The sequence below is a fragment of the Eubalaena glacialis genome, chromosome 7 (assembly GCF_028564815.1).
Source record: "Eubalaena glacialis isolate mEubGla1 chromosome 7, mEubGla1.1.hap2.+ XY, whole genome shotgun sequence".
Lineage (NCBI taxonomy): Eukaryota > Metazoa > Chordata > Mammalia > Artiodactyla > Balaenidae > Eubalaena > Eubalaena glacialis.
Window position 1 is genome coordinate 66,571,576 of NC_083722.1, and position 114,216 is coordinate 66,685,791.

The following is a 114,216-nucleotide window of genomic DNA, read 5'->3' on the forward strand; positions in this document are numbered from 1 at the left end:
CAGAACCGAGTAGGATGAAAGGAAAGATCCCTAAAATTCCCCAAAGCAAAAGGATTCCCCTTGAAGAAAAAGAGGGAGGTGTCACTACAAGAAAATATATTTTAGTGTATTTTAAAATATTATTTTGATGACATGGGATTTGCTGCTCAGAGAATAGTATAATCACACCAAATGCAGTTAGTAGGACCTAAAACATTTAAGTGAACAGAATGGGGGGGGTCATTCTTAGGAGGGTTAGTGAAAAACAATTACTTTCAGTTGGTCTGTACAGTTAAAAAAGCACACAAGAAAGATAATGAAATGCGTACTGCACTCAACTCCCTCCAGCTGAACCAGGAAAAGCTGAAATGCCTGCTGGTCAGTCACTCCTCACCCCGCCCACTGCAGATGCAAGAGCCTCAGCCGAGCCCCGCCCCGTGTGAACACAGGGCCCACTGCCAAATCTATAATAGGGACGGTCACAGGTTTTTACTGTGACTGCAACAATTCAATAGGTTGACAACCTTTAGAGTCATACAGGCCCAGATTTTCGGGGACTAAGATGAACAGTTCTACTCAAGATTGACCGAATTTATAGCTTCCAGGACTGGAAATTCTTTTAAAATGATTATGATGAAAAATTTCAAACATACAGATAGGTGCAGAAAATCGGAGCAGGGACTTCCATATATCCACCCTTCAGATTTAACAGTTGTTAACAGTTTCCCACGTTTGCTTCATTTTTCTTCTGAAGTATTTTTAAAGAAAATTACAGACATTATGGCATTTCATCCCTAAATACTTCTTTAAACTACAGAAACAGTTTTCTACATAACATAATCCAATTTTTTAAGAAGACTATATTTTAGAGCAGTTTTAGATTCACAGCAAAATTGAGTGGAATGTACAAAGATTTCCTATACACTGCCTACCCTGCACATGCATGGCCTCCCCATTATCAACATCCACCACTAGGGTAATACATTTGTTAGTTGATGCACCTACATTGACACATCATCAGCATCCAAAGTCCATCGTTTATATTAGAGTTTGCTCTTGGTGTTGTACATTCTACGGGTTTTGACAAATGTATAATGACACGTATCCATCATTATAGTATCATGCAGAATAGTTTCACTCCCCTAAAAATCTTGGCAACCACTGGTCTTTTTACTGCCTCCACAGTTTTGCCTTTTCCAGAATGACACAGAGTTGCAATCATATAGCATAAAACCTTTTAGATTGACTTCTATCCTCTAGTGATATGCATTTAATCTTCTTCCATCTCCTTTCATGGCTTGATAGCTCATTTCTTTTTAGCTGTGAATAATATTCCATTGTGTGGATGTGCCACAGTTTATTTATCCATTCTCCTACTAAAAAACATCTTGGTTGAAAGTCAGCCCTCGACACAAGGGTTTGTAAAAAGAAAAGAAAAAAGAAAAAAAAAGAGAAAAGAAACAACAACAAAAACAAAACATCTTGCTTGCTTCCAGATTCAGGCAATTATGAATAAAGCTACTATAAGCATCCATGTGCAGGTTTCTGTGTGGACCTAAGTTTTTAGCAGAATTGAGTAAATGACTGCTGAGCATGACTGCTGGATTGTATGGTAAGAATATGTTTAGTTTTGGAAGAAACTGCTGAACTGTCGTCCAAAGTGCCTGTATCATTTTGTATCCCCACCAACAATAAATGAGAGTTCCTGTGGCTCTGCATCCTTGATAACATTTGGTATTGTCAGTGTTTTGGATTTGGGCCATTCTAATAGTGTGTAATGGTATCTCATTACTGTTTTAATTTACAATTACCTAATGGCATAGAATGTTGAGCATCTTTTCATATGCTTACTTGCCATCTTCTTTGGTGAAGTGTTCATTCAGGTCATTTGCTCATTTTAAAAATCATTTTTTAAATGTTTGTTTTCTTATTGTTTAGTTTAAGAATTCTTTGTTTATACTGGATAGCAGTCCCTCATCAGATATGTCTTTTTCAAATATTTTTTCTCGGCCTGTGGTTTGTTCTCATTCTCCTGACAGTGTCTTTCGCAAAGCAGAATTTTTCAATTTTAATGAAGTCCAGCTTATTAATTATTTCATAGATCATGTCTTTGGCGTTGTATCTAAAAAGTCATTGCCATATCCATGGTCATTTAGATTTTCTCCTATGTTATTTTCTAGGAGTTTTATAGTTTTGCCTTTTACATTTAGGTCTGTGATCCATTTTGAGTTAATTTTTGTGAAGGGTGTAAGATCAGTGTCTAGACTTTTTGCATGTGGATGTCCAGTTTTTCCAGCACCATTTGTTGAAAAAACTATCATTCCTCCATTGTATTATCTTTGCTCCTTTGTCAAAGATCACTTGACTATATTTATGGGGGTCTATTTCTGGGCTCTTTATTCTGTTCTATTGATCTATTTGTCTATTCTTTTGCCAATACTACACAACCTTGATTACCGTACGTTTACAGTAAGGCTTAGAGTCAGTCCTCTGATTTTGTTGTTCTTCAGTATTGTGCTGGCTATTGTGGATCTTTTGCTTCTCCATATAAACTTTAAAATTATAGTTTGTTGACATCCACAAAATAACTTGCTGAAATTTTGATTGGGATTGCTGTGAATCTATAGATCAAGTTGAGAAAAACTGAGGTCTTGGCCATATTGAGTCTTCCTATCCACAGATATGTAATCTCTCTCCATTTGTTTAGTTCTTTGATTTCTTTCATCGGAGTTCTGTAGTTTTCCTCATATAGAGATCTCGTATATATTTTTAAGTTTATATCTAAATACAGCTGACCCTTGAATAACACGGTATGAACTGCATGGATCTACTTGTATGCAGGTTTTTTTCAACAGATAAGTACTACAGTACTGCACAAGTCCATAGTTGTTTTTTTTCTGTGGATACAGAACTGTGGATTTTTTAAAAAATAACAGCTTTAACTATTTACAATAGCCAAGACATGGAAGCAACATGGATGGACCTAGAGATTATCATACTAAGTGAAGTAAGTCAGACAGAGAAAGACAAATATACGACATCACTCATATGAATCATAGGTGGAATCTAATTTTAAAAAATTATACAAATGAACCGATTTACAAAACAGAAACAGAATTACAGATATCGAAAACAAACTTATGGTTGCCAAAGGGGAAATGTGATGGGGGTATAAATCAGGAGCTTGGGATGAACATATCTACTATATATAAGACAGACAACCAACAAGGACCTACTGTAGAGCTCAGGGAACTCTACTCAATATTCTGTGATAACGTATATGAGAAAAGAATATAAAAAAGAATGAATATATGTATAACTGAATCACTTTGCTGTACACCTGAAACTAACACAACGTTGTAAATCAACTATACTCCAATAAAATTAAAATTAAAAAATAGAATAAAATTACAAAAAAATAAAAATAACAGCTTTATTGATACATAAATCCCATGCCATAAAATTCACCCTTGAAAAGTGTACAATTCAGTGTTTTTTCCTATATTCACAGAGATGTGTAACCCTCACCACTATCTAATGTAAGAACATCTTTATCACCCCCCAGAGAAACTCCATACCCATTAGCAGTCACTTGCCATTCCCCCTCCACCGTAGCCCCTGGAAACCACTAATCTACTTTCTGTCTTAATTACTTTGTCTGGATTTGCCTATTCTGAGCATTTCATATAAATGGAATCTTATAGTGTGTGGTCTTTTGTGTCTGGTTTCTTTCACTTTACATGTTTTCAAGGTTTACCTATGTTATAGCATGTATTAGTACTTCATTTCTTTTTATGTCTTAATATTCCATTGTATGGTAGACCATATTTTTTAAATTTATTTATGGCTGTGTTGGGTCTTCATTGCTGCGCGCGAGTTTTCTCTAGCTGCAGTGAGCGGGGGCTACTACTCTTCGTTGCAGTGCGCGGGCTTCTCATTGCGGTGTCTTCTCTTGTTGCGGAGCACGGGCTCTAGGTGCGTGGGCTTCAGTAGTTGCAGCACGTGGGCTCAGTAGTTGTGGCTCGCAGGCTCTAGAGTGCAGGCTCAGTAGTTGTGGTGCACGGGCTTAGTTGCTACGCAGCATGTGAGATCTTCCCGGACCAGGGATTGAACCTGTGTCCCCTGCATTGGCAGGCGGATTCTTAACCACTGAGCCACCAGGGAAGTCCCAACCATATTTTATTTATCCATTTATTAGTTGATGGACATTTGAATGATTTCCACCGTTTAGCCATTATGAATAGTGCCGCCATGAACATTCACATACAAGTTTTTGTGTAGATGTACATTTTCAATTTTCTTAGCTATATACCTAGGGTGGAATACCTTCTAAGTCATAAGGTTTTAATGTTTGACATTTGAAATGCCAAATTATTTTCTAAAGTGACTATCATCTTGTAATTCTTTATTGAAATAAGTATGTAAGGTCTATTTAGGAGAGTGATTGGTTTCACTGCTCTCTAAATATTTGCTAGCCTTGGCAAGGTGACTGAAATTCCCCTCATTCTTGGAGCTAAGACACTGAAAGCCCTGTGTTAAAAATATATTCATCTAAGAGAAATAAAATATGGAGCAATACCCAGTTAGAATGCGTTTATCAATTTGGCATAGGTAAATGGAACACCGGTCAGGCAAGTTTTGATAGGGGAACCAGGGGGAAAGGGGTGGGAGAGGGATAAATTGGGAGACTGGGACTGACATATATACACTACTATATATAAAATAGATAACTAATAAGGAGGACCTACTGTATAGCACAGGGAACTCTACTCAGTACTCTGTAATGACCTATATGGGAAAAGAATCTAAAAAAGAGTAGATATATGTGTATGTATAACTGAATCACTTTGCTGTACACCTGAAACTAACACAACATTGTAAATCAACTCTACGCCAATAAAAAAATATTTTTTTAAGTTTTGATAGGGGAGAATGGTCATGAAAGCTCCAGGTGCTTCAGCCTTGCTGAGGCTGGCTTGGAGGTAGATCAGAGTCATGAAGGAGGGGAGGGGGACCAATTTGGAGGAGCCTATTCTGAAGAAAACTGTGCAGTGGTACATAGGGCATGTATAACCATTTTGCCCAGGATTGATACTCTTTTTTGTTATTCTAGGGCTGAGGACAGAGCTAAACATTTGTCAAAATAAAATCGATCCTTATTTGATTTAACTTTTGAAAAGGAGTAAATTCAGTTGGATGGTAGTAGAAGTTTAACAACTGGCTCTCTGGAGGGGGGAAAAGCCCTATTTGTAGGATTTGCTGCTTTCTGTGATGTAATTACCCTTACCATGCCCAATTTCAAGCTACCAATGTCATGTTTTTGAACATGACATTGGGAAGGACAATGCACAATCGCTTTCTTGAGCCAGGAGGAGCCGACTCCAGCACCACTGGCTGAAGTGAGGGATGAAAACATCAGATAGAATCAGGGTGTGGCAGCTCATGGAACAGGCTAGACTAAGGAGTATGGGAGAAGGCAGAACGAAAGTAGGCCAGTCGCAGATGAGAAGAGTAACTTGGCATAGAAAAGTGGGTGTACGCAGGGCTGGTCACCCACACGTTTTGTAGGTTGAATCTTGGTGCAGCTCTGAGTTTCTCTTTTGCGATGCAGTCTTCAGAAACACAGCACCCTGCTTAAAAGGCTGCTGCCAAGGTTCTGTTGCACTGTGATAATCATGCAGTCAGCCAGGCCAAAGTCTTTTCTGTGTCGTGAGGCACCGGATGAGGCTTGCCTGGGCTGACTTCACCTTCAGGAGGCAGAAATGAAATCAAAGCGACAGGATAAATGGAAGCTTTCCCTTGTCTTTGGTGTGAGTCTATGTGGTGTAAGCATATTTTCCATCAGGAATTAGTTGCTTAGAGAAGAAAGAGCCAAGCAAATCTGGACCAGGTGTTCACTCCATTTAGTCCCAGAGCCAAGAAAAACCATCTTCTGGGCACTGGGAAGAAGAAAATGGAAAATGCCAATTAATGATCAGCTTTCAAATTGTTTCTACTCATCCAAGGGACTGGGTTTCATCTGACCCTCCAAGCTCCACTGGGCAACCGAACTTCATTTCTGCAGAGAATTTTCTAATAATCATGAGCAAAATCCTAGTGACTTTTAAAGACAAGAATTTTAAAGATAGGGACTTACCTGGTGGCACAGTGGTTAAGACTCCGCACTCCCAATGCAGGGGGCCTGGGTTCGATCCCTGGTCAGGGAACTATATCCCACATGCATGCTGCAACTGAGAGTTCACATGTCACAACGAAGATCCCGTGTGCCACAATGAAGATCCCGTGTGCCACAACTAAGATCTGGTGCAGCCAAATAAATAAATAAATTTTTTTTTTTTTTTTTAAAAGAGTTTTAAAGATAGATGACTTCCTCTAAGAAATCAAAGCTCTACCTGCAGCAGGGTCTTTAGGAAGCCAATACAGGCAGTAGAAAATGAGAAATTGAGTTACTCAAGCCATGAAGGACAAACAGAAGGCTGTGGGATGCCTCACAACCAGGCTGATGGATTTTTCACAGAATCGACGGGTGTTTTGGCAGAATTGTCCTGAGTAACTGGTTGCTTAGGTGACGTGCAGACACAACTTTCTTCTAACTCAATGGGATGCCAATTATCTTTTTCTTTACCTGCTAGATGCTAGGGGAAATAAATCTGTATATTTTAAGAAGGGGCATATATTTCCTTTGTGAATGAAATGAAACCAAGGGGATAAGTATAATAAATTATGAGTGCTCACTTATTCTGATGTGGAGAAAAGAAAGGTTGATTTTCCTTCCAGAGCAGCCCCTTGATCTAGCCAATCTGTTAAAGAATAATTGAACCAGCAACAATCACTTCCATGCAGTATCTACTAATTACGCTACTCTATAAACAGTCTCTGCATTCAGACATGCTAATTGCTAAAACGGGAACATTACATCACCAAGGGTGTCGTTAGAGTTTTAGCTACTCCCTGATTCAGAAGATCTAACCCTGAAATATGAAGGCTGTGTTTTTTTTCCCCCTTTTCTGACTGTGCTCTGACTCTCGTCTCTTATTCTGAAACCTCTGCTTCCTCCAAATTCAAGTCTTTTGTCTTCTTTTGTGTTATCAACCTCATAAGGTATCCCAAAATATACCATTTCTCTTAAATGATTCACACATTTAAAAAATTTTATTTAGTAAACTCCCAGACAGCTGAAAGAAAAAGCACCATGAACTGAGCCTGATATAATCCATTCAGGCCTCCATTTGTATCTTTCAAGTGAGAGACCTGGATTATGTGTCAATTAGGATTAGGTTCAACTGTAACAGAGACCAAGACAACAGTGGCTTAAATCAAACATGAGGTTATTCTCTTCCAGTAGTGAAGCCTGGTGCTAAGAGTATGGGGCTAGAACATTAACTCTGTGATCATCAAGGACCCAGGCTCCCTCTATATCATTGCTCTGCCATCCTCTGAACTTGACTTCCACCTCTGGTCTAGGATGGCTGCTCTAGATCAAGCTAGCATGTCCACATTTCTGCCGTCAGTGAAAGAGGGCACATTGCCTTTCTAAATGGTACCACCCAAAGTCACATTCAACATTTCCACTTTTAAGCCATTGAGTAGCTGCAAGAGAGTCTGGGAAATGAGGTGTCTATTCTGAGAAGCCATTGACCAACTAAAAGTTGGGGATTCTATTAGCAATGGAGGAAAGGGAGAACAGATATTGGGACGAGCTAGCTGGCTCTACCACACACTAGATTGATGATTTTGAAATTGTATCCTCAAAGTCCTAGGGTTTTGGTATGTTGCACAGAGGCTACTGTGGGTCTTGAATGGGGCGATGTGTGGGTAAATTTGCATAGGATCCCAGAATACTTATCAAAATCAGAGTATATATCCCCCCTTTTGAAGTGTAATTGTATTAGAACATTTCTGATGGGCGGCAGTGGTCTGGACTGAACCACTGACAGGTGACTGGTAAGAATTCTCAGGGCCCCAGGGGGAGGGGTGCTTTGAGTGGTGCCCTGGGTTGGTCAAGGGGAAATCTGATTCTGGAGCAGGCTGCTAATCCTGGACAAGGTCACGGTGAACTAGTGTTAGACCAGTTTTCAACGTTGACATCATATGGCGCTAACAGAAGCAACAGCAGCTGACAACTGGGCCTTGAAATTGGACTGATAAGATTCTGTATTTTTCTCTCTGAAAGGGTTGTGATCCAAGTGATGGCTACAGTAGAGTTTCTCAACCTTGGCACCCTTGACATTGTGGGCTAGATGATTTTCCATTGCACATGACTGTAATGTGTATTGTAGGATGCTTAGTAGCATCTCTGGCCTCTACCCATTAGGCACCAGGAGTATCTCTCCCATTGTGAAAACCAAAAATGCCTCCAGACATTGACAAATGTCCCCTGGGTGCCAAATTACTTATAGCTGTGAACCAATGGGCCAGAATCTAGGTAATGATGCACACTTTTGTACTTTGCTAATGGTTGCGCAATTTGGTACCAATCCTTTCATAAATGAGATACATAGCAAAGGCCTTAAATATGTCCATGACTTTAACTTAATCCCATTTCTTGGACTCTGGCCCAAGGAAACAATTTGCAAGAGGCTTTCTGTCTAAAGGTACTTGTTGTAGTACTATTTTCAATAGATGAAAAAATTAGAAACAACAAAAAATATTAAACAGTAGGGAAAGAATTAAATAAACCATGGTAGATCCATGTACCCATTAAAATGTGTTTTTGAGTTTATAATAACATGGGGAAATACTTAGAATGATAAGTGAGCAAATAAAAAAACTATGCCAAAAAAAAAAGACAAGTAGGAAACTCACTAAAAATGGTAGACCCTGGGGAGTGGGATCAGGAGTGATTTGTTTTTCCCTCCTTCCTTCTATCTTCCTGTAGTTTCTAAACTTTCTAAGCTCCCTATGAATGAGTTTATTCCAAAATGCAAAACAAAACTACAAAGAAAATCCTAATTAAAAAAAAATTCTGATGCCTGTCCTGGAGGATCCACAGACCTTTGTGAGCATTCCTGTAAGTGCATGCTGTTGGGAGAGAGGCCAAACAGATATTCCCTCCTGCGCCGAGGTGCCAGGCTTTGTGCCAAGTGACCCTGCCACCCTGGCCACAACCCACTGAACCAGGAATCCCTACTGAAGGCTCCAGTAGACTGGGCGGAAGGAAGCCCAACCACCTATGAGGAGGCTTGACTCCAGGCACTGGAGGTACTGTCAAAGAGGAGCCTTTGACACTGGATAGCGAAAAATAGGGCTAATCAAATCCTGTCTCTGGAAATGTACATGGAAAAACTCTCCAAGGAGGCTCCTCTGCCCCTCCTGAGAGATTAACAAGGACAACCAGACCATAAAGCAGCTGGGAATCCCGAGCAATGAGGGCTGTTATTCTGGTTCCTTGGGAAGCTGCGGAGATGGCTTTCCTTACTCCTTACTTTCGTACAAGAAGCACCTACCATACAGAGAGATGTAGGCAGAGTGGCCCCGGTGTCTGACAAAGCTCAGCTCCCTTTGGGTGTGTGTAGTGGACGTTATATGGGCAGCTGGAACCCTCCTCCCAGCCCTGCTGGTCCCAAAGGCCACTCCACAGATGAGTGTCACAGGAAACTTGTTAAATTCCAGATTCCAGGCTCCCCTCCTAGATAACTTCACTTAATAGTCTTGGAGAGTGGGGAACTCAAGAATTTGTATTTAAGAGTTCCCAGGTAATTCTGATGCACAGACCAGTTTCAGAACCAGTGTTTTACCCACTACTAAAAAAACTACACCATCCTGCTCTAACTCTGAAGTAACCCCTAACAGTAGGATGGCTCCTCAAAAAAATTAAACATAGAACTACCATAAGATCCAGCAATTTCACTCCTGGGTATGTAGCCAAAAGAACTGAAAACATGGTCTCAAACAGATATCTGTACACCCATGTCCATAGCAGCATTACTCACAATAGCCGAAAAGGTGGAAGCAACCCAAGTGGTCATCACAGATGAATGGATAAAAGAAATGTGGTATATACATAAAATAAGTCTTATTCAACCTTAAAAAGGAAGGAAATTCTGACACATGCTACATTGTGGATGAACCTTGAAGACATACTGCTAAGTGAAATAAGCCAGACGCAAAAGGACAAATATTGTACGATTCAACTTCAATGAGGTTCCTAAAGTAGGCAAATCCACAGAGACAGAAAGTAGAACAGGGGTTGCCAGGGGCTGTGGGAAGCTATTATTTCATGGGTACAGAGTTTCAGTTTTGGAAAATGAAAAAATTCTGAAGATGGATGGTGGTGACGGTTGTACAACGTGAATATACTTAATGCCAGTAAACTGTACACTTAAATATGGTTAAAATGGTAAATTTTATGGATATTTTACCACACACACACACAAAAACCCAACAAACCAGCAATGACTAAACAAAACAAAAAAAACCTATACAATTCTTTCTAGCAAGGAAATAAGCCACCTCAAAGAAATCAGAGCCAAGAAAATAATTTTTTTTTTTTTTTTTTTTTACAAAACACTGTCAGAGATAAAAATCTTTAGAAAAGAAAATTAGTTCAGAACAAGCTTCTTTCATCGTATCAGCGTCCCTTATCATAAAATAAACAGAGGGAAACAGGAAATGGGAGACTAAAATAAATCTTCTGTTTCAAGGAAAAATAAAATCATTCCTAAAAGTTTACACGCAGATCTTTCTGGAGCTTTCAAAATGTCTCTGAAATGTTGCAGTTCAAAGCTTTTCAAATACTATAGCCTCCACCCACTCCCCGGATATGCACTTACTTCCTCTCTTATAAACATAACTTCCTTTGTTGTTTGAACAGAGTCAATGACTCTGGGGTCTCCTTGTGGTTGGTGCCCACCGACAAGCCCTGTTCCTCGAATCAGCTGGGAAACCCTACAGGGTGGGCAGTGACTTGCCATAGACAAAAAGGAGGCAGGTCAGTGGGGGGACAGTGTGACAGAAGATGCTGTGAGTGGGGGGAGGCATCTATTAGGAGATCTCACAAATGTGAATGGCTGCTATCAGGGTGGTAAGCTGCTAATCAGTGTTTTCACAGATGAGACCAAAAAAAAAAAGCCAACTTTAAACAACTTTAAATACAGCTTGAGTGATGTTTAAGTTACCATTAGGCCTGTCTGCAAATGAGTGAAAATCCAAAACAACAGTGATTTAAATAGCACAGAAGTTTCTTTCCCTCCTTGTAAATGAATCCAGAAGGAGGGAGCTGGGCTGCTGTGATGGTTCTGTGAGGTTGTCAGGGACCCAGGCTCCTTCTGTCTTATCACTCTGCCACCCTCAGCTCACGGGCCAATGTGATGATTTGACTATTTAAGCTCCAGCCTTAACCAAGTCTAGATTCTGGCCCAGGAGATAGAGGAAGGCATGAAAGGGTCCCTTCCTTCTAATAAGGTAAGTTGCATGTAACCCTCCCACGTATATTCCACTGGTCAGAACATGTTCTCATGACCACACCTCGCTACAGGAGAGGATGGGAAATGGATCTTTATTCTGGGGAGCTGCTGCACAGCTAAGAAAGGGAAGGCTGATATTGGGGTCAATGGTTAGCAATCGTTGCCCCCAGGAAGTTACGTCAGAAGGTAGAACTCAGGACTTCTTTTTCACAAGTACCACAGACCTTCCACATGAGACTCTTCTAGGCCAATCGTCTCATTTAATCAATACAACTTCCCTGGGTTTGTGTTATTTCCACTTTACAAAGGTAGAATGATTCCAAGAGTTTGTGTCACTTATCCAAAGCAGCTCCATAAGCTATGCCGTTGGCCTTCCAATTCTTCAGAATCAGCCTTGAGTGGTCACAAAGCCCCTTCCTCCGTAGCACCGAGAGGGGCAGGTGGATGGGCCTGGGTATGGCTGTGTGGGTCTCTCAGGGTCTCTCAGCTCCAGGCATGGTCACCTCTACACATTTATGTCTTCCTAACTCCGAACCCTGCCACGCAGGACTCCAGGAGCCCATCACATGGCAAACTGTACACATCACCCCAGCCCTGCTCTTACCCTGGAGGCTGGAAACCCTAGGCTGGGCCGCCGGCTTGCTTACTTTTCAAGTTGATGTTAGCATTCTGGGGCAGATTCACTCATCCCCGATTTGCAGCTGTACCCACTTTTGTTGAGGACATGCGTGTGCTGGAAGGGTGGGAGGGCGCTTACTGCAGACCCCAGAGAGCCAAAGGGAAAAAGGAGCATCAATCCCGAGCTGGGCTCCCCCGGGGCTGAGACATCTGTTGTTAGGAAGGAACACCTAAAACTAAAAAGAAACCGCCTTTGGCTGGCTCTGTCTTCTCTTGATGGTTATTTGGGTTCCTTTCATACTTTCAATGAACTCTCTTGAGGGATTAGGAAATTTAATGTTTAAATCATTGAGGATGAGGAATGAGCCAAGAAGAGTAACTTTTAAGAAAGAGACTAGTTCTGTTCTGCCTACGAACTGCCCGTTCCACCCCCTGGCCGGTGTGTGCAGCCTGACTGTTCTAAAGCACACGGTGTCTGCATTGCTTGGGGAGGACCACAGAGGCTTCTTGACTCCACACTAGGTCATTCCACATGAGCTTGGGGCTGACTCCCTAAAAGCACGTCTCCCGTGAAGAGGACAGAGTCTGGGTCACCCATTCCTTCGGCAGACCTCCAACTCCACAGATCACACCCCTCCACTACTGTCCTTCTGACCACTACAGAGAATCCTTCTGAAAAGCTCTTAATTTCTGTTTTAAAATACGTTTCAATAAAAGACTTAAAAGTAAATGCTTGTTTATTATAAATTCAGAAAAGAAACTAAAAAGAAGGGAAGAAAAACTGCCTGTTATTCTATCACCCAGAGATAACCGTGACTAACCTTTTGTATATTTTTCTAAGCACATATACGTGTATGTTCTTATGCACATGCGTGTGTAAAAAGCTTTTGAAAAGCAAATATGGCCTCAGACTATTTTATAACCAGCTTTTTACCACTTAGCAATAGGCCACAGACATCTTTCTATGTCAATAAATATATACCTACAATATTTTTCTTAGTGACTGAAGATATTACATTGTACCATCATTTTTTTAAAATCCCCTACTGTTGGACAGTAAGATTAGTTCATTGCGCTATTTTTGGAAAAAATTATTACTATGATTATTATTATTACTAAAGATCTTAGGGCACGTGCTTGATTATATCCTTAGAATAAACTCCTAGAAGTAGAATGCTAGGCAAATGCTTTGCAAACTGTTAGGATTTTTTTACATGCATGGTCAAATTTATCTGTAGAAAAGCTGTAATAATTTACATTCATCTCCCATGTATGAGGAGATTCCCGATGTTCCAGTTTACACTAGACACTACGTTTTTCTTTAAAGTCCTGGAAAGTCAATGACATTCTGTAATCTTTTGGGCAAGAACCACAGTTGCATATCCATCCTATACACAAAGCTTTCCTTCCACGACAGCTCCAGCTGAGAAGTCAGGCCCCCAAAGGAGCCAAATTAGACCCAAATTCAAATATATCTGGGTCTCAAAACATCCTCTCATTTCCATCAGCCTCTGAACACACATCTGGCCAAACAACTCTCTTTGTGATTTGTGACCTGGACTGGATTCAACACTGACCTAGATAGAGAGCACTTTGGATCTCATTACCCGCCCTCCAAGCCATCTGGTGCTGGCTAAACAGGTTATCCACGCAGTAGGAACCTCCATCCCTCAACCAGCTTTCTTCTTGCCAGGTTTCTTCCAAAAAAAATATTTTCTACCTAGCTCTTTACACACAAAAAAGAGGAATATGGACTATCTTTTGCATATCTTAACCTGATAGACAAGAAGCTTATTTTTTAGAACTTAGCAATTCTACAGATTCAATCACAGCTCCCTGGATGTCCCAGGAGACAGTGAAAAGGGAGAGAAGGGGAGAAGGAATGAATTCCCATGGTCACAGGACTGGGGCCTGAGGCGTTGCCTCTGCATGTTATCTCACTTATGTTAATATTTAAAATATTTGTGGTTGGGGGGAAATGCCAATTATCTTCAAAACAGAGAATCTGTTCTTGGCTACAAGTGTTTTTTCAAATTCCTAGAATTAAAGCAGATTGTTCTTCCAGGCTCATGAGCTATTTTTACCTGCAAAAATATGGAGCACACATACCTGTTCCCACGTTCATCTATGTGCACGGACGCTGGGGTTCGTTACTGCCCCTTAGCTCTGTTGAAGGCAGAGCTAAGGGACAGTAAGCTTGGTGCTTTACCACCTTTGCAGAAGTGTACTGCTGTGGGGTGAAGGACTGTCTTCCTTCATAATTACTCATTTTCTCAAATGACATTTTGGGATTTTTAAAAGCAGTCATGGAAAACAACACAGTTACAGAGAAAACAAACTTATGGTTACCAAAGGGGAAAGGGGCAGGGAGATAAATGAGGAGTATGGGATTAACAGATAACACTACTATATATAAAACAGATAAACAACAAGAACCTACTGTAGAGCACAGGGAATTATATTCAATATCTTGTCATAACCTATAATGGAAAAGAATCTGAAAAAATATATATATATAATAATATATATAACATATATATATATCTGAATCACTGCTGTACACCTGAAAGTAACACAATATTGTAAATCAACTATATTTCAACTTTAAAACATTAAAATCAGTCATATAAAGCAAAATAGACCTATTTTTTTAACCTCTATTGTTCACTGTGTTGTGTTCTTATGGTCTCTCTTCTTTTGACCCTGGCATTTCTTTACTCATGCACAACATCCTTATCGAGGGCCTCCTGTGGGCAGAGCCCTCCGCTGGGTACCGTGGAAGGCCTCAAGACAGAATCCCTCGTCCAGCTCTGTCCCCAGCCAGCTGTCATGAAGGCATCCCTGCACTTCACACAGCCACAGTTTATGCACCTTTAAAACAAGGCACCTGGCCTTACTGCCCACAGGCACTGACTCCCCTGCACTTGTGGGCTCCTCACGGCCCGGTTGCAGGGGGTGTCCTGAGCAGGCTCTGGCTGGCATCCCAGGCCACAGGTCAGAGAGACACATGGCTTGCTCTGGAAGTGAAGCAAGTCAAAGCTGGGCGGAACCCCGCCCCGAGGCATGCCCACAATCAAGGGTAAGCCCGACGGATGCTGAGGTCCTAACAAAGGTGTCTGATCCAAACTAACGCCATTGTAGTCATATATCTGTGGCTCTATTAAAATGTTTTGTGATGAAAATTTTCAAAAATACGCAATATAGACAGAAGAATAAAATGAAAACTCAGGCACTCATCACTCAGCTCCAACAATTTTAACTCTGCCCCGACCCTCCGAATCCCAGACATCCTGTCATTTTACCCGTAAGTGCTTCAGTGCGTGTCTGTAGTTAGAAAGGATGTTTTAGGGCTTTCCTGGTGGCGCAGTGGTTGAGAATCTGCCTGCTAATGCAGGGGACGCGGGTTCGAGCCCTGGTCTGGGAAGATCCCACATGCCGCGGAGCAGCTAGGCCCGTGAGCCACAATTGCTGAGCCTGCGCGTCTGGAGCCTGTGCTCCGCAACAAGAAAGGCCGCGATAGTGAGAGGCCCGCGCATCGCGATGAAGAGTGGCCCCCGCTTGCCACAGTTAGAGGAAGCCCTCTCACAGAAACGAAGACCCAACACAGCCAAAAATAAATTAATTAAAATGAATAATGCTAAAAAAAAAAAAGGGTGTTTTAGAAATATAACCGCCATGCCGTTATCCACAAAATTAACAGTTATTCCTTAATATCAGGTTAGTTCTCTTAAAGATGTCTTTTTAGGGCTTTTTTTCAAATCAGGATCCAAACAAGCCTCACCCTTTTGTTTTGATGGTCCCTTCTGTTCTGTAACAGTTTCCACTCCTTTGTAAATTTTCATTTCCTTGCAGTTGGTTTGTTGAAGACACCAGGTCATTTATTTTGTAGGATGTCCCACGTTCTGGACTGGGCTGCTTGCTTCCTTGTAGTGTTGCTTAATCTGTTCTTCAGTCCCCTGTACTCCCTGGAAACTGGTAAGACATCTAGAGGCTTAATTTCAGGATCAATTTTTTTTTTTTTTTTTTTTTTAAGGCAAGAATGTGTCCGAGTTGATGCTGTGTATTTGACATTGCATCCCCTTAGGGAGCACATCTGGTCTGGTCATCCCACTTATAGTGACAGATCAGAGGGCTCAGGTAGCTAAGTAAGGGGGTGACCTTGACAGGAAGCAGAAGAGATGGGATTTGGACCTTCTCAGTCTGATTCCAGAATCCACAATTTTAGCCCCTCCCCCATCTTTCAGGAAAAATAAGTGCTCCACTTTCATACCTTTTTCTCTGTTTCTGGACTCCTGTACCCACCACCCATCTTTCCCCTGTACCAAGGACAAACACCACTAGTTGTAGGTCAGATCCCGTAGTTTAAATTGGGGAGGAACACAAGGTCAGTGCTTTCAAGCACAGGAGGTCCAGGTGTGGCTTGGGTGCTCCTTCTGTCCGCTGGGTCATGGTCAGAGGTGTAAGAGGTGGGGAGGGTCTGGGAAGGGGGTGGCATCTGACAAGAGTTTTCCTTGGCCACTGCATTTCTCTCCAGCCCTAAACCCTTCAGGCTCTGGCTGCAAGAGCCTGGGACCCCATGGCGCCAAATGTCAAAGGGATTGAGAATGACTATGAAAGTGTGATCACATTTCCAGTCTTTATCATGAATTTCCCATTTCCTTATTTTGCCTTCTTTTCATGCCCTCTTCTGCCATGATTTTTCTCTCGGTTCCTCTTGGTTTCCACTGGCCTCATCTGTCTTGTCCCTCCCTCATGGGACAGGGGCCTTTTAGAACAATCCCACACTGAAATTACACGCCAAAGGCAGTCAAGGTAGCAAGAGAAAGGTGGGCATCATAGGTGCTGACCTCTGAAGCCTCTGCAAGTCCTAAATCTGAGGGTCTACCTTCACCTTGCACATAGGGAGAGACTCCCACGAGAGACTCCTAGCCAGTTCCTGGGCACAGGGACCCCAGGGAGCTGAGGGGTGGAGAAGGCAGAGAAACAGGAGAAGACTGGAGAGAGAAAGACCATCTGATGGGAAACAGAGAAATCCCTCCCAGCGGGCTCTGGTGCTGTGTTTCTCTTTAGTTCACCAAGGTTGTGTTCTTTCTGTCCACGCATGAGCTGGGCTACAGGCCTCAGGCCTCCTAAAGGCCGCGGATGTATTTGTTCTTGCCTTTTGTGGTGGTGATTACCTTTGTGCACTGCTCTCCTTCATCAAGGAATATTTGTAGAGATTCTTACCACTTACAAGGTCGTGAACCCTCACAATGACTCTTAGAGCGAAGGATCATCATCACACTCACGGTCACTTGAATACAAGACTCAGAGCCTGTAAATGCTTCAGGCTCCCCCATGATGAAGCGGCTGGGCCAGGACTTGAACCCATGTCCCTGGAAAGCTGAGCATCTTCCCCTATGACCACTCCCTACCCCCAACCCGCCCACACAAGGTTTGCTTCAGAGAAATAGGAAGGGCTTGGGTGTCACTTTCTTCAGGACCCAGTGACTCTTCTTCCCAAGAACTCGGTTGAGAGCGCCGGTTCCACGTGCTTTGTTTGTGGTCAGCGTCCCGTGGGAAAGGGTCAGCTGGCTGTTCAGAGTGGGACAGAATTTTTGGTGAGGCCTCCCTTTCCCGCTCTAAGTAATGAAAGCATTGGTACTCCCAGGGGGGGTCTCCTTGGGACACATTCCTTGTTGTTATTGCTATTGATGTGGTTTGTGGTTTTGCCTTTTTTTTTTTTTTTTAAACATCTTTATTGAAGTATAATTGCTTTACAATGGTGTGTTAGCTTCTGCTTTATAACAAAGTGAATCAGTTATACATATACATATGTTCCCATATCTCTTCCCTCTTGCATCTCCCTCCCTCCCACCCTCCCTATCCCACCCCTCTAGGTGGTCACAAAGCACCGAGCTGATCTCCCTGTGCTATGCGGCTGCTTCCCACTAGCTATCTATTTTACATTTGGTAGTGTATATATGTCCATGCCACTCTCTCACCCTGTCACATCTCACCCCTCCCCCTCCCCATATCCTCAAGTCCATTCTCTAGTAGGTCTGTGTCTTTATTCCCATCTTGCCACTAGGTTCTTCATGACCTTTTTTTTTTTTTTTTTTTTTTTCCTTAGATTCCATATATATGTGTTAGCATACTGTATTTCTTTTTCTCTTTCTGACTTACTTCACTCTGTATGACAGACTCTAACTCCATCCACCTCATTACAAACACCTCCATTTCATTTCTTTTTATGGGTGAGTAATATTCCATTGTATATATGTGCCACATCTTCTTTATCCATTCACCCGATGATGGACACCTAGGTTGCTTCCATGTCTTGGCTATTGTAAACAGAGCTGCAATGAATATTTTGGTACATGACTCTTTCTGAATTATGGTTTTCTCAGGGTATATGCCCAGTAGTGGGATTGCTGGGTCGTATGGTAGTTCTATTTTTAGTTTTTTAAGGAACCTCCATACTGTTCTCCATAGTGGCTGTATCAATTTACATTCCCACCAACAGTGCAAGAGTGTTCCCTTTTCTCCACACCCTCTCCAGCATTTATTGTTTCTAGATTTTTTGATGATGGCCATTCTGACCGGTGTGAGATGATACCTCATTGTAGTTTTGATTTGCATTTCTCTAATGATTAATGATGTTGAGCATTCTTTCATGTGTCTGTTGGCAATCTGTATATCTTCTTTGGAGAAATGTCTATTTAGGTCTTCTGCCCATTTTTGGATTGGGTTGTTCGTTTTTTTGTTATTGAGCTGCATGAGCTGCTTGTAAATCTTGGAGATTAATCCTTTGTCAGTTGCTTCATTTGCAAATATTTTCTCCCATTCTGAGGGTTGTCTTTTGGTCTTGTTTATGGTTTCCTTTGCTGTGCAAAAGCTTTTAAGTTTCATTAGGTCCCATTTGTTTATTTGTGTTTTTATTTCCATTTCTCTAGGAGCTGGGTCAAAAAGGATCTTGCTGTGATTTATGTCATAGAGTGTTCTGCCTATGTTTTCCTCTAAGAGTTTGATAGTGTCTGGCCTTACACTTAGGTCTTTAATCCATTTTGAGTTTATTTTTGTGTATGGTGTCAGGGAGTGTTCTAATTTCATACTTTTACATGTACCTGTCCAATTTTCCCAGCACCACTTACTGAAGAGGCTGTCTTTTCTCCACTGTATATGCTTGCCTCCTTTATCAAAGATAAGGTGACCATATGTGCGTGGGCTTATCTCTGGGCTTTCTATCCTGTTCCATTGATCTATATTTCTGTTTTGGTGCCAGTACCAAACTGTCTTGATTACTGTAGCTTTGTAATATAGTCTGAAGTCAGGGAGCCTGATTCCTCCAGCTCCATTTTTCGTTCTCAAGATTGCTTTGGCTATTCGGGGTCTTTTGTGTTTCCATACAAATTGTGAAATTTTTTTGTTCTAGTTCTGTGAAAAATGCCAGTGGTAGTTTGATAGGGATTGCATTGAATCTGTAGATTGCTTTGGGTAGCAGAGTCATTTTCACAATGTTGATTCTTCCAATCCAAGAACATGGTATATCTCTCCATCTATTTGTATCATCTTTAATTTCTTTCATCAGTGTCTTATAATTTTCTGCATACAGGTCTTTTGTCTCCTTAGGTAGGTTTATTCCTAGATATTTTATTCTTTTTGTTGCAATGGTAAACGGGAGTGTTTTCTTAATTTCACTTTCAGATTTTTCATCATTAGTATACAGGAATGCAAGAGATTTCTGTGCATTAATTTTGTATCCTGCTACTTTACCAAATTCATTGATTAGCTCTAGTAGTTTTCTGGTAGCATCTTTAGGATTCTCTATGTATAGTATCATGTCATCTGCAAACAGTGACAGCTTTACTTCTTCTTTTCCGATTTGGATTCCTTTTATTTCTTTTTCTTCTCTGATTGCTGTGGCTAACACTTCCAAAACTATGTTGAATAATAGTGGTGAGAGTGGGCAACCTTGTCTTGTTCCTGATCTTAGTGGAAATGGTTTCAGTTTTTCACCATTGAGGACAATGTTGGCTGTGGGTTTGTCATATACGGCCTTTATTATGTTGAGGAAAGTTCCCTCTATGCCTACTTTCTGCAGGACTTTTATCATAAATGGGTGTTGAATTTTGTCAAAAGCTTTCTCTGCATCTATTGAGATGATCATATGGTTTTTCTCCTTCAATTTGTTAATATGATGTATCACGTTGATTGATTTGCGTATATTGAAGAATCCTTGCATTCCTGGAATAAACCCCACTTGATCATGGTGTATAATCCTTTTAATGTGCTGTTGGATTCTGTTTGCTAGTATTTTGTTGAGGATTTTTGCATCTATGTTCATCAGTGATATTGGCCTGTAGTTTTCTTTCTTTGTGACATCTTTGTCTGGTTTTGGTATCAGGGTGATGGTGGCCTCGTAGAATGAGTTGGGGAGTGTTCCTCCCTCTGCAATATTTTGGAAGAGTTTGAGAAGGATAGGTGTTAGCTCTTCTCTAAATGTTTGATAGAATTCGCCTGTGAAGCCATCTGGTCCTGGGCTTTTGTGTGTTGGAAGATTTTTAATCACAGTTTCAATTTCAGTGCTTGTGATTGGTCTGTTCATATTTTCTGTTTCTTCCTGGTTCAGTCTTGGCAGGTTGTGCATTTCTAAGAATCTGTCCATTTCTTCCAGGTTGTCCATTTTATTGGCATAGAGTTGCTTGTAGTAATCGCTCATGATCGTTTGTATTTCGGCAGTATCAGTGGTTACTTCTCCTTTTTCATTTCTAATTCTATTAATTTGAGTCTTCTCCCTTTTTCTCTTGATGAGTCTGGCTAATGGTTTATCAATTTTGTTTATCTTCTCAAAGAACCAGCTTTTAGTTTCATTGATTTTTGCTATTGTTTCCTTCATTTCTTTTTCATTTATTTCTGATCTGATCTTTATGATTTCTTTCCTTCTGCTAGCTTTGGGGTTTTTTTGTTCTTCTTTCTCTAATTGCTTTAGGTGCAAGGTTAGGTTGTTTATTCGAGATGTTTCCTGTTTCTTGATGTAGGCTTGTATTGCTATAAACTTCCCTCTTAGAACTGCTTTTGCTGCATCCCATAGGTTTTGGATCGTCGTGTCTCCATTGTCATTTGTTTCTAGGTATTTTTTGATTTCCCCTTTGATTTCTTCAGTGATCACTTCATTATTAAGTAGTGTATTGTGTAGCCTCCATGTGTTTGTATTTTTTACAGATCTTTTCCTGTAATTGATATCTAGTCTCATAGCGTTGTGGTCGGAAAAGATACTTGATACAATTTCAATTTTTTTAAATTTACCAAGGCTTGATTTGTGGTTTTGCCTTTTTAAATTAAAAATCATCGTTTCTCCAATCGGGAGTCATATGTGCTCATTTTGAGACTCTTAGAAAAATGGAGAAAAGCATAAAGAAAAGCAATCTTGTCCGGTCTCCTGCCACCTCAAGCCACAGCGAGGACTTGGTGGGTTTCCTTCTTGCCTCCTGTGCCCCTGCAGATCCCCGCCCCACGCTTCCCTGTGCCTGGAGCCTCACAACAGGCCCCGCGTCCTCTCATATGGCAGGGTTCAGCTACGAGGGAGGCCTGGCAGGGGGAAGGACAGTGTGGCTGGGAATTTATTCCCCTCTCTCCCTCTCTGCAAGGTCACCTCTGCCGAAGGTCACTGCTCCTTTCAAGACCCAGGAGCCAAACAAGGCACTCGCCCCCTACAGGCTCTGGTAACTGTTCCTAATCTCCTTCCTTTGGGCCCCGGGTGGTAGGGCTCTGGGTGGTAAAGCCCCAGCTACTGCAGCACTGGTTGTCCCCTGCCCCCCCCCGCCCACACTTTCATAAATAATCCCTCCCCAGGTTATCCTGTTTTCAACGTGCCATCTGTTTTTTGTTGGGAACTGGACTGCTTCACCTTCTGACTCCTTGGTATGTCAAGACCTTTCCCTTGAAGCTCCCATGGCCATGCTGTTTTCTGAGGTTTCCAAAGCAATGTATGAAGTAGAGCCTGGAATAAACTTGGGGGTCCCGGGGCAAGAAGGCATCTAATTTCCTGACTCCCAGTAGCACCCCCCTCACCTGACCTGGCTCAGAACAGCCCCAGGCCCGTGTCCACGCCTTGTGATGTGCCACACACCTCCACACACTCCCAAGCACCTCCAAATCCTACCGCCCCTACATCTCCATTAAAGTCACTCCTTTTGTCACCAGAATTACCTCCACGAGGTCCTGCTTGGAAAGGAAGTTGTAGCAGAGGAGGAAGGAATCCTGACTTTTTCACCCCAGAGGCCTCTGCACATGATGCTGCCTCAGACCCCCGCTCACCGCCTGGCTGAGTCTACCTGCCCCTCTTATCTCGGCTTTGAAGCCCTCTCTGAGCTCTGCACCCTCGCGGCTCTTCCGTGTTGTAACTCTCCTCATGAGGTCCATGAGGGCAGGCACTGTGTCCTACTCACCCTTCTACCTGGCACCCGCCCATAGCACCTGGCATATAATAAGCACTCCATCAGTAAGTTGAATATTGTACATTTGGGACATCCTCCAGTATCAAGTTTTCCCATTAGCCCCATGTTGAAGGACTATTTCCATTTGGAAGAACCCTTGAATTGAAGGAGCCAGCCATTGCTTCCTGGAATACTGTATATACATTAGAAGCCATTTACCCGTCCCCACAGGCACGGAGGTGACGGGACCCTACAAAGGTGTGTTTGTGGGAGGTGGGCGTGGGGAATAGAACAAAAGGTGCACCTTTGTCAGAAACTTTTGTGGGGCTGTTGACACGGGAGGAGGCGGAGTGTGAAAGCAGAGCTGGGGAGTCGGGAGAAAATTCTAGTCCATCATTTTCCCAAGAGCCAGGTATATAAAAAAACACCAGTGCTGCGGACGGTCCTAGGAAGATAGACTTCAGATGCAATTTCAGTCTTCTGGAGTCACTTCTGAATTTATCTACCATATTTAACTTTACCTCCTAGTGCGGGGTCAGGGGAGCTTTGAGTATTAGTGAAATATTTCAAACCTCCCTTTAAGAGGAAAATATGAGTACCTCTATTTGCACAAAGAAACAGTGGAAAGATATACAAGGAACTAGTGAAGTGATGACTTCCGGGGGTGGAGTGGAGGATCCACGCAGACTGGGTAGCAGAGAGAGGGAAACTTCTCAATTATAACTTTTGATATTGACTTTTGAATCATAGGAATTTATAACCTATTTAAAAAAGAAAATTACATTTGAAAAACCTTCCCTGAGAAGAGCAATAACTTTCCATCTTTTTTTTCACTTCAACCCACTTAGGTGAGGCAAGAGACCTCACTGCCCATCTAGTCTATCCTTTTACGCTTTCCAATGGAAGAAACAATGGGACTTGTTTATAATAACAAAGTGTCAACGTATAAGCAGTTTGCTTTTGGGGAGAGGGGGTAGCATTATGTAAATATTTGCTTTTGCAACCGGGGTATGATGATTCCTATTTGAACCACAATGTATCTTCCAATTTAGTTACTAGAAAATTATGGGCCCCAAATACTGATGTGGCAAATATCTTAGAGAAGATCAGAAAACCTAAAACCAACCACGTGGATAACACAGTAGCAGCAACTGCTAAGAGAGAAAACAAAACTTGTTTCCTCCTAAGTGTGGGCATTTGGCTGTTTACAGTTTTGCACGCACAGCAGGAGCTTTGCAAGTGGCCACATGTTGCATAGATGATAGAATTTTGGATAAATGTTGAATAAAAGTATTCTGGTCACACGCTCATTTTGGTTCATGAATTCCAAATTCAGTCACCCTTAATGATTCACTTAATAAGTTAATAGTAGAAAGCAATTAGTTCTCCCTAAATGACAGCTGGAGGATTGCGTGGCATTCACCCAGAAGAGCAGAAAGGACTCATATGTTTGGAAAGCAATTTGCATCCATCAGGAGAATTCTTGCATCTCCAGTGGCCTTTGAGACCACTTCGAAAATGGCTCTATTAGAATTACTTTACTGGTAAAAATTTATAAAGCTACCCTGCTCTGAGGTGGCCAGAGTCCTAGAGAATTTGGACCCTGTGATGGAAAAGACCACCCATCTAAATCATGCTTTTTCCCAGTGGGAAGCAGCCCTTCAAACAATGAAGGTCCCTCTTAAGTATCAGCTTTGGCCTCTGGGATAACTTTTCTAGAAAGAGCTTGCTGGGTGAGTTGCAAACACTTGGGGAAATGTTTTCACAAGGAAGTTCTAAGAACTGTTGAGGACTGAGTAGCTCTACCCTTCCATACATTTTTAACCACAGTTAAGCTTCCCTGGCAAGGAGTGATGGAGCCTTCGAGGCAGTGATTTTAGACCCTCTGACCCCCTCGACCCTCTTGTCCTAGATCTTTCCAGCATCTGCCCTGTTCTATCCTGTTTCTCACATCGAATTCTACACCGACCTTTGGACTTAGGGGCCCTCTTGGGCTTCCCTAACTTTGATCATCTCATGCTATCACTTGTGACTTGCAACCACTCTTCTTCTTCTTACACCTGATCCAGCTCCAGCTCCAGGGGACCAAAGAGGAGGTAAGATGCAGTAAAATGAAATCCCCAAGGCTCTTGAATCCAAACACCTCTACTCCTTAGCCTGCTACGGTTAACCATCATGGACGTTTAGGAGAACGTTAAGCCACGTGGCATGGATCTGTACTTCCCAGGAACTGAGAATATGGGTACATACAGGGTTGACAGTCAGCTGGTTAAATACTGAATTACTTCCCTGTCACTTGGTACAGCTATTGTCCCACTACCTTGACCACCTAGGCTCCTTCCCTGGAACTCCCTAGACCTTCCCCTAAACCTGCAGCTTTAGGGACAATGCCTGGCCAATCAGGGGCAGGAGTGGGGGTAGGGCCTTGGTTGGGTACCCTTGGCCAAAATCCATTCTGATTGGCCGATACCTGAGTCAGACTAGTTGTTATCTATCTCAAATATCAACCTTTACAAGTGAGCCATGGTCTTAGAGATTTCCAGATAAATAAATGAAAAAGAAAAAAGTCAGACAAGTGACGGCTGTGCCGATACTCCCAGCTGGCAGCCTCTTCTCTTCAAAGGCTGCCCCAGAGGTATAAGCCGATGATTTACTAAAGCAGATGATTTACTAAATACTGCCTTTTGCCAAATCCCCAGAGGCCCTTGAATGTTGGGTGCTAATAAAGCTCAAGTTATTATTAGGCATGTGGTCTATGTAGGTCACTGCCAAGTGCTGGCAAAGAAAAGCAAAGCAAACAAGCTAACCCTGGCTAGAATGTGGATGAGGAATTGCAACCCCTTCTCTAAACAGGAAACATGCCTGAAATCTTTTTTGTCTCCAGAAGGACTTGGCTTCCTCACCTGTAAAATGAGGGTCCTATTAATGACCCCCTTCACCAGTGTCTCAGGATTTTGGACAAGAAATAAGCCTCTTTAGAAACAAGTGGGGGAACCCACCAGGGAAGAGTATTGGGAGATTCAGCCTCATCCTGTACAGGCTTGGATCCTTTAGATTTTCTGTCCCTGCCACACTGCAGTGCTTGGCTTCCATTTTACCTGGCAGCCCCTGAGAGGGACCATGGCCATGAGTGGGGCAGGAAACAGCTCCAGGAATTCAAGGTCTTGACTAAAGGAAACAGCAGATCTGTGCTTCCAGTTCTGCTTGGACACAGGCTTTTTTCAGATGCTCACAGGAAGATGACTCGTGTCAAGCTTTCAACCATTTGGACAAAGTTCAGGATTGTTCTTTAGCAAGACCTCTTCCTGAGCAATAAGGAACACACGCATTTCCCAGGCATCCTGTCGGGCGGTGATGTTCCCTCTTTACCAAAGCTCTCCAAGCTGGAAGGGCATCCGCACAGGTAGGAGGGACTGAGGGGTTGGGGCCACGTGTCTGGGGGAGGGTGGTGGGGTTGGAGGTGTCTGGGGGTATTGCTGGAACGCAGGTGCAGTAGGACCCTCCCGGGGAAGAAGGAAGAGCTAGGACAGGCAAGAGAGCGGTGGATCTGCCCGTGCTGATGTGCCTCCTGACGGGAGGTTTCCAGGCTGAGTCACCCCGTCTGAACCTGGCAAAGAATGGGAAACCATTGGGAGAAAGAACAGGAAGAACCCAATTCAGGCCAAGCCAGAGGGAAGGGGCAGGGTCATGGGATTTCTGGGACAGTGGAGCCCAAACTGAGCCCTAAGTATGCTCCTTTTTTTTTTAAGAAAAATTAAAACTCAGCGAATGTACACTTCCTCCTGTTTTACAGAACATGTGAGGTGAACCCACATCTTCAGTTTTATTTACATACTAAATAAGCACATGTAGCACTTATTTGGTGCCAAGCACTCTTCCAGAGTTTAACAAGTTTTAACTCATTTAGTCCCCAGGACAATCAGAGGTCCTATGATTATTCCCATTTTCCGGCGAGGAAACTTGAGGCATGGCAGAAAGGGTTAAGTGGCTTACCCAAGGTGAGGAGGAGCCGGGACTGGACCCCAGGCAGCCTGGTTTCCATGTCTGTGCTTTCAACTCTTGAATTGATTTTTTAATAGACTTTATTTTTTTTAGAACAGTTTTAGATTTATAGAAAAATTAAGAAGATAGCACAGAGGGTTCCAATACATCCTGTATCCAGTTTCCCCTGTTATAAACATCTTACATTAAGGTGGTATATTTGTTACACTTAATGACCTAGCATTGATCATTATTATTAATGGAAGTCCACAGTTGATTTGGATTTCCTTAATTTTTACCCAATGTCTTGTTCTGTTCCAAGATCCCATCCCGGTTACTGCGTTCCTCATGTCTCCTTAGGTTTCTCTTGGCTGTGGCAGTCAGTTTCTCTGACTTTCCTTGTTTTCCATGACGTTGATGGTTTTGAGCAGTGCTGGTCAGGTGTTTTGGGATGTGTCTGATGATTTTTCTCCTAATTAGACTGGGGCCCAATCCTTGTCTTTTTTTTTTTTTAAACATCTTTATTGGAGTATAATTGCTTTACAATGTTGTGTTAGTTTCTGCTGTATAACAAAGTGAATCAGCCATATGCATACATATATCCCCATATCCCCTCCCTCTTGCATCTCCCTCCCACCCTCCCCATCCCACCCCTCTAGGTGGTCACAAAGCACCGAGCTGATCTCCCCCAACCCTTGCCTTTTGATCGTTACAGTGAGCTCTTGCAAGGCAGGTGCCAACCTAACCGGGACATCTGCCATTATTTGACAGAATTCCACACTAGGTATTTTTTTTCTTATGTATTTGGTTCTTTTCAGAAGGAAAAGGAGACTTCTCTTTTGTTGTTGTGCTAAATCATCTGGTTCCGAGTAAAGAAAGTCATCTTACCCTAGACTCTCTCGCTGGGGTAGAGCCCTTGGTTTACACTAGTTTCCATCTTCCAGGGTTGCAGGGTGCATTTCGTTCCTCCAGCTGGGCCCTGTTAATCCCTGTTAAGACTCAGACCCCGACACAGAGAATTGCAAAGGGAAAGTCGGGGACTTGGTCCTGTAGGGCTCTGTGGGGTTCTGTTTGCTTCCTTCAGCCAACATTTCCTCAAGCCTTGTCACTCCCACTGAAGCCAGAGCATGCGCGGCCAGCTGCCTCCCAGCTGCCAGGTGGTGGCTCTGTCTCTGCAGCTCTCCATCCCTGCTGTCTCCGGGGAGGCATCTCCTCAGCTAGCCCTGTGTGCGCACATCTGCAGAAGCTACCCCACTCCCCACCTTCCTCAGGTGCTGTCCTGGCAGGCGGACCCTCCTTCCTAGATGATAGACCGCACCGTCAGATGGATCCTGACGGTCCAGACTGGGAATACATGCATTTGATTTTCCCAGGGAGAACTCCGATCATAAAGACGTTTACGCATGAGGGAAGTGCTTGATATACGGTCTTGAGGTGATAAAAATACACGCCACCTTCTGAGAAAACTAAAAATAGAATTACCATATGGTCCGGCAATCCCACTCCTGAGCATATACCCAGACAAAACTATAATTCGAAAAGATACATGCAGCCCTATGTTCACAGCAGCACTATTCACAATAGCCAAGACATGGAAACCACCTAAATGTCCATCAACAGATGAATCAATAAAGATGTGGTACACATAGACAATGGAATATTACTCAGCCATAAAAAAGAACGAAATAATGCCATTTGCAGCATCATGGATGCAACTAGAGATTATCATACTAAGTGAAGTAAGTCAGAAAGATAAAGACAAATACCATATGATATCACTTAAATGTGGAATCTAAAATATGACACAAATGAACATATCTATGAAACAGAAACAGAATCACGGACATGGAGAGTAGACTGGTGGTTGACAAGGGGGTGGAGGGTGGGAGAGGGATTGGAATTTTGGGATTAGCAGATGCAAACTGGTATATAAAGAATGGATAAACAACAAGGTCTTACTGTATAGCACAGGGAACTGTATTCAATATCCTGTGATAAACCATAATGGGAAAGAATATGAAAAAGAATATGTATATATATATGTGTGTGTGTGTATAACTGACTCACTTTGTTGTACAGCAGTAATTAACCCAACATTGTAAATCACCTAGACTTTAATAAAAAAATTTTTTTAAATACACGCCACCTTTTAAAACCATGGCAACACAAGAGGCAGGACAGTTGCAAATGAAAGGGCATTTAAAATATGGCAATGGGCTGCAGGTGTGGAAAGAAAGTTGATTAGGAAAACAGCTAGAGGGAATGGAGTCTGCCTTCATTCTCATCTACACTTTGTCCCAGCTCAGAGCCTCACCAAGTTCCAAGGCCAACCCCCAGTAACTGTTGGCTATATGAACAAGGGATGCAGAGTAGGCATCTCCTGGCTGCCTCCAACAAGTCACAGCCCGGGCTTCCCATCTCTTTCCCTCCTTGCCTTCAGTCTGAACAGAGCTAACAGCTTCGTGGCTCATTTTACCTTCCCAACCCTCCTCCTGCTAGGTTGAATCATTAGCCTCGGTTCCTCACCTTCTGCAGCACTCACACCCTCTGCTGTGTAACTCTGCAGATCCTCCCACAACCTTGGGAGGGAAACACTTCCCTGCCCCATGATTTTGGACTCGGCTGGAGGATATTACCAGATGTGACGCATACAGTGCTTGTGTGGTTGGGCGTGTCCTCTTATGCCTCTCCCCGTCACCAGGAGAAGAACATGCCCCAGCTAGCTTGCTGGTCCCGGGAGGATGAGAGGCATGTGGGACAGACCTGGACCCAAACAGCAGCGTTCAACCCAACCCAGCTGATCCCAGCCAAGATCAGCCAAACCCCAGCTCAAATGTATGCGTGAGAAACAAACGCTCCGTGGAATGCCATCGAGCTTTCAAATCCTTTGGTACCAGCAATAGTACCTGCGGAGTAATACGCAGGACGAAGGTTTCTGGGAAGAGGAGACTTCATGTCCCAGGAGACCGTTCCTTTCTTACATGAGTCTTCCTGATGATGTCACCGTCACCGGGACTCACCTCTCCCAGAAAGCATTGGTCTGTTAGTAATATCAGTAATTAGCATTCACCTCGGGTTTTACGGGCAGGAGGCAGCAGCAACATACAACTATCTTATGAGGTGGAGAGGCCGGGGTTATCACATTCATTTTGCAAAGAGAAAATTAAATACTCAAACGAGTTGCGTGACTCACCAAGACTGGACCAGGAGGCAGCTGTCTGAAGGAAGAACGCGGTAAGGAGTTCCTCATACCCGGGGGAAGTCACGTGTGTGCTCGCGCAGGCGCCTTTTATTTTTGTAACATTTCCTGTTATTAAAGGGATACAGGCTAAATGTAGAAAAATAGGAAAACGCGGGAAGCATTAGTAAGTTTCCATCCTACCTAGTAGTATTTTATTTCTCTGTGTTATTTTTATTATTTTTTTTGGCTGTGCCACGCGGCTTGCGGGATCTTAGTTCCCTGACCAGTTGCTCCCTGAAGTGGAAGTTCGGGAGTCCTAACCACTGGCCCACCAGGGAAGTCCCTCTCTGCGTTATTTTTAATGCATGTATATTTATTATATATTTTTATAAGTTAGAAGCATGCTGTATATATAAGAACATTTCCTATGGCATTTAAAATTCTTTAAAGACAGTTTTTAATGCATACTGTGTTCTATGACTTATTCTAATTTGTTTAAACATTCTCTATTACTGTAAATGTAGCCTGTTTGTAATTTTTTTGCCATGAAAAACAATGTTTTGGTGAAATCTTTGTTGGTACAGGAGGTAAATTATGTATTTAGGGAATGGCTGGTATAAATGGTAGCTGGTATAAATCTTTGTCTAAATCCCTGATAATTTCCTTATAATAAACTTCCAGATGAACTTCTGGGTTAATGAGTTTTAACATTGAAATAGTTTTTGTCAAACTGCTTTCCAGAAAGGATGTCCCACTTCTATTGCTAATTATGATGTTGCAGTTGCCCGTCTCACAGCCTCCTCGCTAGCACTGAGTATTTTCTTTAAAACAAAGTATTGCTAATTTGATGGGTGAAAAATGGTAGTTTATTGTCGCATTTTTCATTCCTAGTGAGACTAAAAATTACCGCATAATTATTAACCATCAGTAACAGGATGACTGGGTAGAGGAGGCATTTGGATCAGGGCCTGGCATAATAGTTTTGAATGAATGAATTACCAAAGGAGGACCACGCCGTGCATGTGAGTAGAACTGCTAAGACTATGTGCTAAGGACGGAGGTTCTTGATTGTGTGGACAGGGATTTATTCCCAGTCCTTTCTTGATCAAAAGGACAATCAATTGAAAGTACTTCCAAAAGGACAAAATGCTGGGATAGAAGTGAGGTTTTCGAGTGTCTACTGGGGTGGCAGGACTGAGAGCGAGTTGCTAGGCTTTGGAACTGGCGGACCGGCCAATGAGAACGCTCAACAGGAAAAGGGGCTGGTAATGCAGCCCCTGGGAATTTGCAGCCCCTGGTCAGTAATTTGGGGGCTGGAGCTGCCAGTGGTGCCCTCACTCCTCCAGTCAACCCCTGACGCCCCAAGCACACACGTGTGGTCATGGGGTGTACTTGGACTCTGCAGACAATTCTGTTCTCAGGGGGAAGTTAGGACTGCGAACTGGAGCTTTCCCATCTGACTGTGTCATGATCTGACTCAGCCACTAGGCTGGCTGAACCGGATTAACCCCTGCTGTTTCTGTTCCTCCAAGCCTGGCCGACCTCCTCCCTCCTGCCCTAGGTGAGGAGCCCCACCCCAGCCCAGAGCACTCTTGTAGTAATTATTACCCTGCCCTGTAATTTTTCATTCGCAAGCCATATGCCTCTCCTTGAAACAAACTACCTGAGGGTGGACGTAGGGTTTCATTATCTTGTATCTTCAGCAGCTAAGAGTGTGAGAATGAATGAGTGAATGAGTGAATGAATGCTCCAGGAGTATCCAGAGTGCACCAAGAATAAACTAGGGCCTTGGAAACTGGTTGGGAGAAATAGCCAGAGATCAGTCTTTATTAATATGTTTCATGATGGAGTTTTGCTCGACTGAGAAGTTATAACTTGGATATTAGTCTCTGTGGTTGGTTGATTTTGGGGCAGAGACGACATCCCACATCCCCGTGCCTTGAAGTTTTCTGGTTTTGCTCTGATTTGAGCCATGTCTCAGCAAAAGCGGGAATTTTTTTTTTTTTTTTTAACTATCTGCCCAGCTTTCTTCTAAATGAGCGGTTCTCAAGCTTAATATTGAGTACTAGAATCATCTGGAGTGCTTGTTAAAATACAGAAAGCTGAGTTTCTGATTTAGCATTTCCAACAAGTTCCCACTTGATGCTGATGCAGGGGCCACACTCTAAGAACCACTGGTCGAAATGTTTTAATCTGGCCCCTGGATAAGGTGCCCGACTGACCTTCTCCCAAGTCGGCCTCTGCGCCAGGCCTCAGCTCTGTTCATCCCCACGACAGTTTGGAATGTCTTTTCTTGGCAGTCTGCATAGGCAGACGGGACCATCCTAACCTGTGTTAAGGCCACCAGGGTCTAAAAAGTGCTGCTACAGGGTCTGAAACCTCATCAGGACACCTACTAGCTTTCTGGAGAAGCACATGAAGCTTCAGGAAATGGAATTTTACACCCTGGGAAAACCCCAAGCTCCAGGAGCCAACCTTCGGACAGCAGGCAGCAGCCAGGGGCCTTACCCGCCCTCTTCCAGAGGCAAATCTCCTCAAGAGGGGGACACCTGGCCGTCACCTGTGAGGGTCTCCGTGCACTTTCCACTCCGCCCCGTCTGTGCCTGAGCCCACATCCTCTTTCTTTGTTGATCTTTACAGGAGAAGGTGAGAACCTGGGCTAAGATTTGCTTTCCAGCGGCTTCCCCATCACCATTCAAATAAAATCCAAGCTCCTGACCATGGGCTGAGCCTGCCTGGTGCTCGGACAGCATCTCCCTTCTCTCCAACGTGTTGGGTCCACTCTGACCTGCTGTCCTCCCTGGCTGGCCCTCAGACAGCAAGCCTGTTCCCATCTTGGAGCTCAGCAGTTGCCCTGCCTGCAGAGCTGGGGCCCCACAATGACAGGAGGCTGGCTGGTCAGGCATCCCCTCTCCAGAAAGAACTTCCTGTTCACCCTCCATAAAGCAGCCCTGCCTCCCACCTGGTCCTTCTGCCCCTATCTTCAGAGCACTTGTCGCCATCTGATGCCACCTCCAGAATGGAAGCCCCACGGAGGTCTGAACCTTGTCTGCCTTTCCTAGCTGCGTCCCCAGCACCTGGAGTGTGCCCGGCACACCGTCCTTGTTCAATAAGGATTTAAGGAATGAATTTGTGGCCTCCACCAGGTAGACTATGGAAGGCAGGAACTGGCATCCTTCAACAGCATATCCCAGACCTGGGCTCTAAAATCCAGAATCTGGCTCCAGGTTCACTGCTTAACAGCTGGTTCAAATGGGAAGAACCGGGGCCACAAATGAGGTTTCTGTCACCATCCCTGTCGCTTTGGACAGGCCCTGCCAAAGGGTCTGGATGACATTTGTGGTGCCCTCCCTCAAGACGGTGTCAAGGCTCAAATGAGGTGACTGCTGGGAAAGGGCTGGCCATGCCAGGAAAAAAGTGCCTGCAAATTTGAGGTTTGGGGCTGGTGATACTTCTCTACGGCTTTAAAATCTGCCTGTGAGATTCCTGTGCCCGCCTGCCTGCACCTGTCCCTTGCTGAACTGCTGCAACTGAACAAAGAAGGGGAATTTACATAATCAACACCAACTTGAAAGTAAATAAATGCGGTTTGCACATAAAACGTAATGTCGAAAAAGTTTGCAGTTCTCCCCAAAGAATGGCCTAATAGGAGGTGGTGACAGTAGATGATGGTTGATGGAAAATGGGCAGGAGAGAGCCATTTGTTTTAGGAAGTTCTTCTTTTGAACCAGTTTCTTTACCAAGTTTTCAGTCATCTTGGCACTCATGATTACCTTTCACTCAAATTGCAATTCAAATAAAGATATAACACACGAAAAATTCCTTAGGGGCAAAATAAAGACAAAACATGACAGTACTTTGAAATAGATAAAAATGATACGGTTGCACTGAGGAGTTATAGAAGATGCTCCCTCTCCATCCCTCTTGAGTGGCTTGGTGGCCTGCGATTCAAATTTGTTTTGTATGATATTCTCTGGCTAGAAATTTGTGTGGAGAAAATTGTCTTTGCTTAAAATGGTAATGTCAAAATGTCACTTTTTGTATCAATTGTACTTAGTGCATTTTTGGTTGAAAAAGTATTATACTAATAAATACATGGAGTCATCAAAAAAATAAAGAATAGAACAAATAACATCTGCACGTGGCATTTGACTTTAGATGAGCTTTTCGTTCTTGTAGTTAAGAAAAATTAAAGCATTATTTAATTACTTCATAAGCTTAAGGCAAGCCCATCGCAGATTAAAAATCTAAGGAATTACATGTGAATAAGAAGTTCTGGAATCGGAGGCCCTGCTAAGGGATCCTCACCTTGGTCATTTCTCTGCCTCCGTTTTCCTGCCCGCGAACACCTCTCCAGGTGGGCCTTTCTGCTGGGCATTAGGGAATTGAAGTGCGAGTTAAAGATCAGTTTGGGGTCCACGTTTCCAGCCCAAGGAACAGTTGAGGGAGGATCTTAAAAAGCGATTTTAAGTTGACTTCAGATAAATGGCTCAGCTGGAGAGATCTGAACCTCCCAAAGGCCTGAAATGGAGGCCTCCAGTCATATCTGGCTTTCCATTTCCCACCTGGATAAGGAATTAAAGGAGTAAGTTCCTTCTGGTGAAGCCCTTGCAGGTAGGGTTGCCAGGTAACACTGGAGAAGAAAAATACAGGATGCCCAGTTTCATCTGAATTTCACATAAGTAACAAGGAATGTTTTAATATAAGTGTATAAGTGTATCCCAGGAGATATTTGGGACATACTTACACTTTAAAAAGTATTCATCATTTATGTGCCCTATATTTTACCTGGCAGGGTCTGTTTTGATCATCGAGTCTTTGGTCCTAGGAATGGAGGGACAGGATTGCTTTACACTTTTCCTAACCTGTTTTACCCTACAAACGAGAAAAGTTTTGCTATTAGTCTCCAGTCACTCCCATGCCTTGTCCCTCCCTCCTGGTCCTGGCCGGTAAGTCATGGGCAATAGATGGACATGAACTTAAGTAACCCTGCCTGAGCTGCAGCTGAAATGCCACCCACGCAGCCACACTGCTTGGAAGCAGCAGGGCACTTAGCAAAGCAAGGATGCCAGAAAAATGCTCAAGTCCTAAAACAAACCAGGGCAGGAATATTTTATGGCTGTTGGAAGCATTTGATTCTAAGACATAGGGCCTCAGAGACCCAGAACATTTCCCTAAATGCAGAGCAAAATTCCTGTGTCAGCTATTTATTTCAGTATTGCTAAATGCCACTTTTATTTTATTTTATTATTATTTTATTTAGTTATTTTTGGCTGCGTTGGGTCTTTGCTGCTGCGCGCAGGCCCTCTACAGCTGTGGCGAGCGGGGGCCACTCTTCTTTGCTGTGCGAGGGCCTCTCATCGCAGCGGCTTCTCTTGTTGCGGAGCACAGGCTCTAGGCACGCGGGCTTCAGTAGTTGTGGCGCGGGCTCAGTAGTTGTGGCTTGTGGGCTTCAGACCCCAGGCTCAGCAGCCATGGTGCCACGGGCTTAGTTGCTCCGTGGCATGTGGGATCTTCCCGGACCAGGGCTCGAACCCATGTCCCCTGCATTGGCAGGCAGACTCCTATCCACTGCACCACCAGGGAAGCCCACTAAATGCCACTTTTATTACTAATAATACGTCACACTCATGTTGTGCTTTTCATCCAGGTATCGCCGGGTGCCATAGTCACATGAAGCAGCGTAGCCCTGTAGCCCCTGGATTATGCCATTATACAGAGAGCTCCTTTGAGGTGGGACAGACCCAGACAGAAGTTAGGACTAGTTGGGTCCAAACCTGAGCGGGTGATGGACATTAGGTTCATATTCCCCCACCCCACCCTATTACACTCTTAGCCTCTCAGGTACGAGATCAGTGCTACCTCCTCCTCCTCCTCCTTTTTTTTTTTTTAAAGCCCCAGCATTTAGCACAATGACGAATATAGCAGGTGCTCAATAATGTTTGTTGAATGACTGAATGAGTGACAAACAAGTCAATGAACCTGGAAGTAAACCTTGAGTTCCTTTCTTTGTTTTATTTTCCTGTATGTGGGGTGTGTGGCAGTGACTGTCGGTCCTATGTCAACATCTCAGATTGTTTAGCATTTCTGAGCATGAGGTCTCTCCTGAGGCTTCCACTCCCAGCAGCACCTGCATGTGTGTCAGAGGATGGACCACGGGCACCTGGAACTGCCTTGGCTGCATTCCCTGTATGTCCTGCCCCTGCGGCCCTTAACCGATGAGAGGGCTATAAACTCTCCAACTCCCTCATCCCCAATGGGGACGTTTAGGTGTCACCTACACCGTGCCCCTGAGGGACTGTGCCAGCATTACCCTCCCAGGGATGTGGCTTGACATCACGTCCTCCTTCCCTTCCCAGTCCTGTTTCCCCACCCTATGGAACACTTCCTAATGAGTCACTTTCACTAGAATCTTCCCTCAGAGTCTGCTTCTGGGGAACCCAGCTTGACACTGGAGCATTTTGACTCATCTTCTCAGTGATGCTGACTCTTTTTCTTAAACCAGGAAGGACCTCCTAGAAGAAAACAACAATAGCAACAACCACCAATCTTACTATTGGCTGAGGAGCAGGAGAAGATGAGGAAGAGTTAGGACTTTATATCCACAGGGGCTGGAATACAGAATTTCAGCTTAGAATTTTCCTGAGCAAAGACAGCACAACTATGGGTCCCTGCGAAGTAAGCTTCAAATTATGCACACAAGCATGCAGTTCTTCTTCCAGGCTCCACACCTGGGGACTACCTTCAGACAAGCCCCTGCAGGAGCCAGAAGTCAAGACCAGTGCTTGCTAAATGATCAAGGCAGCATCCAGCAATGGGAGATCAGGCAGGACCTAGATCAGAGAGTGTTTCTTCGCTTCCTTCCATTTAAATCAAGGGAGCCCATTAGCAAAATGGTAGGGGCAGGGAGGCTGAGTCAGTGTGATGGGTCAGTGGCCATGTTTCCTCAAAACGACTTTTAAAGAGTCATTTCTGCATTCCCTGGGGCTTTCTGGTCTCAAGATTTCTCATTTGCAGAGATCAAGCTCAGATGTTTGGAGGGACTGTTCCTCTTTCCATCCAAGGGTTTCAGGCAGACGCAGACCAGATGGGATGGCATTTAATAACTTTCCTGACTGTACTATAGGGACGATGGCAGGGTTAGGTGTCCCTCAGCTCCCTGAGATTTTATTGGTTCGTTACATTTTAAAGGGCTCCGGTGATACTGCCGTAACCTACTTCAGAAGAAAACATTTATTATTAACATTGGTTTAACACTTAACTTTCTAGGGTATTTGTGGATGACACAGTCATACATCTGCCTTTTTATAGTGCTTCGCAGCAGAGCACAAGATCTTCCGGCTGACACCTCATACATCATCAAAATTAAGACCTCTAGGCCAGAAGAAAGTAGGACAGGGGTGCACAGTGGGGCCAGTGACTGGGCATGACTCTAATGGTTCCCGAGTTAACTTTCCTTTAGAGAGAGACCGTTTCCATTAAGGACCAAATTACTTTTAACGTTAAGACATCTTTGTTTCCATGGCAACCCACAACAACTTGAAAGGAATGGTCCGCGGTGGCCATACTGCCAAGTGATGCTTCCAAACTGATGGGTGGCTGGTGGAGATTAACTCAGGGATGGGGGTCAGCCAGCCAGGGGTCAACCTCCAACTGCTGGGCATTCAACACCCCAGCTCTCCTGTGTTAAAGCCAGAAGAAACCTGGAAATCAGCAAGCCAGGATGAGAGCAGGTCCCCAGTATTTTATAAACATAACTGTATCATCATAGTGTCAGAATCTTTGCTGGAGACTTAAAATAATATTAACAGATAACTATGAAGAAACAGTTAACACAAGATAACAGAAAACAAAAGGAGAAAACAGCTTAAATTTTTTTACTGACCTTCCCGTCAAGGTCCAGCACTGTCTGACATATTGGGGTCTCTTTTGCCTGCCAATAAAAAGAAAAGTGAGAGACCATAATTGTGTGGTTTCATATGCTCTTACACCCACAAGCCCCCTTTTCTCACTCAAATTGGCCAAACGTGACAACCGGGGAGCGAATTATTTTCCTCTGCTCTTTAGCAGAGATCATGTCTGCCCAGCTTTCTCTGGGCCACAAAACCTGCTTTGTAACAAAGGATCCTGACTTTTATGTTGAAAAGGAGCAACAATTATTGTCCCTAAGCCCTGGGACCATCAGCATTTTTGAGGAGAAAAAAAGAGAACCAAGAAAAAGCAAATTTCCTGAGAAGTGAGTAAGGACTGTAAAATAGCCATATGGGGAATTCTCACTTGAGACAAGAGAAAAACTTGCATCTTTTTCACTGACAGAGTGACTGCTGTTTGCTTTGGGCCGTCAGGAATGGACTGTGTGTAGTATGAAATGTAATACCGAACCATCTGCTGGGATCCTTTTCCTCGTCTTCTTTTGTCAACTGTGTGACGTTAACACCACCATATGACATTTGCGTCATGCATCAAACACATGCCTGATGGTCTCCAAACAATATATCCAGAGAGAAATAGAGCATTACAACCCAAAAAAGGAAACAGGAGAGGAAAGAGAGTTCTGCCCACCGCGCCCCCCCCCCAACTGTTGCTGATCAGTAAGATTCCCCTAAAGGCACTGGACAACACAGAGCAAAGATGGAGAAAAGCAGACAAAGCCCTCTGCGTTCTGGGAAAAGGAAAAACCAACAGTGGAAAGAAACTGCTATCAGAATTGTGAAAACATCGCTTTAAGCCATAGCTTCCCTTCACTGATGTCCTTTCTCCAGGTCCAGGCATCCAGTCTGTAGGAGTCAATAGCCTGTTATGTTGTACAGTCGGTCCTCTGTACTGTGGGCTCCCCATCCCCAATCCCAGATTCAGGGGATGAGGAACCTGTGGATACGGAGGGCCCCAGTCCTACATCATTTTACAGAAGGGACTTGAGCATCTATAGAGTGTGATGTCCGCAGGGTCCTGGAACCAATCCCCCATGGATACTGAGGGATGATTGTACTTTTTGTTTTTAATTCCTAAATGATGGGACATTTAAGTTCGTGTCTGCAGGAATGTTTAGGGAACAAACCTCCAACTGTGTATCAATGCACCAGATACAGAAGTCTTTATGGCAGGCGGGACTGGGGGTTTCTGCCCCATAACCTGCGTGCTAAGAGAGGGGAGACATGGCTCCCATCTGACATAACCCCGTTTGGATGGCTAACCAGAGAGCACACGCTACTTGGGGCAAAGGTAACTAGCTTTGCTATAAAGATGTCATAAAGATGACTGAACAGGACTGGATGGCTGGGTGATGATGAAGCATTTAGGGCCGCTGTAAAACCACTGGGCATCGCAGGGCTCCTTCCATCTCCCAGGGACCTTGGGCAAAGTGCCCATCTGACGCTGCACCTCCCTCCTCTGTGCGCTCCCCGACCCTTCATTCTGCTCCATGACCCCGGCCCTCCCCGCCCTCCCTGCCCTTTCCTACCGACACAAGCCCCAAGCCCGACAGGGAGTTATCACTTCCCTCCTCCTGGCCGTCCTTGCTCCCTGCTGACGTCTGCGGGCCGGTGTTCCGGATGCCAAGGGCTTTTCCTCTGACCCGGTGAACCTGCCGGGCAATGCCTTTCCAGGCAGCGGGTGGGGAACACTTTTGAGTCACTTCGAGAAAGAGGAGACTGGGGATGAAAGGACACGGTTTCTAAGCATGTGGCCGGAGGCAGAGCTGGGTCGTGTGTGCACACTCGCGCCTTTCACTGAGGCATGAGGGAAACCAAGCCAGGGCTTCACTGACTGGTTCCCATGCCAACTCCCCCACTCCCGAGTCCAACAACAGCTGGGAGGAAGGGGCTTCCTCAGACCCCCAGCTGCCCTCCCCCAACTTATCTGGATCCAGCAGACTCCAGGGCATCCCACTGTGAACTTCACCCCACTGTGAATTTCACCCCCCTCATCATCTTTAAAATGTCAGTAAGCCCCTTGATCTGGGCTTGAGCAAAGGTAACATTTTAAAGAAGTGAAGTTATGGATTCACACTTGAAGGGAAAGAAGCTCCCTGTCCCCCACCCCCACCCCAATCCCCAGCCCTGGTACATAGACCTGACAGACGCACGGGTAAAGAGAAGGGTGCGACTCCCCCCCAGATCTTTCCTTGATCTGTCCTGAGCAGCAGGAGACCCTAGTGGGCGGGGCTGGGACTCCAGGGCCAGACCCCTCGTGCCTGCAACTCGGCTCTGCCAGTGGCATGTTCCTGGGCAAGTCATTTAACCTCCCAGTGCCTCCAATTATTTTCTGAAAAATATAAGTAACCTACCTGCCGTGTGGGGTTGTCAAGAAGATCCAATGAGTTCAAGCATACAGAGCATTTGGACACGCCTGGCCACTGTAGGCACTCCACAACTTGCCTTAAATGCAGAAAGAAGACGATCGTGTTCTAAGAAAGGTCAAGGCACTCTACCACATTCTTAACGTTACTTCCCTGTATTGACTATTTACACTGAAAATGATGACATAGAAGGAAGGAAAGGGCAACCACGGTTTCTTTTCCCTTCAGTCCTCCCTTACTCGTCAGTAAGATGAAGGAGGAGAATGTTGGTAAAAAGTCTGTATATCAAGAAGTGAAATAAGAACAGGTCGATGCAGCATTTCCACTGTTCTGGTAGCGATGAACTAGAGATGAATATACGAGTTAGGAAATACGAATTGTGTCACTTTGGTGATTCCACATCTGAGTTAAAGGCTCTTCCATGTGCATTTAAAACTGTCCTTGTATAATCTAGAGATGAAGGGTAAAGATCGTGCTAATAAATAATATTTATTTATCTACTTATACTTGGAACAGCACTACATAGCAAATAAAAAATACTATGACAAATCAGAGAGAGACCACCAAAGAAAGGGAAAAGGCCTTATATGTTAGTACCTTTAACGACACTTTTCCTGCTTTTTTGAACAAGGGGCCCCCCATTTTCATTTTGTAAATTATGTAGTGGGCCGTGCCCACAGGCCGACTACTTGGTGCTCTTTTCACGAGCCTCTCATTCAGCCTCATTTCTCTTACAGCCGGGAGAGTTTAAAGGCAGGGGCTGGGGAGGCAGAGGAGAGCTGCTGCGGTATTTTCAGCTGGGGTCTGACTTCCCAGGGGCACTTAAATCCCCCGGAGGCTCCTTTAAGGACCCTTGGCAACCTGTGGTCAGTACTGTCACCAGCGGAGAGGATGGCATGGCCTCCCCCCTCCCCAACCATCCAGTGTTTGCCACATGTCAGATCTGAAAGGCAGTTCCACCCGCATCACGAAGGTGGGAGTTGCCAGCCAGGACTCAGGCCCGAGGACCGGCCTGGTGCTTTGCTTTAAATGGCAGGAGCAGAGCAGGGCTGTTATTTCTCTTCCTGGGATCAAAATCAGACAAATCTCCTATTTGGCTTACCAGGCAATAAGTGGATAACGCCAGTGAATGTCAGTGCAAATTACAGCTCCAGACTCCTGTCGGCAGCTTTGTGCTGTTTCTCGTCACTTTAATGCAAAGAGACAGCATGGAGCTGATAACAAGCCAGAGGGTGGGGGACTGGAGAGGGTGGCTCTCTCAGGGACAGGAAAAATGCATGGTGGAGAGACTCAGACAGTAAAAACCCACAGCAGTGATTTCATCGATTGCCTGCTGGAAAGGGGGCATTGAGGGTGTTAGGTGCCTGGACAACGCCTCTTAGGTTTTTACAAACCTCATCTATTCATTTACCCACCCAGCAACCCACCCATCCATCCACCCATCCTCATCTGTTAATGAGAGCCCGACTGGGCCTCTTGGCACACTGGGATTCTGAGGGACTCATGGGGCCTCCATCTACTGCTTGCAGCCAGTTTCTGGGGGTTGATTCTAAGAAGAAGTTTGAAGAACTGTTGGGAGGAAACACCTCTCTTTCTAGCAAAAAAAAAAAAAAAAAAAATGGGTGCTTTAGGGCCTCTTAATTTGTCTAAAACAGCCCAGGGACTGCTCAAAAACTCCAGTTTTACTCAATTAAATTGCATTTTCTAAACTGGTGGGTGTTACTATCTCAGAGACCCCCTCAGCTGAGAGACAAGATCTTCCTTCCAGCCGGCTGCAGAAAGAAGTCTCGCATTTTAGGGTGCCAGGATTTGAGTGTGTCCATCTGTCTTGAAGCCTGCAAGGGTCAGCTCCCATTAATATGCAGCCACACTGTATCTCTGCCCACATCACACATTTGAGGAACTGATGCAGTCAAAACGAGAAGCCAGGCCTTCCTACAGCTGTGCTGGCAAGCTAGTATCTAAGGAATTAGAAAAGGGGCCAAGAAGGTAACTATATGAGATACCCATCCTGTGTATCTTCATAAGTTCCTCCATGACTGTTCTCTCTCTCAGCTGGTGTCCCACCTGCCCCTGGATGCCCTTCACCTTGAACGCAGATGAAATCTCTCACCATAGGGCACGGAATCTGGCTTCATGGGCAGGTATCAGGGGCTGGATAATGCAAGGGAGCTCACTCCCCTTGGGGTGAATGTTAACCTAGGAGGTAGAAGGTAGGAGCAGGGCAGATAAATTCCTCCACGTTCCGTTCTCCCGTGAATGACACTGGGTCATGATTCCTTCTTGCAGCCTTTCTAGAGAAGCTCCATACTGAGTAAACCCGGTGCCCCCTCACTGCTCAGGGGAGCTCACGGTGAAACAAGGCCACCACGGTAACATGTTACATGGCAGCACGTGACTTCTTGTCTCACTTCCTTGTTTCCACCTCCATCGCCCTGGGTTTGCACCTTCTAACCAAATCATTAGAACCTTAATGCTTTTTCAGGGTCAGCTTTCTGGACCAAGGCAGTAAATAATAATACTTGTTCAACACCTGCTATGTGCCCACAGGTACTGTGAGGACATTCAAAACTGATTATGGAACTTGGGAAAGTCATTCAGGATAGCAGGACCTGTATCCCAAGGTCACCTAGAAAATCATATGCAGAGTGGGAGTGAAATTGTTGAAACTGAGTAAAAAATGGCTGGTGAAAAAAAGAAGGAAAAGAGTGGGGCGGGGGGGGCAGTTTAGTGAAGACAGGGTGGCATCAGATCTGTGGGGGACAAATGAAGAAAAGAGGGGCTTCTGTATTTCTTGAGACTTTTGATCAAGATTCCAGGCCCACAGCTTGGTCTCCAAACTGGGAAAGATGTCCGTTTTGGAGATTTCACTTGTGCAATGAGTTAGTGTTTTCTTCACAGAAGTAATGAAAGAGTGAAGGAGGGACAGCTTTCAGTACCAGTGTACTAGTTATCTATCGCTGCATAACAAATTACCACAAAACTTAGTGGTCTGAAACAACAGTACACATTGTCAGGGTTTTGATTTTAGCCATTGTTGTGTATGTGTGGTGGCATCTCATTGCGGTTTTGCCTTGCCTTTTCCTCATGGGTGGTGATGTGGAGCACCTTTTCAGATACTTATTCCCATTTGGTTATCTTTTTTGTGAAGTGCCTGGTCGAATCTTCTGCCGATGTTTTCCTGGTGGATTGCTGGTATTTTTATCAATTTATGGCCGTGAGTTACATATCCTAGATAAGAGCCTTTTGTCAGATAAATAAATGGCAAATGTTTATCCCCTCAAAAAACAAAACAAAACAAAACAAAACCCAACAGTAAACAATTAGTATCTCTCACAGCTTCTCTGGGTCAGGAACTCGGGAGCAGCCTGGTTGGGTGCATCGGGCTCCAATCTCTCATGAAGTTAAGGTCAGATGTTGGCTGGGCTGCAGTCAGCTGAAGGTCTGACTGGGGCTGGAGGATCTGTCTCCAAGATGGTTTGTTCGCACAGCTGTTGGCAGGAGGCCTTAGTTCCTCTCCATGAGGACCTCTCCCCAGGGGCTACTTGAGTGTTCTCATGACATGGTGGCTGGCTATCCAAGAGACCAGAGCAGAAGCCACAATGCCCTTTATGACTTTGCTTCAGAAGTCACACACTGTTCTCTGCATCCTACACTATTGGTCACACAGGAAGTCCCGATTCAAGGCAGGGAGAGCATATCCAAGGGCATGGGGACTAGGAGGTGAGGACCCTGTAGGGAGGAAGAACATCTTTGGAGACTGGACCATAACAGCATCCTGGGACATCAGAGCTGAGGGAGTTCTTAGAGATCATCTGTTTCAACATCCTCATTCAATAGCTGAGGAAACCAAAGGTCGGCAACATTAAGTAACTCACTCCAGGTCACTCAGAGAATCATCTGTTCACACTAAACAGTGCCTGCAGGAAGCACATTTTACGAAGCCATGTGAGAATCGCAGCCCGTGGTCAACCTGGGTCACTACACTGATCAAGGCAGTCAGAGGTGATGCTTTAAATAAGAGCTGCTGAATGAATCCAGTGCAAAGCTGATGAGAGCAGTTCATTCATTCATTCATGATATATTTATTGAGTGCTTTCCTGAAGCCTGGCACTGTTCTGGGCACTGGTGAACAGGTAAGCAAAAACATGCTTCTGTTCTCATGGACCTTACAGTGTAGGGACGACAGACATTGGGTAGTCTCACAAATAATGGAAATATTACAACCATGGCAAGTACTTTGAAGAGGAGGTTGAAGCACTGTGCGAACACAGAATACTGAGTTTGTTTCAGCCAGGGAGGCATCTCCAAGGAAGTGATGATTCAGTTATCACTTGACAGCCTGAAAGTGAGTTCCACTAACAATGAGATGATGATTTTTGTTCACAATTTATTTGTTTTTCAGCTATTGTATTTTCCACCTCCAGATGTTCCATTTGGGTTTTCTTTTATGTCTTCTATTACTCTCATAACTGAGTTTGTGTTTTCCTTTAACATCCTTGAATATATTTATAAGATTTATCACAGCAATTTTAATATCCTTGCCTACTAGTTCCATCATCTCTGCCATTTCTGGGCATATTTCTGTTTTATTTTACTCCCAGTTATAAGTCATATTTTCCTGCTGTTTTGCACGCCTGGTAATTTTCTGTTCGATGCTAGGTAATGGACATTTTACAGTATTAGGTATCAGATTTTGTTTTATTCCTTGAGAGAGTGTTGGACTTTGCTCTGGCACACAGTTACTTGGAAACAGTTTAATCTTTTCAGGGCTTGTTTTTAAACTTTGTTATGCTATGTCCAGAACAACCTTTAGTCTAGGACTAATTTAGCCCTGTGATTAAGGCAATACCCTTCTGGGACACAACCCATGTGTTCCAGGGTCTGCACTTCGGCTGATGAAAATACCAACGTTTTCTAGCCCTGTAAGAACTCCAGGAATTGTTCCAGCTGCTCCTTTTATGGGGTTCTTTTTTCTGCCTCAAGGAACTTTTTCACATGCAGGTGATGATCAGATATCAAAGACAAGGTTTCTAACCTGACAGTGTCTGGAGTTTTTCTCTGTGTGTAGAACTCCCTTCACTCTGGCATTCTGCCCTGAAAACGTGAACTTCCTTGGTCTCCCACAACTCTGAACTCTGTCTCCTCAAGTCCACAAGCCCACCATCTGGGTTCTCTCTAGACGGTGAGCTGGTGCCACTGCAAGACCCATCTTGCTTATTTTCCTTCACAATCCTACCTTGACTGTTGTCCAATGTTGAAATTGTTGTCTCATATATTTTTTCTGGTTTTCTAGTTATTTAAGGAGGGGTATATATCTAGTCCCTGTTAATGCATCATGGCATATGTTTTCTTTGACTTTTTAAACAGCTTTATTGAAGCATAATATATACATATATATACATATATATATGTATATATATACATTTAAAGTATAAAATGGACAAGTCTTGACATATGTATTGATGTATACACATGAAACTATCACCACATTCAAGACAATGGACATATCCATCACTCCAAAAGTTTCTTCATGCCCCTTTTGCAATCTGTCCTTCTGGTTCCCTGGACCCTTCCTCCCAGACAACCACTGATCTGCTTTTAGTCATGACAGATTAGTTTGCATGTTCTAAAGTTTTATATAAATTCCTTTTTGTCTGGCTCCTTTCAATCAGCATAATTATTTTGATTCATGCACCTTGTTGTTTGTATCACCAGTTTCTCCCTTTTTCATTGCTGAGTAGTATTCCATTGTATGGATATACCACAATCTGTTTGGTTATTTTGTTTATACCATATTTACTTATTCATTATTGATGGACATTTTGATTGTTTCAATTTTAGCTATTACAAATAAAGCTCTTATGAACATTTATGTAAAAGTCTTTATATAGACATGTGCCTTCTTTTTTCTTGGATAAGTAATTAGGGATAGAACATATGATAGGTGTATGTATAACTCTTAAAGAAACTGTTTTCTAATGGCATTTGTTTTAAAGCCAGTTTTTGTTTTGTTTTGTTTGTTTCTGGATCCACGTGGTGGTGTGGTAAATCTGAGGTGTTTGGATGTAAATGTTCAACTTCTCTTATGCTGAAGCATTGAGCAACTGCCATATTGATTAACCTCAGTCCTCACCAGTTTGGAAGGTAGACCTTCACCACAAGGTGGAAAAATAAGAGAAGAGAATATGAGGGGCTCCCAGCCTGGCTGACAGCAGTGCAAAAAGAGACAGAACTCTTGGATTTTTTTGCTTTGAGGCATTTAAATGGAAATTGAAGTGAAATTTGCTCTTTTTGGATAGTTCATCTGTTTCTTATGATTTTTGAAAATATAAAATGTTGGAGAACTTAGGTCAGAGCTGTTTTTTGAAGTTTTGAGCTATTTCCTTGATGTTTGGGCTTTGAAGCTCCTGTCTGTGAATAAATTCAGCCTTTGTTTCACCTTTCCCTGCTGAACAATGCCAGTGAGTTAGAAGGAGATATCCAGTAGGGATAAGTAGCTTTTCTTTGATCCACATACAAATCGAGCTCCATTTAGCCAACAGAGGAATGGGATTCACAAATGCCCGTGTGGCTCTGAACCACGCATCATATTTAATAGAATGGGCAGCGGCAGTGCGATCTATCTCCACTGCCTCCTTCCCCCTTCCCCAATGCCCAGCACAGACGGATTCTCTTAAAGGAGCTTCCTTATGGCAGGCAATATTTTTTATACTTCCGCTAATATCTCACACAATTTGAGATGCCTGGCACTTGGCAATATTATGCTAGCGCAGAGACCCTTGAAAGCCGCATGATGCCTGCGGAGGTGGGGAGGAATATGGTGGGGAGAGAATGCCCAGTCGCCCTTCAGCCTCCTCTGTCATCCTAACAGTGCAGAAGCAATCAGAGATCAGATATCCAGGGCCCTCATGTGCTGCTGGACCTGCTGACAGCCTCAGAGCAGGTGACAGCTTCTCTGGAGAGGGCATCACCACTCCCTCAGAAACAGCCTGCCTCTGACTCTGTGGCCGGCTTAGCTCACAATGCAGCTTGAGGACATTCGTGTCCATATTCGTAAACGACCTGGGACAGAAATGCCAAATGATCCCCTCATGGCCTTTTCTTAACTGGCCCTTTAAATCTTCAGCTGTGTGATGTGGGCTGCAGCCGGGAAAGGGGATCTATTGATTATTCTGTTTCCCATTGTTGAGTTTAGGCTTTATTCTTAATAATGATGCTGCTTCCTGTTTTGTTATGTGGGGCTCCACCTCCCACCTTCCCGTCCGCAAACATAATCTGGGTAACATTTTGGCACTGAGCCTTCTGGGCCCTGTGGCCACCCCACCGATGCTGGCTGTGGCTCTTCCTGTGCCTCGAGACAGGGGCTACTTACACGAGCCTGGGGCCAAGCCTCCCGACCTGGGCACCCAGCGGACTCTCAATGCTGATTGATACAGATGAAAAGTTACACACCGGGCACAGCTGACAGTGACATCACAACTGATGGCAGTTTGGAGAAAGGAAGGCCAACCCCACCAAGCATCCTGGTTCTCTGGCAGGTGACAGGCAGAGGACTGAAGGCATCTCCTTCTTGGCTTCCTCTTCCTTAGGGATACTGGTCATGCTGGGGAAATAAACATGCAATTGATTCTGTTGCCTCCAAACCCTTGGTACTGTGGCTGACTGGCTGCGGTTGTCATGGCAGCGAGCAACATTTTTGTTATCATCTATGGCCTTTTCCTCTCCCCTGGGAAATGTCTGACATGATTCTGGTTCTCCACGCTGGTTCTGTTCCTTGCCTTTTTGGGATGGATGCTTCCTCCTTGCCTCTGATTGGGGAGAATTTCTATTGGTTTGGAGGGACTGGCTGATGTGTGGGAAAGATGGGGGCGGGGTGAGAAAAGAGAATCAGAGGAGGGACAACATTTTTTGTGTGAAGTGGGGAGATCGGAGCAAGGGGACAAATGGTCACTGGGTAACAGAGGAGGAAGGGAAAAGGGAACAAGAAGGGAGATGGGCACAGAGAGAAACAGAGAGGGACAGAGGGAGGAGGGGCACACGGCAGGGAGGACACCCTGCCCTCAGGAAGCCCCTCGCTCACACACGCAGACCCGCTCCTACAGCTGTCAGAGCCCCTCCCGTGTCCCCACCCCCACGGGCTTGTTCAATGCCCTCCACCCTCTACAAGCCCCTAAGCCTCCGGTGGGCGGCACAGCCTTCTCCTCAGTGCCCAGCCCACCGGCTCCACCACGTGCCTCATAACATCAGGCAATTCCATGCCGAATGAATTAATGCATGGATAGACATTCAAATGCTTTTTAAGATTGAAATAATTGAATGAGGCTTTGAGGGACTGATGAATGGGAATCAAAATCCCTAGAGACAGATGGTCAAACTCACCTGCCAGTTTGTGGGTTTGTGCTGAGAAATGCAGCTTCGAAGAAGAGTGGAGATAGATAGATATTATATTGGTTGGTCAGAGGGTGATCCTCTTTGAGAGAAATTCCCCCAATTCTGGGCACCTGCCTGAGGCTGCTCTTCTGATGCGCCGATTATGGTGGAAGTAAAGCAGGTGCCATTGGCCAAGGTGGCAGGTCAGCTTCCTCGGTGTCTTCATCTCCAAGCATCCCCACCCTGAGATGCCTCAGGATCCTGCCCTACAGGATGGGGAACGAGACTTGGAGAAAGTGGTTTCTTATCACAGTTGTAGGGTGGCGTCAGATGATGACTGTGACCGCATTTGGAAAGGTGTAAAGCCAGGTCCCTACTACGGTCCCAGGGCACGTCTTGAAGTAGAAATCCTGACTGTTCTGGGCACAGGCCTTTCTTGCAGGCTCCTTGGAGAGGAGTGACGACAAGGACGGGTGAAATGAGAAAGGAGAGGGGAGAATGCCTCTGGGTTTGCCTCCTGGGAATGCTCCATATAAAAGGCTGGACCTTGTGTTCCTTCTGATATGGTCAGAGCTATGCGTAGCCTCGTGCCTGAGCCCAATCCTAGGAGGAAGAAAAGGTTTACAGTGGAAAATACCAGCTTATGTCCAGTGCTGGCAGTGGCCAATCTACGGGAACAAACAGGGGCAAACAGGGAGACTGACCCATGTTGACCAAACTCACAGGGGAGTGATAGATAAACCCAAATGCTACTTCCTTGTGCAGCATTTTTCAAGTTCTTTGGAATCTGAAAATCTGCCCTGGTAAATAAACCTTCTGTATGACTAATCATGTGACATTGTCTAGTAAAGAAAAGAAAAATGGTCCATTAAGCCTTGTTCTCAAGAAAGGCAGGAAATGGGGCAGGAACAAGTTTGTTGTCCTTTCCACTTATTTATTCTTGCTTTTTGACTCAAGCAAGGGAACCTGATTAGAGGGAAAAATAAATTTCCCCTAAATGTCAACCCTAATATTTTCCTTTCGAATGTAACCCAGATTATTAGCTACCTCCTCCCACCTGGTGGAGATCCAGGTAAAGCTGGCTTGAGCAATCAGATTCATGACCTTTAGAAACCTAGAGCCACCCCCCAAGATTTCTGCACATCCTTAGGGGGCTCACGTGCTCATGGCTTCTTCTGTCTTCCCATGCCCTGCCCTGACTTTTGCTTATATGTGTATGGTCCTTATTCTGTGCTGTTACATGCCACAACTCTTGTCAAGTATATCAAGATTCTCTCTCACACAAAATATCTGTGAGCTGAGCAGAATTTGCCAACTATTTCAGTAGTGAAAGGACTAGAAGGGGAGAATGAGAACAGATTTCTGTCACAGCAACACAAGTTCAAAATCCAACAAAATCCTCAAGCGGCCTCTGGCCACCGCACACTGACACTTCCCTGCTCTCTCCCGCCTCTCTCCATCTTGCCCTTTCCCCTGCTCCTTCTTCTTTCCTTTATTCTCTCCCAGACTCTCCTAGTGGTTAAAAAAATGCCTCCCACATTTTTTTTTTTTTTTTTTTTGGTACGGCAGAGTGGCTTCAACTTCAAGACCTCACATTCTACCCCAAGTATTTATTAAGGTCTTTTTTCCAAACAAAGGTAGTCCCCCCCCCCGCAAGAGGCACTCCCATACTGCTAGGATAACAGAGTCGTTGCATCTCCTTTCCTAGACAAATCCTACTGCACTTCTCCATCTCAGTTTCCTCTAAGAAATCCAGGGGTTTAGCTATAATCGGCTCATCCCAAACGCTACTCCTTTTAGGAAAGTCCACAGACCATACTCCTGTTTGTTACTTCCTGGCTGTTTGTGGGAGAAACCAGCTGTGGGATCTTGGACAAAATACTTAAACTCTCTAAGCCTCCTTGGGGAAGGAAATAACAGGTAACATACAAAGCTGTTGGAAAGATCCAAGTAACATGATGTATATGAAAATGCTTTGTCAGCCACAGAACACAGTGAAATTTATGATTGTTTACTCATGAATGCCAAGCAAGGCATCCACTGGCTGTCCGAGTGTTTATGTATCTTCCTTTCTTGGTGACAGCAGCTTGACTACTGCACTTGTCCAAACACTCTGGGGCCTCTTTCTCATGTACAGCCAGAGGCTATGTAGTTGGTGCACATAAAGAACACCTGATGAGGGACTTCCCTGGTGGTGCAGTGGTTAAGAATCCACATGCCAATGCAGGGGACACGGGTTCGATCCCTGATCCGGGAAGATCCCACATGCTGGGAGCAACTAAGCCCATGCGCCACAACTACTGAGCGTGTGCTCTAGAGCCCATGAGCCACAACTACTGAGCTCACACGCCGCAACTACTGAAGTCCGCATGCCTAGAGCCCGTGCTCCGCAACAAGAGAAGCCACCACAATGAGAAGCCCACACACCGCAACAAAGAGTATCCCCCGCTCGCCACAACTAGAGAGAAAGCCCGTGTGCAGCAACGAAGACCCAATGCAGCCAAAAAATTGCAAAATAAAAAAAATTAAAATAAATAAATAAATAATAAGTGGGGGGGAAAAAAGAGCACCTGATGAGTAGAGAACTAGCCGTCCTGGAAGAGATAGAGCATCTAAGGCTATGGAAAGTCTCTATTTGAGGGACACAGAAATGCCCGTATGCCTACACACAGTCCTTGCCTCTGAGCCCCTTATCATTTACAGCAAGCACTACTTTAAAAAAAAAAACACAAAACTAATCCTCTACTTCTACTTCATTACACAAACAATATATTTACTGTAGATTATTAGAAGCAGTGGTTGGAGAGAGAGGATGATAGAGAGAGAGAGACTTACCTGCAGCCGCCCACGCAGAGAAAACCACTATAATGTTTTAATGTTGATGAAGCCTCATTTTGTGTGTGTGTGTACTTGGTGTGAATTTCTCCATAACATTTTGGTGCATAGTAGATCATACTTCTTTTATTTTTCCCATAAATTAAAACTATCTCAGTCACCCACCTTTTAGATCCATTCACTCATTCAACAGGCATTAATTGAATGCTTATGATGTGCCAGACACTCTTCCAGGTGCGGGGGAAATAGCAGTGAGAGAACAAACACCTCTGCCCTTGTCCAGCTGACATTCTAATTGGGGGAGACAGACAATAAACAAATAAGAAAAATAGTACGACAGCTGGGGATAAATGCCATGAAAATATCACAGCAGGGAAAGGGCTTTGGAAGTGTTAGGCAGGCTGAAATTTTAAATGGGGTGATCAGGGAAAGTCTGAAAACAATACCCTGAAGGAGACAAAGAACTGAGCCATCTGGAGACAATAGGGAAGTGTGTTCCCGCAGAGGGAACAGCACGTGCAAAAGCCCTGGGGCAGGAGTGTGCCAGGCATATGCTGGGAACAACAGGGAGGTCAGTGTGACTGGAAGAGAATGCCAGTGTAGATGGGGTGTAGGAGATGAGATAGGGAGGTCACAGAGCCTGAACGTGCAGGGCCTTGAGGGCCAGCAAAAGGATCGGGCTGTTCTCTGATTAGTGATGGGACACTACTAGGAGATTCGAGCAGAGCAGTTACACAATCTGACTGAACATTGAGGATAAACTACAGGCGGGCAAAGGTAGGAGCAAGGGACCTGTGATGAGGCTATTGCAATAATCCAAGAGAGAGATGCTAGTTATTTGGACCAGCAGGATAAGGGAGGTGGTGAGGTGAGATGGTGTCTTGATGTATTTGAAGATGGAACTGAAATGTGAGACGGGGGAGTTGCTTTCACTCCCTTTCTTACAGTATAGTATTGCTTGTTTTGAAAAAGGGGCCCAGAATGTTGAGGTGTTTGAGGGGGGCCAGCGAATAGCACCCCCTTTCTTACTTCCTCACTTGAGTCCTGCTCCAATTGAGAAATAAACAAAGGTATAGTAAGGCAGATGAAGACCAGAAGGTCACTGATACAGAGAAAACTGATGTTGGAGAGGTGTGTACCAGCTACATGTCCTTCCAAATACTGAATCCCAGAATAAGGCATCTCACTCACCCCATCATAACCAAGAGGCCTGTCCTGTGAGATTTACCACATGGGAGAGCAGACCCAAGAGGGTTTGGGCGATTCCCACCCAGCTTCTGCTTCCAAACTCACAATCTGATTAAGCCCCTCTCTCCAGGGAGGGTGACAAGGATGGGGTAGCTGGAGGGATGGAGAGAGTGCAGGGGTGTCATACCAGGGGCGCTGCCTCCACTTGGATGGAAGCGTCTTGGGGAAATAAGCTATCCCCACCCCCAGTCCCCCACCAACACACACCTTCTGAAAGACAAAAGGCCCCTTTAGACCCCTTGGAAGTGGGGATTCCCTCTTCCAGTGGTGAACAAAGGGGCCCTGCACAGTTCTTGTCAGGACGATGAAACACCGGACACCATGGCATGTGTAGACACTGCTGTGCAGAGAGAGGTGTATGCGGGCACACACACACACACACACACACACACACACACAACAGGATCATGCCATATGATCATAGCATATTTTACAACTGCTCCTTTCACTTGATAATACATCTGGACTCTGCTTTCAGTAAATATACTTTTACAAAATCATTTTAATGGCCAAATATCACTCCACTGTGTGGTATACCCATCTTTTGGTAACCAACCTCCTATTGTTGGTCATCTGGCTTGTTTCCAATCCTTGGCTACTATTAAAAACAAATAACTAATTAAAATAAAAATTGTCTGAACCTTCTTGTAGCTAAATTGGTTCACGTGTTTGATTCCTAAAGCTAAATTCCTGAAATTGGAATCGCTGGGTTAAAAGGCAGGCATGTTTTTAACACTGTGGTTACAGTTTGCAAAATTCTGCAAGTCCAATATGCAAACGACAAAAAGAATAGACAAAAGAGCCAGTTTACCTTGTAGGCTGTGGGCTCCCACACTGGACCTCCTGTGTCCCCCACAGGCCCTTGCACCGTGCAGGGCACCCCAGAACTTCAGCTCATTGTGTGTGGGCTGAAGAGAACCAATGGGAAGGGATGGTAGGTCTGGGCCTTCTGTACGTGACGAAGGCGAGTGCATTTTCAAGGGTGAGCAGGGGCCTCTCCTGGTTGGTAGAGCTGACATGGTGGGTCCCAGGCCAGCCGCCCATGCTCTCCCTCTGTGCCCGAGCTGATCTAAAATCAGAAAAGCAACATCTTCTGGCTTCATTTGTCATGAGATTCTCCCAGATGACCCACTCCCAGAACAGCTATCTGTGGGCTCAAGGATACACATGGTATTTGCTTTGTCCCCAAGTCTGTGCCTGGAACCTGGACCCTTGTGTGCCATTTTCACACTCAGCAATTCCTGGAATGCTTGTGCCTCTTTGAATGGCATCTCTGAACAGTTGTTTAGTTCACGGGCTAATATTTTCCATGCAGCACCTCCAAAGAAAATCTGAATGCACACAGGCCCACGGAAAGAGCTGACTGCAGATACTCCCAGTTGCAGGAAGTTTTGCTGGTGGCTGAGGCTAAAAGCTGCAGAAGGATTTTCAGTTTCTCGGGGATAGAACTGAGGGAGGGTCTCACTGTGCCCAGGGAAGGCGGCCCCCCAGAAAAGGGAGGTGGGCTCCACAAAAGAAAGCCTCCCAGAGCATGGTGGAGAGCTTAGGGTAAAAATAGGCCTCTGTTCAAAGCCCAGGGCCGCCACCCTCACTGTAGGAGTGCAGGCAGGTTACCTGACCTCCATGTGCCTCAGTGTCCTTAGCTGGAAATGAAGGGAGCAAAGTTTAGCGCACAGGGTTGTGTAAGGATATAACTGAGGAAATGTGCATATAAATTACAGGGTAAGTGCCCCCAAAGCGGTAGATGGTACTCCAGCATCAATACCACCAAGTGGAGACAATAGGATCCCAAAGAAATGGATTAAAAAAACCACTGGACAGGGGAGGGGGTGGGGCAGATTAGGGGTATGGAATTAACAGATACAAACTACTATGTATAAATGATAAGCATCAAGGATATATTGATGGGAATTATAGCCATTATCTTGTCATAACTTGTAATGGAGTATAATCTGTAAAACTACTGAGTCACTATATACCTGAAACCAATACAACATTGTAAATCAACTATACTTCAATAAAAAGGACCGCTGGACATCTCTAACATCATTATGTCCCAAGGGTGTAGCACATAGTCAGCACTCGGTAAATATTTGAGGAATTTGATGAATGAATATGTGCTAGACCACGTCAGCCATGTAGGCAGCAACAACGGTGAGAAGCTGGTCCCTGGAGAAGCTAAGAAAACTTCCACGAAGATAACAATACTATTAATAAAAGTAGCAGAGGATTATATAACACTCAGGTGCCTGACACTACACCTTAGATCACCCTTGCAAGGTGGTGCTTCACGTCCATTTACAGAGGAGGAAACTGAGACACAGGTCACATAACTTGCCCTGTGTAGTGCAGGTAAGAGGGCAGAGCAGCATCCATGTCTGGATCCTGGGGCAGGGGGACAGCAGGCTGGGGACTCTCCTGGCTTGGCGAAGGTGGCTGGGGGCAAGGAGAGTGAACTCAGCTCAGGGTGGAAGGCGAGGAGGACCAGGGCTCAGAGACATGGCACCTGCCCTCCCAGGAAGGGCAGGATAGGCTGTGACCACAGAGACAGGTGATGGAATAGAAAGAAACCAGAAGGAGCCTGTTTCATCTCCAAGCTGTAAAACGAGAGGATATGTTTACTCACAGTGGGCCGGGGCCAGGTCTCAGGGTTTCACATGTGTTAACTCTCTCAGTCCTCCCAGCCTGATGGATTGTGAGCTTCCAGGTTTGCTCGGCAGGCTGCGGTTTGTCTGCATCACTTTTGTCATCCAGGTGATTAATTTTAGCTAGAATAACAACACATAGCTATTCAAAAGAGCTCTATTATTGACATTCCTATTGCAAACAAATGGCATGCCTGTTACAAATCTCCAGCCCTTTTTTTTTCCTGTATCTCTCTTTCTTTCCTCTTTACCCCTTTTCTTTCTTCCCAAAGCCTTGGAATATAACTTTGCTCACATGAAGTTTCTTAGGGGCATTTTTATCACCTCTACCTGAGGACAAACAGGAAAAATACCAGGACGAACAAAGTCCTCCCAACATCGCCGAAGATGCTTGGATGGGGGACGCGCAGGGAGGGTGGGGTTGCTGAGCCCCACATTGGGGGAGTGAAGCCACTTGCTCCCCAATTTGCTTAGACTACGGCCATGAGGGCCCAGGCCGAGCCTTGGCCAGCTCCTAGGGTGTGGCCAGACTTGTCAGCTGGGATGTCTGCCAACCATCCTCAGGGATGGCCAGTGAAGGGGGACCCAAGGGAGCCTCGCCCATCGTTCGTGGCTGACCCATGAAGTGGGAAGATCATCAGGGCTGAGCCAATCACATGGACTCCCTCTAGCATATGCCCCAGGCACCCAGGAGAGAGAGACTGGCCAACTGGGAGCAGCAGGATGGGCAGGGCCCCAGAGCTGCCAGGGTTTGAGTCTCCCTGGAGAATTGGCCTGTTCTAGAATCATGACCTTTGACAGGGACTGACTCTGCATCTGGGTCTTCAACCTTCCTTACTTCACAGGGAGGACTCGCCACACTTAGGCTCCATGGTGTCCCTTCCCAGAGCATTCTGGGCTGAAGACCCTGCCTCCCTCCCTCCCCTGCTCTATCCCTGGTCCTGGCTGAAGCAGATGGGAGGGGTCCACAAGGGAACAACTTGGGTGGCTGAATCTCATCCCCTCTGTCTCTGCATGAGTGTCCAAAGGACTTTTCTGAGCCATAAAGGGACCACTTGTGGCTCATCATTCCCAGAGAACAGTTCTTCCTTCATCTCAATACTCTGCTCGGAAACCTGGAGCACCTGGAGCCTTTCAGCAGCAAAAAATAAGCTACTGTGTGTGAGGTCCGGCTGTGCTGCCCTCCCCCCGTCAAGAAGCTGGTGGCTGGCCCTTTCCTGAGCTACACGGCCTCTCCCGGCCTCAGTGTCCACCTCCGGTGTTGGGGCTCCTTGGGTTTTGTCCCAGATGTCTAGCTTACAGTCGGGCTTCTCAGAGTGGTTCCCACACCAGGAGTAGCAGCAGCAGCATCACCTTGGAGCTTGTTGGAAATGCAGATTCCCAGGTCTTGTCCCTCATCTGCTAAGTCAGAATCTGCACTTTAATGAGACCTTGGTTGATCAGTATGCAATGAAAGTTTCAGGAGCCTTGACCTACACCTGACCATTCGCAATTCTGGCTTCATGTTAGGATCGCCTGGGGAGACTGTCCAGTGTACCAGTGCCAAATCCGGGGTGGTGGAGGGCAGAGCCTGGGAATCTGTAGTTTTCCAAAGCTGCCCCGTGATTCTGATACGCAGCCACCGGTCCAGATGAAGGGGCAGTGAACGGATCTATTTGCAGCTTCCTTAAACACCCCCTCCTGCCTCCCCCTGGGGCAACAGAACCAGAACTTCCTTCCCATCCCTTTGTACTGCTCACTCTTGCCTTCCTTTACTCCTCTGATCTCTTGAGTTGTTTTTCTTTCTGTTCTGGGCAGACTTAGGAGAATCTCCTTGGATTTGGGGCTTGCTCTGCCCATCAGCATTGGCCAGACTCTGGCCACCCTCCTCGGAGGCTTCACCTTGGTCTGACCTAAGAGCTCCCAGCTGTGGAACATCTTGAGAAGCCTGACTCGCGCCCAGCAAAAAGCAAATCTGCCCAAAGTTCAGCCTGTGGGCGTGACCAGTGACCAGTAATGCCGCCACCCACACAGCCCCCCACTGACCTCGCTCTCAGGCTGACTCTTCCTGGTCTCCATCTGGGACAAAGGGGTGGCAGTGAGGTCCTTCCAGGGCCTGACCCACCCTCCAAAGAGCCCCTTGAGGCTTTCCAACCCTTCGGGGAAATAAGGTCACACAGAAACAAAAAGCAAGCTTGCTGAGGACCAAGAAAAGGCTCTTTCCTAACTTCTTTCTCTATCTGAAAACAATGCGGGAGCTGGACAAGCCAATCCCAGAGCCTTTCATCGTTCGAATCAAGGTCAAAGCTAGCGCGTGAGCCAGAGGCAAGTATGGGAGCCCTGAGGGGGTGCGTGACGGGGCCCAGCCTTGGGTCGCAAAGAGGAGGGCCCAGGATGGAGGCCTGGGGAGGATGAACCCAAGCCCTGTGGCCTGTCTGTATGTGTCATGGCCTCATCACATCAGCCAACATTTGCAGGTTCCCCCTGGGTCTGATCAAATCAGACCTATCTCTGCACTGGGTGCCTCCTCTGCCCCAGCCCAAGTCTCCCCACCATCTGGGAAACTCTTCCACAGCTCGTGTTTCTCTCCTGAGCTTTTCCATCCCTGAGCCCCCAGAGGCAGGATAAAGGCAGCCATTTCTTCGGCTGCTAAATAGGTCTGTTTTGTTGTTTTGCAAGTAGACAGCGAGTTAAGACGTCATTTGCTGTAGCTTCTAGCTGCCTTGCACTCGCTGCCAGTTGGCTCCAGAAGGAAGGGCTTTGAATTCCCCGTTTCCCTAAGTTCTTTCTGTTCTCTCCTCTTCCTTAACTTTTCTGTCTCCTTCTTTCCTTCCACTCCAATCCCTTTCCTCCTGGAATCCCAGCTCTGCCTGTTTCCTTATGCCACTGGATCGAAATGTTGGACTCTAGCCATGGTGAGGAGCCCAGGCTTGGCGGGTGCAGGTCACATGTCATCTGTGATCCAAGCAGCATCACTGTTATCCTGAGGGCGGCGGTCACCCAGCGACTCTGGACCAGGCGGACCAGGCTTAAATCTTCCTCAGCTGCTCGACTTGGAGCACCTTGTTTAACTTTAATGGGCTTCAGTTGCCTGGTCTGTAAAATGCACACTGATCATCAGCTCCTAGGGTCGGTGTGGAGATTGCATGAGATCACAGCCGTGAGGACCGGCCGGGCTAGGTGCTCCGTCACCCACGTGCTGTCCCCACATGCCTGCCTCCCCTGTCGCTGTGCCTGGGACCTGTTCCCCCAGGAGGCGATTCAAAGATCAGGCAGAAAATAGAGAAGTGTTTCTGCTGGAATGTGTCCCTTCACGACTGGGCCCGAGGATCCCAACTCCTCTTCTAGTTTTGTTCTCCCTTTTCCGTTTCCTCGGTGTACCTTCTCTGGCCACACTCCCCACTGGGCCACCAACTGTTTGTGAACGATAGAAAAGGCCCGCCCACGAGGGCTCGGGGAGCACGAGTAAAGTGTGGCCAGGTTCTCTTACTGCCAGGGCTGTGGTTGCATCAGGCAACCTAAGTAGGTGTCAGGGATATAAATTCAGGCCTGGCGGGGGCTTCTGGGAGGAGGCGTGGCCTGATTCACATAACAGTGCTTGGAGCCAGGCCCAGGTGTGTTCAAGCCCTGGCCGCTAAACTCCATGACCTTGGGCAGAGTTATTTGTCCTCTCTGAGTCCTCATCTGTCAACTCTGCCAATAACCTCTTTCCTAAGGGGTCACTGAAGGCACTGAAGGAGGTCCCCTAAGACCTCTAACATAAAGCACGGTGCGATAAATCCTGCCCCCCCAACACGATCTCCACAGCCTCACCAGGACACGTAAATACAGCACACTTGCAAAGCGCCCTGTGCCCCTTGCATACTTTCTCACATTGTATTCCCATCATGACCCTAGGAGGTAGGTTATGTTAGTGTCACACTCATCTTCCAGATAAGAAAACAGAAGTACAGGGAAGTTAAGTAACCTGCTTAAGGTCAGCCAGCATGGCAGAGCTGGGAGTGACTGTCACAATGATTGGTGGGCATTTGCAGCTTGATTTGCATGGTAAGCTTTCCCATGGAACTTTGGACATCCCACACCCCAAAGTGGACATGGCTCCAGAACCTTCCATGACCCCCTCGCAGAGGGAGCCCACAGGGAACACAGAAGAGTCAAATGGGGCTGACTATCCAGGGACTTTGCAGGTGCTGCCAGGTTTGTGGCCATCAGCTTCTGCTGGGTCTGCCTTCCTCCTCCTCGTTTCCTGGGCCAAACTTTATCAGGACGTCCCCTCTTCTGTGGAGCTCCTTCCAGCAAATCCATTAAATGCAGGGACCAGGTGAGCAGGAACAGCCTGGATCTCAGAGATCTGCAGACTTCTAGCTACAAAGCATGAAGCATATTTACTTTGTCACCTGAAATTATTATTATTTTTATTTTTATTTCAAAGGCTTAATTTAGGAAGATCCGGATGTTCACCGGGTCTCCAATTGCTGAAGGAACATGTATTTTAAAGGCCAACTGTCGAAGTACATGCATTCTGCCCTTGCCATTCTGTGGAGGCTGCCTCTGGCCTTGACGTTAAATCAGTTACACTTCTGTGCTGACGGCCTATGTGGACACGGCCAGGATTTCTCGTTGCCTCCACCTCACCGTTTCCTCTCTGCCTCTGAGCTGGTCCCCTTCATTCCTCCCTTCCTCCCTCCCCACAACTTGCTCAGATCTGTGGGTAAATGTGCAGGAATGTTCTGGAAAGTGGGGACATTTAGGCTCCAGGCAGACAGGGGTTCATATGCCAGCTCAACCATTTCTGGGCTCTACACACACGGGCAGTTTACCCGAGTGTCAGATGTCCACGTGGAAACTGTGAGATCACGTGAAGACGGTTTCGTCCGCAGCCTGCCACAAGGTAAAGGAGTAGTAAATGGAATAAGGGGATAAGCCTTTTGCCCAAAGCTAAGTGTAGTGTGAGGCACGGTGCGTCCTTAGCACTTGTGAAGGGCCTGCTTCCCCCTTGTCTCTCTCCACAGCCTTGGCCTCAGCCATGGATTCCTCCTGCCCTCAGATCTCCCTCCGATATGGACAGGCCCCACCACTCCACGGATGCTTCTGTGACTCCCTCCTACCCAAGTAAAACCAACCCGTGCCGGTCTCTGCACAGGGTGCAGCCGGACTGATGAACTAACCTTGGCTGACACTTTAACAGAGTGAGGTGACATCTGATCAAGGCCCAGGGACAATGCTTCAGGGACGCACAGGCTGCCACTCGCCCAGTATTTCCCAAACATCTGGACCAGGTGCTCGCTTCTGCCAGAGCTGCCAAGAACTACGCCCAACTCCCCAAAGGAGGACAGATGGTAACCATTTGGGCAGTCTCGGCCCATGGCGGAAGGAAGATCTTTGTCTTTGAACTTGAGGTCACACCGCTTAGGCAGCTGCTAGGCCAATCTGCGTGTCCATTATGCCTGCCTTCCCACAGCAAGCCGGGAGCCACGTGAAGGGACAGAAGGGCATCCGCTACAGCTGGTGCCCAGCTGAGGGTGAGGAGAGATGCTGCGCCAGGGTCCAGAGATCAGGGCTTAGATCTCACTCTGCTCATGACTCACGCACGACACAGGCAGGTCATTACCCGCTGTTGTGGCTAAAAGGCTGTAACAGCACCGGCCCCTCCCTGCCTCGTAACGGTGACTCGGAGGATTAAGGAGGAAACGAGCGAGCGCTAAGCTTGGTGAATGCAGCTTTGTTCCCCAGCTGGTCCCTCTGATTATTCCACAAAACTGATGGGAAATAGCAAAGGTCAACGTTCTCTTTATGGGAGGTTGAGGTCCTCACTGGGTGTGGTTCTGAGCTCTGTGTCTGTGTCACGCTCATCTGGGGTGAGGCCCTGGGGTCAGACTTAGAAAAGGGGGGGTAGGGGGAACATCGTCCAAGCTCTGGCCACGTGCCTGGGGCATTTCACATGGCAAGTCAGCTAAAGGAATGGATCTTGCTGGGCCTTTTGGAAACTTCCAGTAGCAAAAACCACAGACTGAACAGTACCTGTCAAGGTTGAAGTGAGCAGGATGAAAGCTGTCTCTCCACGATGCTGGCTTTCAGCGCTGGCCCCCCTTGTTCTCCACTTATGTGATTTGGTTTTGTGGTCTCTCTTGGTGGAAAGCCTCTAGGACACTAGTGGCTGAAGCCAGAGCCCTAGAAGGACAGGAGGAGGGAGAGAGGCAGATGGGGTGGCTGTGGCCCAGCTGCCTGGAGCCAGCTAGGAGAGGCCACTTCCCTCCGTGCTGTGGCTTTTCCTGCTCAAGATTTGGAGGTGCCTTGGTGAAAGGTCTAGATGGGATTAAACCAATTCTGCCAGCCAAAGAATATCGCTCGCCATCCAGCTGTACCAGGATTGAGTCATCCGCCACTGCCATCACTGATCTTCAACACACCCTGAAAGGAGTTCAGAGTGGAGATCAGGAATGAGGTGCTCTGGGCTCTGGGAAAACTAGCAGAACAGCCTTCGGTTAGATATTTTCAGGAGAAAATTTTATGAACACAAGTTCTTGCGTCTTCCCATACTTGGAAAAGCACTAAAATCCTTAAGTAAGATGTCTATTCCCCGTGGCTAGCAGTAACCTTCTAGCGAGACGTGTGCTTGGTTGCAGGTGCCCTTCTCCAAAATCACATGTATGCTGACCACCCCTTCCCTGCTTCTGAACAGTTTCTCAGAGCCATCCGAGAGGCTGTGTCCTGGGCTATAGTCTTCGGTAAATCCCCAAATAAAACTGAAAGTCACAGCTCTCACGTGGTGTGTTTTTATTTCAGTCTACAATTCCCCCAAATAATCCAATGTGGGGTAGAGAAGATTCTTTCCATTTTAATCTTGTGTGATAGATCAGGGGTCCCCAACCCCCGGACCGCGGACCAGTACCAGTCTGCTGCCTGTTAGGAACCGGGCCACACAGGAGGTGAGCAGCAGGCGAGCCAGCGAAGCTTCATCTGCTGCCCCCGGTCGCTCGCACTACCCCCTGAACCATCCTCCCCAGCCCTCCCACCCCGTCCGTGGAAAAACTGTCTTCCAAGAAACCGGTCCCTGGTGCCAAGAAGGTTGGGGACCGCTGTGACAGATAATAATTCACATGGTTCAAAATCAAAATAATATAAATTAGATACAATGGGAAATCTCACTCCACCTCTGCCCCAGTTCACTGATTCCTTCCACTATACCCGCTACTGTTATTAGTTTCTCATGTACCTTTCCCATATTCCTTTCTGTAAATTCAAACGTGTATTTTCCCTCTGCCTTCTCCCTTAAGTGCACAAAAGTTTTAGCGTATGGTACATCCTGGTATCGGTCAGGGTCTCTGTAGGAAGCGAATGGCAGAGTCAAGCTGGATAAGTGAGGAAGAGTTAGTGAAAGGCTGTTGACAAAGGTGTGGTCGGCTGAGGGGGGAAGGAATAGGAATGTGCAATTGGCCAGGGCTGGGGACCATGGGGAGCCTGCAGGGATGAGGGATAGGAGATGCTGGAAGCCAGAGATTGAGAGACAGAGAGAGACAGCACTTTGTGGAGAGGCCTCAAGGTACAGGGACAACGTACCGCAATGCAGGGAAGGAGCCAGGGACTAAACACCTGCCCTCACGCGCCACCCATGCCCTGGATCTTCAGCAGGGCCCCCATCGGCCAATCCGCCTCAGGAGTCTGGGGCAAAGAGGCCTGTGTGTGTAGACTTTACAAGGCAGCCTCCCGAGACCCAGAGCAGGCTGAGGGGGGTGTGGGTGTCTCGCAGGGGGGCCCCTGCAGAACATGCAGGACACCCTGCCCCACCCCCACCCCGGGACCTTGCTCCTTGCATCACCTGACAGCTGATCCCGGAGAGTTTTCCATGTTATTTGCTGAGGTGGCTACTAGCATTGCTTGGTTCCACTTCCTCACCTTCCCCGCCAGCACTGCCACCAAACTTCTCAGCCGCTGCTGCCCAGCACCCCAGAGGGTATTACAACGCCCTGTGTGACGTGGCGAAGGGTCCTAGTGTCGGCCAGCCAGCTGGGGTGATCCTTCCCTTCAAAACCAAATGAAAATCTTCAGCCGCCTTGCACCTCCCTGCCAGCAGCAGCTCAGGGCTCTTGGGGATCCTTCCAAGGACTCTGGGTACCTGTCACATCGTCCTGGCACTTGCCTGACTCCTCGTCCGGCACCCTTGCTCCTCACCTTCCCTCCTCCCCTTGGGCTCTTGGGCCATTGCCTGGCACATCACCGTCCTCACCCAGCCCTGCTGTCCAAGCAGGGACACAGTGTCCCCAGCCCCACACGGTCTGTCCTTGGGGTGCAGGGACAGCAGAGGAGTATCATGGCATAGATCAGGAACCCATTTAAAATTTATCAGCTGACCTCACTGCTGGCAAAACTCACTGCTGGCCCTGCCCCAGGGGCTCGGGGAGGCCTTCCTCAGCCACCTGTTCCCTGGTCTCTGGCTACCGTCGTGTTCCTGGGCCTCCCTCCCATCCTCTCTTCGTTTTCTCTGTCCCCTGAAACCCAGCCCCAGGCCACACTTGCCTGTCCTCGTCCTAGTCTGTTACTTTCTCGTCTCCTTTCCCACACGAAGCAGTTGAGCTCCCGTTTGCCTCAAAGTCTCCTCCAGGCCTGGGTCCAATTACTCGCTCTCTCAAACCAAAGGGCTGTTTTCTCTCCAGCTGATTCCCACTGACTCAGTGCCATCCAATAGAAAGAGAATATGAACCTTAGATAAAATGTGAAATTTTCCAGTGGCTACATTTAAGAAAAATTAAAAGAAACAGGTGAGATTAATTTTAATATGCTCTACTTAACCCAATATATCCAAAATATTATCAGTTCAACATTTACTCAGCATAAAATTATGTGTTATTTTAATTCTCGTAAATAATAAGCTATTTTAAATCCGGTGTGTATTTGGCACTTACGGCACATCTCAATTCAGACTAAACACCTTTCGCACGCTCGGTAACCACACATGGCTGGTGGCGACCATGTTGGGCAGACTAGCCCCAGAATACAGAAAGACCTGAGACCACCTTTTAAAAAATAACCAGATTCCACCACTTAGTGGATACAATGGATTCCTAGAAATATAAGCGCTGAATTACATCTGAGATTTTCATGGCTGGTGCCAAGATGCCCTCTGGAAGCTGTCACAAATGACGTTCGTGAAATTGCTGACTTATCATGTCATCACCAACACTGGATATTAGGGTGGATGGATGTAAAGTATAATTTGCATTTCCCTGGTGATGTGTAAGACTGAGCTCTTTTCATCTATTTACTAGCCATATTCATATTCTCTTCTGTGAATTAATTATCTGTGCCCTTTACCCATTTTTCTATAAGATTTATTGCCTTTTTTTTGAAACTTGAGTTTAAGAGACTTGCTTTGTTCTCAGTGGGTCCTCTTCTATCTGAAGTGTTCCTTCGGCACTAGGATATTTTTTTCTAATATATCTTTTTATATATTCTCTGTGTTCTCTCCTCTGGAGCTACCATAAGAAAGGTATCTGTGCTTGATTGTACACCTCATATCACATAACTTAAAAAACAATGGCACCTTTCTTTTTTTCTAACACATTTTTAGGGAATCCTTTAGCTTGATCTTCCAGCTTACTAATTAGGTTTTCAGTTATCTATTTAGCACATTTATTGAGTTTTTAAAACTTTGTCAGTCATGGTTTTAATTCCCAAGAACTTATTGTATGTTTTTCATAGAGGCTTTATTTTTTAAGTGGATGTGATATTCTCTTAACTCTCTCTGGGATATTCAGTTTAATTCCTTACAGTTTTCTTCTGTTTTGGGTAGTCTGTTTTCTTGGAGTCCATTCTATTTTTGTGCCTCTCTCAGGCTCTGGCTTTTCTGAAATAGCTAGCAATTCTAACGTAGTGGTTAACATTGTAGATGAACATCTGGGCTGAACGGTATTGGTGGCTGGGGGACACTTCCTTGCCCCCATGAGAATCCCATTCCTCTGGCAGGGAATGCAGCTGTTGATACAGCAGCCAGCCTCAGGTGACCGCGTGTGCAGAGTGGTTAGTGGACAGTGGAAAGGAACCATTCACCGCCCTACAGTCCATCTCTAGCACACTCTTTCATCCAGGTCACGTTGCCTCTGTTCTGGAACTCTGCTGGGAAAATTCACTCTGTGATGATTGCGCATTTAGCCCTGTGGCATTACAGCTTCGTTTTAATTTCTTCACCAACCTGTTCTTGTATTTGTCTTATGTTTCCCTGAAATTCCTTAATCTTCTGGACATTGATCCCATTCCTCCTGACTGCCCACAACCACGAGCACTCTTTTTATTTCTGAATTTCCTGTCATTTCAGTGGAATGTAGGGAAGAAGAGGGGTACACACCACCGTGTGCTTAGCCATGTTGAACTGTAAGACACTTATTCTGCACTTAGCATCATTTCACGAGAATGGTTGTCAGAAGCGAGTTAGCTGGATCAAAGGGCAGGAACATTTTTTGAGGTTGTCGATACATAGTTTAAACTGCTTGCTAGACTGAGGAGTAAAACAGAGGGAAAGGAACCGGCTTTGGCAGAGAGAGAGTTGGGTTACAACCACAGTTCCTCCCCTTGCCAGATGTGTAAACTGAGTGAGTCAGGGAACCTCTCTGAACTTCTGTTTCCTCATCAGTAAAATGGGCATGATAATGGTACCAGCATTTAAGAATACTGTGAGGATGAACTGTACAAAGCATCTTCCCCAGAGCCCAGCCTATAAAAGCTGCTCAATAAATACTGTTAGTCAGCATTGTTTCAAATAAGTGGTTTGTCAGCATCAAAGAACTGTGGATTCAACTGGGTGTTGGGAAAAGCGTTCCCTTCTTGGTCATTGGCATTTCACGCTCTCAGATAAATCACTGCCCAGCTTGGTACCTCCATCTCCAAAGAGAGAAGTCTCCTTCCTGCCTGCCTTTCTGGGAAGGCTTCTGTGAAGATTCACTGCTGTTTAGGAAGCCCTTACAGATGCTCCAGTGAAAATCCCTGTGCATCCTTGGAGTTGTTTTCATTGGAAGGATGGGTCCTGAGCCCCTGCCACCAGCTCCAGAATGAATCTCTCTGAGATTCTGAGCTTGGTCAAGTGTAAACTCCTGTGGAAGAAAATATCTGGTCCTTATCCTGGGTCAACTTCCAGAAATGTAATTTCTTCCTCAGCTGGGATGTTGGGTCTTATGACTCCTTTTCCTATTTGACAACTTATTAATCAGAAATCTCCAGCAAACCTGCTCCAGAGAGGCGGGCTGAGCCCTCACCATGGCCACATGCCGGCCCAGGCTCAGGATGCCAGGAACCAAGTGTTTCTGCCCAGCCCAGACGAAGGGCTGGAGGCGGCTCTTGTGAGAACCTCCAAAGTCACTGGCTCAGGGGTGCAATGGCCGGGGTCGGGGATGCAGGGTGTCAGGAAGAAGCCAGCTCAATGGCAAAGAGAGAAAGAAGTTTGTACCTGTAGAACCAAGGCAGGCCCAGTCCAGAGGTCAGCCAGGGCCAGCACTATGAGAGGTCACTGAGGCGGGATTCTGGCAGACTGGAACTGAGGCCAAGGTGGGCCGGGTGGGAACGGACGGGCAGGGGAGGGGAGAGCTCATTTGAAGAATAACAGGAAAGTTGTAGGGCGACCATGAGGCCAGCCAGGTTTTGTTTTTGTTTCGATTCAGTAAGCAGTCAACAAACAAACAAGGCGCAGGGCACGGACTGGACTGGGAGATGGCCTTTCTCAGTACGAGTCGCCACTGTAGGAATCTCTTCCTTTCTGCCTCTCTCCTGGTCCCACTCACAGCAGGGTTGGTGGCCACCAAGCTGGAAAGGGGCAGGACGGAGGCAGGTAGGGCCAGCAGGAAATGCCTTCCAGAGGTCGAACAAACAGAGGGCAGGAAGGACATGGGGTGCGGGCGAGTCCCTCAAGGAGAAGGGAGGGTTCACTCACCAAAGGGGCCCTTCCTCCCCCATCCCTTTAGCTCATCTCCCACACAACCGGCCCTTCCCTCTGCTCCCCAAAGGGCTGTGTGCAGCCAACACATGAGTCCCATCTGTGAGCCCCACTTTAGTAACAGGGTGACAGTGACGATGGCTAAATACACCCCTTGACTTCTTGCTGGTGAGATAGAAAAGCGAGGCGCAGAAAGACCGGATAATGTGTTCAAGGTCACACAGCAAGGAGCGGGGAAGCAGAAGTCAAAACCAGGTGGTTTCTAGAACCTCTGCATAGTATAGGTTAAATGACCCCAGAAGCTCTAGAAGGAGTAAACGACAAGGTGCCCAGAAGGCTCTCAGAGCACCCAGCACTGTGGCGAGGGCAGCAAGTCCGATCGAGGGCCGGACTGGAAAGACGGTGAGCAGGTGTAAGGTCAGGAGCAGCCCTTGGGAGATGAATTCTGCCTCCACTTCCCCAGTAAGTCTCAAATGCTCCTCATATTTGGGGAGATTAAGAGTAGAAAAAAGGAGAAGGAATGATTCTTAAATGCTGTCTGGACTCCTTTCTAGGTTCCAGCATCTCCCCTGGGTCCCTGCCCGATGGTGGAGGGCATCCCCCCACCCCGTTCACTGACCTGCTTTCACGTCCAGGGTTTCCGGGTCTCCGCGTGCAACCTGCCCACCCTCCTGGGGGCTCACTCTTCTTAGATCTGAATCCTCAATACAGGTACTTCTTTTGGAGAAATAGCTAGATTTCTTTCTGATTACAAGTAAAATACATGCTCAATGCAAAAATAAATAAATAAATTAGGAAATGCATGAACATAAAGAATCTTTCAAACAGTACCTCTACAGGATAAAGAGCTATTCAACCATAAAAAAGACTGAGGACTTTTGTGATATCTCAGTATGGACAAGATTCATAATTACATGAGAAAAATAAGGTGCTGGACAGAGTGAGAGCATTGTCCGCTTGCATCAAATTCTCCCAAAGGATGCTCAGCCAACGGGTGACACGAGTTGCTCTCTAGAAGGACAACTGGGTGGCTTGGAGATTTTTCACTAGGTAGTCTTCTAGAGCTTTTGATTTTTATGCCATGTGATTGTATTACTTTTTCAAAGATTAAATAAAAATTTGAAAAAGAATAGTTTATTATGCAGTACTCAGTGAAAATCACTCCCTCAATATATATCCTTCCAAATTTTATTTTCTGTACACACACACACACATTTTGTTTATTTCTATAATATTGAGATCATGCTACAATGAATTATAATCTGCTTTACGCCTCATTTACTATAGTGTGGATAACTTTCCGTATTAGTATATATCAATCACATTGTTAATTTAAGCAGCTACAGAGTAATTCATTATATACTTTTACCATATTTTTTAACTAATTCCCTATAATCTTTAACAGTTTTATTGACATTCACATACCATAAAATTCATCCACTTTAAGTGTACAGTTCAGTGGGTTTTAGTATATATTCACAGAATTGTGCAAGCATCACGACAATCTAATTTCAGAACATTTTCATCACCCCAAAAAGAAAACACATGCCCATCCTTCCCCTTCTCCCAACCCTAGGCAACAACTAATCTACTTTCTGGCTCTATGCATTTGCCTATTCTAGACATTTCTTATAAATGGAATCATTTGTGTCTGGCTTCTTTTACTTACTAAACTGTTTTCTAGGTGCACCCATGTTGTAATATGAATCAGTATTTTATTCTTTTCGTTGATGAATAATATTCCATTGTATGGATATTTCACATTTTGTTTGTCCATTCATCAGTTGACGGACATTTGGGTTTTTTCTCCTTTTTGGCTCGTATAAATAATGCTGCTATGAACATTCACGTGCAAGTTTTCTTTTTTTTAATAAATTTATTTATTTTATTTTATTTTTGGCTGCGTTGGGTCTTCGTTGCTTTCTCTAGTTGTGGCGAGCGGGGGCTACTCTTCGTCGCGATGTGTGGGCTTCTTGTTGCGGTGGCTTCTCTTGCTGCGGAGCACGGGCTCTAGGTGTGCAGGCTTCAGTAGTTGTGGCACACGGGCTCAGTAGTTGTGTCTCGCGGGCTCTAGAGCGCAGGCTCAGTAGTTGTGGCTCACAGGTTTAGCTGCTCCACAGCATGTGGGATCTTCCCGGACCAGGGCTTGAACCCGTGTCTCCTGCATTGCCAGGCGGGTTCTTAACCACTGCACCACCAGGGAAGCCCTCACGTGCAAGTTTTTTTGAACATGTTTTCAATTCTCCTAGAAGTGGAATGACTGGCCATATGATACAGCACATTTAACTTTTTGAGGAACTGCCAAACTGCTGTCCAAAAGGGCCCCTCCATTTTACACTCTCACCTGCAAGGTATGAGGGTTTCAATTTCTCCATATCTCCACCAACTCTTGCTATTTTCTGTGGCTTTGGTTATAGCCATCCTAGTGGATGTGAAGTGGTATGTTGTTATGATTGACATTTCTCTAGTGACTCAAGACGACTAAGACACCAAGCATCTTTTCATGTGCTTGATGGCCATTTGTATATCTTCTTTGGAGAAATGTCTATTCAGACATTTTAAAATTGGATTGTCTTTTTATGGCTGAGTTGTAAGAGTTCTTATATACTCAGGATACAAGTCCCTTATCAGATATATGATTGGAAAATATTTTCTCCCATTCTGTGGGTTGTCTTTTCCTTTCTTAGTGGTACCATTCGTAACAACAACAATAAAATGTTTTTATTTTAATGAGTCTAATGAATTGTGCTTTTTGTGTCATGTCTAAGAAACCACTGTTTGGTTAAATGTTTGGTATAATTCACCAGTGAATCCATATGGGCCTGGGTTTTTCTTTGAGGGAAGTTTTAACATTACTAATTCAATCTCTCTACTTATTGTAAGTCTGTTCATAATGTCTATTTCTTCTTGAGTTCATCTTTATAGTTTGTGTCTTTCTAAGAATTTATTCATTTCATCTTTGTTATCTAATTTGATGGCATACAGTTATTCATAGCAGTCCCTTAAAAACCCTTTTGTTTTTGTAAGGTCAGTAGTGAAGCCCCACTTTCATTCCTGATTTCTGCTCTTCCTTTGTTCATGTTATAGCCCCTGTCCATTCCTCTGTCCTCTCCCCCTCCCCCCAGTGTAGGGCCTGGACTCTGGAAGGTTCCACCCATTAATTGCCTTGTAAACCAATATGGTTAAGTGCCAATGGAAAACTGTCTTAGACCAACTCAGAAATGCAAAACCAAAACATCTTGGTGCAACCAAAATATTGCAGCTTCACCATCAGGGGTATCTCTGCTTTGTATGGTTGCTTACACAGACCCAGTTTCCTGGGGTGGCATGGGTGACACTCTCATCCCAACAGGAATCAGTTTTTCTGTTTCCAAATGCACTTTAGAACCACTAATTCGGGACTTCCTTGGTGGTCCAGTGGGTAAGACTCCACGCTCCCAATGCAGGGGGCCCAGGTTCGATCCCTGGTTGGGGAACTAGATTCCATATGCATGCTGCAACTGAGTTCGCAAGCCACAACTAAGAACCCCACATGCAGCAACTAAAAAAGATCTCACATGCCACAACGAAGATCCCGCATGCTGCAACTAAGACCTGGCGCAGCCAAAATAAATAAATAAATAAATAAATATTAAAAAAAAAAAAAGAAAGAAAGAAAATATCCTCAACATCTCTAATCATGAGGAAAATACAAATCAAAACCACAATGAGATATCACCTCACACCCATTAGCATGGCCACTATCAAAAAAACAGAAAATAAGAACTCCAAAGCAGCCGCACTATAAAAAAAAAAAAAGAAAAGAAAAGAACCACTAATTAGGGACTGCCCTGGTGGCACAGTGGTTAAGAATCTGCCTGCCAATGCAGGGGACACGGGTTTGATCCCTGGTCCAGGAAGATCCCACACGCTGTGGAGCAACTAAGCCGGTGCGCCGCAACTACTGAGCCTGCACTCTAGAGCCCGCGAGCCACAACTACTGAGCCTGCGTGCCACAACTACTGAAGCCCGCGCACCTAGAGCCCGTGCTCCGCAACAAGAGAAGCCACCCCAATGAGAAGCCCACGCACTGCAATGAAGAGTAGTTCCCGCTCGCCGCAACTAGAGAAAGCCCACGCACAGCAACGAAGACCCAACACAGCCAAAAATAAATAAATAAATTTATAAAAAAAAAAGAACCACTAATTATGTCCATCCTGCCCCAAGCTATTTGTTAGTTTTTTCCTTCTCCAGACTGAGAGACTGGGGGGAGGCGGGGATAACTTGGATTGCCTAAGGGGCATAGGACAGCCTACCGCAGTCCTGCCCAGACCCTGGATGCAACCCTCCATAGCTTTCCGAGAGCTGTCTCGCCTGAGTCATTGTGGACACAAAGTGCAGGAGGACACCACCTTACCTGCTCAGTGTGAGGCTCCATCACAAAGTCCCATCACTCAGGCTGTCATCCTGGCTCCGGCCCCTGGAGGAAGGGAGGACACCCTACAGCAGCCACCTTGCCTCTTGCAGAATCAGCTTGGTCAACAGGAAGATGAGGGGTAGGACCAGCTGGCCTGAAGTCCAGCCCAGCCACTTATGATCAGATTACCAGTGAACAATCTGAGCCTGGGGAAACTCACCCTCCCCCAGGCAGCATTCCCTGGTTTGGTCTTGAGAGTCAAGCTGCCTGGGCTGGACTCCCACCTTCATCTCCTACAGGCTTGCATGTGGCCTTGGGCGAATTATTCAATCTCTGTTTCCTCATTTTCTTCATCTGTAGAATGGAGGCAATATTAGTATGTAGCTCAGGCAGTTGCTGGAGTGGTTGTGAATGAGATGAAATATATAACATATATACAGCCTTCCAACTGTGCCTGGTAGACAGTAAACCCTCAAAAAACGTTAGCATTAAAAACAAGTCTGCCCTAAATAGAGACACAGATGTAGAGAACAAACGTACGGACACCAACGGGGGAAAGTGGCAGGGGTGGGGTGAGGGGGTGGTGGGATGAACTGGGAGATTGGGACTGACATGTATACACTAACATGTATAAAATGGATAACTAATAAGAACCTTCTGTATAAAAAAATAAAAATAAAAGTAAAAAATTTTAAAAAAGTAAGTCTGCCCTTTTCGAGTTTAGCCAGTGCTCCTAGGCCTGCCCTCTGCAGCCATCAGCTGTCCCCACAGCAGGAAATCTGCTGGGCTGTCATACATGCCAAGCACTGTGCCAGGTTGCCCATTACCTAGGGTAGGATGAGGAGATGGGCTGGTGGAATCCCAAAGCGCTGCCCCTGAACGGTGTTAAGGTAGGGGAATTCAGACCTGATTGGAGTCAGGAAGACTGGCCTCGAGGCCCCACTCTGCCACCTGCTCTCCTTGAGACCTCCGTGAAGGCAAGTGCCCCAACCTCTGAATGTCGATCTGTTCGTCTTTCAAATGGGAGTAACAGTACCTACCACTGTGTTGGGGGAAGATTCAACTGCTGATACCTAAGACCTGATAAACACACCGACGGGCACATACTAAGGACTCATTTCAGGTCATAAAAAGTCACCCTCCTGCTCTTACCTTTTCTCTCGTATCGTAAACAGCTCCCCTCCGCCGGCACCAGCCTTTTTCAAATAAAGAGCACACCAAAGTTTCTGTAAATTCGGTCCTGTTTGAAACCAAGCAGCGGTGACTTTGATGTGATGTGACAAAGGTTCAGACTGGGTTCTGTTTTACCCAACCCGCCTCCTCTCTGGTTGCTATCGTGATCTTTATTCCCCTCACACCCCGGAGCTCAGGCTGTGAGCTAAAATCAGAACGAGTCTGAGGTTTCCGGTCAACTCAGCCTGCGATTCTTCCACTTGTGATGCTGTCAGGGGCCTGTGTGTCATGAGCTGGGGGACCAAGCCTCCTGTGTGGCTGTGGTTGTGCTGACACCCCTCTCTCCCCTCGCTGGCCCTGGGACCGGGGATGAGGGAGAGGGAGCAAGTGAGCCAGGGCTCAGAGGAGAGAGAGTCACCTACAGCCACACAGACAGGACCCCACAAGGACCACTTTTCCTCCACAAAGAACCAGGCATCTTCCTCAGTGTAACCGTTTCCAGAATGCAAAGCAGCCTCTGGAGAAGGCCAGGGGCTGTGCCTCTGCCACTTCTCCAAGCTGGTGCCAAGCATCTGGCAGGAGATGCAGCGAGCACAGCTGGCAGCCCCAAGGGGCACAGGGGCATTCTGTGCCATTTTTACAGAGTGACGTTTCCAACTTGACTGAAAGTAGAATCTTTAATAACATATAGGTTTTCAGTGACTGAAGCCTTGCTCTTGCCAAATCCTAGCATAAAGCATATTTTTACAGCTGGGATGATAAATCCCTGAAAGACAGCACTTACCATGGAAACGCTGACACAGCCTTTCATTCCCTTCACAGTGATTAAAATCCTCATTTCAATTTGTTTTTCTTTATTTTGAGCTGGAGTCATTTGCAACCCCCAGAAATATATCTCCCTGCGGTAGAAAACTAAATGCTGCCCTCTGTCAGAAATAAGATGGAACTGTTCTTCATTCACTGGAGTGCAGCAAATCTTGGCTGGGAGAATTACGGCAACCCAGAAAAACAGGCCTTCTTACTAATAATCTTACCAGCAAAGACATTCCTGCAGGACTTAACCTTGTTTCCTAGGGAAAGTGAGGCAGGGAAGGAAAGGCCGCCGATAAAGGGTTTGTTATCAAACCAGAGGCCACTATGGGCAACTGGAGATTCAGCCCACTGGGGAATTCTGGGAGCCAGTGTGGACTTTGCACCTCAGTCATCCTGCCGGAGATGCAGGCGAGCTTCTCATTGGTTGCAGGCTGCTGTCCATCAACTCTTAGGCACTTCTGGCCTCTCCGGGCAGAGATACAGATCTTGGTAGTTGGAGGGCCAGCCCTTGCCACGGTGAGGCCCCACCGGATACGGGCAGCCACTGTCCTTTCTGCTGCACCCACTCCCCATTGCTCCTTTTATTCTCCTTTGGACTGTTTCGTTTGCAGGGATATTTTATGCCCTTGGAACTCAGGGGCGTTTGTCTTCTGTTTATTCAAGGCCTACAGTCTCTGCTGAACCAAACGGCTCAGTGATCCTACCAACCAGATGCCTCCGAATGTCTTTCTCCTCTCCAGATCTCTTAATTGATAATAAAATCCATAATGGAGTTGGCCACGCTTCTTAATCCTCCGGTGAGACTGCAGCAGCATCCCTGCTGAGAGCTGCCACGGCCTCAAATTTCCCGAAATTCAGCCGTGCAGATCTCGCGAGAACGTGGCCTAACGGGACTTGGGCGTTAGCCCGATTCTGCGCGCAGCCCGGGCTTTGGAAAAGGGTTTTCCAAAACGCGTCCCAAAAGACAATCAGTGGGCAGAGATAGTCCTCACAAGAGGGGTTCAGAGGTCGGATACTGTCCGTAACACTGCTGGGTACAGCCCCCTGTTAAGGGTCAGACTACCCTCCAGCGTCTTAAAGGTTCTGAGAAGTACTGCAGGGAAGAAATCCAGTTAGCTTTAACTCAGTGTTTCCCAACTTATTTCATCACTAGACCTCTTCGTGATGGAGCATCCATTACCATCCTCTAGCACACTAGGTGTGCTACACGTAAAATGCCTTTATTTGTCCTTCCCCCCCCATCTTAATGAATTTAAAAAATATTTTTATTATACAAGCATTACATGTTCATTGCAGAAAAACTGGAAAAATGCAAATAAGCAAAAAGGAGAGAAGGAGGCACTGAGGCGTGATTACTGTGGTGGACATTTGGGTTCTCATCCAGCAGCGTTCCTTTGTGGGAAAGGGGTTTTGTAGCAAGAGTCAATCTGTGTTTCCTGGACTATGTTCAGTTTTATGACCCCTGATTCTAAGTAGCAGGTTTTATTTTTTTTTTAAAAAAAACACATATTTCAGCTAGCAATGGCCAAAGAATCTTTTTGAACTAGTTCCAAAACCGCCAGTGGAGGAAAATTCCTTTACCATATGTTGCACCTTTCATGGGGAATGGCAGGCCAAGAAAATCGACAAATTGGCAGAAAGAAAAAAAAAAGGTATATAGTGATTTCTCAGCTATGTAAAAATATTTATGATAATAAACACCGGAATAAAATACACCCCAGAATTAGGAAGTTTATTTCTAGAATGTGGGCGCCACGGTGACTTTTACTTTCTTTGCTGTTGTAAAAGCAAAACTTAAAGATAAGTATTTTTCAAAGTACCCCCCTGCACACCCAAGGCCACCTTCAGGGAGGATTAAAGCCGAGCAGGGGATGATGAGTCTGGCGGGGGGCCCTCACCTGGGAGGGGCAATTTCTTGGGGTAGGGGTCCCTAACGTCTCTCCCACCTGAGAAGCAGCAGGCTTGCTCCGGGTGGCATCATGTCCCTTTAGAGTCATGTTTGGGGTTCATGGGTGGTGCAGGATAAAGCCAGAGGTCTAGCTGGTTGCACTGACCCTCAGAGCAGCCCTAGGAGAGAAGTGCCTTTATTACCCCTTTTCACAAATGCTCCCTGAACATGTGAGCTCATGTCTACCCTAGAACTTTGCGCTGGCTGTTCCCTCAGCCTGGGATACTCATCTTTCAGGTCTGAGCTCAAAGAGGGTCTATGAGGAACCCAAAAGCACACAGTACAGGGCTTGAGCGAACGTCTGCCTGATTGCCAATCTCACAAGCCTAAGCTGAGCTCCAGAAGGGTTTTCAGATGGTTACAGTTTGGAAGAGAAAATCCCTGCCCTAAGTTTGACATAGGAGGCCAGGCGCTATCCGAAGCCATGGGAGGACATCTAGTATCTAACTCCAGATCTCCTTTTTAAAAGAATGGCTTGTCTGAAAGGCTGAGGACAAATCTGATTCCATCTTTTGGTGGTTGGAAGGCCATTCTGGGGGTACGAGCTCCGTGGGCACAGTCAGAAGCCACAGCCCCCTGGCTTACTGCCCATCTCCTTTGCCCTCTCAGAGCAAGAGCCAGCCGGTCCTCTGGGCTCTGCAGCCACACTGCATATGCTGCCAGCCCAGAGGAAGCCCGCCAGGCAGAGCCGGCCATCCACCGGCGACAGCTACCTACCACCCAACGCTCGCTGAGTGCCAACCAGGTGCCACGCTGGGTCCACAGCTGATGCTGAAGCATAGTATCCTCCTGCCTTGGGAGAGGGGACCAGAGAACACGTGGTCAGGGGAGGAAGTGGCTTCATCTGTCTCATGCTCTTTTGTCACCCCCCTCATGAGGCCCTCCCTGACCCCTGCCACTCACAAAGCCCTGGTCCCTGTTTCTTTTTCTTCCTAGCATTTATCACAACCTAGTGTTCTCGCTCTCCTTCAGGAGAGGCAGACATGTGAATCGTCTTGTTCCTCGTGATTCCCCAGCAAACAGAACACCACCTGACACAGATCAATGCTCTATAAAGACCCGTTGGTCGAATTTCTACCTGCCATTTCAGTAGGATGGGTGCGTATCGGAGCATTAGGAGTCCAGGTAGGTGCTCTGTGGGCACCATCGCTCTGCCCCCCTCCGACATCACCCACGTTCTGCTTATGGACCAGTTCCTGGATTCCTGCTTTGTCTCAGCCTGGGAGACACACCTACTATAGTAAGTCCTTTATGGGGTCAACAATGTATAATATATTCACAGTTTTAAAGCTCCTCCTGTAGGTGTTTACTACCCATCTTGGGTAGGTAATACCCAAGGCCCCCAAATCAGCATTTAAACACAGAAAGCTCTTCTTTTTCTCCCCTTTTACTCCTGTCACCTTGGGGCTGCTGTTGCCCACAATTTATAACCGTTTCAGAAGGAAGGCGTAGTCTTACCTGGCCTGATGCAGCTCCAGCACTTTGGCACTTCTGAGGGAAGGTGGCCAGAAATAGAGTTGCATTTCACCCCCAGCATCCCATAGACTATGAAGATTTCATTTTACCTCCAAGACAAACCAGGCACTGCCTGAGGGTCAGAGACTTGCCTGTGTGGCTGGATTTCAAAGGAGAAAGGCTGTGTCCGTGACTGAGAGTGGAGGAGACCTGTGGCCACTCAGATGAGGAGAAGGACTTTCCGATCTCACCCTTCAGGATGTTGGTTTGGCTTCCTAAAAGTTGTGGAACTGAGTGAGCTTCCTTCAGGAAGCTTCAGGAGCTTCTGTCCCATTCCTTCTCCCTGCATCTCTTGACTCTAGAAGTATCTGAAGTTGGAGTCTTGCCCTGAGAGGTAAGGAACCAGATCTCTGTTTGTCCTTTAAATCTTCTTTTGGGGCTCAGATTCTTTACAATCCAACGAGTTTGGGGTGATAAACAGCTACAATAGCGATAGCCAAAATCACAATTGTGATCACAAAATCACAAGGCTAATTGTGGACAAGTTTCCATAATATCTGTAGTTAAACTCTAAGGGTGCCTTCTCAGGGGCAGCCCGTTTCCCAGGTTTGCAGGTGATGATGGGCCATGGAGATCATCTGTGACTGTAGATGAGGAAGCTCAAGTCCACTAATGTGGCCTAAGACCCAGGATATGTCATATGCCCCCGGTGGGCCTCAGTTTCTTTATCTGTGAAATGTGTTGGCTGAACAAAATTACCCCTTCAGGCTCTGACACCCTCCCATTGGATGCCTGCCTCAGCCAACAGCTTATTCATCCTCTGAAGAATAAGCCTAGGGTTGCAGTGGTTGTAGTTCCATGGGCCGCCAGGAGAGGGCAGCAGGCAGTAAACGGCAGGTGTTGCCAGAATTTGGGTAAGGAGCACCCCAGACACACAGAAGGATTTCCAGAGGAAAAAGAAGGAGGGCCGTGAACACAACTCTGATTGCTTCTTGTCACAGTGTGAGCTGGTGCATCTTCCACTGCTGGGTCCTCTGATACCTGATGGTCCCCTATCCTTGGAGATTTCAAGGTCCTCGCCTCCTGTAGAGTCACCTGGATCCCACGCCTCTTGCCTGTGTCAGCCACTGAAGGCCGTGTGCCCCCTGTCATCCCGCCTGCTCTGGCGCCTGCGCTGGTGTTTGTCCCCACACCCACGTCCTCCATCCCATCACCTCATACTCCGTTTCAGCTTTGCCTCCTCTGCCCCAGGGGAACAGGAACACGAATGAATACACCCCCCTAACTGAGAGTGACCAGCTGCAGTCACAGCTTCCAAGGAGGGCAGCTCAGGACTGGTGCTCAGCCATTGACTGAGGGTCTCATTTCTGGAAGCTGGAAGGGACTTCATAGATAAACCCACAGAGCTCTGTGCTCCTCCCACACCTTGTGCTCTGGGGTTTCAGCAAACAGACCCTGGGGGTCCGTTTTATAAACATTAAAATCTTTTCTCACAACCTCTGTTTGCGCTTCCTAACTGAGCCAGGCTCTCTCTCACCTCCAGGTCTCCACACATGCTGCCGCTTCTCCCCGGAGGCCCCCTGCCCTTCTGTCCCCTTGCCAGCTCCTTCTTGTGCTTTGGGGCTCGGCTTCCTAGGCCTACCCTCTTTGCGTGTTCTCCCATTCCTTCCCTGTTTGCCCAAGCCTGTGTTCAGATCCCGATTCAGTTAAAATAGCAGACACCCAAGCTGACTGGCAGAAGCAAATGGAAAATTGTTGCAGGGACGTAAGAGGTCTCTGAGTGCAGACAGGACGCTGGAGAATCAGCTGTGGGAAAAGGGCTGCAGAAACAACCTGGGCATCCAGGCGAGATGCTGCCCCCAGAACAGGTGGGCTCCATCCACTGTCCCATGTCACCCCTCCAAGCTGCAGAGGCCTGGGAAAAGTACAACTGGCCCTGAGGGCAGGGAGGCTGTCCTGCCCAACTTTTCAGCTTCAGCACCTGTGGCTATGCCTGGCACATGGTTCATGCTCAGTAGGTCCTGCATGAGTGGATGAGCGGGCAGGCATTGCCTTTAGAACGCGTGGTCTGCAGAATCCCACCACCTCCTTGCCACTCTCCGAGGGTTATAGGCCCCTTCTCAGACTCAGCACAGCTCCTGGGATTCTCCTGTACTTCTGGGCCCAGTGACACATCCTACTTTTTCAATCTTTGGTAGCAGCCATCATTCCATTCCTTGGGGATGTATGAAGTCTCCTTCTGCATCAGTGATCAGCTCAGCCTCTTCTCATCACTTCTATAGCCAAGTTGACGTGAGAAGTAGAACAGCAAACAGGGGGCTGTTACCGAGCTTAGGCAGGCATGGTTACTGAACCATCTATCTTTTATCCCTGTTCCCCAGGGCTGCCATAAAAAAGTACCACAAACTGTGTGGCTTAAAACAACAGAAATTTATTCTTTCGAAGTTCTGGAAGCTAGAATTCCAAAATCAAGGTATCAGTAGGGTTCATTCCTTCTGAAGGCTCTGAGAGCGAGTCCATGCCTCCCTCCTGGTTTCTGGTGGTTACTGGCAATCCTTGGCATTCCTTGGCTTGTAGACGCATCACTCCAGTCTCTGCCTCCATCTTCACTTGGACTTCTCCCCTCCGTGTCTGTGTCTCTGTATCCAAATCCCTCTTTCTGTCCTCTTATAATGACACTAGTCTTTGGCCTAATTTTGTGGGCTGTGGTTCCAATGACCATTTAATATTTAGACACTTTGTGGTACAATTTGGCCAGCTTGGTATATCCAGTGTCATTGGGGGATTCCATTGATACTGTCTGAGGGGTCAAAGGAGTTTTCCCAGCCTCAGCCACCTGCTGCCTCTAGTTAGGGGAAGGGTGTCTCTGGCCTGCAGGGACAAAGATTGCTTTCTGGCACATATGTCTGGTTGTTCCACTTTTAGTAATGCTAAGATCAGTGTATTCAGGTGTTATCAACCAATCTACATCTTATAAAGTTCCTTGCCAACATTTCACCCAATGGTTTCAGCATCCATTAATGATTGGTACCTAAGTACATCACTTTAAAAGGTTTACTAAATGTATCCTTCCATCTGCATCTATTAGCTGGAATTCTCTACAACGAACTTTCATCAACTATTCGGTTACCCTGAAAAACAGTTCATTCAGGAGAGACAGGACAAATGCTTTGATTCCTTCCCTTTCTTTGTTGGGATCCCTAGCAGCATTCAAAGATTGACGAGTAAAGTTTTCTTCTTTTAAGTATCATTATATATTGATGGATTTTAATTCAGTCAACTGTAATTTCAGTCTATTGCATTAATTTCTTATGTAAAATTGTTCCATTTTTAGCCAGTGGGAGACCCTCAAGTTGACCCCTGGGTGCCTTTGTTATGATTCCATTGATATTTGACAGCTTCTTCCTTTTCCAGCATAACCACGTGTCCCAGCATCATCTGGCGCATTTTCTGCCTCTCGTGTGGAATCAACCATTTCTCAAGGAAATGGTTTGAGTGGGAAATGGTATTTGGAGACTACAATTCAGGCGTGAAGGCCATTTATTGCTACTAGACCTTGTCAGCGAATAAAGCTAGGAACCACATACTTCTTTTTAGAAAGACACAAAAGAAATGCTGTAATGAGTTACTGATATTTCCTATTTAAATTTAATGTCACAGTGTCTTCCCATTATTTCTTTGATTGTATCTCTTTCTACTTATGTCCCGCCCCCAGCTTTTTATGCCTCCTGATTTTGGTTGTATAGACCCAAGACCTAAACTCAAGTGGGTTCAGATCTACCCCGTACTCCTCTCATCTTACTTTCCCATCTGGGCACCTTCCAGTTCTGAAATGCAATGAGAAGTCTGATATTTCCCCCATTAAAGCTTAGGTAGAGGAAATAAGATGGACTTGAGGGGATGTGGTGAAAATCTTCCTACCAGGGACCAACTCAAGGTCACTGAACCATTGGATTCCCTAACACCAACCATTCCCTGCAAACACTCCCAGCCTTCCCAGGAAATAGCTCCTGGCAGAAACGCTTCCCCAGGGAAATCACAAGCAAAAGTAATTAAATGAGAATGGTAGTTAAGAGCATATCACAGGAGATCCCATTTCCCATAGTCCCCTGAGACAAAGCTGAGTGTTCTTCCATTCTTTCTTTTAAAAAAATCTGATCCAGGTTAAATTATGTTCCATGGCAACTTATGTCAATGGTGTTGTCATGGTTACAGGTGAACCTGAAAGTGAGCTGTGACAGCCTGGGCTCTGAGCTCTTAGAGCTGCATGTCTTAAAGAGACATCCATTTGTTTTCTTGTCCAGGCTAGAAAGGTAATGAGAATGAGTACCATTTCTCAGCAAGGCGTAGCCTGTGGACCAATGCAGGCCAGGGAGAGGTGGAGCCAAGGGCTCTTCATAATAAACATTCTCTCCAGCAGCCAGGGTGGTGTCCCAGGACACATGATACGAATTCCCCACACCTTCATGTGCCCACACACGGGGAATGGGAGAATCACTGTGTGAGCAACTCTCCAGTGGAGAAACCACGAGCCCCTCCCAGGAATTCTCCTTAGATGAAAGCTAAGCAACAATGTCTCCCTTCATCTTTGACAGCGCTGTCCAATAGAAATAGAATGCAAGCCACCAATGTGGACTACACATGTCATTTTACATTTTCTAGTAGCCACATTTTTAAAAAGTTAAAAGAAACAGGTAAACTTAATTTTAATAATTTATATTTAACCCAAGTATCCAAAATACGATTTCAACACGTAACTAATACAGAAATTAATGAGACATTTCATATTCTTTTTTTCATACTAAATCCTTGAATTCTGGTGTGTACTTTACCCTTAAAGTACTTCTCAATTCAGATGCTAAATTCTCATTGGAAATACTTCATCTAGATTGTGATTTCGTAAAATTTACAGTTGAAATGGTCAAGTCACATACTCAAGTTAATCCAAGCATACTTTTAAAGTTTTTAAATAACAAATTGAGTATGTTTTACTACAATGAGGCACCACCTCACTGAGGTACCACGGTGAGAATGGCCATTATTAAAAAATCTACAAATAACAAATGCTGGAGAGGGTGTGGAGAAAAGGGAACCCTCCTACACTGTTGGTGGGAATGTAAATTGGTGCAGCCACTGTGGAAAACAGTATGGAGGTTCCTCAAAAAACTAAAAATAGAGTTGCCATATGATCCAGCAATCCCACTCCTGGGCATATATCCAGATAAAACTATAATTCAAAAGGATACATGCACCCTTATGTTCACACAGCACTATTCACAATAGCCAAGACATGGAAACAAGCTAAATGTCCATCGACAGATGAATGGATAAAGAAGATGTGGTACATATATACCACGGAATATTACTCAGCCATAAAGAAGAACGAAATAATGCCATTTGCAGCAACATGGATGCGACTAGAGATAATCATACTAAGTGAAGTAAGTCAGAAAGAGAAAGACAAATACCATATGATATCACTTATATGTGGAAATCTAAAATATGACACAAATGAACTTATGTACAAAACAGAAAGAGACTCACAGACATAGAGAACAGACTTGTGGTTGCCAAGGGGGAAGCGGGGTGGGAAAGGGATGGATTGGGAGTTTGGGATTAGCAGAGGCAAACTATTACATATAGAAGGGATAAACAACAAGGTCCTACTGTATAGCACAGGGAATTATATTCAATATCCTGGGATAAACCATAATGGAAAAGAATGTGAAATAGAATATATATGTATATATATGTATATATATGTAGAACTGAATCACTCTGCAGTACAGCAGAAATTAACACAACATTGTAAACCAACTATACTTCAATAAAATAAATTTAAAAAAACAACTTGAGTATGTTTTAAATCTTAAGTTTAAATGAACTAAAATTAAAGAAAATTTAAAATCTCGCTCCTCAGTCTCACCAGTCACATTGCAAGTGCTCAGTAGCCACATGTGGCTGGTCATTAGCACAGGGGACAGCAGGGATCTAAGATTGCTACTCAGTATGGTCCTCAGCAGCATCAGTATCATGTGGGAGGTTATTAGAAACCTAGGTGTTTGGGATCTGCCACAGATGCACTGATTCAGAATCTGCACTTTCACAAAATCCCCAGATGATCCTCAAGCACATTAGTTTGAGAAGCTCTGCTAAAGGGATGAAATCAAAACTCTTAATTTGGTTTTCAAGATCTTTGGTTTTCAAGACCCCTGCCTCCTTTTCCACTCTCATCTCCCCATCCCTCAAACCCTACCCCCGTCAAGCCTTCAGGTGAAACAGCAGGCCCTGGTCCAATACCATGATTACAGTCTTATGAGACACCCTGAGTCAGAAGCATCCAGCTAAGCTGTATCCAGATTCCTGACCCATAGAAGCAGTGAGATAATGAATGTTTGTTGTTTTAAGCTGCTAAATTTGGGGGTAATTTGATATGCAGATATCAAATACAACTGGCGATATGAGGACCCCTGCCTACTTCTCCAGACTCATTACTCCCCACTTTTATCCTGTGCTCCAGCCTTAACAATTTCTCCCATTTCCTAACAACCTCTTTGCTCTGACTCATCGGCAGGTTTTTGCATTCTCTGTTCCTTCTTCCCAATACACTCTTCTTCACCACCATCCCCCAACTCTCTTCATCTGTCCAATTCCTACTCATTATTCAACTCTCAGCTTAAACATTCACTTCCCATAGGAGTCCCTCTGGGAGCACGTCCCTGAGCTCCGGGTCTGGGTTAGTGCCATCATGATGCCCATCACATCCTGTGTTGTATTCGCTTATTAGCGTCTGTCAACAGACCCCAGTAGACAGTGATCTCCACCACGGCAGGGACCACGTCTGTCTTGCTCACCATTGCACTGTGTGCCCTGAAGCAGGGACAGGGTCTGGCAAATAGTAAACAGCCAATAAATATTTGTTGAGCATTGTTGAGAACTAGGAAAAGAGACTGTAAAAAACTAAAAAGGACTGGATGACAGAGGACGGGCTGGAGTCATTGGCCCCAGAATAGTAATAAAACAAACGACCAAGGAGACAGAAGCTCAAAATATTTCTGAGGGTAGAGCTCATAAGATAGGAGTTCATGGGGTGTAGTTGTTAGTAAGGCAGTTGAAACTGTCCTCTGAGGTTCAGATGGAAAAGGGGGTTTCTTTCTGTGGATCCCCAGGAGTGAGAGAGGATTTAGCTGAGGCCTGGTGTGGAAGCAAAATGCACTAGGAAGAAAAGGCAGAGAAGCAAGGCCTGGGTGTTTAGTGTGATCAGAACGGGGGAAGAAGGTTGTAGGGCAGAACCTGTGGGCTGCTGTCCTTTGTTCTGAATACTTGCTTTCTGGGGTATGATTGCTTCTCCTAAGCCTGGAACACTGGAGCCTCCTCCTGAATCTCTCCAGAGATTCTGAGCCAGGTGGAATGAAGACAGGGAGAGTGGAAGATATCTGGGGAGATCAAAAAGTAGAAAGAGAAAATGAGAGAGATCGGTACAGATGCTGCTGAAGATGTGGATCCACTGAGATTGCTGGGAGCAGGGGGAGGCGGGGATGTACTCCTGTTTTCACAGAATTTTCAAATAATTAAGAAACACAAACTACAACCAATCACTACTGAAGATCAAAATGCTGAAGGAGAGCAAGATATTCGTGTACCCTGATTTGTAAATTCTGTGTGCACATTGATGAACACAAACAATCCTGTACAGGCAGTAAGCACCAGCTGGCTGGAGCTGGCATAACTCATTGTCCTTGACACTGAGCCATAACAAAATGTGTCCAGATTTTCTTCAATTTATATTTTCTACCTTGATGAAAATGGTGTGATTTTTATATTGTTGCAGACCAAATCACACAGTAACTTACCACTCATTATTTGCATGGTTGATTTCATACCACTTTTACCCCACCTTCATGCAATTAGAGCAATTAGAGTGGTGTTTGTCTTCTGGGAAGTTGTCCCCACCCTGGATACCTCCTTCCTTCTCCCTGATACTACATATAGCCCCACATATTTAAGTCAAAGGAAAATCTATCTGCCTGGAAGGAAGTGGAAGATAGGGAGCCAGGAGGAAATTGACGAAGAGACGTGAGGACAACAAGCCACTTTGTAATTGCTGCATTATTATCTTGGTTGTAAAGAGAAATCATCCCCTTTACAATTGCCTGTGCTGCTCTGCGGAGGACAGGTTAAAGGAAAGAAGTCACAGGAAAGGCCAAGAACCTCAAGGAAAAGCTTCTGGACAAGCCACCCCTCTCCCCATCACCCATCTGTCCCTGGGGGTACCAGATGAAAGTTACCACAGAGAAACCAGAGTGGAAACCCCAGCAGGGGCCAGTCCAACTCTCTTTTGTTTGCCCACATCAGTGGGTCTCATCTCTGGCAGCACATTAGAAACACCTGGAAACCTTGGGGGAGAGAAATGATCCCAGCCCAGAACAGTCGAATCAGAATGTTTGAGGGAGGGTAGGGCCCAGATATGGGTATTTTAAAATGTGAAACCACTGTGCTGGACCAGTGGTTCTCAAACTTAAATGTGTATCAGAATCACCCAACAGGCTTGTTAAAAAAATAAAAAAAAATAGATCGCTGTTTACCAGAGCTTCTGATTCGGTAGCTCTGGGATGGGGCCCAAGTGGTGGTGGTGCTGCAGCTGTTTGAGGACAACTCATTGAAAACCATTCTCAGAAAGATACTTCCAGCGTCCAAGACCTTTTCCCTCTGGCCTCGCCTTGCCCCTCACCTCCCACTCTGTTTCTGTGGTTACAAGCTCCTGATCACTGGCTTCTCCCTGGATCTGACTGTAATTTGACTTCCCCAGTTTCATCCTCAGCACACCCCCCTTCTTTCCTTTCCATTAGCCCTAACCTCACTGGACCCCAGACCAGCCCAGGGATACTATTCCATCATCAGCCCACATGACTGGAGGTTCTACTGTGGTTGCACGGATTCCTGCAATGGAAAGGAGGTTTCAGATGGGAGTGGCCTTTAACTGGGTGTTCACATCCCTATCTTGTCACAGTGTTACAACATTCTCATATCTTTCTGGTTACACTATTCCCAGAAGGCAAAAGCATTTGGAAACTGTGCAAACCATTTCTGGGTTCTTAACATGTGTCATTTGCCCAAGCTTTATGACCAAAGTCCAGTTCTGTCTATCATGGACCTCAATTTTCTGACCCATAAAATAGAGGATTGGACTAAAAGCATTGCTAAATTCTCTTTAAGCTCCATAAAATAATTTCTCTATGATCTGAGTGAGCAATTAGCTCACATTGCTGGTATAATTAGACTCACCCTAATGTAATAAAATATATTAATCTTGAACAAGTAAAAACATGCACCCATGGCAACAAAGAAAATCATGGGCTTATTAAAACTAGAAAACTATAATTTAAGAGTGTCTGCATTCATCTCGAAGGCATTTAAAGGAAAGTGGTTTTGGCCAAGGCAGATGAGTCAGCAACCTCATTGCAATCTACTTGTGATTCCCGTGAGAACTGCTGTCATTTCCCGAATACTCTTCTTACCAAGACACTCATGACCTATTGGCAGGTGAAAAAAAGCAGGTTCCAAAACAATACGCACAGTGTGACCTCACTTTGCATACTGATGTACCCATGCAGGGAAAACAGTCTGGAAGGTGATACAGCAAAAGGCTAACTGTGGTGCTCTCCGGATGGTGAAATTAAGGGTAATTTTAAATTGTTTTAGCTTATACTGGCTTTTACTTTTGCCCACAATGAACATATCATTACTGCTTCAATAAAGGAAACACAAAAGGTTTTTCAAAAAACCTGTTATTTCCAAACTTGTACATCCTGAGTAGTATAAGCCTTGTGGAAAGGAGACTGTGTCCCAGGGGTCATTTTATCAGCAGAGCTCGAGGGGTCCTCGGCAAGAGCAGGTTGTGTTCCAGGACGGTGGGGAGGGCTGTGTGCGAGCCAGTGTTGCCTGCCCAACCCACACCCACAGCGTCTGTCTACGATGCCCACCCCACCCACCCCGGAAAAACAAGGGATGAGTCCCCCATGTTTTTAGGCTTCTGTATATGTAGAAACTTTGATTAGATGAGGGAGCTTTTCCTGCCTTTAATTATAATGGCATCCATAAATCTTTTAAAACACTGTTTTCCATAACTAAAACAAGATGCATTATGAGTTAAGTGTAGAGACTTTGAAGAATATAAAAAAGAAAGTGGTATAACTTTTTGCAGTGGTATATCTTTTTCACTCTTTGTACTTTCTTGTAAGCAGCATGTAATTAAATTTTATTTTCCTTAATCCAGTCTGATCATCTTTGTCTTTTAATGAAGACATTCATACATATATATATATACACACACACACATATGTAATTTTAAATTAACATTTAACTCAAACTTTTAATTAATTTTTTTAAATTTTTATATTTAAATGTTTAAAGATGTCTTTTGACTTCCACTATTTATTTTGAGAAGTCAGCTGTCATTCTTAATATTACTTCTTTAAAGGGAATGTGGTTTTTTTCCTTTGTCAGCTTTTAAGATTTTCTCTTTATTTTTTTATTTTATTTTATTTTTTTAAGGAGTTGATTTATTTATTTATTTATTTATTTATTTTTGGCTGCACTGGGTCTTAGTTGCTACGTGCGGGCTTTCTCTAGTTGCGGCGAGCGCGGGCTACTCTTTATTGCGGTGCACAGGCTTCTCATTGCGGTGGCTTCTCTTGTTGTGGAGCACAGGCTCTAGGCACGTGGGCTTCAGTAATTGTGGCACATGGGCTCAGCAGTTGTGGCTTGCAGGCTCTAGAGCGCAGGTTCAGTAGTTGTGGCACATGGGCTTAGTTGCTCCACGGCATGTGGGATCTTCTGGGACCAGGGCTCGAACCCATGTCCCCTGCATTGGCAAGCGGATTCTTAACCACTGCACCACCAGGGAAGCCCTCTCTTTATTTTTGATTTACAGCATTTTTACTATGATTTACCTATGCATGGTCTTCTTTGTAGTTACCTTACTTGGATTTCATAGAGCTTCTTGATGCTTCTCATCTAGTTTGATGTCTTTTATCAGTATTTTTGGTTAAATACTTGGTTAAATTCTCTTCAAATATTGTTTCTGTGCCATTCTGTCTCTCCCTTCCAGAGTTCCAATTACATATATGTTAAACCTTTTGCTATATCCCATGTCTCTTAAATTTCTTCTGCATTTTTTTTTCCTTTCTTCATGTTTCATCTGGGCATTCTCTACTGGCTTACTATTTACTATTTCTCTCTTCAGATATCTCTAATCTGTATTAAACCTACCCTTTAATTTTCCTTTATTATGTTTTTTAATTTTAGAATCTCCATTTGACTCTTTAAAAAAAAATACATTTCCTTGATAAAATTCTTCACTTTGTCATCTATTTTCTTAAACATAGTATTCACAGGAATTTTAAAGACCATGTTTGATAACTCTAATATCTGAATCACCTCTGGACCTATCTTTTTAAATTTATTTTATTGAAGTAGAGTTGATTTACAATGTTGTGTTAATTTCTGCTGTACAACAAAGTGATTCAGTTATACATATATATGTATTTTTTCATATTCTTTTCCATTATGGTTTATCCCAGGATATTGAATATAGTTCCCTGTGCTATACAGTAGGACCTTGTTGTTTATCCATTCTATATATAATAGTTTGCATCTGTTAATCCCAAACTCCTAATCCATCCCTTCTCCACTCCTCCCCCTCTGCAACCACAAGTCTGTTCTCTATGTCTGTGAGTCTCTTTCTGTTTTGTACATAAGTTCATTTGTGTCATAGTTTAGATTCCACATATAAGTGATATCATATGGTATTTGTCTTTCTCTTTCTGACTTACTTCACTTAGTATGATAATCTCTAGTTGCAACCATATTGCTGCAAATGGCATTATTTCGTTCTTTTTATGGCTGAGTTGTATTCCATTGTATATATGTACCACATCTTCTTTAACCATTCATCTGTTGATGGACCTATAGGTTGTTTCCATGTCTTGGCTATTGTGAATAGTGCTGCTATGAACATAGGGGTGCATGTATCTTTTTGAATTATAGTTTTGTCCGTATATATGACCAGGAGTGGGATTGCTGGATCATATGGCAACTCTATTTTTAGTTTTTTGAGGAATCTCCATGCCATTTTCCACATGGCTGCACCAATTTACATTCCCACCAACAGTGCAGGAAGGTTTAGGGAAACCTATTTTTTAAACTGCATTTCACTTAATCACTAATGAAGTTATGTTTCCAATTATTTACTAGTCATTTGTATTTTACTTTATGTGAGTGGTCTTTTTCTTTTGAGATGTTTGTTCTTTCCTTGTTAATTTGTTAGAGATCTTTGAATCTAATTAGTGTAATCAGTCTTTTCGTTGTCAGCTATGTTGTAAATGTTTTCTTCCAGCCTGTCATTTGTCTCTTGACTTTGGTTACGGAGTTTTTTGCCAACTGGTTAATTTTAATTTCCATGCAGTCAAATCTGTTTATCTTTCCCTTTAAATCTTCTGAGTTTCATGCCTTCTTAGAAAGGCTGTCACTATTTCAAGATTATTGAAATAATCTCCTATGTTTTTTTCTAGTATTTATACAGCATTTCTTTTACATTTACTCTAAATCTATATAAAATTTATATTTGAGAATTTGGTGAGGTTAGGGATCTAACTTTATTCTTCCCCCTCAAAAATACTCAGTTGTTCCAACACCATTAGTCAACAGTCTATTCTTTCTCAACTGATCTGAAAGTATACTCTTGCAATATACTAAATTTCCACATGTACTGAGGTCCATTTGTAAACTCTCTTCTGTTCTGATTTTTTCTTTCAGTTCTGGCATCAATATAACACTGTTTTAATTAAAGTTATATTATTATTTTGCTATTTGGTAGGGCAAATTCTCATCTTTTTATTCTACTTTAATTCCCTTCTTTGCTATTTTTGTGCATTTTTCTTTAACATGATAGTGTCAATCCATGAAGCATGCCACCCCCTCCCATTGTCCTCAAAATCCCATTGGTGTTTTGACTGGGATTCTAATGAATTTATAGATTAATTAGTAGGATTTTGACTAATTTGCAATATTGAGTGCTCTCATTCAGGGATATGGTTTATCAATCCATTTTTTTATAACTTCTAGTAAAATATGAAAGTTTTCTTCAACAAACTCATTTTATAAGATACTTTATAATTTTTACTGCTATTGAGAATGAGTTATTTTTCTTGATTAGATTTTTTTCTAGATAGATTTCTAGATGCATATCAGAGTTTTTAAGTAAAAATAATATTTTCAAATAATAATAATTTTACATTTTGTGTTGCACAATGTGCATATGTATGTGTGCATGTTATATTATCTTCGATTATTTTTGTCATCTTACTACTTTGGTTGGGATCTCTGGAGGAAAGATGAATAACAGCAACAACAGCAAGCATCCTCATCTTATTCCTGACTTTAATTAGAGAACACCTCTGGAGTTTCACCACTGACTATTATTAGGGTCAAAGAAATAGTTTCTGATAAATGTCTTTCATTAAGTCAAGTTAATTTCTTTTTATTCTTAGCTTACTGAAAGAATTTTTCAAAAATCAAAAGTAGGGATTGAATTTTATTACATGCCTTAATGTCTATAGAACATACAGTTTTTCTCATTTATTTTCTAATGCTGAATCATCCTTACATTTTGAGAATAAAACTATTTGGCTGAGGTATATTAGGAATGATAGGGTTTAATTTGCTAATATTTTATTTAGAATCTTTGCATATATATTGATATATGGTCTAAGGTCTTCCTTTTTTGTGTGCTCCATGGCTGTCTTACTATTAAAGTTAAGCAGGCCTCATGAAATAAATTTTTTTCATCTTTTTAATGATCTGGAACAACTGACAAAGGAATCATGTACTTCTCAAAGGTTTGACAGCACTCTCCCATAAAACCATCTGGGCCCTGTGCCTTTCTCTAGATCTTTTATGACCTTTCTCTAGATCTTTTATGACCTTTCTAAGGTGCTTCCAACCTAGTGTGGGAGAGAGGAAGTTGGGGGCCTATAATCAACTTTCATGCCTGGCATATTCAGCAGGCATGGGAATGCAGATGTGTCCTGGGCAAGATTTAGGCCTTTGGAAGAGGGAGTATGGCTTCAGATGATTCAGGTATTTCTCTTAAGATCACCAATACATTTGTCTTCCTTTGACTTCTTGAATTTTCTCCTCTTTTTCTCGGTTCTTTCCAAGGATATTCTTATCAAGTGATGCTGCCCCTCCTGGACTCAACCATTTTTCACTTTAACAGCCCTTGCTCTGCCTTCTGGCTAAAGTGTCCCTTCCCTCCCTTCCACTTGATGGACCTACACTCAGCCAGAGGTGGGATTGAGGCAACTGTCACCTTAGAAAATGTTAAGGAGAGAGGAATGTGGAGAAACATTTCACTGCCAAAGCAGAGTTAGGGCTCCCATGTTAGGTAGATGAGACTCATTCTACCTTTGTGACTCAACCTGCCCCTTTCAAGAAACAGAGCTAATACTGTCTCACTGCTGAGAGACTGAATATACAAACAGACAATGGCCAGACATCTATGACAACAGAACTCTGACCCACAACCTCTGCAGCCATCAGCTCAGGAAGTCAAACCACAACAACTGCAGCAATCGGCCCAGAATGGTCAGGACTTGACCATAACTGCCAGCTTCACTATTTTTTGTCCCCACTTTCAACTCAAGACCAACCAGAGAAAGTCAAATATGCTCCCCTAACCAAGCACATAGGATGTCCCTCTTCAGGTTAGCCAACCTGCAGCTCCCCCTGCCCACGGCCTCCAATCAGGGCATCCCTGAAGCCTTCCCTTTTTTCCACTAGAAAGTTTTCCCACTCCTCAGTCTGCCTTGGAGTCTCTGCCAAAAGCAAGTGATGGTACTAACTCTCTTGCTAGAGCAGGCTCTGAATAAATAGCCTCTATTTGGGTGATCTCATCTGGGTGGTCTTTATTTTCACACTGCTTGCGTATGAGGCTTAAACAAAGTTCGAGGGTAATCTAGGTGAAGGCAGCTGGCCAGCGACCTACAGACAGGCAACTGAGCCACACCTCAGAGCAGCTTCCCTTTACATTGAAATAGGTCCGGGTGGCTGCCTGGGAAAGGAGGGGAAATCTGCCCAGCGTGTGGGTGGGTGGGTTGGCTGGTGTGCGTGTGTGTGAAAAGTTTCTCTGGACACCAAGCCAGAATCTTTCTCTCCATGAGCAAGGCCCCAAGTTTCCAGCAAGCACTTTTGCGTCCTGATGTGGACACGTCTGTTCAGCACAGGAAGGGGGGACACGGGACAGGCACTGTGCGGCCCCTCCCAGCCTGCCCAGCGCGCATCCACTGCCCATGGCACCGTGGGACAGAGTCCAGCTCTCCCTCTTAGCCCACCCAGTGGAGACACCACCTCGGGCACTCCCTTCAACACTGGCCCTTTTCCCTGGGGGTGCGTGTGTGGAGGGGGGCTCCAAGCCCGGCTCTGCCCAAGTCCACAGAACTCCAGGGTCAAACGTCAGCCCCCACCTCGGCTACTCTCAGATGAGAATGGCTCCAGTTTGGGGGTAGAGGCCTCTCAATGTGCTGGTCTTCAGCAGGTGTCTCTTGAGTCCCTACCTTCTGCCTCTGAAAGTCTTTTTTTTTTTTTCTTACGTATCCTCAAAATTTTTTTTTAATATTTTTGATTTTCAGAGGACTGGACTTGAATGCAGGAGTTTTGGGTTCAGATCTGGGCTTGGCCACAAATGCTTCCGAGCACTGGCTATAATAACCACGGACATTTACTGAGCGATGACTACGCGCCAGGTACTGTGATCCTGTTTACATGGATCAAGGCATTTGACCTCACCACCATCGATGGGTATGTGTGATGACTGCTATCCCTATTTCCCAGATGAGGCACAGACAGGTTAAGTGACTTGCCCAAGGTCACCCAGCTGGTAGATGGAAGAGCCAGAATTCAAGCCCAGGCAGGAACTGTGCTAGCAAGCCTTCAACCCAGGACCACCACTCAAAGGCGCTCCCACTGCCCTCCCCGCCACTCTGACAGCTCCTCTTCCTCTAATCCCCTTGGGTTCAGAGCTGATGGCGAGGCAGGGCCACTTCCCTGGAGTGTGAGCAGCAAACGGTGACGCTGGCCAAGCACATTCACATGTGTTTGACTCCCTCCCCATTGCTCTTTGCTTTTTAAAATCTGTTCCGTCTGTGAACTGTGTCCCTTCTGCAAACTTGAAACTTCATGCACTTTTTATCCTCTTCAAAACACACTCTCAGCCTCAGTGCGTGCTGGGGCTGCTTGCCCCGTGCCTCCCCAGCCATTACCTCTGGAATGAGAATGACGTGCCAACGGAAGCAAACAGCAGGGGATGGTGAATCAGGATGTTCCCATCAACCTTAGAGAGGCTGCCCGGCCAGGAGCCACAATGCATCTGCAGTGTGGGAGTCGCGGGGGTCTGCTCAGCTGCAGCTGAATCAGCCTTAAGAAAGGTCGGCGGAGGGGCTCTGTCGAGGCCATCACTGGCCAAACCGCGGGCCTGACCCTGTTCCTCGGCACTTCACCCCCAAAGGGCTAGTCCAAGGAAAATGATGGCGTTTCCAAGCAGAAGAGGCTGATGATTCACAACCCTCTAGATGTAATTCCAACAACCCCCAAAGCTCTGAAAATCAAAAGCTTTTTCATATGTTTGGTGCCAAAACTCATGTCCCACTCAGCATGAACATGCATACATTTCACTGCGGACATCCCAGTGTGTTTGGTTATTGGGTGTAATCTCAGACCCTGCTGAGAATATTGCATAATACACGGTATAGGCACCAGATTACCTTCTGAAAATTTCAGAATTTGGAATCACATCTGCCCTCCAGGGTTTGGGTATGGATTCCAGACCCCTAATGACTAATATATCACACATCCGGCATGGTGCTAAAGGTTTACACAGATGATTTCCTGAATGCCTTACAACAATCCCAGCTGTATCATCCTCACCCTACAGATGAATAACTCTCAGCCAGTGACCAGGATATTCATCTAATGCACAGCTTTGCCTCAGGGACTCCCGATCAGCCTGGCACAGCTCATATAAACAAACTACAGCCCAAGCTCCCACCTCCCCAAGGGCCCCTTTTCTTCTCTCCGCAGGAGACGGACCGGCGTCACCAACTGCCTGTGAAGAAAAGGCTAAAACTCTTTCTTTCTCCTTCTCTGAGAACGAATTTGATCGTGAGTTAATTTTCTAGATCTGTTGCCATGGAAGCCGGAAAAAGGTTCAATGTCAGGTGTGGTATTCAAATATGACCTCTGATCTGGACTGGAACGACCCTGAATGAACTAAACTATCTGGTAGGACACCGGAGCCGAGGCTTCCCTGAGTGCGATAACTCCTATAACCAGGGAGGTTCCTTGCGGGACCCTGGGAACTTACTTGACTATGGGCTGTTCAGAAGATAATGGTTCCTATGGGGCTTCTAAGCCAAAGTGGCCCCCACAGCTACCAATGGGGGTGCCATCTCCTTACCCTTGAGCAATCACTTGGGGAAGAGGGTAATAGAATGGCCCCTGGACTGGTGTGAGGACTCCTCCTGTGGAAGAAGTCACTTGATGCAGCCGTGCTGGCTTTCTGAGCATCCTGTTTTACATCCTTCTAAATGAATCCGACGCCGGGTGTGTGTACCATAGCCTCATGTGTCTGAATGTCTAGTGAAGCCTAAGCAGACTCTGGCAGACACCGATCTTCCTCCCCACAGCCCTCTCCCACCTACTTCCAGGCTTTCATCCCACACAGATGGAAATGGGATACTCATCCCTCATCAGGATAAAATCCAGCCAGCCTGCCTTGCCTCCCAGGCCTCGATGCCTTCCCCTTTGCCACATCTCCTTGGCTGACAATCCGGATGAAAGGGCATCTAGGTATTGACTACGAGCCCCCCTTCCCACCATCCAATAAAAGACTTGACCGAGATGTTTATAATCATTTAATGAATGTTCCAAACACACACTTCATGGGGCTACAGGTGAATTTCATGATGATGGAAGCTGATGTACCACCCACCCAAACGACCACGATTACTAGCAGTTTCCAGAAACCCGACACCAACCAGAAAGATGCTGTAGGAAACAGCATGATCACTTAGCCAAAGAGGTTCTTTGGGATTCTTACTCTCCTCTTCCTCCTCCCCCAAGGACCTTCTCCAGGGTATGGATGCTCAGGATGAGAGAAACGGGTGGGGAGGCCCCATTACACCTGTGCAAAGAGGCGCGCTGAGAACCCCACACCTCCGATGCAACAAGATGACCCGAGGCACAGGCCTGCTCAATAAATAAATAATTCCCAGAAGCCACCCCTGGGAGCTGGCAGGCCCAGGGACACCAAGCCTGAGTAGCCACCCTCCCAAGGCCTGGCCGGACCGCTCGCTACGTGTTGCACACCAGCACGTCTGCAAAGGGTCCCTGGAGGGTCTTGTTGAAGATGCAGCGGACCCACACCAGGTAGGTAGTGAAGGGCTTGATGTTCTCGGTGAAGGTGTGGTTCTGCAGGGCCAGGATGTAAGGCACGTAGGTGTTCTCCCCCTGCTCCTGGAGCCACACCTCGTACTTCACCTCCCTCACCTTCAGGTACTTGAGGTTCCACGGGATCTGCCAGGAGACGGTGAGGTGGGCCTCGGAGGCGCCCTGCACCGACGCCTGGCACCGCGCCTCCCGCACCTTGCCGGGGTACAGACTGACCGTCCACTTCTGCTTCCTCGGCCCCGGCCGGCCCTTCACCACGTGCCGTATGGTTTGGATGAGCGACGGGATGTCCACCTTGGTGTCCTGGTAGATTCGGAAGAGCCACTCGGGGTTCCGGCAACAGAGGTGCCGCGGGACCTCCCGGCTTTGCAGGATCCGGGCCTGCTCGGCCCGGTCTAGGTGGGTGATGCCCCCCTGGTCCCAGGGCCGCTCTGGGTGCGTGACCGTGTTCTCTGGCAACGTGTTCCGCCAGGCTACGTACTGGAGGTCCATGCCGGGCAGCGTGGCCAGTGTCTTATAGGGGGTGTAGTGGTCAGGGTTGACGGCGTAGGGAAAGAGCTCCACCACGGCTGCCCCGCGGGGCAGGAAGAGGGCAGTGACCAGCTGGGCCCCGTGCATGCTGACCAGCATGGAGGCGTTGCTGACCAGCCGCACCACGTCTGCAAAGGCGTGGTCCTCCAGGGACACCGTCAGGGTCTTCATCTGAAACTCCTGGGCCAGTGCCAGCAGCAGCTCTGCCTCATTCAGAATGAGTCTGTCCTGGGTGCGGCTGAAGACCAGGAGGTACTCCTCGCCCAGGGGGCTGCCTGCGTGGCTCACGTTCAGCTGTTCCCTCAGGAACCTGGCAAACTGCCGGATCTCGTTGCCCGAGACGAGGATGTTGGCCTTCGGGCCCTGGGGCTGGACGAAGCCATACTGGTACCAGGTGGTGATCTTGGAGAGGCCCACGAAGGCGTGGGAGAAGCACAGCAGCCGGCCCAGGGCCTTCAGCTGCGCCCGCAGGAGGGGCTGCTTGGGGCTGAGCAGCTTGTAGAGGTCAAAGTGGGCGCCCTCGCCCCAGCCCTCCATGAAGAAGAGCCGGGCCTCGCGGGCCAGGCCGGGGAACTGCCGCAGGGTGTAGAAGAGGGGCAGCAGGTCGTCGTGGAAGACGTGCATGAGGTTGTCAGGGTTGAAGCGGTTGGCGATGAGGGCCACGTCAGGCACGAACACCGGCTTGGGCATGAAGCGCAGGGCGGCGGCCGGCAGCTCCACGAAGTTGAAGTACTGGGTGTTGTGGTCCTCCACGGTGGACAGGTCGAGCAGGGCCGGCTGGAAGCGCCGGGAGCCCAGGCTGGGCAGCATCACGGAGGCGTTGCCGTGGAAGAAGATGAACTCCTCGGCCTCGCTGGAGTAGCAGAGCCACTTGAAGCGGCAGAGGCGGTCGGTGTGCGTGCGGCCGGTGCACACCATGTGCGTGCCACCCTCCGTCAGGATCCGCAGGGCCTTCGCGTAGTCGATCCGCATCGCGGGGACGGGCTCCGGGGCTCGGCTGCCGAGGGCCAGCTCCTCCTCCAGGGAGGCCGCATGCTCGCGCAGCCGCACGTGCTTCCACAGCACGGCTGCCAGCACCGACACCAGGAGGGCGTTGAGCACCGCCGACAGGTGCATCCTAGCGCCGCGGCGAGGCCCTAGTGAGACGACGGCCCCTGGGAAGCACCTCGGGCCTGGCGGGCTTTACCCATCCCTGCAGGCACCCGGAGGACCAGCAGAGGCCTGCGGGAGGAGAGAAGGAAAAGGAAAAGGTGTCTGCACGGTGTGTCTGGAGTCACCCCGAGCACCCGCTCTGTGCCAGGCATTGCGCTGGGCTCTGCTACGGCACTGGATCCTTGCATCGTTCTGCACATTTGAAGATATGGTAGGCTAGACCGTTGTTCAAAAATATTCACTCCCCTCCCTCACCTGCTGCTTCCATGGGGGAATATACATCCTTGCACCTGGACTTTGGGCTTGGCCACATAACTTGCTTTGGCCAATGAGATGTTAGCAGACAGAACATATCAGGGGCTTGAAAAGTGCTTGTGTGACTGTCTTTGCCCTCTTTATACTTAGGATGTTGCCATGAGAAGAATGTGTTCAGCCTAACTTCCTAGTCCCAGGAGAAGAGATCTGTGTGTGGAGCACAGCTGCTCCAGCCATGCTCAGTCTGGCTCAGCTGACCCCCAGATTTGTAATTGAGTCCAGCCAAGATCATCAGAACCACCGGTCAAACCCAGCCAAGACCAGGCAACACAGAGACATGTGAGCTGAATAAGTGCTTCTTATTGTAGGTCACTGAAATTCTGGGGCTGCTTGTTATGAAGCACTGCTGCAGCAAAAGATAACCAGCAAAAGTATCTGTGACAAGAGGCCTCAGGGAAAATCCCCATTAAGGGCCCGACATTCCTGGTACTGCAAGGTAAGGACTTCACCTTACCATGGGCACAGATGGGACAGAAGGCCTGTGAGTGCAGTTCCCAGGCTGCACACCAGGACCCCGCATGCCCCTTCTCAGGACACGTGGCACACATGCATGGGGGAGATAGGGAACATCTGCTCTTGCTTAAAGCTCCTGTTTGGAAATCACGCCTGCTGGTTTTTAGATCTCCATGAAAAGATGGGTAGAAACTTGTCCCCTCAGTGGTCCACTAAGAGAACTGTGTCTGAATATCACCACTGACAATGGTTTTGTATATTGAGGCAAAACCTCCAAAGGGTTAAACTTCCTGCCCCACATACACACACCTACAGGGAGGCCTGGCTGAGCTGTGGGCATATGCTCCCATTTTTTCCGTACCACCAGGAAGGGTATCATACCTGCTCTGAGGCCCAGGACTGTTCAAATGATCAAAGAATCTCACCCTCAGCCCTCACAGGAACAGCACGGGTAACACCTGACACCAGCCATGGGGTGAGAGAATAAGGCAGGGGCAGCTGCCTTCTTAGCTGGCTTTTGACTGCACCTTCAGTCAGCCCTGTTCATCTCTAGGGCAGGGTCTCTGTAAGCCCAGAAACCCTGTAGCTGAGAAATCTGTTTAAGCATCAGTCAGCGTTTCTCAGTCTTTTCAAACCCATGCACCCACTAATAATACAGATAAACTCTTACATGCCTCAAACTGACCTGTAAAGTCCAGCATCCCCTTCCCCCAAGAATCTCTCACACACAAGACTCTCTTCTGCAATATCTGCTCCCCAAGACAACAGGATTTCATCAACTTCTACTTTCTGAAGTTCGTATTTTATATCTATATCTGTAATATGTAAAATAATATTACTGCATATACTTTTCCAAATATATGTGTCCCCATCTAGAAATTCTCCACCCAGCCTCACCAGCTAAGAACTACTTTGCTATAAGGTTGAACCACGTTAAATTACTGATAGTTGACAATTTCCAACCAGTGTCCTACGGTCCTGCCACGGGAACCAACTATCCTTACCAACACAGTGGTACAGACAGTACCAAGGCGGCTTGAGAGAGAAAACCTGGTGTACCCAAATAGGGGAGAAGAGACAGATCTCCCTTACAGAATTCCAGTTAATAAACGTAGAAGCAATGATGGAAAAAGAAAATCACCATTTGGCAAACATCACAGCAATAACTGTTTCAGGCAAGATCCACTGATGGATGCTAAAATTAGTGGGTGAAAGTATGATGAGAAACAGGAAATTTGCATAGTCTCCAAGTATCTCCCTATGAGATACATATTAATGACAAAGGTAAAAATAGAAATTTTACAGCAGGGAAGCTTGGCAGACATCCCCTGAACCAAATAATCAACATTAACATCACCAGTAATAACATACTGACATCGTGTACCCCTTGATATGATGTGCTGAGAAGGGTACCTCATTTCTGGAGCCTTCTTGCCCAAACTACATAACATCAATCTATATTTCTAAATGGGGATAACTTGGTTCTAGCTCCAGTTCTAGCTCTGAATATGGTCTATAGATTAGTTAATAAAGAAAGCATTAAACCCAAATTGAAGGATATTCTACAAAATACCTGACCAGGACTCTTCAAGAGTTAAAGTCATAAAAGACAAGGGAAGACTGAGGAGGTCCCAGATTGGAGGAGAGTAAGGAGACAAGACAACTAAATGCAATGTGGACTCCTGGGCCAGAAAAAGGACATTAGTAGGACAATGGCAGAATCTGAATAAGGTTCATGGTACAGTATCAAGCCTGTGTTAATTTCCTGGTTTTGATACTTATACTGTGGTCGTGTAAGATGTTAACATTAGGGGAAGCTGAGTGAAGCGTTTTTTGTAACTTTGATGTAAGTCTCAAATTATTTCAAAATAAAAAGTTATTAAAAAATTAGATAACTTAAGAAACAAGAGGACATAAGTATTTATAGGTAAAATAACATGTATGTGGTTTGTTCTAAAATACTCCAGCAAAAAAGGCATGGAGAGCGATGGAAGAAGACAGTAGGATATTGGTAGTTGAAGATGATGATGGGGTCTTTTTTTGATCCCTTTTGAGTTTGTTTGACATTTTGCATAAGAAAAAGTTAAAAAGGAAACAAAGAATCAAATAGATCACTATTACAAAATGACAGAATACTGGATAGTGGATGAGTAATAAATTAATGCTCAGAAAAAATAATAAAATAAAATAAAGCTTTCCCTGGAGGGAGGGGAGGCAGATGGGTGCGGCATGAGCTGGTGCATGTTTTGCTCTGACCGTAGACAAGAACGGCGTCCAAGAGCAGCTAAGGCTAAAACACACACCCGGGGAACATCAGAAAGCAAGACCCCCAGGAAATGAGGAAAGACCCACCTCCAACCTGAGCAGGCATCTGGGCCCCCAGGTACTCACTGCCTCTCTAGTGAGCATTCTGCTACCTGCCCCTCGCCCAGGTGTCCTCGTGGTGAAAGGCAGGCTTGGCAGCAGGTGGGGAGGTGGAGCAGGGGCCACAGGCAGGCAGGAGGGCCGGGGGGCTGTGTGTGCAGCAGCCAATCCCAGTTAAGTCACTGAGCTTGGGGGCCTTGGGGCAAAGCTTATGGGAACCAGGGAAACACGGGGGTAGGAGCCTCGTGGGGCCAACAGGCAACCAGGCAGAGACCAGCCTTAGGGCCTGGGGAATGGGAAGAACGGCTTCTAATCAGATGGTAAGTCCTCCACCCACCCCCAGGCCCTGACGGAATGGCGCTGACAGAAGGCAGGACACATACAGACTCGCCCACGTGGACCTCTCATGGACGCTTCAGGCTTTCCAGTTACCCTTCCAAAAGGGAAAATGGGAGAAAAGGTTTGCTGGGGATGGACAGAACATTTCCCTAGAAATAAAGCATGGTGGTTAAAGCATGGGGCCCTGAGGTCAGATTGCCTGGGTTTCTAACTTTACCACTTACGGGCCAAGCGGCCTGCGCCAACATCTGATGGGAACGCCAACATCTGATGGGAACGGTCACGTAAATCCCCCAATCCCATCCTCCCCACGTGAGATGTCCCAGAGGCGTCTTCTACACTGGCTCCCAGAGCTCCTAATGGATTAAGTGGATTACACAGTTGCCCGCAGTGGGAACTGGCCTTCTCCCCCACCCTGTCTCCTTTCCCCACTGCCCTGTTCATGTGTATTGCGATCAAGTGCAAATAATCTACTTGCACTTGAATCCTTGTCTCAGAATCTGCTTCTGGGGGAATGTTAATTAACACAGATATTATTGTATTTTGCCCCTGTGGAGACAGATGGAAAGCTGCCCTTGTACTCTCCCCTGCAGTGAAATAGCCAAAGTGTGGTAGTGAGAAAGCCAACAAGAACTCAGGCAGTCACTGCTTATTATAAAGTCCTTCCAGCCTGTTCCCCACGGTCCCCCCTCTGTGTCTGTCCACCCCCCCACCCCCAATTGCACCGCAGCAGCCCGCAGATGCCTGGAGAACAGAGGGATCAGGCAAAATCCTCAGAAATGTTTCCAAAAGATAACAGATGGAGACAAAGAGTACATTAATCAGACCCCTGGCTCCAAAGAAGCCAAGATTCTCCTAAGTCCTGTCTGCTGGCCGAGGAGATACAACTTCTCTGGACCAGGTACCAGGCTGCTGGAAGAGGAGGGCGGTGTCCCTGCTGCCTTCCCCGGTGGAGTCTCGTTACGGAGGCAGATCAAGAGCAACGCTGGCCAGGGGCAAGGAGGCAAATAAAAGGGGCCAACTCAATGGCCCTGGAGACACCTTCTCTGCTTGTGGTGCCGAGGGCTGACTACAGAACTGTGTTCTTTGGAAATAAACTTGTTACATAGAAAAGACAGTCCCTCTTGGACTTCTAAGTTGCGGCATCAGTAGCTTGGATGGTGTTCTCTTCGGCACACCTACTCCCTGGCCTGGGGGTCCCAGGAGGGGAGGGGCCTGTCACTTATTATGAGCAGACCACTCTGGTCTCAAGTTACCTGTCAAGCCACTCTGTCCCAAAGCCTGGTCTGGAGCAGGGGACCCTCTCCCAGGAGAGGTAAGTGGCAGGGAGACCAGGGGAGGACGGCCATGCTAAGACAGAACAAGGCCTCAAGATTTACAAAGGGCACGTGCCCAGAGCACCTGTCTTCCAGCAAGGAGGCAAGCTCTGAACAGATCCCCAACCCCTCCTGAGGCCTGGTTCTGTGGCACATGGTGGAAAGCTGTGCCCTTGAGTCGTCCATGACATAGGTCCTGAGATTCCCTCCTTCATTCTCTTGACAACAGGCTCGGTTAGAGGTGGGCAGGCAAGGCACTGACCTTACATAACTACCACTATGGCACAGCCAGCAGCCAAGCAGGATGGACGCCAGCCACGGCGCTCCTCCCCCCCGGGGGGCAGCCCTGGCGGGGTGCGGGGCAGGGCAGCCTGAACTTCCTGTTGACTCACCCAAAGGAAGATACGTCCGTATCTCCATCCATTTCTATCTATATCTATTCATGACCCTGAGTCCAAAGACTTAGGAGAACATGCAGGAAACGGGAGTGAGGCTCTGCATCAGCCTAAGTTAGAGTAGGGTATGAGCAAGAGATACAAACATTAAAAAAAAAGACACCCCCGTCCCCAAGGTTCTCCCTGTGGCAGAGGAGACAAGAGGCTGCTGTGAACACCTGATGTGGCGCAGCTGTCACAGAGGCAGGGAACACGTTCTCGGGAGCGCTAACGGAGGAAGCATCTTCACTGCTGGGGGTGAGGCCGGGCCCCCACTGCTAGACGCGCTCCTCCTGCCCCACGCATGTCAGAGAGGCCCTCAGTACAGGCGACAAGCTTTCCTTGTCCAGTGGGACCAGCCCAACCCCCCTTCTGATCACTTCCTGGGTCCTCCTGATTAGACACTCATTTGGCCTTTGCTTAAAAATCTGTTTCCCACTGGGCTCACCCAAAAGGCTCCCTAGAGGAAGAGCATCGTCAGGTGGGTGAGAGAAGAGTCTGCTTCGGAAGCTGGGAACCCTGGCAGCTTTCCCACACCACGGAAGTGCATGCAGTCTGGGCGAGTGCAGGTGTCAGGACACACACAAGACGGCAGAGGAGGTTTCAAGCCTCCTTCCTCATGGTGGTGGTCAAGAATTCTTCCCAGGCTCTTGCTCACGCTCACCTTCCTTCAGACTACATGTGAGCTGGCTTTATGATCTTGGCACGTCCGTCCACCACCTTAAGTCTCAATGGCCTCATCTGTACAATGGGAAGAATAACCTCCTCGGGGTGTGGTAAGAATAAGTGAGCTAAAGCATGTAGAGTATCTAAACAGGCCTCAAAGCACATCAGCTGTCATAATTATATTTCCATTAGGGCTCCTAAAATTAACAGTGAACGAAAAACAGGTACCAAACTGTATAGCCTCAGACCAATTCCCAAAAGGGTTGAACCCCCAACTGCTTTGGGAAGCACCCTCACAATCTCCCAGCTTTGCTCCGTCTTCCTAATGACTTGTTTCCTTTCTCTGTGAAGATGGCCCCATAAATTTAGAAGACGCTTCTGCCTGGTCTGAGCAGCCGGTTTCCAGTACAAAATTAACATGCAGAACCCCTGCCACCCTCAACATTTTATGCTGGCAGGGTACTTAAAAACTATTTGTGCATTTCCTCATTTAATCGGAAAACCAACATCTAAGCGGCTAGCAAAGCACCAGTAACATTTTCCCCATCTCACAGATCAGGACACAGAGGCGAGGAGAAGCTAAGTAATGTGTCCCAAGGCCCTCGGCTTGCATGGAACGGCGTCAGGATTTGAACACGGAGCGCGTAAGCACTGTCTACGCTAACAGCCCAGGCACCCCTGGGACCTCATCTTCTCTGCATTCAGGGCAAAGAGGTCCCAGGGACTCAAATGTCACCACGTTTGTCATTCTCTGCTTCCTCTACCTCGGGCTCCACATTTAGGACCCAATGGATATGGGGCACAAAGAGCTTACTGGCTCAGCCAGGACAAAGAATGATAGAGCAAGAATGTTTTTCAATGGTATATTTTTAGTGTTAGACTATTTTCATCAGAAATGTACTCTACTTAAGTTTGGTAGATATAAGATGTTTATCTAGCTATTGTTTCTTTAATTTTGCTGACAAGTCAATAAATAGAAGAATGGGTTCAAGCTAAAAACAAAAAACAAAAAAAGAATATTTTTCAAAAGAAAGGGGAAAAAAGAAATAAGGGATTAAAAACACGCTTAAAACAGCCCTCTAGAAACTGAGGCAGATAGAGGATACTGCCAATTCACCCCCCAAAAACTGCTTTACTCAGCTCCTAGACCAGATACCTACTATCAGATTCCCACAGACGGCAAATCCTCCTTTCCAGGATCCCATGTACTCCAGGAAGCACTGGAGGAAGGTGCTGATGATGCTGCCACACCTGCAGACACAGTAAGAGCCGGGCAGTAGGAGGAGCCACCACTGTGGAGGCTCCCATCCGAGGCTGCTCATCCAGCACTGGGTGCAGGCTCCACTCCTGGGGGGCCCTGCCTGGCTCCAGACACAGGCACAGAAAAGCCATTCACAAGGGCCCTGGCATCTGATAAGGAGTACAAGCCTCAGGAATTCTAGGCCTAGAGCGGGGGGTACAGACTCACATGCTTACTAAGGCCAAGAGCCAATGGGGTAAGTGAAGCCAGGAGCGAGCAATGTGACCCGGAGACCAAATGCCCAGGTTAAAGTTCAAGCTGATGAGGGCCTGGCAGGAAAGTGGCCCGGTGGTACCTACTATTATTAGTCTGCTCCGGCTGCCATAACCAAGTACTACAGACTGGGTGACTTAAGCAAGAGAAATTTATTTTCTCACAGTAGTGGAGGCTAGAATTCCCAGATCAAGGTGTCGACAGGTTTGGTTTCTCCTGAGGCCTCTCTCCATGGCTTGCAGACGGCCACCTTCTCACTGTGTGCTCACATGATCTCTTTGTGTGCGCTGGAGGGAAAGAGATCTCTAGTCTCTCTTCTTCTTGTTATTAGGACACCAGTCCTATTGGATTAGGGCCCCACCCTTATGACCTCATTTAACTTTAATTACCTCCTTAAAGGTCCTTTCTCTAAATATAGTCACATTGGGGTTTAGGACTTCCACCATGAATTTGCAAGGACACAATTCAGGCTGTAACACTACCCTTCTGGCTTTTCCAGAGAAGCCAGAAATCCATTTAAAATGTGAAATGTCCTAATCTGTAATTTCTGGCAACTATTCAACTTGAGTAAAGATGACAGGTAGGCCCAAGGGCTGGGGCTGCTGGCCTTATTGTTGCTGGTACAATGGGACCAAGGATGTAAGCTCTGGTCTAAAGTGAAGCCCTCTCCTGCTGGCCTGGCCAGCTACACTGGGTTCCCAACTGCCAGGACCAGCCGCTGTTCACCGGCCACTCCCCCAGGAGCAGGGCTGTGGGGATGGGGGGACCTGGGACTGCCAGCACCTGCCAGACCCAGGCTCAGAAGACCAGCAGCGCCCATGGCAAGATGTGGGGTGGCAACAGCGCCTGCAGAAGGTTTTACACTAATAGTATAACAATCTTACTTTTAAGGGTTGTTCATACTCCCGACTGAAAATCATAGAATTCTTATTTTGTCATTTATTGAAAAAAACTGCTTTTATCCCAAATGCAGCCTGAATTACTAGTGCTGAATTATGGAACCTTTCTGTCCTGCACTGATGTGTCTCACATGTTAAAAGCAAACAAGTTCCAATAACTCAAACACCCTCAGAATGATCTCTCCCCCTGCCCCCTCCCCCTCCTATTTATTGTTACCAGAAGCAGTGTGTAGAACTGGTACTCCTAACATCATGCTTCTATGGGCTCCAAAGTTAGATCTCCATCCAATGCTATTGACAAACCTGAAGAAACACTGACAAGACATCAGGTTTTCTGCCAAAAGCATTTACCCTTTGGCAAAATGTTGGCAGCCTCTGACTACTCCTTGTAAAACCTAACATTTAATTGACCAGGCATATTTAACATTCAGTTAAGAGTTCACATGCTTAGACTAAAAACTTAATTTAACATGGATAGTAACTCCTTGCTTTAGTATAACGGGCAAAGCAAGGCAAAGCTGCAGACATTAATCCTGGGTCAAGCTAAAGATAGTGACTCTACTTCCTTATCAGTTAAAGAGGATGGAACTCCTTGAGGGGGGTGGCAGAGGAGCAAGAGGGTTCCAGTCTGTGTGACTCTGGTATGATACGCGGTGGCAGGCTTTGCTGAGGACAGCCAGGGCTCCACGGCGCTCAGCACAGGGGGCACAGCTGAACAGACGGAGGTGAGCCCAGACTACCACCAACGCGGAAACCCTCGCTCGCACAGCCTGCTGCGTCACCACCTGGCTTTTGCTTGGCACCCATGGGTCACTTGCAAGTTAGAGCTGCCTGTGTTGGCCCTTTCTGGCAAAACAGAAAAGCACTACTACACACCAATGTGGTCACAAACAGGGACGCAACAGAGAACAGAATCGTGTGAGTCTCGGCTGTGAGGCTCACCCAGGTGACACAGAACACGCCTGCATCAGGTTTTCTACTGAAACTGCAAATTCAAATAAAAACAATTCTTACAGGAAATGCACAGTCCCCAATGTGTACACAGATCCATCTGGGCCCTCAGGTCCAATGTGAGAAGACTGAATTCATCAAGAGGGTCAGAAGGCCACTCACTACAAGAGGCATAAAACATTCACAAAGAAGAACGAAGAAGTGTGCCTGACAGGAAATGGTGCTGTGAGGCACCATTGTCATTTATTGAAAAAAACCGCTTTTATCCCAAATGCAGCCTGAATTACTGGTGCTTACTGAATTACTAGTAGCTTCCGTGAGGCCACCCACGGAAGCTACCTGAAGGGTGAGGGAGTTCTGAGCAAGGTTTTGGAGGTGTTTTGGTGGTCTGGGGGCTAAGATGAGTATCCCTGTTAGGTGTCCACACATCCCTGCTGACAATGACTGCTACAAACCTCCAGCCACAGCAGACATCACTGTGCCCAGTTCTCACATCTGCCCACCAAGAAAGTCATGGGGCCACCAAGGCAGAGGCTCCTCTCCCATCCCAGGGCAGTGATGGCCAGGCCCGAAGTCATGCACAGCTGAAAGGGCACTGTCTTTATAAGACAGTGGGGCACTCAGGCTGCAGAGCAAGTGTGGCCAGTGCCAGGAGAAGGCAGGGCGTGAAGCTGCCAGGAGACCTGTGTTTCATCAGTGGAGCCCCTTGGGCTCAGGTGACCACTGGCGAAGCCCTCTGCTGGGGGAAGCCGTGCAGTGTCCAGGTCACAGCAGTCCCTGCCAAAAACCCAGGGAGCCTGGAGCCCAGCATTAGTGAGTGGAGAGAGGTGACAGGCCTCGGTGTGGGTTTTCCTTTGGCCTCATCACCAAGGTGTCACCCTCAACTCCTCCCTTTCATCACCACCATCACCACCACCAACTTCACCACCTCCTTCATCATCATATCAGAGCCAACATCCACTGGCCAATCACTAGGTGCCAGGTTCTCCAATTTACATGATGATCGTCATGTTACAGATGGTAGAACCAAAGGGCAAAGAGGTTAGAAACCTGCCCAAGGTCACCCAGGAAGCAGCACTGAGACTCTAACGCAGTCAGGGTGGCTACAGGGTCTGTCATCTCTGTTATCTGTTTTCCTTTTATCTGGAAATAATCCCAGACTTACAAAAAGTTGTAGGTGTAATACAAAGAGCTCTCCTACATCCTTACCCAGATCCAACAACTGCTAATTTGACACATTCGTTTTACCATTCTCTCTTTCTCTTTTTCTGAACTGTTTAAAAATAAGCCGGAGGGACTTCCCTGGTGGCGCAGTGGTTGAGAATCCGCCTGCCAATGCAGGAGACACGGGTTCGAGCCCTCGTCCAAGAAGATCCCACATGCCGCGGAGCAACTAAGCCCGTGCACCACAACTACTGAGCCTGCGCTCTAGAGCCCGCGAGCCACAGCTATGGAAGCCCACGCGCCTAGAGCCCGTGCTCCCAGCAAGAGGAGCCACCACAATGAGAAGCCTGCACACCACAACGAAGAGTAGCCCCTGCTCACCGCAACCAGAGAAAAGCCCACGTGCAGCAACAAAGACCCAACGCAGCCAAAAAAATAAAATAAATAAATTTATTAAAAAAAAAAAAAAAGAGGAGCCACCGCGATGAGAAGCCCGCACACGGCAACGAAGAGTAGCCCCCGCTCGCCACAACTAGAGAAAAGCCTGCACGCAGCAACAAAGACACAACGCAGCCAAAAAAATAAAAAATTAAAAAAATAAGCTGAAGATGTCTTGCCCCTTTAACCCCTAACACTTCAGCATCTATTTCCTAAGAATGAGAACATTCTCTCATATCACACAAAATCGGGAAATTAATATTGATATGATACTGTTATGAATCTGTGGTCTCTATTCTGTGGTGCAGAATCCAAACCAGGATGAAGCCTGGCGACCAGGTAGCATGTCTCTCGTCTCCCCCATTTTGGGCAGCTTCTGAGTCTTTCCTTCCCTTTTATGACCTTGACAATTTTTAACAGAGTCAGATATTTTCTAGTATGTCCCTCAATTTGGGCTTGTCTGGTGTTTCCTCATGATTAGACTGAGGATATGACCTCTGTCAGGAATCAGAGTCTACGTGCTTAATTGTTAATATGAGACTATTCCATGTGAGTCCTTCTGGGATACGTCCAGTGGGGCAGCCAGGATCAGGAAGGATCCAGAAACCCCATCCTGTGTAGGATGCTCAAAGGAGTAGGGCCCCTTCCTTGTGGAAGAGAAGCCCCTGGACCCTGGGCATTCTTCAAACACCTGAGGGGCTGTGCAGCAAGAGTGAGGCTGCTCCAGAGGGGGGGCTGCACCCCTCTCTAACAGAGCGGACACATGTGCATGACGGTGACATGTGCAACCCAGGCCCCAGGCTGAAGGGCAGACTTCAGGTACCTGTAATTCCCAGCAGCTGGCTGCCACTCTGCACCTAGCACGGCAGTGTGGGCCGCTCCAGGGCACTAAAGTAAGGCCTGCAGGGGGCGTCACAGGGAGGGGACTCCAGCGTGGGAGGCAGGAAGAGGCTTCTCTAAGGGTTAGAGCTGTTCTAACGTTGAGGGATCGGCTACTTTGTAAGGCAGTGAGCCTGTCCCCTGCTGGGCAGTGGTCCAGTAAACCGAGGTCAACCTGTGAGGTTGGCGGGGGCTGGACATGGGGTCCCCCAAAGCAGTATCAGCATCACCTGGGATATGAGAAATGCAGAATCTGGGGCCCCCTCCAGACCTGCTGAACCAGAATCTCTGAAGGGTGATTCAGGAACCTGTGTTTTTTAAAAAAGCTTCCAGGTGATTCTAGTGTGCACTCAATTTTAAGAAGAACTCCTCTGAGGTTTTTCTAACACTCCACAATTCTGCAATTCCCTGCTTCTAAATACCCAGCAGGGCATTTCTGTCCAACCCAGGGTAAACAACCAAGGACAACCCTCGCCTTCAATAAAGGCTAGTAAATCCTGTTCCCAGCCTCTGCTAAGACAATGCATAAGCCTATGTTCTGGGGCACACTAAGAAGGCTGCCATACTCTAAGCCCCTTCTGAGAAAAGGTTCCCCAACCGACACCTTCCCACACAAGCTGTATCACTTATAATGCTGAAGTGGCAAAAAACCAGCCCAGGTCTCTAGGCCACAGCTAAATGGATGCGAGTGGAGCCTGGGTCTACAGCAGCCACTGGTGGGAGACCCTGAAGAGGTCAGATCCAGCGGTGGCGCTTGTATCAGATGTCCACACCCGCAGGCCCGCAGACAGAAGGTAGGTCTCCTGAGAAATGAACTCCTGAACAGAGCAAGGCTGGACTGCTTCTCTGGCCCCTTACAGTGGCCACTGTACATCCCTCTTGGAAGCTCTGGGACCCAGCATAATGGTGGTAACTCCTGAAGCCCCCCAGGATGTGCCATGATTCCTGTCACAAACCCCCCCACTACTGAAGGACCCTGAGATGTATCTTGTCACTGGGTGTGTCTAAATCAACCTGACCCAAGGGTCTGTACTGGGGACAACAGTAATAGTGACAGTACAGCAGACCAGGTCCCCAACCCCTCCCTGAAGCCTGGCCCAGGGCTGAGTACCCACTGCCCAGCCAGGAAGGGGCCCTCTGTTAAGCTTTTGAAAGTGGAGAAAGGAGACAACTCTTAGCATTAAGACTATACCGATGGTCATCACCACTGGCAGAGTGAAAGGTGTGATTCCCTGATAGACCCTGGGCCCTGAGTATGTACCCAGGGAAGCCAGACAACATGGAAGGATCGATAGCTCTTCTAAACAGGTCAGGAAAAGAGGATGCTGGCCTCTGGGCAGGGGGTGGACGTTAATGCTACCACCATCTTACTTTACCAAGCACCTACTATGTGCCACGCACTGTTCTAATCCCTTTCTCTGACCCTTTTCACTTAAGCCTCACAAAAGCCCTCCAATGCAGGTACTCGTATTGTCTCCGTTTTCTTTTAATATGAAAAACTAAAGCTTCGTGGGGTTAAGAACTTTCCTCTAGGTCCTGCAGCTCAAGCAGGAGCACCAGAATTCAAACCTGTGTCTGACTCCAGGGTCCACAGTGCTTCAGACTCAGAGGTACAGTTGGTGATGGAGAAGCAGGGTAGACCTCAGAGCAACGAGCTTTTATCACTCAAGGGCAGAGCAGGTGTGGATGCTCTGGAAATGCAGACCCACAGGCCCTCAACTGTAACTTAGCAACCAAGGCTTCTCTTGTGTAACTACTCCCCACCCGGCCAGGCAGAGAGATTCCCGGCGCTGGCAGGTGGCTCAGGGAGCTGTGGCCATTCTCTCACCCCAAGGAAGGTCTGGAGAGCACAGTGGGGTGACAATTATCCCACCTGCCCCGGTGCTGTGCTGACAGGGTTAATCCACCAATTTAGAATTACCACCACGGCTTTTTATAGCTAAAAGAGCCCTTAGAAATTATTTGCTCCAACTCTTTATTTTATAAAAGGTCTTGAGAGGCAGTGGGAACTCTCACAGGCAGCCGAGATGAAAAGAGGAGGGTGCTGGCTCTCCTCACACCCACAGCTCGCAGGCGAACCCCCTCCCCAAAGCAGACATCGGGCCCAGAAGAAGTACGTGGCTCCAGGACTTTTCCCAGCCCCTAGACAAGATCATTTCTCCTCAAAACCAGGCTTCCGGGTCTCACCCAGCTTACGCCCTTCCCCAGCCCTGTGGTCCAGTGATGAGAGCCTCTGGGGGCCACAGGGCTCGTTTTGGCTGCCTCTTCCTAAGGCTTCACCCTCCAGCCTCAGCTAACCTTAGACATGGAGAGGAAGCACACTCAGCCAGGCTGCAGGATCCTGCCTCTTCTCCAAGCGGTCCAAGACCCCCTGCTGTAACACTGGAGGCCGCCCCAGGTCACAGGTGGACTTTGAGAACTGTGAAGACCCCAGGCAGCAGAGGAAGGGAATTAAATGGCACCAGTTCCGGAGCTGAGATTCCAGGATATGAGCTCTGGTCCTGACACTTAGCAGCTGTGTAACTGTAGACCAATTCTTCTCTCTTTTTATTTTTTTGACACATAAACAGGTGTACATGATTAATGTATATGACAGGATAAGTGTGGAGATAAGTATATACCCATGAAACCATCACCATAATTTATGCCATAACCTATCCATCACCTCAGAAAGTTTCCTCTGCCCTCTTATTTATTATTTTTTTGTGATAAGAACACTTAACATAAGCTCTAACCTCACAGCAAAATTTGAAGTATATAATACAGTATTGTTAACATAGGCTCTGTGCTGTACAGTAGATCTCTAGGACTTGGTCATCTTGTCTATCTGAAACTTTACACCTTTTGACTAATACCTTCCCATTCCCCCCGCCACCCCTATCTGTGGCAACCACCATTCCACACTCTGCTTCCATGAGTCTATTTTAAATTTATCCTTTAAGTGATATCATGTAGTATTTGTCCTGTGTCTGCCTGGACCAATTCTTAACCCCTGCAAGCCTCCATTTCCTGGTCTGAAAAAAGACACAATTATACCTACTTCACGGGGTGGTTCTGTGAATTCAAAGAGACAACCCAGGCAAAGCACAGTGCCTGACAATTATTTTTATACAATTATTATTAATCATAATAATGCTATAACTCCCATTCACTGGCCCTTACTCTAGGCCGGGAACAATACTAAGTGCTTGACATGAATTATCTCATTTGTTCCCTCTTACAAATCTAAAACAGGTGTTACCAATTTCAGTCCACGTTTGAGGAAGTATGCTCAGAATCGTTAAGTGAATTGTCCAATGATGCACAGCTATTAAGTGGTGAGGCTGGGCTTCGAACCCAAGTTTGACTTCAAAGCCTACGATGACATTTGTGGTCTCTGCCTTTCGTGTTCATGATCTTACCCAATTAAAAAACCTATCAGGTGATAAGCAGGTCCTGGGGGAGAGTATCCACTGACAACCAACTGAGAGTAACGAGGACCCTTGGGGACTGGAGCATTTGGTAATTTAATTTTCTGGTTAGCTCAATATTCACTAGAAGCCTGTGTTTATTGCTAAATATTTTCTAAAGCAAGGCTCAGAGGCAAGAACTTGCCAACCAGAAGGTCAGTCTGAAAGACACTCTGACACCTGCCACATCAAGGCCACCAGAATGCTCACATGCCACAGTGTGGGGGGCCACACTCACCGTCACCAGAACCCCATCCTCCCCTTTGCTGAGGATCTCCACTCTGCTGCTCCTCGCCACCAACCCCACCCCGCCCGGGGGCCCAAGACTCAGGAACTGATGTGCTGTCCATCCCCAGGGAAGAGGGGACCTGTGCTCTTTCCTGGCTCTGCCACCCAGTGGGACTCAGAATTCTCATTTGTAACGTGAAAGGATGAGCTGAAGATCTCCAAGATACACGAGAGTCAGAGGGAGCAGCTAGTTCCAGGGAGACGGACCTGGGTTCCAATCTCACCTCTAACATCTTCTGTTGTTAGCAACCACAAGTGCTAACATTTGCTGCACATTCACTGTACACCAGACACTGGGCTTCGGATTTGTGCAGCATGATTTCATTTAATCCTCACAGCAACCCTGTGATGAAGGTACTTTTATCCCCATAAAAGAAACAGAGGCTCAGAAAGGATAAGTGACTTGCTCGAGGGCACACAGTTAGTAAATGAGGGCCAGGATTTGAATGCCCAGCACATGTAACAGTAAACATTTGGTGAATGAACCCTGTTCTGTCTGTGCTCTTAGCCACCAAGTCCTATCAAGTTCACCCCATAACCAATTCCATTCCCTTCTCCCTTCCCCCAAAAGTAGGTTCTGAGGCTTGGTTGGCATAAAGTAAGCCAACCCTATCCGCCCACCACCAGGTGCAGGACTCTGGCCTGAGGACCCTAGACCTTAGCAGAGGATTCCCATCAGTGACCAGGAAACGGGTTCCTACACACATGATAAGGCCGGGAGTCCATCGGGTCCCTCCTTCAGAGGCTACCCCAGCACTGTCAAGCAGGCCGTGGCAGGCTCTCATCACTACACACACAGTAGGCACCCTACGGAGCCCCAAGGAGCCCAGGGATCAGTTGTGGGCTGCCCAGGTACTGCCTTCAAAGGGAGCTCAGGAGGCCCAGGCCCCCTCCGTGCACCTTGCCTGGCTCCCCTGCACCCGCGCCTCATGCGCACCATCTCCCCAGCAAAAGGGCGTGGGCACCCGCTGCCAGTGCCAGTCCCGAGCTGAGGGCTTCAGCTGACACGCCAGGGCCCGCGGCACCTGGACCCCGAGGGTCCACCTCCCCTCACCCTCGCCTACCTCCCGCACCTCCTTCAGCCCCATCACACGTCACTCCTCCGATCTGCAAATTCCCCTCGGCTCCTCTCCACCCCAGCGTTCCTGTCGTTCCCTCCCGGGGGAGGTCAGGGGGCCGCTTCCTCAATTCCAAACCCAGCCGGGTGGCGGAACCCTAGCCCGCCGCGAGGGCGCGCATCTCACCTGCACCCCGCAGCCGGGCTCCGCGAGGCTGAAGCTTCCAGGCCGGCCCTCCGAGGAGCTGGCTTTGGCCGAACCCGCCCCCGCCGCCCGCTCTGAGCCGTGGAGGTCCAAGCAGGGGGTGCAGGCTCCGCCGCGCCGTCTGGTCAGCCACCGCGGGGCTCGCAGGTGGACTCCGTGCGCCTGCCCAGCTGGCGAGCCCGCGCGTCACTTGCGCACGTGCGCAGGCTCTCGGGTTCAGCCTCCTGAGCCCGAGGCCAGACCCACCTCCTTGGCTCGCGGAATTCTGGGAATTGCAGTTTGCGTCCGGTGACAGCCCGCTCCTTCAACCCGCGGAATCCTGGGAGTTGTAGTTTGCTCCTCGAGAGGCGGTTTTGCTTGGTGTAAAGTTTATACAATTATGGGAGGCCTCATAATAAACTTAAATGCAAGTTAAACCAAAAAGCAGATGTCATTTATCAAATCAAAGTAATTAATACGTTCACATGCTTTTAAAAGATATATAATACTACGGGGGACTTACATACAAAAGCACCATTCCTCTGCTCCAATCCCCCAGCCCCACTCTATCCCACCAGGACCGACCTGCTCCTTAAGGGCAACATTCCCAAGTCTTAGGGCTGCTGCATCTGGCATTTACTGCCGACTGTCGATAT

The 114,216-nt window shown here is 46.4% G+C and overlaps 1 protein-coding gene and 3 long non-coding RNA genes across 4 annotated transcripts; 1 reads left to right on the top strand and 3 right to left on the bottom strand.

Annotated features, from left to right (window-relative positions):
- Window positions 1–3,043: 3,043 nt before the first annotated feature.
- LOC133094627 (uncharacterized) lies at window positions 3,044–37,479 on the bottom strand. Its single transcript, XR_009701483.1, has 3 exons — window positions 37,468–37,479; window positions 29,595–29,708; window positions 3,044–5,918 (listed from the first exon to the last, which is right to left on the bottom strand). It is a non-coding gene; the product is annotated as an uncharacterized LOC133094627 (long non-coding RNA).
- LOC133094628 (uncharacterized) lies at window positions 25,735–92,531 on the top strand. The gene is made up of 3 exons (XR_009701484.1): window positions 25,735–25,823; window positions 28,968–29,635; window positions 92,354–92,531. It is a non-coding gene; the product is annotated as an uncharacterized LOC133094628 (long non-coding RNA).
- Window positions 67,579–71,516, bottom strand: LOC133094626 (uncharacterized). The gene is made up of 3 exons (XR_009701482.1): window positions 71,496–71,516; window positions 71,276–71,338; window positions 67,579–67,623 (listed from the first exon to the last, which is right to left on the bottom strand). It is a non-coding gene; the product is annotated as an uncharacterized LOC133094626 (long non-coding RNA).
- A 2,458-nt stretch (window positions 92,532–94,989) lies between the features above and the next one.
- Window positions 94,990–113,811, bottom strand: POMGNT2 (protein O-linked mannose N-acetylglucosaminyltransferase 2 (beta 1,4-)). The gene is made up of 2 exons (XM_061195264.1): window positions 113,564–113,811; window positions 94,990–96,920 (listed from the first exon to the last, which is right to left on the bottom strand). Exon 2 carries the CDS (start codon window positions 96,813–96,815, stop codon window positions 95,073–95,075), a length of 1,743 nt encoding a protein of 580 aa, XP_061051247.1. The 5' UTR covers window positions 96,816–96,920; window positions 113,564–113,811; the 3' UTR covers window positions 94,990–95,072.
- Window positions 113,812–114,216: the final 405 nt, after the last annotated feature.

Excerpts from the sequence above, each read along its gene's own strand:
- POMGNT2 (XM_061195264.1), bottom strand. The coding sequence starts at position 96,815 with ATGCACCTGTCGGCGGTGCTCAACGCCCTCCTGGTGTCGGTGCTGGCA.